Raw genomic sequence first — 112,581 nt, 5'->3', positions numbered from 1 at the left:
TATATTTAAAAAAAAAAGAATCAAATATTTAAAGAATAAACGCTGCTTTTGATCATACTCCCTCATTTTTTTAAACAAGATGTTCACCTGTAAAATAAATATATAATATGCATTTAAGTCACATAGTTTAAGGGAAATGGTACCAAACCCAAATTAAGTGTATTTAAACTCTTGACTTTAAAAACCGTAATAAAAATTGCCTTAAAAATTCTCTTTCTCATTATACTGGCATTTTGCAAATAGAAAATTTTTGGGGGGGGGGAACCCAAATTGACCTAAAGTAGGAAAAGTTTATTCTGATTTCACGTCAGACAATGTGAAAAAAAAATAAATAAATGAAAACACTACATTTGTTTTTTTTATATATATATATATATATATATATAGTGTATGTAAACTTCTGCGTTCATTGAACGCAATTACACTATTACATTTGTTTTATTTTGTAAATAAATAATTCACCCAAGGCAACCAGTCAGTCCTCCATCCTTGTATAACCAATAATTAATAAAAATAAGAAGGCTTTTTTTTTTTTTTTTTGGTGGGTGGGGGTGGGGGGGAGTGTACGGCAATGCTCCCACCGGCCGCGTCCTCACCTCCGCTCTCCGCCTGTGCGTGGAAAGTTTTGCCCTCTCTTCCCAGCCGATTAGCCTCAGTGATGAACCGTGGGCGGCTGCAGAGAAGCAACAGCAGGAACACCAACCTGGATACGGGATGCGTTTGACTTAGATCAGGCTAATGACGCAACGGGTTTACTCACCGCAGCCTAAAACGGCGAGGAACAGGACGCTGCTTGCAGGGATTCCCGGGTCTCCTATGACCGAGAGCTGGCTGAAGCTGACAGATATAACGTGACAGCTTCACGGACTTCAGGAAATTAGCCTCTCTAGAACGCCAGATGTGAACTTTCAGCATGGGATACGTCAGGCTGGCTTTTCTCTTACTCGCTTTCAGTGGAGGAGCGGTAAGTTTTCTCCCTTTTTTTTTTTTTTTTTGCGTGCGGATATAACAAAATAGTCGAATAACAAATAATTAATGTTTCATTCCACTGATTTTCAGCGCATGTTGGAGTTTGGATCTGAAATTGTTTTCTCCATAGCGCCGACCAAGAAAGGTAGGCTTTCTGTCTCAGTTAGTCAAGAGCAAATGTTTGGAAATGAGGTACAAGTTCTCTGGAAAGGAAGTGATATTAAGTTTTGGGAAGAGACGTACAAATATAGTGTTTATCCAGAGGTGGGCAGAGAAGCCAGAAACTACTCAAGTAAAAAATAAAACGTCATTTTAAAAAAGGAAGAAAAAAAAGAAGAGAATAAGAGTAAAATATTATATTTGGAGTCTACTTAACGGAGTGACTATTTGATCTCAATATCTAATTATACAGAGAAACATATAGAATATTTCCCAAATTCTGGTATTTAAAAAAAAGTTTTTTTTAAAAAAGTGTACATCAAGACCATGTTTCCAAGATGACAACGCAGAAGAAACCTATTTTTTTTCTTTACGTTTCCCACTTTTACCTTTACTTTTTAAAGTTTTTTTGTAGGCAGAGTTTGGGAGAGTATCCAAAAATAAATGTAAATTTACTTCTGTATATTTTTGCTCAAGTAAAAGTAAAAAGTAGCCGTCTAAAAGTATTTTGTAAAAAGTCTACTTGACTAACTGATCATAACATCTGATTTAAAATTTAAACATGATGTCATTAGACATATAATAAAATGAAGTTATGTGCAATTCTTGATATTTTAAAGACTAACATAAAAAAATAAATAACATGGTTGCAAAATAACAAATTCACTTATGAGATGTCCTGACCAGGAAAAACCTCTCACCAATTTTAGTAAAATAGCACATTTCTCTGTTCTTGAGCAGTACATACAAGATTTTAGTCTTTTTAGCAGCTTTGAGTGATGAAGCACAGAACGTTTTGCACATCTGCAATCATTTGAGTTAAGTGTGCATGAAGGACTGCGGGTCCTGAGGAGATCCTCTGATCCAGTATGTTTCTGGCTGTATGTTTAGGGTAAATTTCCAGCTGGAAGGTGAAACCTTGCCCCAGTCTTAACTATTTTTCAGGTGGCCAACTTTCCCACCTGAGCCTCTGATCTCTGCAGCTCCTCCTACTTAAACGAGTTAGAATTTTTTTTTTTTTTGCCAGGCATAGTGAAGTATAAACTATTTTTGTTTGTTTGTTGTTTCGTTTTTGGAGATGTCAGTGTTTCCTCAGTGTGAACAGACTGAAAGCCGCTTTTTCCTTTGGTTTTGGTTCTTCTCCCAGTTCTTACCACATCTGGCCAAGAATGCAAGTTCCCTTTTCGTCAGGGTGGATGGCTCCATCACCGCTGCATCACCACCTCCGGCTCCAAACCATGGTGAGTCCCAGGCAACCAGCTGGATCTGCCTCAGTGTGTACACCTGCAGTCGTTAAAGCTCAAACCTCCCTTCACTCCGACTGTTTTCTCTCATCCACCGGTTAGCGGGTTAGCATAGCGATTCACTGAGTGATCGCTGATGCAGTTTGTAACTCGAGCAGTGCAGTCACACCTATTCACAGCTGGCTGTGCTTGGGGATTTGAGCAGCAGTGTCATCACAGCAGAGTGCTGGATGAAGCAATCTGCCCCCCAAAGGGGAGACTTGCATAATTTCCTTGTTGCTGAGTTGTTGGCGGGACTCATCATGTCTTCATTACTCTTGAGTTATCTCCGTCGGTTGTGTGAAAAAAGGTAGCTCAAGATAAACACAGACACTTAATCTAAAACTGTGATAACAGCTGAAGTTTAAACCATGTTTTAATATTTCTGACAGTTCATCCTCGGGGTGTATGAACAGCTGCCACCATAAAATCGTAATGAAGCTTTTTTTTTTATGACTTCAAGTTGTAACGTCTTCCTTTTTTTTATTATTTTGGAAGAAACAACCCAAGACATGCTGAATATCTTTCCAGTTGCCGTCACTTGGAGTCGAGACAGGAAGGGTGGATGCCAACAAGTTCGAGCAACCTATACGCAATTATATATGGCCCAACAACACTTGTCCACCTACACCTAAAGTGTTTGCAATAAGACCCCACATGTCTCCATGATGAGCTCATGGGCTCAGCGGTGTTGCAGCAGGTTTCTAGCTCTGTGCTGTAAATTCGAGGTGACAAGATGAGCGGGGGGTTGAAGAATGCAAAAAGGAAAAAAAAAAAAAAAACTAGTTTTTTTGCTGCCGATTATTAAGCAACTTTTAAAACGAGACCCAGATTTCATTTATCGAACAGATGAAGAAAAACCAAACTGCGCCTGTACTGAAAACATTCCTGAGCCTAATAATTGGTTGTGTCACACAGCCTTTGGGCCGCTTTCCTTCAGCCACATTGGAAAGTTTTTGAGCGGCTTGTTTAAGGCTTTATTGTAAGGTCTCAACTCGATTTAGCTCTGGACTTTGACTAGTCCACTTCAGAATGTTAATTTTAGTTTTTTTTAGCCATCCAGGTAGAAAACGCAAGGTTCCATTAATTACAGCAATTCGTCCAGATCTGGATCGCCACACTGATCATCACACTACCACCACCGTGTTTGGCTGTAAGGAAAATGTTGCTGGTTTTATGGCGGATGTGATGGGATGTAGACCTTCCAAAAAGCACGACTTTTGTCTCGTCTGTTCACAGAATATTTCCTCCAAAATTTTGTTGACCATCCAGATATTTCCTGGCTCCTTTTGGTGACTTTCATGTTGAAAATCATCGATAGGATATAATTTCTGCTCAGTCTCTGTGTCACCACTGAATGATCAACACTGACCTTAACAGAGGTGGGTAAGTCTTCATCAGTGCAGACAGAGAGTCTGCACAGCTTAGCCTGAGATTGAATAACATTATTACCAGCTCATTGCTGCTGGATTTGAGTAACATTTACATATTTACTTCACTTAACAAAAATTGCTGCTGGACAATATTGTAGAGGTAACAAGTGTTTCACAACAATATGCACAAATCAATCAAATCTTGTGAATCCATCAGCATTTGAGCACTTTACTCATCTTTGTTGTACTTGTTGAAAAGGAAGCGTCGCCCTGTTTCTTCTGTCGTAGGTGCTCCCTCACACACAACTTTGACCGGGACAGACAGTGGGGCTTCTGTGCTCAATCTGTTGGTGAGTGTCCTTTTTAATCGGAGTGGAGGTTTCACTCACTTCCTCCACTAAATTTTATTTCCCTTCCTTTTCGAGGTGCGTCTCGCAGAGAACTCGACCCCTGTCGCTGGAGGAATCCCTGTCAGAACGGAGGCGTCTGCACAGCGATCCCACAAACGGAAACTTTTCAGTGCTCGTGTCCCGAGAAGTTCACCGGGAGACACTGCGAGCAAAGTTAGTCAGCACTCATATTTCCTGCTACAGTTGGGTTAATATTCAGCAACAAAAATGATTCATTTCTCATAAAACTTCTAAAGATTTTGTCTTTAAACCACAAACTGCAGAGTATTTCACTGGGATTTTCTGTGACAGGCTGAGACAAAGCAATGGAAACTGTGACGTGAAAGGAGAAATGACATAATAGTGTCAACATTTGATAAAAAAACATTATCAGTGTTCATTTGTAGACAGCTCACATAAATCAAAGCATTGTAGCGCCAGCCTTTGCAGCCACATTGTGTTTTCTTCATAGAGCAGAAAGATTCATTTTGGTCTTATTTAACCTGAGCAACTCGGTGACAAGATGCAAACACGACTGCTGGCTTTCTGTCAGCATTGGCTTTCTTCTTGCCACTCTTCCATAAAGGCCAGAATTGTAAAATTGTAAAAGTACTGCTTATTTAGGGGGTGTGCCGTGGTGGCGTAGCGGTTTTTGGAGGCCTTGAGTCCTCGACGCGGCCGTCGCGGGTTCGACTCCCGGACCCGACGACATTTGCCGCATGTCTTCCCCTCCTCTCCTTCCCCGTTTCCTGTCAGCCCACTATCATATAAGGGACACTAGAGCCCACAAAAGACCCCCTGGAGGGGTAAAAAAAAAAAAAAAGTACTGCTTATTTATTGGTTTACATATTTTTAGTTATAAAGAAATAGAAAAACGTGTTGCTTTTTTAAAAAATTATTTCACGGTTTTGCACTACTTTGTGTTGGTATCGCATAATATGTCCCCAGAAAAATACAGTGAAGTTTCTGGTTGCAACGTGAAAAACTGTCAAAAAAGTCCTTGGAGAATGAAGGCTCATGTGAAAGACTATTACATAAAAGGGCATTTTATTTTAATGTTCCTTTTTTTTTATTTATTTCATAAGCTTTGCACAAAAAATATCATTGCATTCATTCTGGATTTTAGCATACTTTTGATTTCAAGCCAGCAATTTGAGAGAAATTAGAGTGTCTACTTAGTTCTGACTCATTTGTTTCCTAAGGTTTCCTCATTTTTAACACATGCAGTCAATACAACAGCGCAAAAAACCCCAAAAAATCTCAGCCACTTGGCATGCATTTTGCACAGCTCATCCATCCTCTCTACGCTCCACTGAGCTCTTTAATCTCCTCTCACGTTTCCACCCGCTGCCTTTCAGAGAAGTGCTATGAAGCCACACACCTGCGGCGCTATGACACCGGAGAGTCTTGGGGACGAATTCACCTCCGTAACGTGGAACAGTGCACATGTGAGGCGGGGGAAATCAGCTGTCAAAGAGTCCACTACACAAGTAAGATGTGCTTTCTGCCTTTGTCGCCGTGCCTCCAGCGCGTCCCGTTTGTGCTCCGTTGCCTCCTTTTTGTTGGCTTGTTAAGATGTGAAACCCAAGATGGGAGCTTGCGCTGACCTAAGCAGTGTTTTCTCTCTGGCGACCTGCAACTTTGACTGTGTCTACATTGAAGCTTACGAAGACAAACGTATAGAAAGAACAGCTTGAACAAACGACTGCGTTGCATGAAAAGGATCACCTTCCCTCTTGTTCTGAAGAAAATGTTGTTTTTTTTCATTTTTCAAACAACCTCCTCAGCAGTAGCAGCCCTTCCCTTTCTTTGATCACAGCTCCATAGCTACAGGAGTAACCTTGCCTTTGAATAAAAGGCAGATTATATGACTCACAGTGACTCAGGGTAGGTGTTATATAGAACACACCCCGCGGGTCCTCGCTGAGCTTTTTATCTTAGCGGAGGGATGTTCATGGGAATTTGACACATTTTCTCGCATGAAGAAAAGATCATCACTGGAGCGTTTTATACTCTCCCATTTTTTTTGTCATCATGGTATGGGCTTAAATTACTTCAGTTCTGCCAAAAATAAAAGAAAAATCTGTTCACTTCCACAACAAATGCAAAAATTAAATAAATAACATTGATACAGTCCACCACTGCACCGCTGTGATTTGCGGCGGAGAGAGAGAGAGAGTCCCCAACTCCGATTAAGAGGCAAACAGGTTGGCGCAAAGAAGAAAACAACTTAATATTAAACTCAGTCTGAATTTGCAAAACGAGATGCAGAGCAAACAGGAGGCAATAAATCATAAGCAGGCCAAAAAAAGGTTGGTTGTAAAACAGTAAAATAACAGTGGGACATGGATAGATCACGCAAAGAGTGAATGAAACTGCGATGAGAGAATTAAACTCGTATATTATATAGATTAATTATACACTAATTAATATTTAAAGCTTTTTACTTCTGTTAATAATGACGAGTAAGACTGCTGCAACTAATGAAAATCCAAAATCCATCTGTCCATCATCTTGCCTACTCAGTTGAAACCTGACAGTTCTCATGTACACAGTCATTAACATCCTCCTCAAAGACCGCAAGCCCATAAGTGGTCACTGCGAAAGAAGTTGGGTGTTCACTATCAAAGCACATTAATAGAAGACTGAGTGGAGGGAAAGAGTTGCCCAAGCAACAGACGAACCCCATTCAAGAGTTTCAGGAATTCCCACAGACAGACACGTCCAGGACGTGGAGGTCTGGTTTTGCTTTAGTTAGGCCACTCTTGAACCAGAGACGTTGGGCTGAATGGCTGGAAAAGCGTTGAAAGAACCAGGATATGTGCTTGTTTGCCAGAGGCGGCAAGGCGAGGAGCCAGTTTCCCTCTGGCCAGGATATGATTCATGAGAAGCTCAAATTAATTAACTACCAGGGAGCTCCCTCAGCACCAGAAAAGATGTTACTCAAAAGTTACTCTTTTTCCACCTGAGACACACCTACTTCAAATTTCTTAGTGTCACACAACAGTGTTGGATTCCAGAAAATAGTGGAGAGCAAGTTGCAGAATCTCCCAAACTCTTTTTAGATTAACGTAAATACTGCACTTTATTTGGACATCAAGGTAAACTTCACTTTACAAACTCATTTTTGCCCATATCACCTCCATAGATGTTCTCAAGGACCAGTTTTGTGAGACTGTATCGATGAAACCTATTAACAGATTATTGAAATATTAATAAAAAGCTGTTTCTGCATTCAGTAAGTTCTTCTTAAAACATCTTTTCACATTGATCAGTCCCTCTGGGATTTTGTGATTTTTTTGGAGCTTTTTCACATTCAAAAAACAGATTTTGTGGCGCTAATTTAGAAATATTTGTAAGACATTTTGCAATATTGGCACTTGTGCATGACGGTGAATGTGACTTTTTGTTACTCGGACCTTAACTGGACATCAAGTAAGGCCGAGGCCGGATTTGTCCGATAAACTGGATAAGATGGAAGAGCTGCTCCGCCGGTGTATTCATGAACGGCTCTAGGATGCTCTTGCTTCACTTCCTTATTTATGCCATTTGATAGTAAAATGCATAAATAGATTATGTGATATTTTGTGTGTTTTCAGAGTGTCGCAGAAACCCTTGTAAAAATCAGGGAATATGTCGGCTGATCACGTCCACCGGAAAGGAGGTGTGTTACTGCAGAAACAGTTATGGTGGACCCGACTGCAGCCTTGGTAAGTAATTATGAATACCCTCCCACCCCACTTAGGTGCTGCTTGTATCTAGAATAGAAGATAAGTGTTTCAATTTTCTGGTTTTTCACAAATACATGAATGTTGTGTGAATTATAGTGGCAGGCAAGGAGACAAGTGACATTTTCTCTCAGCTGACTTCAGTTTTTGCTGGAATAAATCTGACTGATTTTGCTTCATGTGTCTCTGCCTGTCGTGTGCGTTTGTGCAGTGCCAGAGACTAAGTGCTACAAAAGCAGGGGCACGGGCTACAGAGGAATGGTGGGCACCGCTGAGTCCGGCGCCCGGTGTCTGCCCTGGAACTCCGACCTGCTCTTCGACGAGCTCCACCTCGGCACGGTGAACGCGTCGACCCTCAAAGGTCTCGGGGAGCATGCCTTCTGCAGGTGCGTGCCTGCTGGAATCCTGCCATCGCTGCACCCCGAATCCGGCGGCCTTATCAGAAAAACCAGACTCGCTTTTATATTTCCTATAAATTCTATTCTAAGGCAGAAATTTCCAGCTTTCTTTTAAAAAGCGGTGCCGCTCCTTATCTCCCAACGCTTGTCGCTCGAGTGGATGAGGCCACACACCGTGTTTTACGCAGAAGCATAAAAAAACTACCTTGAGTGTTTGAGAGACGCGCTGTGAAAAATGGCTTTATCTCTGACACAGTAGTTCTGTGTCCGGTTCCCACTGTTTATCTTTAGCCTTTCTTGTTGCCATGACTACCTCGCAGCAATACGGTACACCCACATCAAATGGTATGTGTTGAAAAATGTTCCCGACGATCAAGAGACCATTTTAAGAATCGGTAAAGGAAGCCTTTTAGGCTACATTCTGGTAACAAGAAAGAAAATCCTTCAAAGACTTAAACACAGTTTTTTTTATTTTTATGTGTTTACCCTGAAATCTGATGTGAGAGGCTCGGCCTCTGTGTTGCGTAACCCGCTGCATCTGTGTGTGCACAGAAACCCAGATGGGGACGTGAAGCCGTGGTGCTACACAGTAACTGACAGCGCCATCTCCTGGGAGTACTGCAAGGTCCCCTCCTGCGTGACGCCAGATTGGCAACAGCTGACAGGTAAAGAGGAAACGGCGTTTGCAACATCAACATGATGTCGAAAACGGGAAGAAATGCTCAGAGAAAACGAGAAAGAAAGCGCAATTCATGACCAGCAAGATATAGAATCCTTGGAAAATACTGATAAATCAAAAAACGCTAAAAAGTTTCTACCTTGGCTGACAGCAAAAGCGAATTGCTCCTAGAAAGAAGGGTGTGATTTCAAAGTAATCTGGTGGACGGTCTATCTATTTATCCATAACAGCCTTTAAGTCTGATCACCTTCCCTTCCCTGCACTTCTAATTCCACCTCTTTAGTTTAGTAGTTTAACCTTACCATGGTTCAGCATTTGAGGATATTGATTCAACACATAACTTTAAGTTATTCACAGAAGTTGTGCCTATTCGCAGATTTCTTTTCGTAAAGCACATTTAGAATATTCGAAAGAAAATGCAGGTTATCAGATATTCCTTAGTGCTGTTATATATGGGGTCTGTAATCAGCTCTTTGGCTCACTTAATATGCTAAATGGTGAAATACTGTCCTGTTTTTATTGTTTCTTAATTTTTACTCTGTGCTCCCTCTAAAAACAAAACAAACACTGCCCCCCTGGTAAATCTGGTACCAAGAGAGGCAGAAAGGAAAACTGTAGAGTTTAGCTTCTGCAGAGGCACGAACACGGTTTAAACTGTGTGCATTGATGCACATTGAGACATATTTGCTGTTTGAACTGTTAAAATAAGAAGTTATGAGCATTTTTAGAGGGAATCTCTAAAATATGTGGCCCCTAATCGTCATGGGGGTTAAAACAATGAAGCCATATTTGACATGTTTGATGTAAGAATCATTAAAACCCATCCATCCATGATCTTTACAAAGCTGTCGTGGGAGAGAGGCCGAACTGTTAAATTTGACCAAAGACACAAATTGATCTCACACACTTGAAGTGCATCATAAACAGCCTGCCAGCAAAAATCAACACAGAAAGGAAAATACTAAACACAGACCTAAATCGTTGAAATAAGAACAAAATTGCTGTGCAAAGATGCACAATGACCCAACACAACCCTCAGAATCTGAACTTTATTTTTCTTGAAAAAAGGAAATTTCAACAGCTTCTTGTTTAACACAGAAGATGTGAACCTGTGTTTAGTTGCTTCATCATAGCAAGGCAAATATCTGGTGAACTAAGTTTGAATTAGTCTTTACCTTTTCTTCAAAAACGTAACTTCATTTCACCCACACCCATTCGTTTTACCGTCCCAACGCATCCAGGTCCCTCTGTATCGCAACTCTTGATTCATCGACCCGGTGACACTTTGTCGCTTGAGAATAAGCTCAGCGCTTCATCGCGCACCCAGCCGTTTGATTAAAGGCCTTGGCGTTTTCTGATCTGAAAGAGAAAAACTGAAAGCGCAGTGAGCGCCGCTAATCTCCACCGAGCCGAGGCGCAATCAAAAGCAAGAGTTTATCTAAGGAGCTTTTCTGGAACCTGGGCTCAGCCAGATACCGCGGGGCAGAATGAGGCATGACTCAGCCCGAATCAACACGTCACGTCAGGTGCAGCTGAATGTTTATGAGCCGAGTTTGATCTGGCACAGTCGGCTCTCTGTCGCGATGCCAGGGGTATGAACAGGATCCACAAGCTTCTCCCGTCTGCTGGAGCCGCTCTCCAGCAGACGATTTGCATAGAGAGAGGAGACTATGTCACCCAAACACTATCACCTTAAAGAGACACTTAGAGGATTCTTGTACCAGGAAGGAGGCCAGGAACGTTACTGGGAAGGAAACTACCAGCAGAGCTGTGAAGACGTTTCAGATCTTCAATGTAATATTTAAATCAAAGATAAAGAAAGTAAAATAATAATTTTTTTTTTGATGAGGATTTCATCAGTTAATGTAAAATTGCTATCCTTATGTGAAAAAGTAATCACACCCCCAAACCTAATAGCCTGCCAACAACTGCAACCAAGCATTTTTCATAACTGGCAAGTAGATTTAGCCTCACTGAGGAGGAATTTTTGTCTTGACTCAGCCACAATGTAACATTTTGAAGCATGGATGGCCTGCTAAAGGTTCTATCACTGCATTTAAATCAGGCTTTAAGTTTGTACTTTGACTAGACCACTTTGAAACTTCATTTTATTGTTTAGATTTGGCTCATTGTCTCACTTTGTGATCCAGTTACGCTTCAGCTTAATGTCACACACACTGATAGTTGGTTTTCTGGTAGAGATTAGATTTCTCGTCTCTCTTCGGGAAGCTCACTAGTGTTTCCATCTTTTATGCATTCATGAATAATGACTCACTGTGGTTCACTGAAGTCCCAAAGCCTTAGAAATGGCCTCATTCGTTGGGATCAGGGAACAATTTGATGCTTTTTAAAGATCTTTTAGCTTATCTTAAGTTGTCAACCATATAAATAGTGAAACTCCACTTTGCAAAAAAGGTGCTCTGGGTTTCCCCCAGTGTATTTTAAGCCTGGCGGGCCAACAGGCTTTACTTGCATCCCACCAGGCTAAGCATTGTTTATTTATTTTAGTATTTTCATGTTTGCCTTTATTGAGACCCTGTAGACAGTTTAGGTGCTGTTAATAATGTCTTCCAATAATACACAATCACCCAATGACATTTTAACATTTTCTGTCACATTTAAAGATTTTCGAAACACAAAAATCAATGGCCCCAGCGTCCCTACCTCTGGGCTTAGCAAGTTTTCTGGGGGAAACCCTGGTGCTTAATTAAAAAGCAATTACTTTTCACATAGTTGTTGGCTAGTTTGGATGACTTTTGTCTATTGGCCATCAACTGAAAACCGAGGTTTGTGTTTTATCTGATTATTTGTGTGTGGTGTTGATATTTGTTAGATGATCCGAGGCATTCATTTATTTAGAGAGCTACAGTAACAGCTGCGTCTTATTGCTTGGAATATTTATCTGCCTTTTCTTTTTTTTTTCTTCTTCAGCTGCTTCTCGACGGATTATCCCGTTCAACGCCCTGCCTAACATCAAAAAGCCCAACTCCTCCAAGCGAGCCGGAAAGCCTGTGTGCGGGGTAAAACACAAAAAGAGGTTAGCGGTAGCCAGGGGTCGGATATTTGGAGGAAACGCAGCCCTGCCGGGAACTCATCCGTGGATGGCAGCCATTTATACTGGACAGTCTGATTTCTGCGGCGGCAGTCTGATCTCCTCCTGCTGGGTCCTCTCTGCTGCTCACTGCTTCCTCAGCAAGTATGCGGTGCAGTTCAGCTGCACTACTTATTAAATATAGGCTAAAAAAAATATTGTTTTTTTGTTTTTTTTTAATCCAGATACTTTAACAGAATGTGAAAAGGGAAGCATTATATTCTGCAAAAATGTTTTAGAGGTTTGTAGATGGGAATACAGTGTTTCGTTTTCTTAATCTATGAGCTTCAGAGTCACATTCTGACTAAAGCCTTAAAGCTCGAAGACAGTTTTTTCACCTGATTTTAGTAAACAGGTTGTTTACTAAACAACTGTATTGACCTAAATACAGATACGCTTAGATAAAGTATTTGCATTTCGGTGTTTTACATTCAAATTTAATCCCTCTCCTTGGTTCACTATAAGTCACTCTGTCCAACAGGAAGACATTTCCTTACAAATCATTTGTGATTCATTAGTATTAATGTAAGAGAAAATGTTAAATAATGTACATTAAAGACAAGAAAAACTATCACAATTACATTTTTTTCATTTATTGATCTATTTGAAATTAGAGAGGATAGAAAAGTTTGCCTGCATGTTTACGCTGCTTGATAAAAATTCTTCTCAGTGGGGCGTTTTGTGATGATCTGGTTTCAGACAGACAAGCTCATTTGCATATAAAAATGCATTGTTTTATTGTGACCCTGTGTTGCTTACAGCTGATTTAAACTGGTTTCCCCCCTCAGCCCTCTGAAGTCTCAGCTGCGCGTGGTTCTCGGTCAGCACCACTTCAACATCACCGGTCCCAACACTCGGACTTTCGACGTGGAGGACTACGTCTTCCATAAACACTTCTCCATTTTTAATCCGACGCTACACGACATCGGTAAGCAGCCTTGCTTTATTGGTGACTGGGAAAAGTGCCTCCTCCTTCCATCCAACAATCAAATAAAATGTAGGAAATAAACTCATTTTTGGAGCGTGATTCACCACAGCGCTGTTCAACAAATAGCTTGTAAAACGGTCTCCCCATGCTCGGCATTAAGTGCCAACTTCTTTTTATTTTTTAACGTCTGCTTGTGTGCCGCCCCTCTTCATAACCCCCTGAGCGACTGCCCATCGTCCCGCATCAAAAACTGCCTCTGTCAGCAAGGATTCAGTTACAAATGTCCCAGTGAGTCAATCTAGTTTGAACAAACGCCGTCCTTGTTTAGAAACACTCAAATGAGTTAAGACCCCTGCTCTGCGTTCGGAGCCGTGCGTCACTCAGCAGCTGCGCTCTTTACTGCCGGGCGTTGCCCCCGGAGTCTTCAAGTCTCCCACTTTCTTCTTCAGCTTTCTAACCCATTTCGTAAGCTCATGTTTGGTTTTTTGGGGGGGGGGGGTTTCTCTCTTTCTCTCAGTTCTAATCAAGCTGAAAAAGCAGGACGGGCGGTGTGTGAGGAGAACCCCGTTCATCAGGCCCATCTGCCTCCCAGAAAAGAGCATGAAGTTTCCCGCAGGCTACTGCTGCGCGATCAGCGGCTGGGGACGCACGCGTGAAAGTGAGTCGAATCGGCACTAAAGAGGAGTTTATTAACTCCCCAATCCCATAGAAGAAGACGTTTTAAAAAAAATTATTATTACTATCTTCTACATAATTAATGAGCCATTTGTGGTTTCGACTTTACAGAGGCAAATGGTTACTCTACTCTGCAGGAGGCAGGAGTCAGGCTGGTTTCCCATGACATCTGCAAGCGGCCACAAGTGTACGGGAACCACGTCACCGACGACATGATCTGCGCGGGGCTCAGTGGATGCGTGGACGCATGCCAGGTAGGCAGCGCATTTAGACGAGCGGAGAATGATTAGGAGGGTTAAAGCCTCCACTCTGAATCGGGCCTGCAGGAATCGCTGGGTACATAGTGAGGAAAAACTGTGAAAGTTTGTAGTAAATGGTTACAGTCTGATCGAAAGTATTTATGTGTTTTTACATTTTGTCACATTGCAAAATTTGCTTGAATCTGACTATTCAAGCTAATGTGTAATGTAATTTGCAGGGATTTTATTTCAGAGATGAACATAAATGACTAAATACTTTTGAATTGCGAAGACGTTAGAAATGGTTTCCAAAACTTTTTGCAAATAAAATCCGAAAAAAAAAAACAGCGTGGTGAACATTTCTATTTAGCCCCACTTAAATAAAAATCAGTATAAGTTGCCTTAATAAATTCACTGTGTTTTGATTCCCTCAGATTATTTTTGCCACATGTTCTCAGTGTGATTCAGATCTGGACTTCATTTATGTCTTTGAGCTAAAACATGGCCGTCCGACGCTTTGCTGCAGGTGACAAAATCAACAAGTTAAAATAGAGTTGCACAATTTTCAAGGAATATTTCACAGCAACACTATGTGGAAAGTTTTAGACCATCACGGTGAACACGCTACATAAACTTTAGCATTTCAGGCAATGAAGATGTTCATCAGGTGTGGGCATCAACACCAGTTAAAGTCTATTTAACTGGCCAGATTTACGTGACTGATATGCGGCGTATGAATGCATCACACTAAAAATCTAACATTCCGCCAAATCTTTCATCCAAGCAGTTCTGTGCAATCGCACTAAAATGCGATGATGGCTGTAATTCCACAGTAAGGTCGAGAGCACCTCCAGGGCATCATTTTGTATTACTTTTTTCAATAAAAACTAACTATATTGTTTTTTTAAGTGCCTAATAATGAGGCAACACAATAAACAGGCAATATGGTCTAACACCGTGAAGAAGAAAAAAACATTCGCATCATATTTTATCTTGTTTTGGAGGAATTTAAGTGAAACATTTTATATGTGCGATTTTCTTCGTTGAATTATTAAATTCAGGGGAAACGGATAAAAACTGACTTCAATTCCCCTTCAACACAGGAAGCGATGTTTAGTCATGATGTATTTAGGGAAATATAAACTCCAGACTTGACCTCCTGCTTCGGGTTTAGTTAAAAGCTTCTGCTTTCTAATTAAACGTAGCAGCACATGAGATGTCGGCGGGGATTCTTTGGACAGAAGTGGAAGTTTTTGAGGCTCTCGCAGGTTTACAGGCATCTTCACCGACACACCAGCCACTTGAAGCATTTAAACTCCGTCCTCTCACAGGGAACGTCAGAGAGGACTGTTTATACCTCACTGGCGGAGAGCAATTTTTAGTGATGCATCGGGTTTCAAGTGTGTGACTCAGCTGTTTGCATGCGAGAGCTTTGATCTGTGCATGTATGTTTACATGCGTGAGCCATGTCTACTTATGTGCTTCCTCAGGGCGACTCTGGCGGCCCGCTGGCTTGTGCGAAGGGTGATGTCAGTTTCCTGTACGGGATCATCAGCTGGGGCGAGGGCTGCGACCAGCCGGGAAAACCTGGAGTTTACACCAGAGTGGTCAATTATCTCGACTGGATCCATTCTGTGATTAAACGGAAAAACGGGAAGACATGACAGTGTGTCACCTGGACTATCAGCTCGATCTTTTACTTGTATGTTTTTATACTATTTTTGGAAGTAAATAGAAAATATATATATTTTCTAACTGTGAAATACGTTGTGACTGAATATATTTTATATTACTTGACAAACCGTGAATCTTTAAGACCAATAAAAGAGTACTTTAAACAAAACAATTACATCGAACCGTGTTTTTATCTGCACAACGACGATCAATATTTTCTGCTTTTCTGATTATTTTAAAAGTTGAAGTTGAATTTTCTCCCATTTTCTTGTTGAACCTGTGAAAACATTTCGATCAACTTAAAATGTAAGAATCTTTGAAGAAACCGTCAACAGGGGGTGAAAGTCGTGTTTTTAAAAACCGGGATTTAAACTCATCCCAATGGAATTGCGATGGACAGATAAGTTTACGTCCAAAAAACCCAAGACACAAACCTAGGTAAATAATAGAAAGTGACAATATTGGGTTCATAAAAGAGGTCAAAGGAGCTGACCTCTTTTACTCAAACTGACAAGAAGAACAAAAACAAACAGATTTACCTAAATAAGACAAATGGGAAACTTGAACACTGGCTGATCAGCCCACACAAACACAAAAAGGGGAGAACACACACAAACTGAACTGAACCTATGACATAAGAAAATCCCACTTCTCCTCCTCGTGATGCTATGTTTTGGTACGAACCAATCTGCAGGTCTTCATGTCCTTGCTCTGCCCCTTTTCCACCTCTTCTTTTCCCCCTGATGGACTGGAGCAGATTACACTGAGGTAACAAAAAAACAGAGATTAAATCAAGTCAAACACATAGCAGTGTGTGTGACAGACCAGGGAAGAAGTTGTGGAGAAGATAATGTTGGGTTAGGTTAAAAAAAGAATATTCCGGTGTATAAATATCTTCTCTAGCAGACATAGTGCTCCACATGAGCATTATGAGCAAGGAGAGCATCACTCAGAAAAACATCCACCAGGTGCGGTAAATCTGCAAGAACCGCAGAGATTGACAGCTAAAAACAGGACAGCTATTATTTATGCACTTCATAAATCTGGGCTTTATGGAAGAGGAGAAATTAATTGTAATTCATGATTTAAACTTTATGGCTACATTCAACTGCAGGTCTTTGACATTATATTTAGACTCCACTGTGGAACAGTCTGTGGCCCTGAAAAGACCAACAGAAGACGACATGACATCTGGTCACCACAGAACCCACTGGTGGGTCCTGCGTGGACAGCTCCTCCTCTGCAGGCCCCAAGCCAATTAAAATTCTTGAAATTGTCTGAAATCTTAAGGAGAGAAGAATGCAGTGCAGTCCTGGAAAACAAGCTAGTCAAGTCCCCTCTGTCTGGACAAGCATAAAGACCATGGGAAACGTGTTCAGGTGGTTTCCAGGTCACATCTTGGTTTTCCTGTAGGTTATTTAGTAATAAACCCATCACCTCTCACAACATCAGTGTCTCTTCTTCAAAGCTGTTCCGGGAACCGGTTCACCAACAGCCTTCTAACATGAAGAAGACCTCGTTCAGAAGAGAACCCCATCGCCTTGAGGCTGGCTGGCTCTGCGCTTCTTCTTTCAGCAGGACAAACAGCCAAAACAGGACACCGTTAGCCGGAAGTAGCATCCACTAGCGTTGTCTTGACTGTCACTTAAAAGTCCAAATAAAATACGTCAAATCTTCTGATTGCATTCTGACAACATTTTAATGTGAATGGGACTGAAAGCACTAAGCTATTTGTGAATTATGTGGTAGCTTGTCTCCACCAGTGCTCCCAGCAGCAGCAGGTGGCTCAGCCCAGTCCAGGTGGCAGCCAGGAGTTTAACACCGGCTGCTGGAGCGCTGAAGGACGGACGGACAGACACCAGGCCCCGGTCATGGCATTTCCTCCCCTCCTCTACATGCCCTCCTTGCTGTGGGTGGAGGGGAGGGGGCATAGCGACCAGCGCAGCTATTTTGAAAGTGGCCCTTCATTCAGGCAGCGACTCTGCAGCTGTCAGGAACCATGACTGAAGATGACGGAATCTGTTGTCGTGGAGGGATACGCCAGACTCAGAGAGGGGAAAAAGGTGCTCAGTTTTTTTTTTCTTTTTATTTATTTATTTTTTTGTCTTTATTCGCTCCAGGGAGAAAAAAATATCAATAACTTCCGCAAACACGCTTGTGTAAAACTTGTTGTTTTTCTTTTACAGTGGAGGACTAGGTGGCTCGTGTTTCGTAAGCCGTCGCCTGTAGCAGGTAAGAAACCACTGATGTGTTTACTGCGCGCTTTGGAGTGCTTTTCACATCTGTGCGCAAGTTTATTAGCGCCACTTTGGAGAAAAATAGTCACTTGGACTTGAGCCGTAGTTTACGGGCATGTGTAGCTTCTTTACACGTTAATAGCGTGAGCCTGTAAGTTTTGATAATGTCACATCTGTCTAATATTTGTTATGCAGAAAACATAAAACACTTGACGGCGGTGGAAGGATGATGGTTTGGCGTATAAAAATTAAGAAAATCAAATCAATCTGTTTGTATTCATCAAACACAACAAATGTCAATTTATTGTCAAAATTACAGCATGAGACGTTCTCAGACTATACTTCAATATATCTTTATATATCTACGTGCCTCAAAGTTAAATTTGTTGTGAATTTGTGCTGAACTGAATTATGCTAAATTAGCTGAATTTTTTTTTAAAGCTTCCCCTTTTAAGGCTGTGCTCATTTGGCTTTTTTTGCGTTAGAAAAATAAACAGGGGTCTTTATAGTCTCACAATTATGATATATGTTGACTTGGAGAAAGAAGGTCCCTGGTTAAAATCCTGATCTGGGGATATTTCTGCACAGTTTGAATGTTCTTCCCGTCCATGCTTGGGTTCTGTACAGGTTATTTGGTTTCCATAAATTGTTCTTGCAGGTTTATTAGTTGCCTAAAATCCTGCAACCATAAGTGGATACAGACAGCGCATTGATGGAAAAATTCTAAATCTCAATCAAAAAAATCTAATGATATATACGAGGTTGACATATGTGAAACTTGTCAACATTTTTAAACAATTTCTCAACATTTCTCATTGCAGGATTGTTGCTGCATTACTGCTCAGCTCAATGCTTAATACAATGTACATTTACCTGTCTCTTAAACTTTTAAAATGTAACAAGGTCTGCAATGAAACAAAGTAGTTTAATTTGATTCCTGTGCAGATTAAAGCTCTTTGGGTGTCATGTGGGACGTCTCAGTGAAGTGTGTGTTTGGTGTGTATGCGTGTGTGTGTGTGTGTGTGTGTGGAAGGTATGTAGGGCTGCACAGCTTAACATGCTGCACAGGTTGAGTGGTGCTCCTCCTCAGATCTTTGATGTCAGTGTTGTTACAGCTGTCTGCACTAATGCCTTGTCTTTCTAAGTGTGTATTTGCGTGTGTGGGGGCGTGTGTGTGTGTGTGTGTACGCGAAGGACAGTAAAATGCGGACACGCTGCTGTTTTGTCAGTTGACACCGAGTTGTTCTTGAAAGGTGTCAACAGACTGGAGGACACACCAGCGGCTACTGTCGGTCAGAATATGGAGTCAAAGTAGAAATAAAAACATATGTTGTGTTTGAGGAAAGAAAACGTCTTGAATTATAAATACTTCTCATCAATAATTTGATAAAAATGCCATCAGTATGTGGATAAACAAGTCTGCTCTTTCTGTGTCCATAAGTGTTGTTTTTCTGCTCAAATCAAATCCAGTATCCAAGCATCAGCCTCTAAAACAGGGAAATATGTCATATTTGTAATAAGAGATTATTTCTCTCATTATTTTAGTATTTCATGAATATGAATATAAATATATTAAATAATTTTACCTGAAAACAAGAAAAGCTTTCTGTTTTAATGTCAAACAGTGTTATTTTTTTACTTAGTGCATGTAAATCTTGTTTCAACTGTATTTAACTAAAACAAGTAACTTTTAGGAATCTAAATAAGTTAATTTAGACGTGTGTACCTCTAACCTCCAGTATTTATTTATTTATTTGTACCTCATCCTGTGTGAAACTCTTTGTCTCGCCACTCCAGATTGCCTCGTTTTAGTGGTTTTTAAAGACAAATCAGACAAACTCCAGAGCAACAGAGAGAGGGCGAGTTTCACCTTGGAGGAGATCTGTGGCCTGGAACCTGGACAGTGGTATGAAGGTGCGGCTTTTACTCTGGCCATCCTCTGCCTGAACCAGGTCGCGCTGCTGGGCTTCGACAGCAGGGAGGCCCTGCAGGCGTGGGAGCTCCGCCTGCGCTACGGCCTTGGAGAGGGTGAGGACCAACGGACTTCAAAACATTTAGAAAATTACAGATTTCTCTGTAATAAAATCCCAGAACGTTGGGAGCTTCAGTTTCATATTACCAAACAAGGAAACTTATACATTTGTAAGCACGCAATCTGATTTGAACCAATAAGGATTTTCCCGTCTAATACCCAGTTCTTTTTTTTTGTTGTTGTAAATACTAGAACAAAAAATGAGAAAATGCAGGAACATCCCCATGTAATCTTCAGCACGTCTCCCTCATGTTTGTCTGATTTTAATTGTTTTTAAAATAACTGAGTCAGAGGATCTAATGTTTGCTTTTGTAGTTATAGACCGAATATGATGGCAGTTCTTATATTTTATTCGTTTGACATATTTGAATAAAACTTTGCAATTTTTTGGTGTCGGACCTGCTGACCTGCCACTAAGACCTAATCATAGGGAAATTGTCAGATTCTGAGCTCCGTCTCTTTGATTGGCGAGTTTCTACTCATTTTAACTTTGCGGTTCAGAATTTAGAAATATTAAAAGACTTAAATAAGAACTAGGGGTGTAATGATGCACACAAATCACCGTTTTGTTTGCACTTCTGTTTTAATGTCTCCTTTAAAGCCTTGGCTCACTTCAATCAAAAGAAACAAGTAAAAAGTGGCAACTTGCTGAAGATTTGGTTGTTTATTTATTTATTTTTTATTAATGAAGGAAGAGCAGGTACAGTCACTGACCGGGTTCTGTAGTATTTTTAGAATCAGCTTGACATTTTTTCAGGAGAGTAATTCAGCTATGTGCAGAGGGTGCCATGCTATGAAAAAATGTTTTAAATACTTTGTCAAATTAAGCAACTTATTTGGTTTCTTCTGAGTTTATTTTGTAGAGGAGCTACATGAAGCTAAATTCACGTTGGGCTCATGTTGGCATATTTGTTTAACTTCACAAATGATCAGAAAGGCCTATTTTAGAGGATTATAAAACTTGAAATTAGAATCAGATAATTGAACAACTGAACCAGTATTGAGCAGAAATAATAGACGAATAATGAAGTGAATTGTCTGTATTTAAAGGAGTACGTCATAATTTTTTTTTAACCAGTGAACAGTCACACTTAAGTGTGACATTTAAGACACCCTAGAGTCTTCTGATTAAACTTAATATCAAATAATAATACTAAACTGAATGCAGTACAAGTGAATGTTTCCATTATGGTGATTTGTAACTTGAAATTCTTGTATTCAGACCATCTATTATACAACTTCTGACAACTTGTCTTTGTACAAGAAGCATTTTTGGCATTGCAGTGAGACTCACTGCCGTGTAACCCTGTGGAGCTATTATATAACCTACATAGAAACTAATAATAGCATTGAACTGTTCATCAGTTGGCAGCTGAATTGTAAATATGTCTCTGATGACAGTCCTGTTGGAAACAACTTTGCAAACAATGGCAGAGAGAAATTACGTCACAGTTTTTTATGTCTGAGTTTTGGTGTTTGTCAGATTATGATTGTTGCTTATTTTAAGTAAGTAAACTTTATTTCGACAGCAACTTTCAAATCTAACAAAGTGACTTACGGTAAGAATGGGCTTAAAATTAGTTCAAATGAAACATAAACAAGAACAGAGTCGATAAGCCGGCAGATATCTAACATTATAGAAACTCAGACTAGTTAAAACGACTCTGGAGGATTTATCCCCTCTGGTTTCAGACCGCATGACCTCAACAGGGCTCTAAAAGTGAAGACTGATGTTTTAAAATTCATTTGAAAAGGTTTTAAAACTGGAAACAGCTTTAAAATATTTGATAAACCAACTACATCCAAAAGCACTTTGATCAACAGGGTCAAAGGTGGTGGAAGGTCCAGGAGAACCCAAAATATAACTAGAAATTTCAAGTAAAGCAGTTTTTGTGGAGTGACGTTTGTAAAAGCCAGGCTAAAATTTGTTAAACGGCTCCCATTTCTCAAAAAAAGAAAAAGAAAAGGAAACGAGCTGTTTAGTCACTACCTTTTCAAAACCCTTTGACATAAAAAGAATCTTGAGGAAGGGTCTGTAATTTAATCATTTTTGATTAATCATTTATCGATCTGGCAGCACAGATCGATAGCCGCTGCATGTAAACGTGAACGAATCCATGGTTCGGTGTTGGAGACCTAAATAGCAGATGTATTCAGGACGCCCTTGTGGAAAACCGAGAGCGGCGGAGATACCAGCGGCTTATAGCCCTGTGTGGCTTATTTATGTATGTTTCCAGTTTTTGTTTTTTTTAACTTTGTGGGTGCTGCTTATAGTGAGGTGTGCTCTATAGGTCTGAAAATACGATACTTTACATTTTTTCCTCTGATTTTCTTGCGCACATTATTCACATCCAGAGGTTGGACAGTGGATTAAAGTTTTGCATCTGTTGCTGCTCCGTCTGCTCAGTTCACAGATTCAGCGTTGGGGTTTTACCAGGGACCAAGCTGGAGGGCGGACCTGCCACTCTTCACCTGTGCAACAACCTTCTGGCCCTCGTCCGGGACTTTCCTCCCGTCATCATCGGCCACTGGAACCTGCCGGACCTGCGCAGATATGGACCGGTGCCGAATGGATTCGTGTTTGAAGGGGGAACAAGATGTGGATACTGTAAGTAGATTTAGTCATGACGCTCCAGCTTTCTGTCTGCAAATCGCTTCCATACAACTCGGCACTTAAAGAAGCCTTTGATGCTACAATCTTAATAATGCAAACATTCTCTCGTTATTTCACAGATGATGTGTCAAACATTTTTTTCCAAAGTTTCCTGTTGAAGTATTAGCTTCAAGTTGGGGATTTTTTCTGCTATTAGTCGTGTGAAGTACAATTCATCCAGCGTTGAGAAATGATTGAAGGAACACAACAAAGCATTTGCTCTGCTTTTTATGATTTGGTTATTAAAACCATGTGGATAAGGATATAAAATATAAAGTTTAATCAGATGTTTCTCACTCCTTGTCAAATCTGAGTTCTTTGAACTTTAATGTCAAGATGGAGGATTTTTGGCTTCGGACTCTCTTTTTCTTCTTCTTCTTCTTCTTGTCCATCTGGTCTCTCTCAGGCAGACTCATTAACCAAGACAGCCTTCAGATGGATTTTATTGTTAATTAGATTTTTTAAGAGTACTTCCACAGATTTCTCCCCAAGAAGACATTTTTAAATTGTTTGTTTTGTAGCTTTTAGTTTGAGAAATCTACGTTGATAACTTTTGTTTTCATGTCCCATTTTTTGTTGTTTATTTTTTCTCCACGGTTTGACCTTCAATTCAAAGTTCAGAAAGTATTTTATTTGTTAGTTAGATTTTATTTGTCATTTTTCATTGATTACCACAATATGATGTGCAGCTCTGTGTGTAGAAGTGCGAGCTCATTGCAGCGACTCCTCTATGTTTCTCTTAACTGACATTCAGAACAACTTAAGCCTCATTATTCCAAACATTGATTGTATTATTGTTTAATTATTTAGGTATTTTAAGTGAAGAACTAAAATTTTAAGATATTAGAGCTTTCGGCCTGCATACGGGGAGCATCAATGACCTTTTAGTCTGTGAAGAATCTTTGGGGAAAGTAAAAGAGTTCTCTCTCCAAACTTTTATTTTACAAACTACACATCTATTCAAAATCTTCTGACTAGGAAGATCTTTTTCCTTGTTGAGAAATCAATTTTAATATGCAAACCAATGCCTTGTTCTCCAAATATGGAGAAAAATGTTTCAAAATGATTCAAAATGCACGATTCAGGGTTTCCCCCAGTGTATTATAAGCCTGGCGGACCACCAGGTTAAGCATTGCTTATTTTTTAAAGTCTTTTTAAAATGTTTGCATTTTTAAGACTTTATAGTTGGTATTCAGGTATTAATATTCCAATCTTTCAATAACACATAATTATCAAGTGATATTTTCAAATTTCCTGTCAACTTTAAACATTTTTTAACTCAAGAAGATGACGGACCGCTGGATGAATGACTGCTGAGCGCCCAACCACTGGGCTTAGCAGGTTTTCTGGGGGAAACTTGATGATTACCTGTACTTTAAATCTCCCTAAAAGAGGCTGGAACAAACTCTAACTATGTTGTATGGTCAGGTTTGCCCTGCAGCATGATGCTTTAGAGGTGCCAGGTAAGGTATTGCACTGCAGTACTTCATCCGTGGTGCATATGAGGCTTCAGTGCCTCGGGCTCAACAAGCTCAGAGGATGAAGAAGGTGGCTTGAGATGAGAGAGTCTCGGCTCAGCTGGATGGATAAATCCAAACAATTCAAACACGAAGATGTTTGATTTTTGGCAAATTTAACTTCGTAGTTCTGCAAAGCAAAGAATTGACTTAAAGCAGTTAGGATTGGGAGTGAGGAAATATATGGCAACATTAGACATTTTCATTTATGAAGCAATCTAATGTAGGAGCATCATTTCCTACATTTAAAAAAAGTGAATATAATGAGAATGGTGAAACTTTCCAGCAACAGATCCACATACAGGACATCAAACCACCAGGCTTTTACTTTCACTTACAAAACAACAAGTACAACCTGGTAATGTAATCTCTGAGTACAGTTTATCCGCAGCAGCTCAGGGACGAGTGTAGCTGAAGCTTCTTCTTTTGGCAGCTCACTAAGCTGTTGTCTGTGTGTGTGTGTGTGTGTGTGTGTGTGTGTGTGTGTGTGTGTGTGTGTGTGTGTGTGTGTGTGTGTGTGTCCTCTCTCAGGGCTGCTCCTTTGTGGGAAACATGAGCCGCACTCCCAGAACCTCTTAAGGTTCTGCTCAGTGTTTTCTGCTAACAGTGGGTGTTTAGCTTGGTGCCGCAATGACAGATGGCTAATGAAAGCAGCAAAAGATTCAGGTTAATAATTTTTCACTTGCCCTCAAGTTTTGTATCAATGTACTATTAAATGCACATTTAGATCAGAGCAGTTTAATTTCCCAAATTACCGTAAGCTTCACTTTCATAAGTTAGATTTTATCTCCAATCTTAGACAACAATGTTCAGCATTTTTACTGCCGTAAGCTGATATATTTAATCTTAAAAGGTCAACACATTAATAAGTAATGAGAATAATCTTTGACTGCCTGGTTACTTTCCAAATAATGCAAGTGATTGATTTAAAATGGATGAAGTGAGAATTATTTTTATGAATAATTTATTATATTACATCTGGAAATATACCGCAGACTTTTTTCAGCTCTGTGAATTACATTTGCCTCAAACACGTCTTCAAGCTCACTTAATGTTTTTGCTCTAAATTAACTTTCCTAGGTCTCATCAGAATTATTTTATTATGTTCAAGACATTTATCTATGTAAGGAATTCACACAAGAACTCAAATGCAATTTTCCAGCAAAGCAGATGATAAACACAGCTTAAAAAAAACCCAACTCGGTGAACAGTGTGCTAGATTAACATCGGTAATTATCATCATTAATAATTAGCAATAAAAGTATACTCTGTGTATTCTGCAAGCTGCTGCCTGCATCTCTTTGGCACATTGTTTGCTTTGTGGTGCGAAACAAAATAGTAGAACTATTTTGTTTCGTTTCCACGTTATCTCTGGGACAATTTTCATAAATGGGCTGCACAGTGGCACAGTTGGTAGCACTGTTGCCTTGCAGCAAGAAGGTCCTGGGTTCGATTCCCGGCCGGGGTCTTTCTGCATGGAGTTTGCATGTTCTCCCTGTGCATGCGTGGGTTCTCTCCGGGTACTCCGGCTTCCTCCCACAGTCCAAAAACATGACTGTCAGGTTAATTGGTTTCTCTAAATTCTCCCTAGGTGTGAGTGTGTGTGTGCATGGTTGTTTGTCCTGTATGTCTCTGTGTTGCCCTGCGACAGACTGGCGACCTGTCCAGGGTGAACCCCGCCTCTCGCCCGGAACGTAGCTGGAGATAGGCACCGGCAGCCCTCCCGACCCCATTAGGGACAAAGGGTAAACAGAAAATGGATGGATGGATGGATGAATTTCCATAAATCATATCAGCCTGTGCATATTGCAGAAACGGGTGTATGGTCACATTTATGAAAATTTCCAGATTGATCAGTTTTGCTGTGAGAGTAGCTCCAAACCCACACCGGGTCTCAGATGATCAGAAGAAATGAAGTCATGTTGCAGAATCATTTCAATTAGGCCTAATGAGGTCTGAGGAGATGCTAGAGAAGATGCATAATATCATTTAAGAAATGAATAAATTATGAACATATATTGGACTGGATAGTTTAATTTGAACTAATATGGTTCTGAGAGCTTTTCGGACATCATCCAGCACCTCTAAAATGTGACTGTAGATAATAATAGTGCTGAGAAGAACTTGAATTCTCTAAAGCACATCTGTGACCTCAGCAGCATTGTTAGACGCTTTGAGGGACATATACTGGTTTAATCTTTTACCAGTTCACTAGCTTTGTTTGCTAAATGATAAATGGACCACACTGGAAGTGCTTTTAAACTCCCAGTTTCTTCAGCAGCTTCAGGTTTAGTCTCCTGTCCAAGAACACTTCAACCTGTAGCAGAGGGAATGCTGGGATCACACTCACTGCCTCACATTTTTTTACTAAGGACTCAGCAAAGCTCATGTTAAATTTTATATTTGTATAACAATCTTATCATTCTGAATTCAGAAGTAAAAATAAAATCACTATGAATCTCTTTAATCCTATTGTACATGAGAAGAGAATGATGCACATGCAAACTTACCAAGACATGGCTCTGCATTTAAACTGACCCACTGAGCAAGGAGAGCTTTAATCAAAACCAGGCAAGATGCCCAACTCTGAAGGACAGACAGAGTCCCTCCATATGCACAACAACCCTAAACATTCAGCCAGAACTACAAAAGAATGGCTTAGAAAGATATTCATAGATTGAAATGGAGAAATAAAAGCCTTCATCTTCGTAAATCCAATTGAGATTCTGTTACAGGATTTGTGAGGTTTACAAAAACGAGTGGGCAAAAAAAAAAAAAAAGCTGATGTTGACTTACACCAACAAGTGAACCTCAGCAGGCTGAACGCAAAGGCGCGGCACTCTTTTCAGATTTTTAAGAAAGAGCTAAGAACCATGTACTTTCCTGCTGTTAACAGAATCTCTTGGCTCTTGACTGCCTGTGAAGATCCAGGCAAGCTCACACCTCCTACCTCCTGAACCAGTTTAATCAGTTCTGCTGCTTTTTATAGAGATGGTGTTTTGTCACTTGTTGAAGCAGAAACCAGAAGGGTCCACTTGAGTTTTTATTTTGTTTGTTTTTACTCTGAATAACGCAAGCCAAATAAACTCTGCCACCTGTGCTTTGTGGTTATTTTGCACTCTAGCTTTTGGCAGTGCACCTGATGATTCTTTGTCTGCTAATAAAAGTTCGACTTGTGGGTGTACAGTCGCAGGTTTCAAATTTCATAAATAGCTAGTTCGCTGGAAGAGACATGTCTTGATTAGATAACATAACAGCGAGCAGCCTGCAGATTCTCAGTTTCAACCGGTGCAGACATTCGAGCAGACTTCACTGCTGACCTTTGACCTCGGCGGCATTGGAAATACGATTTACAAGGGTGGTCTTGAGGAATGGAGTGACCTTTTTTATTGTTTGTGTCTTGAAGTAAACCCGGCAGCTGTACAGTCAGAGATGTCGGAGACCTTTGACCTCACGATGGTTTTTGTTTTCTTTGAGGCTCCGAGCTGAAAGACGGACGTTTTAGTCTCAACCTGCTGCATTGGTCTGATGTTAAATTTAACAGTGACGTGCTGAGCGTAAGGATTGTCACCTCAGAGCTTTTAGTGACAAGTTAGCAGTGAAACTTATGTCAGCTTTGAGGTTTATTACTCCTCTTTAGATCATCTGTGTGTGTGAAATGGACTGATTAGCTGGAGTCACGGTGTACGATTTGCCTCTGGATTATTTGGAAAGTATAAACTATTGATTTAAAACATTTTTTTAAACATCTTCAACATTTAGTAGTGTCTCATAAAGGTCTTAGCTGAAATTTGGGAAGGATTTTAATAACTTTAAACCCTGATAAAGATGGCAATGGGTGTGTTTTTGTTTTTACCAAGACTATCTGATGCGAGAAATCCTCTTGTTGTTATAGAATAGTGTAGAGCAGGACCTAAAGCGCAAAGGAGGCAGGAGGCTAAAAAAATAAACTACTTACTTTAACAAAATCAGAAAAACTAAAAGCTCATGAAAATCAAAAGTCAGGAAGAATAACGAGGACCAGAGGACATGCAGGAGGAAACGATAGGATCTGAACTAACACCAAAATATATTTAACCTGGAGAAGTGATTACTGAACGAGAAGTCTGGTTAGAAACTGGGTGCAGCTGTGATGAAAGCAAGTAACTGCAGTAGATCTCAGGCAATGAAAGAAATATTTGACAGAATGCATGGGAACCTGGGAAACAATTACAGGAACGTGAACAAACCAGAGACTCAGCCCAACGTTAGACATGACCAAGATTCAAACAAAACTCAAGACCAGAGAACACAGAAGAAACAAATATAGTAAAGACAGTTTTTCACTAAAGATTGCCACTAAGAGCTGAAAATACATTTGAAAAACAAATGTTAAGAACAAGGAATCTTAAAACTGAAGAAATGACTGAAGTCCTGAAGATCGTGACACTTGCTATGTTTGACTTCACCTACTTTTATGTTATGGTGGACATTTGACCAACTGTGTGATCTTTACATTTTTGCCCATAAGTCTTACTGTTTTTAAAGCTCATGGAGATATTAGCATGGTTTATTAGCCAATTGATGTTATTAAAAAAAAAAACTTAGACTGATGACGTCCACTTCCTACAGGGGCTGGTGTTTTTCTTCTGGCAGCTGCAGAGGGCGAGCAGATCAGCTTTCTGTTCGACTGCATCGTCAGAGGCATCTGCCCCAGCAGAGGTCCGTTCGGACTGCGGCCCGTTTTGCCAGGCAAGTACTGCAAAACGTTTTCCCTCCTAAGCTCAAAAAGACATGAGAAAAAAAGCGGCAATAAATAACACAGGGAGCTTTTAGATTCCAGAACAAGAGTACAAAAAAAGAGGCAACTTAAGCAAAGCCTGATACTCGTCTGCTGCGTTTCATGCAAAGATCAATCCAAGCTGCCGTGTTGCTCACCTGGAGTGAAACAATTTATGCAAAATAAGTTGGTGGATTCAAGAATCCTTGACTAAGATGCCTTTTATCCAATTTGATAATCCTGTGAATCAGTCAGTAATTAAGACAACATCTGACTTAAGGTGTTTTGAAGGGAATAGAAATTCCTTGGTCCACCTGAAATGTAACACACGGACAAAGATTTTCTTCCAGCTTCTCTGCAGATACAAGGGGAACCAACACTGAACTAAGAACAAAAAGTCACTTCTGTTAATTGCCAACTTGAATAACAATTATTTTTGTTTTATCAGGAGTTGGAAACAGATAACCGAGACCTATGAGGTCAAACAAGATTTAAAAAGATATATTTCTGCTTTAATTAGTAGACAATGGTTTGCAACCACATTTGTTTTTTATTTAAAAACTTTGATATGTGAAATTGAGTCAGTCGGAAGTGTACATACTTTTATTATACACCTACTGAGTGCAGAACACTGATGACCTCTGTCCTGTAAGGACCTGTGCTATCTTCTATTTCCCACAGTGCTACCTGCAGAGGTTTGTGCATGTCCCAGTTTTCACTCATCTCGCCGACCAATCACAGGTTGAGCCAATTTTCCTATTATTAGAGTGCGAAGAGCAATAAATAGCAGGGAGGATGTTGGAGAGGGGCCTTAGGGGTCAAAGTCACAGTTCACACAAGCAGAGAAGCCAAAGCCTCCTAATCACTCTGAGCATGTGTGTAACCTCATCCTCAGGATTCCTCTGCTGCCTTGACTGATCAGTCAACCAGCGCTCAACTCTCCCTGCTGATGTTTTTGTCACTTTTTAAGGTTCTACCATCATAAATCTTCTCTGTGGTGAACAGTTAAGCTTCTTGTTTTCACTTTTGGTTCGCCGTATCGTCCTGCAGGTTGGCTGACAGTTTTGATTAACTGCTGTAATGACGCTGGGTTCGCTTGTCGCTCTGAGCTATTATGTTGCTCCGGCCCCTATATCATAAACTCTATTAGCTTTCTGATCTGCATTCTTAATTTTTTTAAGTTTGAAATATTAATTAGAGATGTAAAAGCAGGTTATCTTAAAGACAAATAGCAGTGACTTTTTTGGCATGTTTTGTAATTTGCACGTCATTCTGGATTCCTTTATTAAACTTTCATTCTATTTGTCGTACCTGTAGACACAGGAACATTTTCAAAGTTTGTTTAACATGAGCTTTGAAAGAAAATGTCAAATTTTTTAAACAGAGTAGCTCTTATTAAAAGTCTTTGCAAAAATACTTAATTTCATAGTCCAAAAACATGACTGTGATAAATTTACTTGGTCTTTCTAGAATTGCGCTTAGGTGTGAATGTGTGTCCTATTCTGGCCCATGGAAATGAGTGGAAAGGAAAAAACACAATGTTCTGAAAAGGTCTTTAAAAAGTCTTAAAACTGCAGCATCTATGTGTTCAGCCAGCTTTACTTATTTACTCTTAAATAAAATCCAGGGAAGCCTCCTAGCTAAATCACATATTTAGTTAAAACATCACACTTGTGTGTGTGTTTTTTCATCCCAAAATGGAGATCTTCCTCTCAAACCGTCCTGTGTTTTGGCAAAACAAAACTTATGTTTTCTTGTACAGTTGGAGCAAAGATGATTATTGCAGGTCACATTGCATTGTTTGGCACATTTATTTGTTGCTGTTTTGATGTTGATACATGGATCAATACGATCGTTGCTTAAATGAGAATCAACACTAACGAGCAGCGCTGCACGTCACAACTTTCCAAACCACAGACGCGGATTTATACATTGTATGAAAATTTCTCAAGCGCCTCATTCTAGGCTTTTAATGAAGCTCCCGCTCTAACATAGTAGGGGAAATGTTTAGTCTCTTTGTGCCTTTTTGTAAGATTAAGGAATTTCACGCGAAGTAAAACATTTTCTTTTTAGCGAAACACAATCTAACATTTACTAAAAACGTTGCTCAGGATTGGAAATATCAAACAGGAATCAGACCTTTGAATCAATTCAGCGCCAGAGTTGACCTTGGCTATTCGAGGTACATTAGATCCTTGCTCGGCTCCAAGAATCTTACCAGCAGCAGCAGTAGAAAGCATGCCAGAAGAGCCACGTGGCAGTGCTATAAATAAACCCTGTACTGGTGCACAAACATTGCAATGCTAGACCCCTTTTTCCAGGCCCAGCCAAAGCTTTGGGATTCTCACTGTTTAAGCATACATCACACCTTTCTCCTATATCTATCCTGAAGATTTGTTTTTTGTTCATAATTTTAAAGATTTTTTTTTCGTTTTTTTGCAGAACTAAATTCAGGCCAAACCAATTCAGAGGAGAAGCTGAACCTGGAAACTCAGGAGCTGGAGAAGCGACTGAGCATGCTGTCTAGTGAGAGCAGCACAGGTGGGATCCTCCAAGCCAGGGCTGTCAAAGTCCAGTCCTCCAGTGTCCTGCAACTTTTTGATGTGTCCCTTGTCCAACACAGTTGAATCAAATGGCTGAATTATCTATCTAGTTACTTCATTCAGCTGGACACTGGTGTTTGACGCTTGTGCTTTAGCCTGTCAAGAATGGAAACTTAAACCAAAATGCTGATCAAACGCTCACGTCTCCACTGTAAATATTACTTTTAGGACTGTCATCATTAACAAATGGAAATAATCTAAAAAGTTTTACATTTTATAAAGCAGATTCATCTGCATTACATATTTTGACCTAAAAACCTCTCTCCTGCGCATTCCTCTGTCTTGTGCTGCGGTCAGCAATGCAGAGTCACAAACACGAGTCAAAGGATGAGCGAGGAGAATCAGACTGTTGTACCCAGTGGCAAATTTCGCTTTAAAAAAAACCACAGTGACGGATGTTTGGACAAAACCAAAGGTAGTATGTACATGTTGCAACGATGAATTATCCTTCCACCAAACCTCAAGCAGTTTATAGTTAACATTTCTAAATTAATGTTTGAAGCAAAACGTGCTGAATATGAAAATCTGGAAAACAAAGTCTTCAGACATGTTTGGTTTGAGACAGTAGATAGTTTCTGTTAAAAAATGTTTTGAAAAGGCGCAATTTTACATTTCAAGCTTACAAACTTGAGCATAGTGATTAATCACAGAGCTAGGGTGATAAATCTGATTAATCAGATTTTTTAGTCCACTGACAGCACTAGTTATGCTTATGTTTAACCAATTGATGATATCATTGTGCTTTAATTTGCTTTATGAAATGTTAAACGTAATATATATATTTTTTTCTTGGCAGTCTCATCCACGTACTTCCCATGTGCTGGGGGAGACGACCGCAGCATATCTGGCTCCTCCGACACGTCCGACACCAGCCAGTCAGACTGCAGCATCAGCAGCAGGCTGGCCATTTGGACCGAACCCGCCTCAAACGCCACCGGAAGCGTCTGCCACGCTGGCGCTAAGGTGCCTCTGCAGACTGTAGAGAAGCTTTCAGCCGGCCAGGGAGGCGTGGGCCGACCTTCGGCCAAGCCGCCCCGGCAGCTTCAGGACATCGGCCGTCAGAGCTCTTCAGACAGCGGCATCGCCACCGGCAGCCAGTCGTCCTACTCCGGGAGCTTCTCCTCGTACACAGGCAGCCTGGACATCGCCCCAGGGGAGGACTTTGGCTCCGTGTTCAGTTTACCCCCACAGCTGGCTCTAGAGCTAAGCCCGTGCAGTTGTCCCACTGCTCCTGGACAGGAGTACCAGGTGCCAACATCGCTTCTTGGGTACCTCTATGACTCTCCCAGGAGAGTGTTGCATGAAGCGAGTGGGGGCGACAAAGACTGTGAGCCCTTTAAATCAACTGAAGACCACCCTGTTCCTTCAGACTGCCCAACAGAGTCTGATTTGGGGGGCGCAGGTGGAGCGACAACAGCTGAGGTTCAGTCAGAGGCGACGGATGGACAATCAGATCCTGCACACGCACAGGGCCCTTCAAGTGACGGCAGGAAAACAAAGGCGCTGCCCTCTAGTGGGTCCTCTCTTACCTGCAGCTCCCTCTCTGCCTCCAAAACTGTAGTGGCCATCTGCTCAGTGTGTGGTGGGTTTAAGGTAAGAGAAACTGATCGTTTCTCCTTTTGATTTGTCAGGCAGCCTCAGCTTGTGTGTTTGCTTTATCAGCAGCGAGCGTCTCATCTGCTCTGGGGATTTCTGTAACACTGACCTCTGTGGTTTCAAGCTGCGTTTTGGTGGCAGAACAACTAACAAACCCACGGCCCATCTGTCCGCCAGCGAGTCTCTCACTCTTTTCTTTCTACTTTTGTTGGTGCGTCTTTTACATTTGAAGCATTTAGGTGAAGGCTTTGCTTTTGATTAAAACTAAATGTAGTCTTCATTCTTCAGATTTGTCTGATTATGCCGTCACCACAGATGATGTATATTCCTGCTTCATAATTATTGTTTTGGGGCTGAAAATACAGTAATTCATCTCATTTATCAACTTCTTTGTTAGTACGTATTTTTTTCAGTGCTTGTATTTTAACAATTTGTTTTCAGGGTGGGTTAAAATCAAACCTCAGAAAATTATGAATGTGACATATTCCCTTAATTATATATGTAATGTATGTGGTTGTTTGCTGATTTTGTAAGTTTGCTCACTGCCTGATCAAAACAGACTCTAATTTTGATAGCGGGTTCCTTTTAAGATGCACCGGCTACTTGGTAAGGTACCGATGATTAGTTAGGATCCTTTCTTGGCTTCTGGACTCTCTTAAGTCTTTGTGGCACAGATTAAATGTGTTGACATTCCTTAGATGTCATGGTCCATATTGTCATGAAAACCTCATTGCTGCACTTGTTAGCTGAATATCCAACAAATTAAAATCTCCTATTTAGATAAAATCAAGATTCATAGAGCCAGAAAAATATCTTTTTCATATTGTCCAGTTTTGTTGAGTGTGAGTTATTTTTAGCCTCAGCTTCCTGTTGTTGGCTGACAAGGAGTGGCATCATATGTGGTCTGATGCTTTTACCTGATTTAAGGCTGGTAACCTTGGCAACCTTGATTGTAAAGGGTCGTTATTTGAGCTACACCTGCCTTTCTATCATCTCATACCGTTCTGTCCAATCTCCTATGACATCAGCAAGGCATTTTCATCCACATAGCGGCCAGATACCTGATTTTATTTTTCCTGTTTTGGACCATTTCATGCAAATCTCAGGGACTGGTGTGTCTCAAAATACTAGTGGAGCAGCAGTTTCTGAAATATTGAGACAAGCTCAGCAATTCAAAGTCACTTAAAATCTCTTTCATTGACAGATTAAAGCTCCGTTTCAGCTTTGTTTTACAGCGTCTAGATGCCTCGATTCATTGATCTGCTGCTGTGTGATTGATCGGTTTGCCATTTCTGCTAACAAGCAATTGAACAATTGAACCTAAAAAGGTGACTGTATAGAAATAATTAGATGACTGTACCCATCGAATGAGTAATTTTCAGCAATACATTGAAAATTAATGTTCTTACATGAAATATAAAGTGCTTCTCAAAGAAACTGGTGGGCTTTCTTAAACTCTCCAATCAGCTTCACTCTTTTGAAAAAAAATATTTTTAAATAGATTAAAATTTGAGCACTTGTCTTCATCAAGCTCTTCAAGGAGCTTGATGAGTGGTCCTGTTAAATTTAAACTTCTTTACCAAGCTTGGACAAAGAAGCATTTAAGCTGCTCACAGTTTCTTTTATACCAAATGCATTAATTGCTGGAAGTCATCTTAAGCCAACAGGAAAGCTGGAAAGATGGGAAACTGCAAACTTCAAAAACACAACACTGGCAGCTAATTTTTAATATTTTATATGTGCAACCTGATATAAACTAAATTCAGCCACTCTGATTGACTCTAAAGCCACTCAAACTATGAAGGAAACAGTCTAGATGCATTATAATGTCACATTTTCATTGTTTCATAGGGTAACCCCTGCATCCAAATGGGTTCTTCAGGAATACCAACCTTACCAGGTAAGAACAAATCCCTTTAAAGCTTTTTAAATAGTGCATGTGTTGTTTCTTGCATGAACAGAAGCATCAATGCATGCTGGGAAAACTCAGTAATCCATCAGCCGTGCACCATCATGCACACCACTGCAGTGAAGAATACTCTGGACACGTACCGGGCCTCCACTGGATGCATGACCGAGTCACCAAGAGGGCAGCCGGGTGAGGAGTCTCTGCCGCCAAAGAGAGGAGAGAGAAAAATATCCGACCTCTTATCTGATCTGCTCAGCTTCCTGAGTGCAGGCGGCCAGCCGCACACGGCGAACCTGTACGAGTCGATGAGCCCCGCTCCGGCAAATGAGCTCATTTTGGCACAGGCTGCGCCGCCGTGGGGCTCCCAGCAGGACAAAAGAGCTGTCGTTTATGAAAACTGTTTGAAGTGTCGAGGAGAGCTCTGCCAACCTCCGCTGCAGGTCGCGCCTGCTAAAATGCCCCGCAGGACAATTCATGGTTGTCGGAGCTTCCCGACTGGACTGTACCTGAAGAAAAGCCAAGGCAGTGACAGAACTGCTGATGAGGAGCTGCTTCACGAACTCCTCAGGGACGTTGATGAGCGGCGGCGGCCGGAAGATGTAAATGACTCGACAGGAAGTGAGGGTAAGAAAGACCCCCGGTGTCCTTTATGACTCTCCTCTGAAGTGAATCTTCTCTTCGTCCTTTTTTCACCTCTTCTTCTTCCTGCCAGCTTTTGTTTAATCAAATAAGGTTTTACTCTTTGCACCGGTTGATGTTTGTCTCTTTTGTCATTTTCAACTAAGCTCACCTGAACCTACACAATAAAGACTGAGGAATTAGACTATTTATATTGGCTGCATATTCTTCTAGTACATTTTTTTTCTTCATATTTTATGAATAACTACTCCTTTTAAGATGACATCTAATGAATAAGGTTGTTGACTTTGTAGAGTTTATGCAAGATTATGAAGTGCAATTCAACCAAAGATCTACACCAAAATATGCATCAATTATCCTCTTAAGTGCTTTAGTTAAAACATGTTGAGTTTATGTTGGTGCTGTGCAAATATGTTGGACCACCACTAAATGATACTCAGACTTTTTTGAAAAGGTGATTATGATTAATAGTTACTTAGATTTTCAGAAGACCTTTCAGTTTTTCCTTTGAACGTTAGATGCTTTTTCTTTTCATTTTCATCACAGTCCTTATATCTGACCACCACAGCATATCGCGCTGCGTGTGCTTATAAAATGATGGAAGTCAAATGAAAGGATGAGAAGAATCAGGTCTGAAAGACTGAACTGAGATTTGATCTATGAGTCTTTGGAAATCACCTTGTTGGTGCTAAAATATCCACCATTTGTGTCATCCATCAGTCCACTTTGGCTCAAATTTAAACACTTTCTTTAAAAAGTGTCTCCAAAAAATGGAGACACTTTTAATGTGTCTCCAAATTATCAAGGTGAAAGTAGAAATGTGCCTGTGAAAGAAAACAAGACTAAACCTACTTTAATAGCATGTGGGTGGAAATTACTTTTTTGTTCTTTACATTGTAAGATTCCTCTCTCCAGGTGTTTGACTTTCCATGTTTTGTGTGATTGTGTGTGATTGTTGGTTTACAAAACGGATTAAACAACGTATAAAGATTGTTTTTAGTATTATTGTGTATTGGACATGCAAAGTTCAGTCCTGTAAAAACTCCCTAGAACATCCTGTGTGTTTGCTAACATATTTGGACATATGGCTATTCAATAATAATAAACACTAACCAAAGACCTTTTAAAATGCATTTTAAGTGTAGTAAAAAACTGAATTGTATTCCCTCTTTGAATGGCTCTTGTGCTTGATTGGCGATTACGATTACAAATATGTGTCTCTTGTTTGTAATTAACGTATCTGAATAATTTGTTCTTAGAGAAAGGATAATTTACGTGCTGAATGTTGACTTTAATATAGAGCATATATTAAATATAGACTTTAATATAGAGCATGGCGTCACTTAGGCAAAGATATTCTTCTGTTCTACCAGAGAAAAAGCTTGACAGTAAAGAAGAACGACGCAGAGCTGATCCTGCTTATGAGGTCATGGAGAGTCGGATGCCGGAGAAACACCCAGAGGTACGTCGACACAACGCCGTGATCCGCTTCACACAATCAGCTTTTTACACACATGTAACTTTATTTAAACCAGAAAACTGGACGTCGTGTTAGTTCATAAGTCCTGAATCTCGGATTCAAGAAATAAAATAGAATTTTTCAGCATTTTTTGTTTTCAGTCTTGCTGATTTATAGTTTCTCATTTTATGTTTGGAATAAAATAAATCACTGGATTATTAGATTTTTTTTTTGTTGATATTTGGTTTAGGTGATGATTAGTTTCAGTAATTTCAACTAGTAACATACAATGCACGTTACCTACAGTGTGTGTTACTCTTTGATATTAACATTAATGTTCTCAGTTGAATTGATTTTCAGAGGTTCATCTAAATAAAACAAATATTTTTAGCATTTTTAAAATTTAGTTTGTATAAAACTTACATTAACAACCCAAATAACTCATGAATTGACAAATAAGGGCGTTAATTTTTCTTTTTTTCCGTTCTAAAAAAAATCCCATTTACTTCCCACCCTGAATGTAAGAGAGCCGGTTCTGACTGCAGCTGAAGGATTGCTGTGCTTTGGGGTGGAGGCCTTTAGCAGAGGAAGAACAATACATGTTCTCATGTCAGAGAAAGTCTTCAGTAACACCAGAAAAAGCCTTAGCTGCTTTTTTGAAAAAGCTTCTATAGGGGAATTTGAAAACTGGCTCAATAATAGCTGCAGAATTGCTACACTGACAACACTTCAACCGTCTTGGCTCAGCACTTCCCACAGAGCCGATTGCGTCAGACGCAGACAGGAGCATAATAGTTAACATACAGTGACCAACGCGGCCTCTTTTAGGGTTGTCAGAACAAATCATTTGCTAAATTATGTGTCAAAAAATACAATTTAAAGACTATCTTTTTACCAAAATTCATCCAGCTTCTGCAGAAGGTTTAAATCTGTGGTAAAATGGCAAATATGTTTAAGACGCTCGTTGTTCCGAGGTATTTTGCCTCCTCATATAAAAATATTGTGTACGCAGAAACAACCTGCGCAATATTTTACCCAGAACTCGGCACGTACAGAAATGAGTGTTGCACGAAAATGAGCGGTAATCCAGGCAAACTTTTGTTCTGGCGTGAAAATGCACAGCAGCAGCGCAAACTTTTTTTTAGTTGACAATAAACTACAAAGCAAACCCAATGTTTTATTCTTATTGTTATCAAGTTGACAAGCAAGTCATTTCTTATTGTGAAATTTAACTATGTCGACTGCAGCTGCACAGAATCACAGACATGGAAGCAGCAAAAAGGACTTAAAAAAAGTTTCTGTGGACTGTGATATTTTTTTTTTAAATGATTGCTCTAATAGAAATTTAATACTAGTTTTCAGATTATACAACTTGATATTTACCAAACACTGGTTTCAATATGAGGACTTTATTTAATGTAACCTTCGTAGATTAAAGTTTCAAGTAAACTTTTAATTTTCCCAGCAGTCTCTTAGAAATAAAAGTAAGACTTAAGATTTTAGAGTGGCCCAGGCAGCATCCCACTTGAGTTTGATGTCGTATCTATGGGAACAGACAAAGATTATCCCAAGCAGCTCATCATCAGATATTTTTTTTAAATATCACTGGAAATTGCACATCGAAAATCGCTATTCAGCAATTATAAGAAGGGTTTGATTGCTGTGATGGCGACAAATTTTATGACTTATGATTTCATGAGTTTCATGAAACATTGTGATAAAAAATGTGCTATGATTTAGCAGTGAGCTCAGATAGAAACTGTCCACTAAATATATTACATTTTATGTTCCAGCCTTGATTGTAATGGTGGCCACATGAAGTCTGGGGTCTTTGATAAATTTTCCCAGCAGCGTTGCTGTCGGGTGTCTGGGATTACACGCTCTGAGAGTAGCAGCGTCTTGGATAATAACACCTTAGACTTGGTTTCCACAAATGAGACAAGGTCTGACTTCTCAGTAAATCCTGCTCATCCACTCGGTCCATAAATCCTCCTGACATGTCCACTGAGTAGGGTAAAAAGTAGAAAATCACACTTACGTAATGAATTCATGCACTTGGTATGGCCACTCACTGCAAATTATGTTTAAGAGTTCTCACTTGTCTGTATTCCAGGCTGAAGAGAAGAGCAAATACGAGCTGATGGGCAGCTACAGCCAGCAGAGGTTCCTCCAAGAGGCTGAAGGTGAGTGAAAACCACTTTATTTGGTCACCATATCCAGGCAGGTTTTGACTTAATTTGCTTTCATCCAACCACCCTGTCAAACATTTACAATTTTAGTGAGTTTAACTTACTCAGGTTTCCTAAAATAACCGTACGCCACTTACTGATAGTGAAATAAATGGATGAGTCACCCACTTGAATCAAGATTGCTTTGACGCTTCACCTGTTGCTTGGTGTGCGAGAATCGAAATGAGTCTATTAAAATAACTCAGTCTGTAGAAGCAAACTAACAGATGGCATAATATCCCTGAGGAGGGAGGAACATCCACACTGTAATTCACTTTGTTCAGGCAAATGGACCAAGTGGACTGTGCCGTTGATGAACATTGTTTTTACAAATTGTTTTCCATGTATGGAGCGGAGCAACACGTCACACGCCAGCTGTCGGTGGAAATAGTTTTAATGAAAAAAAGGACGAACACAAACATAGCGGGTGTGGCTCGTTTAAACTCGTCAAAATTTGCACCTTAAAGTTTGTGTTGATTTATGTAAGCTTTGAAAGTATGGCTAGAAAATTGTTGCATATACCCAAAACCGTTATGTTTTGCAGAGGAAAAGTTTCCCATTTCAACATTTGGTCAAGTTGAGGGTCGTAAACAACTTTTAGTGTAAGAAATCACTTAGTGTTACCAACACAGAAACCTGTGCTGTTTTCTGTAAAAATGCACTGAGAATTTGTTTTGTGACAGGAATCGACTCATTTTCAACTTTCAGAGCGGAGACTGGCTCTGAAGTCTCCGGTCTTCAGAACACTTCCAAAGCAAGTGTTGGAAACACCAAATTTCTATTGTATTTCTCAACCCGTCTCTCCTGTGCATCACAACTATGATGCAGTTATCAGGACGGCAAGTTTCCCACCTTTTTCCTTCTGATGTAACCGTGGCCATCATGACCAAACACTTGAAATATAATGTAACCAGGGCACCGGACACATTTCTGTAAATACGATGTTTACATTTGGAATCTGCGTTGTGGCTTTTTAATCTTGATTTTTGAATAATACGTTCTATCTCTTAGAGTCACCTCTCAGTGACTACTATCACTATTTTGGCTTAGATAATATCTTGAGTTACATGTTTAGATGTCTTTTATGCCTTATGCCATAGTATAAGTTATCTTTTTTTATTTTCTCCTAAGACTCTGCAATAGGTGGAGGAGGGGAAGCTCACTTTGGAAATAATGCAACCAGACTTTGAATCTGTGACTTTATTTTTTTTTACTTTTCAACGTCCCACCAGAAAGCAGCTCATGTCTATTCTTAAAATATCTTGATGAATTATTTGAGCCAAATCGACGAGCTCAAACAGAAATGGACAAAAAACAAAGCGTGGTGTAAAAATGACAAAGGGAGTTGTTAAAATTAACTGAATGATTCATGGTTGGTGAAAATTAGAATCCTGGATTGTTATCCATCTTTTTCCAAATAAGGACGAAAAAAGGTTTGAAATATTCTGGCAACGAGGCGGCTTTCTTTCTTACATTTCTTACAGCATTAACATTTGTGATATTTTATTTATTTTTTGACAACAGTGACTCTTCATTGCAAAGATGCCAAGAACCTTTCAGTCAAAATCTCAATTTGTTTCCCTCCGGCTTTAACCACGGCCTCACGAATGTCTTGAAACGGATTTTTGTTCTTCCATGCTGTCCGTTTCATTGCTCTTAAAATAAATGTTGACTGATTTGTTTGTCTTGGCAACTTCTGGGCTTCTACCAAATTTTCAGCAGTTTAAATTTAAAACTGAGACAATAAAATATTGTCTTGCTTTGTACATCCACCAGGATATACGGTATACACATTTTTTTCGTAGTACTTTTTATCCAGTATGGAGTATAATATGTGTAAATTATACAACATGTTAGTTTTTCTTCCTTTATGTAGCTCAAAATAAACCAATCAAATCTCATTCCAGGATTTACTTGCTGCCAACTGCGCCACAGTGATATAGTTTGTATAGTTTATATCTCCCTTTTTACCAGCGTCTGGTTTTTGATTTCATTTTAATTAAAGTAAAAACTTTAAGAAAAAAGTCATTACCTTGGTCGATGCCTTTTCAAGGTTTAAAAACAGCTTAAATTTGAGTTGAAGTGCTTCAACCAGCCAAAACGGAAAGTTTCTGCTTTTGTTATAGTTTGGTGATATTTTGCTGGTTTTCATTTTAGATTAAAAGAAAACAAAAGCATAGTATTCATTTTGTCTTTGTGACTAACAGCCTTTCAAACTCAAGTGTGCTTCTGGGCTGAACATTTCTAGCACTTTCATTTGAACTCGGTGAACAAATTGTTTTAGAAGCAGTAATGTAACTTTCATCACCCGGTTTCTGTCTGGGCGAAAAACTGAAACAACATTTAAGTTGTTTTTCCTCTGGATTCTATCTGCATTTCACCTCAGACACCCTGACCTTGTCTTTATAGATGTTTACTTATGTTTGGAACAAGTTTTTGAGTAAGACAGAACAACAAACATGAGCTCCGATTGTTCTCCAAGAATCTTTATGCTAACCGTTTTTTCTTTTAGCTGCAGTCAAAATGTCCGTCTTTGGAAAAGTTTCAGCAGTTTTGTTGTAATTGAGGAGCCTGTGCAAACAGAAAGCTTATTACAAAGAGAGGAGGAAAAACTTTTTCAAAGCCCTCAGAAATCCTCACAGCTCCAGTTAATCTACTCGTGAAGCTGTGTTGACATCTTTATTCTAAATTTGTATAAATTTAATGAAAAAATGATTCGACAAGCTGGTGTTTAACTTTCTTCAAAGACCGCCACCCACATGGCAGGGACATCACAGAGTAAGAGAAAAACTTTAAAGTTGAAAGGAAAAGATGTGCGGATGAAAATTGGTAAATGTTTGTAACCCCTTGTAATCCGGTTTCTCTAAAAGTGTGGTGCAAACCTACCAAGACATGGCGGTCCACCTAAACTGAGAGGTGGACCGCTCAGTTGAGGTATGAGAAGAAGCAAAGAGCAACATGGCAACTCTGGGGGAGCTGCAGAGATTCACAACTCAGCTGGGAGAATGTGCTCACAAGGAAACTCATTTCATTAGGCCCTGGAATGGACACAGCAAATATGTAGAAGGACTTGTTTTAGTCAGATGTGAACAAAATCTAACTTTAATCTGCATGCAAAATATTTTTTATGGCTTAAAAGCTAAAGCTTTTATTCTTTGCTTTTATGCAGCAAGGACGGGAAACTGGACAAACTTTTCAGGTTTTTATTTGTGGTCACTGAAACCACAAATCATTTTCCTTCGATGTCATAAATACACACCTCTTGGTTTGGTTCTGTCACAGAAAATCTTTAAAAAAAAAAAAAAGTGGAGCATGTGGTTGTAAAATCGATAACTTTACAAAAGATGTGACATAGACATTGTTCTTCATCACCTACTGACCCAAATGCAAGTTATCTTGTGAATTTATTTTTAAAAACATAAAAATGCTCTAAGAATTTAGTAATGGTTTCATCAGTGATTTTCCTGTAGATGTTAATTTGAATAGTTGCTAAGCTAAAGTTAATACTGTTACTATGGCACATGGTTCGCACTTGGAGGTCACCGGGATTTAAAGCAGCAGAGTTTGTGTATATTTTAATGTAATTCAGAGTTTGCCATCTGCTGCTGTCGTGACGTATCCGAGGACCTCTTCTGTCGCTATCTGCATTTTATGTAACACCAGCGACTTCAGTTGCATAACAGCCTCTCGTATGTAAAGCCACCAGAAGTGCCACCGAACGAGTGCTGGGATGTGCAGCGGTGCTGCTGTGCTGACGTGAGGTGAGAGGACAGTTCTCAGTGGACATTTGGCCACTTTAAGCATCCCACACACTCACACACGCGGCCTAAGTCCAACGCGTACCTGCTCCGAGAAGCCACAGCAGCTGCCACGGTCTCTCACCGAACCCATCAGTCATGTTCGGGTACCTTCTCACGCACACACACGGCGGCAGCCTCCATGTCATCTTTCTCATTATCCTGCCTCAGCAGGCAGTTAATGGGCGAGGATGAGCAGGAGGTGCTCAGACCCGCTGGCACAGGTTTGCACCAGGAAGCAGAATTGCAAATTGGGATTTATTTATTTTTCGTCTGATTAAAGGTTAAACTTAAAAAAAAAAAAAAGAAAAAAAATAGCTATTCGTGAATAGAGAAGAAGGTTGGATCGTTGGATTCAGCTGTAAATTTGAAATACGTTTTGACCCGGTTATTGCGTTTTTAACTTTTGTGACTTATTGAAGTGAATAAAGTCATCACCTTAAATGTTAAACTGATGATTCTGGCACATTTTTACCCTGTTGAGTCTTAAATTTTTAGAGATTTTGAACCTTTGCAAGCTTAATAAAATATTGTCATATTCGGGATGCCCTAATTTCACCACCTGTGAGCTTTTAGAGTGCAGAGTTTATCAGAGTGTAGTGATGAGTTTTTCATTTGGTTCTTCTTAAAATGCATGTGGAAATGATAATTATTTGACTAGTTGCCTTCATTTAGCCAGGAATCAGTATTCAGACTAAACACATGGCAGGATCCTGATCAGATAACTCCACGCTCTTCCCAAATGGTGACCCATGAAAAAAAGTAGAGCTCAACTACGGTGCAGTCACATAATGAATGTAAAACAGTTTTTAATTATCTGGTCAAGTTGAACAGCAGCCTTCACACGTCACTACTGACTGCTGTACAACGGGCAAACGTGGTACATTGAACGGCTGGTGGGCCCTCTCTTAGAACTGCGCATTTTAACCATTCAAATACAATAATATGCATTAATGGCCACAGTGGAAACCATTTTAGCACAACCGCAGAGGCTAAAATGCATGCTTCCTCCTTATCTCCACTCGGAGGATAGAAAGAAAATTAATGCTGCTCCTAGATTGGCGGTTTGGCAAACGCCAGCCTTTAACGTGCCACCCATTACATCTTGGTATTTCAGTTTCTTAAGGTGCATTTTCGTTTTTAAAATTTTACATATGATCTACACAAAAACCCACAACAAAGCACAATCTCTGCAAATAATTTGGTGTCGAGCTCCACAAAAAAATCCACAAATAGGTGAATCTGCGACTACTGAACTGCAAACAGGCAGAGGTCCGCTGCTAGAAAAAAAAAATGACAGGAGATACTGAAACCAGGTCATTATTTTATTGTAAACATTTGACAAACTTACATAACATGACAAAAACAAGCTTACAAAATAACGCAAAGATGCTTTATTTTGGTATCTAAATAAGAAAATAATTCTTATTTTGTGCAGCTTTGGCTGCACAGCTTAATGTTACGGATTACACTCCTCACTCCTTCAGCTTTATTTAGACTTGTTTTACTTACCGTGCTGCATCTGATAGAGAGCAGTGTCACATTAAAGATGGGAGACCAACTGGAAGTCAAGCCTCTCCACGAGTTTTCCTTTTCTGTCTGCAGGGTTTTCACCGTTGAGCTCTAGCAGGCTGAACCTCCAACGATTCCCCTGAAGGCTCTGCAAAGTTTGTTATGAAAAAAGGCCCCCAGCCATAGTGCGGTGGGCAAACCCAATGTTCTAATGACGGCCATTATAAAACACCACACTTCTGTGAGGGCTGGCTTGCTGTCTGATCAATTAGGTTAGTCGCTGCCAAAGGCTGTACCCACCGAGATTCTGCTGGCGTCTAATGGCCTCTCACTGATCGTAAGTGTCCCCTGGGGTTGATGCTCCTGAGCTGTGGGTAATGGCCACTGCTTGCTGCCATTTAGGAAGAGTCCCTGAAATATAAGGATTCACCTTAGTCTGTCTTCTTCTTTCTCAACACAATCTGTGTTTTATCCACACGGAGCGTAAAGGTCAGGCGGGCCGAATCAACACACCTTTAAGTTGGTATCTGTAGAAATGCTAGATCTTTCTCCGGACAATCACAAGACGTGTGTGCTCTGTATTGAGAGTATTTTGTACAATTCAGGTGTTTCAAACACTTCCAGACTGCAGCTCCTAAGCCTGCAGATGCTGTCTACAACCAGCTGTGAAATAATGGCACCAAAACAGAATGAATCAACGCAGTCAGGATTTTTTCACAGACACCTGTTGCTGCATACCAAATTACATCCCAAGTGGATGCAACTTAGTTACAAAGTGGTAGAGCGTGGAAAATGACAGAGCAGTTTGATCAGCAACTTAGTTACAGACTTAACTTTGATCCAAAAGGTTTCCCTATGTTTCTCTCATTTGGATTGCCCCACATTAGAGACAGAAACGTTTTGTCTTTTTAAAGGTTGCTGTCGTATTTATGGATACATTTGTCGAGAAACACAATCACCGTGCAAAAATGTCCACTTTCACCAATCAAGCATAAAACTGCAACCACAAAAATGTGAAGTGACTAACACACATTCTCTCTCCATCATGGCCTCAGTTAGGAGGGGGGGACACAATGGTATGTTGTGTTGCTGCAGCAGATCCATTCAAAACAGTGGAAACTGGAAAGTTTAGTGATTTGGGTGAGTTTGACGCCTGCTATCTTGTGATGACTGGGTCAGACTGTTCCTAAAACTGCAGCCTTTGTGAGGTTTTCCTCGTCTGCAGCGGTAAAATTGGCTCAAGAAGGCGAACGGTGGTGAATCTTTGACCGGTTGAATCATGTATGTGCTGTGAGTGAGGTCAGGCAGCTGTGGTTCAATCTGCTGTCACTCAAGCTGCTGAAGAACGTCAAGCTGATTCAGAGTAAAAGGTTTCTGAAATACAAGTAATGATCACAACTTTACACTCCTTCATCGAGCCTGGCCTTTAGACGCCTTCCCACTTTAACCCATCCATTATTCACCCTAAATTATGCCGACGACAACTTGCTTTAGGCAACATGGCGATATAATTTCTGTTTGACAGAAGAAAGCTGTTCAGTTAAAATGGATTGAGGGAACGTTTTGGCTTTTTGTTCTGCCGACTGAATATGAGCGAACAGATTTAGGCCCCTCTATTTCCCTCTTCTCATCTGAACTCAGTATTAGCAGAGAAGTGACTGTGGGCCTTATTTCTAACAGCTTGGATCTTGGATAAGAAGCAACCGGCGGCATGAAGGAGTCGACAAATGTCTAAATGGTGTAATTAAAAGGAAAATAATTTGGTCAGGTTTACTAATTGTGCATAATTAGCCTCCAGAGCAAATGAACAATGCAATGGGGGATGCAGGGTTCCTGGATGATTGCAGAGCCTTTAGCAACTTCTGTATTTAAATAACTCCAAATAACATTAGTTTGTCATTAAGTGCTGAAGTCTCAAGAGCCTCTCAGCCTCCAGGTTAGTCTAGCTTTTGATTACGTTTGCGATGACAAAATGAGTAGACGCACCCCGTTGCATTAGCACGACATTTTGCCAGTGTAAAAAATAAAAAAATAAAAAAATGAGGTACTTGAGTGTAATGAGATGTGCAGCAGAAAAAGAAGTCCCATTCTGGATTTGGTTTCTCTGATCGAAACGAGAGAAATAAACACAGAAAACGAAGCAGCCGCCTGATTTTAGTTTGCTTTTGTATTTACAGGGGCAGCGTTTGTTTTCCCTCCAGAGGCTGCGCTTCCCGAGAGACCCCGGAGCGAAAGCGTCACGTACGTGAATATTCCCGTCAGCCCGACGTCTAAGAAACAACTCAACTACATGGAGCTGGAGCTGCAGGAGCCGGGCCACAGCACCAGAGGGACTGTCGCACATCTGCCGTCTCAAAGTAAGAATTTATTGGGAGTGACATCTGCTAAATGAGAGGCCTCATCCTCAGTCCCTGAAGCATGTCTGGTTTGGTTTCTGAGCGTCCTCCATATGTTAAGGAAACAATTCAACCATTGAATGACTGATGACTTTTCATCAACAGATCTCAAGAAACAATCTGTTTATTCTTCGGCAAACCCTTTGTGGATTTTAAAAGTAAATCTTTTGATAATCAAAGGGAAATTGAGTTGTTTTTTTTCCTGTTGTCAATACAAGCTTACTTAACTGGTTTAATCTAGTATTCAAATTAATGGTTACAGAGGCTGTTGCTAATAACTACAGTGGCTTCTCTCTAAATAGTTTTTTTTTTTATCCATAAATGCGCCCGGAAACTGAGAAGAACGCAGCTGAAAAGTTGTTAACACCGAGCTTGTAAAAGAAACAAACCAGGAGGAAGTCGTGATTTCCAGTGGGAATTTATCCAATGAGCAGGAGAGATGAGCTCCGACAACATCCGGATCCACAGTCGCTCCCTGCTGTTAATCCGGTGAGACTGCAGTCTTTCTCAGGTGGAGGCGCTTTCCTCTTCTGGCCTGAGGTCACTGCTAAAACGCCGAGCGGTGCTGGTTTCTCCTGGTGCTGCTTTTTCATGCACACGAGATTCAGAACCGAGGGATACGCCTGAAAGTCGTCTTTGAGAGAAAAAATATAAAAACTTGATAAAATGTAGATTATAATTAGAGCACAGCTCAGTCCAGACAAAAACTTTCACGGCATTTGTATCGTAAAATATTGATCAGGTCTTGGTTCTATAGAGAAACAGTCATCATTGTACATGAACGTTTCTCCAGAGTAACACAATAAAGCTTTGCCACATTTATTCTTTTGAATAACATGTAGTCAGCTATTAGTTATTGTTTAAATCTAGCTAAAGAACTATGGACTGAATTTCTAAATTTTCCAAAATAACCTAATTTATGTAAGAAACATTCTTGACACATATTCACAGGCATTCAGACAACATGCTAATGTTTAGTCAAGACAAGAGTCCAGGAGCAAAGCAGTTAAATGTGAGAAAAGCTCAGATTTGGTGTGTTCATGAACTTTACACTGAGGTATAAAAAAAATAGAAGCAAGTGTTTGAAGCACTGAACCTTCACGTTGTTTTGTCACAAAGCTCTCCTATTTCTGATCACCATCTGTTTGCAGCCGCTTTTTCAAATCAGGCATTTTCTCTTCAAACCCTGCAGACCGCTCTGAAAGAGCCTGCTTACAATAAGTCAGCGCGCTAATATCAAGGCTACATCAGGGCAGGATAAAAAGTCATTGTGGCCACATGAATCATCAGTGACTCGGCTCATCAGTAACTGCGCAAAACTTTCACTGAAACTTTTACCGAAAGACATCGGAGTCCTTGTTACCGGAGACGAACCAGCGAGCTGTAATTCACCGACGGGTTCAGTCTTATCGTCGCTGCCTTCAAGAACACGAGAAGGGTGGGAGGTCAGAGGTCAGTGTCTGATGGCAGCGTTGCAGTTTATCTCTTATTAATCTGTCACCTGGGAGGAAGGGTGTCCTGCCTCACCACTGAGAGGCCCTCAGATCGCAGCTGTGAGTTCGCCCTCTCTAATGGGATCATCCTACCGGGGCCGCTGATGGCCGGGAGAAGCCGGGTTGAATTTCTTTCACTTTGAGAGACGATGAAACACGACTGAGGTGTGGAATATCAGCTTTTTGCATTAATATTGAGTTTAAATGTGACTGGTGCAACTCTATAAATTGGGATGTAATCCAGTTTATAGAGATCTATATCAGTAATTCTGAAAGGGGTGTTATAATGATTCATTACATACAGACATGTTTAAATTGTTTATTTCTGTTAGCTTTGGTAACAGAAATAAACAAGATGTTGCTTTTCAGAAAATTTTAATTTTATATTAGACGAATGAAAAGAAGCATTTTTGGCAGTAATTGTATTAATAGAGATATGAAAGACAAAGTGTCAAGGAAATTCAGCTGAATTATTTGCACATTTTCTCTGATTTATGTGGGGAAACTGGCATCATTAGTGGTTAGTAGCTTTATCCAGTTTGCGCAAAAGGAGAAATTTAAAGACCAGAAGATACTGCAGCTTATAATTCCTTATATAATGTTTGTACTGGTCCAGAATCTGTTGACCGACTATTTGTATTAATTATCAGATGAACTAAAACTACCAGCAGCAAAAGGATGCAAATATTCTACAGAAAAGACGGTGAAAAACTTTTAAAAAATTTCTACCTGATGATTTTGTTTGTTTGTTTTTTTTGATGAACCGTTCGCATCCGAGTTCAATCCAGACAGAAATTTGCCCTGAGCCTGGCTTTAGAAACAACCCTCTTCTTCCAGTTCACAAACAGCTTAAGGCATTACTGTTTGTATTGTTCATGACATCTGTGTGATCTCTTTTATTAGAACTGAACTCAACTTTAAGCAGGTTTAAGCAGACATACACATCAAAGGCTCAGGCACTGAGTAATCACATTCAGCGCCATGCACACGGCTGATTAAGGTAACACTGAGTGTGTTTCTTGTTTTTAAAAACACGGTGACGCAACTTGTTCTGTGGCTATATACAGGTATAAATGAAAGAAAAGCAGATTTTTTTCTGAATTTCCTGGCTGATATATCTGTAGGTAATTCCTTTTTGAAGTCTTTTGATTTTGGCTTAGACAGCTCATACAATTCAGGTGAAAATGTTTACTGTTAGATTTTGTTCATCGCCTTCTTATTGCACTCTACTAGCTCTGATGATTTAGTCGGTGAAATAATTAACTTTTTCTGGGTTTAGACTTTAGAAAAGACATTTTCTAGATTCATTCCAGATGAAAATCTTGTTTCCCCTGCAATTATTTTGACAGGAAAAAGCTCCACCAGGTATGCTCAGATCGACATCACCGCGACAGAGATGGCTCACAAAGTTGGCACGCAGCACGCCCTGGGCAGGCAGGAGGGCCTGCACGGCCTGGAGCAGAGGAGAAAGGGAACGCCGCATTGACTCCATGGTTTGGATTCGCTGCACTGGACTGTATCCATCAGAGATGTGAAGAACTTGATGGGAGCGTTTGTTTTCTGTTCTTTTACGATTTCTAAGCACACGTTGGGTTTACACATGCTAGAATCCAAGAACATGCCGTGTTCACGTTGTTAGGCAGGCTTTCTGCTTCTGTAACCCAAGAAGCTGTGATAACGGTTGTGCGGTTTTGCATGTAGCCAGGTGCAATATTTCCACCTCGTTAGCTCAGAAGTTGGTTGCATCATTAAATGGCTCTGCGCCAACTGAAAGGAGAAGGCACTGACCCAGAGATGAGTCACGGCCCAAATACCTCCCCCTCACTCAGCTACACCTCTGTGGACCATGCCACAGAGCGCATTTTATCATCATTTGGGAAAACAACAGAGATGAAGCAAGAGGTAATTATTCCACGAGGTAATTATTAATTACGTTGTGCTAAGCTGCTCGGATTTGGCCTAAACCGTCCATCCACTCTTACTCAGAGAGCTGTGCAGGAGAAGTAAAGGATGAGTTGTGGTGGAAAGGAGAATCTGTAATTGTTTCACATTTCTCCACTACGCCTGGTGACCTGCGTTGGCCTGCTGTGACTAACAGATGCTGTTTATTGTTTGAACAGAATCTGAGTGCTGCTTTCTTTGCTTCTTCTGTCATCGTGGGACGGGATTTACTGTGGGAAACTATTTATGAATTCTGCAAAGATGAGAAAAACAATGTTTGGAAATTTTCTTTGAGATTTTTAAATGACAACAATGTTTATTTTGTGTCCTTTAATTTTTCCTCTTTTCTTGTGCGTACATTGGTAAACCTCGATAGACTGTTGTTTTTGTCTCATATTCTGCTACGTTTCCCCTGCTGTTGACTTCAAGAAGACGTTTATTTCAAGCATAACATTTGATACATAAGTTAAGATGTATGGAGAATTTATAATTTGTGCTTTTTAGGTAAAATTTTATTTTTTAGTAAGTTATTTATTACTACAACTTTGTGTGTATTTCAGTGTTTACAGTTGCAGTGAAAAATTTCCATGCACCCATTAGGGGCCTTTATTTATGTTTTATATTTTTAATGATTGATTTGATGATAATGCACCAGTACCACTACTGGCAAACGACCCCCACAGCATGCCTCTGCCCCCACCATGCTTTATAGTTGGTGCAGCATTGTTGGGTTTGAAAACCTCACCTTGATTCATCCAAGCTCACCCATTTACACTGAGACCAAATCCTTTGAGTGTCACATTTCTCTCCAGAAGATCTCATTCATGTAGGCGGTTGCACATTTTAGTCTTTCTTCAAGGTGTAAATTTTGGAGCATCAGCTTCGTTTTTGGTTGATACTCTGTGGGCAGAGATACCTATGATCCTGTATTTTCTACTTCTTTGCAGCCTTGTGGCGTGTTCCTGAACTGACTATTCTCCTTCCATCTGAGCGTGTTGTTTTTGTCTTTGTCCAAGCTTTCCTGAAAGTAAGTGAAATAATCTTAAACTGGGGTAAAAAAAGCTAAAGATTAAATATTTGGTTTGTGCCCATGGTTCATAATATCCATGCTCTTGCTAATAGTGTGTAAACTTCTGACCAGAACTATACAGTCAAACTCCAGTCAGATTCAGTGTCTATTTTTTCAGAAGACATTAATAGAGTAGCATTGAGAAACCACAGAGCCACATTAATGAGTCTACATACCTTAAAGAGTGCCAAGTACTGATTTCCCGACTGTTTTTCTGGGAATGCCCCCCAAAAAGACACCAATCACCGCACATTGTCAACATGTAATCAAAAGAGATTTACCGTATTTTTTGGACTATAAGCTGCTACTATTTTCTTACGCTTCGATCTATGCGGCTTACAGCCCGGTGCAGCTCTTCTGTGGATTTTTCTCCAACCGCCAGGGGGCTCTGTAGCAGGAAGTGAATCATTGGAAGTCAAAATTGGAAATCAAAGAAGAAAGTGCTGATTTTCATTTAGAACAAGCACATGCTAGCAGCAGCACGACTGAGAAATGTTTTCAAACTCAGACCCACTCATCAAGGAAATCACACGGAGAAGTTCATATGATGCAGCTTTTAAGTTGAAGGCGATCGATCTGGCGGTGCAGATCGACAGCCTTCGATCTGTAACGAATCGGCGTGAACGAATCCAAGGTTCGGCGTTGGAGACGCAGGGCTGCGTCCTTACTAACAGATTTATTAAAGACGCAGCTCTTTGCTGTGTCCTTGTGAAAAACCGAGAGCGGCAGAGATACCAGCAGCTTATAGCCCGGTGCGGTTTATATATGTACGTTTCCAGTTGTTTTTTAAACTTTGTGGGTGCGTCTTATAGTGAGGTGCGCTTTGTAGTCCGGAAAATACGGTAATCCTGAATTCTTTCATCAAAAACACTTATAAGTTAAAATGTAAAGATAAACTCATGTCTGACAGGGACATTGTAGTTTCCTTTGTAATTTCTCTGCAGAAAATGTTTTCATCTGAAACATAAAATATGCAAAATGTGCTGGGATATGAGATATGCGTTTATAAAAGTCAGAGATTCAGATTTATTGTTTTCAGACGATCAATGTTGTAAGAGGTTAGTGTCTTCTGTCTCTGGCTTTAATTTTCTCCACTAACATTGGTGGTTGATTACTACAGTTTGATAATCATGTAATGCAGTAAGAAAGAAAACTGAATCACTCATTTCCCAGAAATATGTAAATTGTAAATAAAATGGGATGAATATTAAACCTTTTAAAATTTGTGTTAATTTAATTTTGATGGCTGGATTCTTCAAGGAGTTAAACCATCTCCCATCAGCAGCTGGGAGTGGGAAAACCTGAACAGATCAACTTCAGGAAAGGTAACAAAAAAAGATACAAATTGAAGAACGTGTAAATGTCTAAAACGTACAGAAAGGATAATCTGGACAACTTGTCAGCAACTTAGAGCTGCAGGTTTCAGAAGTGGCTCATGACGAAGCACTGCTAAACAATTTAATTGCAATATTCTTAAATATACAGTTTAATTCTGTTTATTTATATGGCACCAATTAACAAAAACATTGTCTCAAAAGAATCATTTTAATTCAATCATACATGCATACCAATTGGTCCTAGCTATCAGTAACAGTACAGTGAGCTCTATTAATTTTTCTAATTAATTAATAAATTTTTTCAAGTTAAAAAGTTTCTATCTAAGGAAACCCAGCAGGTTGCACTAAGTTATTGACTTGCAGCATTTCCTCCTCCTGGATGAGCTGAAACCGCATTTTCATACTCTGAAATAAATATAATTTATTCCACAAACTATATTCAGGCATTTTATGTGTGTTTTTTCAGTGTTGCCTTCGTCGTCTTGTGAGTTTTCGTTCTGCTCATTGTCAGCCATTTTCTTCACAAGGTCGTTGATTTTGTTCTGGGACTAATTTCCACATTTCATCTCCAGAAAAAAAACCCATCTTCTTCCTCGACTGTATGATTGTTGGACATTCCCATGTTATTTGTACTGCCTAATAATTGCTTGGTGATGAATGTGACAACTTCAGACATCACATGGAAATTGAACCAGACTTATGAAAGTCCAACATCCAAAAAAAGCATTAAAGACAGAGGACGAACAATTTCTCCTCTGCCCCAAAGTTAATTTACAATCAACTGGTAAAAGTTTAAGATGTATTATTATCTATTTTAATGACACAACTTGAAGTACATCTATGAAGTCAGTTTGGTGATAAAACAGTACATTTAGTGCTATGTGTAAGTATTTAAACATAAACTGTTGATATTCAACATACAGAGCTGTGACCAATCACTGGTCACTCATTAAAGAACAATTGTGCTTTGAATTGAACAACCAATATCAGCATCATTATTCACATTGGTTTACCGTACAAGCAGGTAAATCATTGGTTGTTAAATTGACTAACCTTGTGCAAAACCACACAGGGCGACGTACTGCGAGTGTTTCTTAGAAATTCCTCTGCTTCAAATGAACTGAGAAAGCAGAGAAAGTGTGACTGAGCGTCTCTGTGGCCACATATTGATCTTAATAAAGAAATAGAAATGAAGATTGAAAATTCGATAAAAGAGCGCGCAGTGAATGTTTGTGAGGGAAGCAGCTCGGCTTTAATCCCTGCTGTGGTTCGTACAAAAAGTAAAGAACAGGGTGAGCGCCATCTGTTCACCACTGACACACAGGTAGCAGATATATAGACCTGTGAGACTTACTGGTGTTATATAAACACCTTCAATTGAATTTAAATTACCTTCAAAGGAGCACTGAATACAGCACTGCAGGAAAAGTTCACATTTTAACAAAAGGAGCTACAAAAAACCAAATTGGTCAGAGGTACACCACTCTTTTTTTTCACATCACTTTTGAAAAAAAGCAAAAAGTCATTACATCATAAACTAATCATTTGTGTTATTAGGGTTTAAAATCTACGCATTGGGCTCTGCAATATTCTGACCTCTGCCAAGAAATTATGACCAAACATCAAATACTGTTGTGGAGCACAAAGTTATTTCTATTTCCCCCTGTCAAAATTTTTTTCTGAAGCTATTGAAATGATTCAATCACTTTTATTCATTAGGATAGTTACACTCTGAATTATAATTCGCCAAATAAAAAGTGGGGAAATGATAATTGTGGTATGGTAACTGTTTTTGGTTTCTGCTTCAAGTCTTCCTCGTTGATCAGTTTGAGTCTTTGCCAGCGGCCACTCATCAAGGAACCATTTGCTCCAACGTCTTCAGCTGAATCTGGGAAAATCACATAAAATATCATTTGTTGGGCAACATCCTAAAACATCTATAAGATTAAAACTTTCAAGGACACTTCAGAAAGTCTGGAGAGCTACTCCAAATTAAATATAACAATGAAGTCTGGCTGGTTTGGAGGTGAAATAATCAGGTGCTTTTATCTTTTACACTCATCTTTGTCAGTTCTACTTTCAAATCCTTAGTATTTGAAGGCTCAAATACTTGATTTATTTTGTGGTGGAAACAAACTACTTTGAACAACAGACGTTATATTCCGTCCCTAAAGACCTTTGAAAAAAGATAAAACATTCAAGGTTGAGTTTGGCTCTGAAGTTAAGATGCTCTTTGAATGCTGACATGAGGCTCACCTCAGAAAAATGTAACACTTTAGCAAAAACACATTCTCTGTCCACAAGCCACATGTTTCATGACACTGGCTGTAGGTGTCAGATATGCACCATTGCTCAATGTTCTCACCCCAGCTGAGCATTTTGATTGGAACTGAATGTGAGCATCCTGAGGATTTCACATGAAAAAAAAACAGAGCAATTTTTACAAATCATCATAAATCCACACAAAAGCTCTAACGAGCCAGCACCTTACGACCTCGATTGTTTTTCTCTCGTCTGAAAATGCAGCCGGGAGTTTTTATTCCGTCATTCAGAGCTGAAGTAAAATTAACTAATAACTTATTCTTCAAATGTTCTTCTCTCGTAGGAGACAGACACTCCTGGATATTATCCATCCATCCTTTGTCCCAAACCTCACAGTCACTGGGAGGTTGGTGTCGATCTTAGTGGTTAGTGGATGAGAGGCGTATTTACTTCATGCACAGTTGTCTAGCTGAAGCTATAAACACAAATAAATATGTATGTGTATTTATATATAGTGAACAAAAAGCTACTTTTCCCTCACTTTTTGACATTAAATTAGACTCAACTTTGTCTCATGTCATTTAAAACTACCCCAATTATTTCTATTTGCTTAAAGCCAGAATCATGAAAGGAACATTTTTATTGCTTTCTTCAAGAGTTTACATGCCCTCATACTTTCCTGTGCAATTAAACAATTTGAGGAAGGTCCAATTATGTTGTCACAGCTGACATCTGACTAAAAACTCCTTGAGGAAGTCAAAGGAAGTCAGCTAACATGTCAGGAACAGAACTGTGGACCTCCACAAGTCTGGTTTATCTCTGGGAGCCGTGCCTGATGCCTGAAGGTTCATTCATACATCCGTCCAACAGTTACATATAAGTGTAAACGCAGTGTTAATGTCCAGCCATCGTAGATTGGCTTTGTGTTACAAAAGATCAACTTGTTTTGGTGTAAATTGTGCACATCGGCCTCAAAACATACATAATAAAGACCTGGTTGGAGATGGAGTCCTAATAGTGGCTGCTTACATTTTAATATCTGGTTTCCACCACAAATATGATTTAGTTTAAGTCTGTATGTTTGGCAGAAGCCAGGAGTGAACTACAGAAACACATTGCCACCAGTGCAGAGCCTGGAGCATCAGTTATTGACTTCATCAGCCGTAAGTCGTGGCTGAAAAGTGGGTCATACTGTCACTTTAACCAGAATTAATGGTTTAGATTCAGTCTGACTAAGAGCGTGCTTCACAGGAATGTGACAGGCCGGTATTTTTATATTGCTCTGCCTTTTGGGATCGAACAACAAAGGCCACACATAAAATCTTGAGGCATTCGGTTCTTTTCCTTGTACTGGTTCAGTCATGTGAAACCTCCTTTCTCTGCCTCTAAGAAAATTACGTCTGCTGAATAAGTAATTGGTACTTGCTAATCAAACTGTCCGCTCTGCTTTGTCAGTCCTGCACACACTTGTCAGAAAATAAATTCAAACATCTCAGTCAGCTTAATTATTCATGCAATGTCACTTTTCCTCGCTCGCATGTTCACACGTCATCACTGAGGCAGCTTCTGTCTTCACAGAGGAACTATTGACTTCGGTATAATTAATTATGTAGGAACCACGAGAAACGGTTGGATTCAAGATACCAAAAAAGCACTCAGGAAATTTCCACACTGAAGTGCTTTAATATTGCTTCAAGAAAATTAATTACATTACTGCATGCTCAGAGAAAAGAAATTTGGGCCCAAGAGAAAGTCTGGCCATCAGCGACTGTTAAATTACCATAACTTGATGTTTTACACTTAAAGAAATTAGGTTTTTCTTTAAACTTCAGTGAAAAGGTGCATTAAGCAGGACCAATAATCGCAATTTGTGATTACTTGTTCCTTCACTCAAAGAGAATAGAAAGCATTTGCTTTTTTTTTTTTTTTTTTACCTCATACAATTAATGGATTTGTGAATCTTCATTGCAAGTAATTTAAAGCTACTGTATTTCTTGTCATTTATGACCCTGGAAAAGCGTTTCCAGTGATGTTACAGCAACTTGATCTTTTCTTTTTACTCAGAGTCACTGCTGTGTCGAGGATTATTGTTGCTGATGACCCAGTTTAATGTTGCAGCTGTCAGATTATTTCCTTCCAAAAGAACAGGCTAAATGAGTTGTTAATTTACAAAAATGTAAGAAAGGAAACACAATTTTCATGTATGTAACTAAAGCTCTTCCACATTTCGATACAAAAGGGTCCACATAAGGAAACACCCAGCTTCAAAGAAATATATATGTTTTCTAATTCTGCAATGATCACCATTACAATTTAAAGTTTCTTTTATTGACCTAAAAACTTTATTTATTTATTGGGGCCTGCCATGCAAAGCAATGGCAGGAACCTATTACTCTACACCCAACAAGCGTCTCTTTATTATTATAGTTCTTTATTTAACCGTTAATGCGGCTCATACCGCTGGGTGCACACCTACAAATGAGGTATCAAAACGTGCAGAAAATTCACGCCATTGTTGCTATTACTTTTGGTGGGATTTGGGCTTAACGTGGCGACATAATTCGCAAAAAACTACGAAAAAAACCCCATTATAAGTCAATGGGAAAAATCCTGGAAATACCCTATTTTTGAGGATTTTCTGTGTCGTCACAAATTCACCTAGAAATGCCATTCAAATTTCATTTTGTAGATACGTCTGTGATCTCTTCGAAAGTGAAGACGGCTCGTCGATAACAGTTACGGTTTGTCCACAATTTGCCTCTAAGCGACCCAAAGTTTCTCATTTTTCCTAAAGTTAGAGTGCTTCTCTCGCTGATTAGAGTGAGAGATCAAGACAACTTTTTCAACCCAAATCATTTTTGAAATCGCCATCACGCCCACAAATATCGCACGATTAGTATCAAAATCGGTCCTGACATTGATACGCCTGTCTGCTCCGGTAAAATGTTTTCGAAATTTATCTAGATCGTACGGTTTTCTGTCACGGTGCTTCAGAGCAAAGTCATGCGACAGGATTTTCTGAGGCTGTCTGAGGCTCTCTCCCATGTATTTGAATAGAATTTCAGATCTGGGCACAACATTTCTTTCTCTCATCGCTGTAAATGTTCTGAGTGAGGTACAGATATGAATCTCGGGACTATCGCAGAAGACACATTGACCTGTCATACGCTTCAAACGCTTTTCGAATATGTATTACGGTTCCCGACCAGGAAGGATTTGTTTCCAATGCTTTTTGTCAGTAAAACGTGTTTGCTCAAACACACAATTGTGTGTTTGACAGCTCAGAGCTCAGAGCTCACACCCTGCTGAGACCATTATTTGCCATAGCAACGGATCTCAAGAGGCTATTGGCTGCTGGTTTGGACTACAGATACGCATCATTGTAGTTCTATCTATAGTGGAACCCTCAGTTGAAACAGATCAGGACTGAACTGGCCTTTAGAACTATTTGCTGCTATGGGCTGTATATAACTGATTTAACTCAGGAACTGTTACACATGGTATTAGTTTGGAACTTTAAAATTAAGCATAATAATAATTTCAAAATAAAAGCCTTGAATATTTTTACATCAGGTAATTGCTGTTTTTGGCTTTATTTGACTTTTTCATCCAAAGCACTGTTACACATGGTATTAGTTTGGCCCTTTGAAATGAAGCTTAACAAAAATTTCAAAATAAAAGCTTTGAATATTTTTACATCATGTAATTGCTCTTTTTGGCTTTATATGACTTTTTCATCCAAAGCACTGTTACACATGGGATTAGTTCGGAACTTTAAAATGGAGCATAATAATAATTTCAAAATAAAAGCCTTGCATATTTTTACATCAGGTAATTGCGCTTTTTGGCTTTATGTGACTTTTTTATCCAAAGCACTGTTACACATGGGATTCGTTCAGAACTTTAAAATGGAGCATACTGAAAATTTCAAAATAAAAGCCTTGAGAATTCTTACATGAGATTATTGCTGTTTTGAGCACTATATAACTGATTTTATCCAATGACTGTTATTCATGGTATTAGTTTGGCCCTTTGAAATGAAGCATAGTGAAAATTTCAAAATAAAAGCCTTGAATATTTTTTAAATGAAGTAATTGCTCATTTTGGCTTTATTTGACTTTTTCATCCAAAGCACTGTTACACATGGTATTAGTTTGGCCCTTTTGAAATGAAGCATAATGAAAATTCCAAAATAAAAGCCTTGAATATTTTTACATCAGCTACTTGTGTTTTGAGCATTATATAACTATTTTAACCCAAGGACTATTACGCATGGGATTAGTTTGGCCCTTTGAAATGAAGCATACTGAAACTTCCAAAATAAAAGCCTTGACAACATTTTAAATCGTACCGAATGGTGAACGTCCACCTTACTAACGTTCTTGTGGTTCTCTGCGTGCCATTGATCACGTTGCGCCGTCCTTTAGCGTCGATGCCAATTTGTAGCGTGACGACGCCGGGCCCAAACCCGACGGGCGCGCCTTGGCAGGCCCCGGCTAAATTTCTTCAGAAATTTTGGTTTTCTAGTTTTTACTTATAATTGCCTTAGGTAAGGTAGGGTAATTTTATATATACTCACATTTTCAGCGACAGAGCTGTTCAAAGTGCTTTACATAAATTACAAGGAAATACAAACAAAACAACAAAACCAAAAGAAAGAAAGACAAAGTATAAAACTACATATTGTTTCCCCATGTTCAATAAGAATAATAATAACTTGTCCATAATTTATAAACTAGTCGGGGTTTTTCTGGATTCTCGTTCTGATAAAACTAGATGTTGGTTCTCCCTGTTTGGCATTAGATTGAATATTGTTTTCAGGTCATCAGTAAGACACATTAAAGTGTCTAAATTTGCTATATTTCTCAGTTAACGTTTATTGTCAAAATAATAAATTCAACGCACAGTCAGAGTGCAGATTTGATGAAATTGTTTGCAGTTCCTGGTACATCAAGTCCTGCAATACTAGTGTAAGTTTGTTCTGCATTTGCAAGGTTGACTACAAACCAACTCTGAAAGGGCAACATCATCTGCTAACGGCCACAATATGATCCTGATTGAGCTGAATAGGACCTCCTCCATCTTTACACCGCAACTTTGAATTCCCACTTTAATGTATGAACTCATCAGTGGCTCATAGCAGATTAGGTTACCAAGGGGTGTCCACTAGAGCGCTTTGAAATCAGCTATTTGTAAGACGACTGCTTAAATGGAAGCGTAGATCGTCCTTCTCAGACGACTGAATTGTGGAGAATGGCTCCACAAAGTGTTAGGCTGTGGTTTCCTTACTCACAACACACAGATGCTTAAAGCCTTGTGCTTTCTAAGTAAATGTTATGCATCCCCAAATAGCGGCTGATTAGTTTATCTGTCGGAGGTGATTTGTTGCAAATGGTCAAAGCCTGCAGGGTTCAGTAGCATTTCCAAACGCCAACCCAATAAACTCGAGCCACTGACCTTTTTGTTCTGGTCATTGGCCCTGTTCAGCCCAACTCAATTACAACTGCTAATGTCTCACAAAAACACACAAAGAGGCTCTTACAGTGGTTGCCCACGAGGCATCTGAAGAGGATATGCCTTAATCTATTTTTTCTACCGCTCTACACAGCCTTCATTCTCACTGTTCAGATGATTTCTGCACTTGTGTTCAGATTCAAATGTGCTCAGTGGAAAATAAGGGAGTATAATTTGCAATACTTGCACTCTGGTCTCATAAACAAGTACGATATTCCAGACGGTCAATATGGCGAAAGGGGCAGCTGGAGGTTCTAAGCATTCTAACATTCACCCTCATACATCAGAGATGCTGTGGTACCTCTTATCATCTGCTCTTTCTCTCACTCTCACCATGTTCTGTTCCTGATAAGTGCAGGACACTGGAGGAAGTGAGGAAAAGTCCAGTCTTTACACATCCACAGACTAAGACTTTTGCCCAAAATACCTAAGTGAATCAGACTGGATTTAAATCATTTACAAAACAAAGTAAGTGATTGCTTACTTAGATTTAGTTTTGGACTTTGACTAAACCATTCTGACAAATGAATATGCTTTGGTCTGATTCATTGCGTTCTAGCTCTGGCAGGGGCAGAGTGGGGAGAAAAAGTGACAAAAGTAAAAACAACAATATATATGTGTAGCCTATAAGGTCAACAATAACATAAAATCTAACTAGAAGACTAAAATCAGAGCTGTGAGTCCTCTGGCTGTCTATGCAGCAAATCACAATTGTCCATGTTTTAAAGTGGTGTGGAATTAAGAACAAAAACATTTTCAATTTAGAAAAATAAAACTATGCTAAAGTTGCTATCAGCTGTACCTTCTGACTTCTCCTGTCTGGTGGAGAGACCAGAACCAGAACTAGAGAAAAGATCATCAAACAAGTTAAAAATGTTCAAATTTGTTACTCCTCAGATCTACCTGACTGCAGTGGAGGAGAGTTAGAGAAGGTGATTGATATGTGGCTAGTTGAGGCATTGTTGCCTGCAAAACAACAGCTAGCTGCATGACTATGATTTTGTTCTTCCACAGGCTAAACCACCTGCCCACTAACACATCAACCCACTGAGTAAATTCCCCGTAGACCCGTTTGCCAGTCCACCCCTGACTCTGGCTGTAAGCTTATGGGCTTTGTGTTGTCTGTTTAGCTCGTCCGTCTTCCTATGAATTTCGACGAATTTCCCAATCTCTGTAGAAGAAACACATCCCAACAGCATGATGCTGCCACCACCATGTCTCAGAGGAGATGATGTGTTCAAGGTAATAACATTTAGTTTTCTATCAAACATACCGCCTTGTTCTATTTTGGTATCATCAGAAAAGTCCACCTTGTACTCTTGTAACTCTTCAGTAAAAGTCAGATTTGTGGAGTGGACATCCAATGGCTACGGCTTTAAACATCTCCACTACTTTATCCCTTAACCTGCACTATGAACGGATTTCTTTTGCCAACAGAGACATTCTTGTTGTTAAAAGTTATCAGAAGCAAAAAGATGTCTGGGTAAGATGGTCCCATGGGGCTTGATTCTTGCAGCAGAGAGCAGATTAGGGGCTAATTAGTCCAGCTGACATATTTGATGTGTCACTTCTCAGTCTCGCATCATCAGTTAAAGCGTCCACAGGCCATGTTTTAATTTGGTTCACCCACTGACAGCTTCAGGACACAGGATGGCAAATATTGTACGCATGACATATCTGAACAGTCGATCTCACAACACGACATGTGTCAAGCTGACCAACGGCTCATGTGGCTTCGTTTTTGTTTTTTGAACAACTGAGCAATTCTTTTAGCTAAAGAAATAATTTAAAAGAAAGCTCCATCTCTGACCTCTCTGTGGAAACGCCTGGGAGCTGAACTGCTGCAGCGAGCTTTGTTTCGGGGTGACTAGCATAATGTGCCAAACAGGGTGCTGACATTTATTTGTTAGGCATTGAGGAGCGGGAAATGAAACCCAAACATGCTGGCACTATGCTCATTTAATGAACAATGCTCGGAAAGGAGAAACAACGAAAACACCGAACTGGCTCAGAGGAAAACAACAATCCACCGAGAAATAAAATCTTTGTGACACACTTCCGTTTTAGATTTTAACTAGTGATTTTCATCTGTTTGTTATCAAAAAGGATACACACAGTATGAACTTTATCCGTCTTTAAAATGTAATTAAAATACATCAAATTACATTAACGTCCATTATTTAATTAATGTTATAAATTAACATTTTCCTAAAGAATGGGTACTTTTTTCAGGGAGCTACATTTATTACTATAAAAGAAAAATTTAGAGGACTTCTGTATTTTTCTCAGAATTCAGAATCACTTGACAATTAAAACCATAAAATCATGGATTACATTTATTACAAATGACCAATTCAAACCAAAAAACTAGCAAACAAAAATGTACTACGCTCACTGTTCTCCAGGCAGCTAACTATACAATTAATGTTAAAACATTACCAAGAGATTTTGGGTGGTCAGAGGCCAAAAGAAATGATTTTATGGCTTAATTCTCACTCACAGGACCTAATTTTAATTTGAGAGAAAGAAATGGAGAGGAAAATGAGGAACGTCCAGCTAAGTTTATTTGTAGATGTTTTTTTTCTTCTACAGTCTCCATCCAGGACAAAGAAATAAATCTTTTCTTCAAAAGATATGTCGTTATAAAATAAAGGCCAAACATTTGCTCAGTTGCTCTCTTACCATGAAACAAGAAGGTTGTGGATTCATGGGGTGTTTCTGAGTTTGGATGCTCTCCCCATGCGTGGGACGTCTCCAGATACTCCGACTTAATGTGAGGAGGATTTGACTAATAATAAAATATCACAAGAAAACGAAGACGGGGAAGGAGGATATTAGAGATTACTCAAACTTAAGGATTCGTAGTATACGCACAACAAGAGAGAGTTTCAATTCATGGTGTAAAATTATGGAAGACGTTAAATGAGGAGTTAAAACAAAGTCAAAATTTAATATAATTTAAAAGGAAATATAAGGAGGTCATTTTCACAAGATATAGAAATATGAGTCAGAGTTAGCTAACGAGTGTGTGAGGGTATGGATGTGTGCATGAATATATTTAGATATACTGTATATGTGTGTTTGGTGAGTCCGTGGCAAAAACAACAGAAAAACTGATAAAATGAAAAAATGAATTAACCTATGTTTTTTAAAATTGTTATTATTTGATTTATTCATGAGGGTCCATCTGAAAACATGTTATGAGTTTATGCGGTAGGAGTTCATAAGTTTCTGTCTTCTTCATTTTCAAGCATATTAAGATTATTGTGGTAAAAAAAAACATGTGTCTTTTGCATTCCTTGTTCATGTCTGATAGAAGTTTTATACTTCTATCATTTTCTAAATACATAAAAACAAATAAAACAGTGGGGTGAGTGAAACAAATCCATCTGCCACATGAAAAGCTGTGTTGGTGTTGCTACACAGTGAGCTGTGTGTCCCTCTATTTATTATTTTTTTTACAAAGTTTAAAGGAAATGGCAGCATGAAATGAGCAGGGCTGCAGTCGCCGGGGCCTCTCCTGTGGGATCACAAACACTGATGTGGTGAGGTGAATGAAAATGTTCTGCAGCACCATTAGGAGCGAGACCTGAGCAGAGGTGCTTCTATTGTGCTACATTAGATGTGACACCTACTGACCGAATGGGAAAACGCAACGTCATCCGTCTCTCTAAGCAGACCGGGAGGACTGCTGGACTTTTAGAGTTAAATAACCTGTCAAAGTACCGAGATCACACAGTCTGGCTCACTGTGAGGGCCATCGCATCCCAGCCGTATGAAACATTTTTTAGCATGCCCCTGGTATTGTTGAAGCGTGGTCAAAGGCGGTTATGTAAAAGATACTCCTCCAGAGTTTGTGACTTTATGAGAAAATAAACTGAACTGCCTCTGACAAGGGAGTTATTTAGCTTAATGTCTTCTGGAGGGCTTCCCATCACATCTGTGAGGAACGGAAATGTGGACTTTGATTAGCTCTCCGAGGCAGAACCAGATGAGATGAGACGCCCTCGTCACACGCCCAGGAAGCCTAGACAGTTTGGAAATGAGTCACAAGGTTTCAACAGCGTGGGCCATGAAGATGGAGAGCTATCGTTGAGCAAAATGTTTGCACGATTATCTCAGTTTGATCAATAAATGTGAACTGTGTGTGGATACTGTGAGGTTCCTCGGCTGATCCGAACGTGAAATTATTACACTTTGACCCCACGAAGAGCTCTTTGATATGAGTGTTTTTCACTTTGGGCTCTTAGGTTCTCCACCAAACCTGAGTTTTTTAATCTAATGTTCCCAGTGTGTGTGTAACCCTGCTGGCGCCTTGCACAAAATTATCTGTCAACAGAACATGTGTTATTTACAATAACATCACCATGTTTGACTTTGAGTTTGATGTTCTGAAATACTGCCCTAGTAACCGGATAAAAGTTAAACTTTTGCCTTTTCACTTCAGTGTCTTTGTAACAGTTTTTCCATTACGTCTCAGCAAAGAGGTAATGTAAGCATTCTACTGAATAGGACTGTATATGATATCTTAGTTTGCTCTAATTCTTTGAGCAGTAATCTGTAATTACTGTTAAACAGCGTTGAACAGTCATACAACATTAAGTACGACAATGAAATTCATTGCAGTTTTGTGTTTATGTTATTTAAATCTAATCTTATTCAAACAAATTAATCTGAAATGGCTCCGCAGTCTTCCTGCTCTTCTTCATTTTCTTCTCCCTTGAACACAAAAGGGTGTGTGGGTGTTTGTCGCAGCATGCCACCTCTGACAGATTTTACACAATGGACCTACGCAGCAGCGCTGCACCTCTTGCAATCTGTAATGAATGCTCTCATGAATAATTGGCTCACATATATTTTAATGCAGGCGGGGGAATTGACACGGCTTTGTTGATGAAGGGTAATGGCTGCTCCCTTTAAGTAGGTGTAATGATGTGTGGTGGGGAAAAAAAAAAAACAGCTGATGAGACGCATACATGCTGTTGTGATTAGCCGTAGCTGTATTGTGTGAAGTTTTGACTGTGCATCGGTACTGAATGCTCTGTCACGGTGAATATTCTGACGCTTGTGTTATTTAAAGACGATGCTGAAAAGCTCATAAATGAGGACAGAAGAATGGCTGTTTTCCCAGCCATGCTTCATGTTCCCATTGATTTCCATTTAAATGTACCTGTGTCTTACAGGCTGTATTAATCAGCCAGCAGCTCTTTTACACTGTGTAGCAACTCAATGGTGTTCAATGGCGACACTCTTAACACTCAGCTGCTCAGTAGTACCAATCAATGTGTGTGATGCCGTAGCTACGTCACAACCTTCTTAGAGTAGTTTGTCTTAAAAACTGCTGCCAATAAAGCTTACTGATTAACACAACTCTGGCATACACAGTTTAGATTTATGCTAAAAGACATATTGAGATAAATCCATGAGCAAGCGTCAATATTCTTGCAGGTCTCCAACCCAGATTGTAAAGAGACTGCTGCCATGCTGCACTGATCGAATGTGACCTTTGACCGACTTTTCTCCAAGTCCCTTTGAGTTATACTTGAAGAAACAACGGCCAAGCAGCTACTTCCTATTGCTGCAGGAATTTGCACATCTGGTGTGATTGGCTGCCATTAATAATAATGTATGAAATGATCTTACAGGCAGGATACAGCTGTGTTCCCCGCCAGATGTGTCGTTCAGCTTGACATAACTGGTCAGTTGTCAATAGTGATCATGTTCAACTGCATCTAGAAGTTTGTCTTTGCCTGAGAGCAAAGTGTCAGAACTTTGCCAAGGTGTAGAGGAAGATCGAACTGTCATCCTCAAATAAAGGGAAAATCTAAAATGTTCTGGAACAACCCAGGAACCACCAAGTTGGACGAGATTCTGCATGAGTAGTTTTGTTCTAGAGTGTGTTCCCATGGTTTTAATCTTGCTTTAACTAATACTCTAAATTATTCTCACTAAATAGGCCTGAATACTCTAAAAGGGAAAAAAATGAATAAATAAAAACATGTCAGCACAATAGATTCAAACCTGGAGCAACGTGACGACCAGAAAAGGATAATTAACCAGTGTCAGCAGTTCTTAACTAAAAAGATAAACTGTATTAACAGAAAAAAAAAAAATCAGCCAGATTGAGTGAGACTCTTTGAGTTTTTGGCAGGTGCACACTTGGGGGAAATACCCGAAGCTATGAGGAGCTCCTGTTCAGAGAGCGAGAAATATGGCAAGGAAGAGAGCAAAGGGAAACAAAGTCATTATAAAGTAATTATCAGACCTAGCAGTGTAATTACAAAACCAGGCTTCAGGCATAACAAAGTCACTTACTCCGCTCTGCAATCAGCAATATGGGAACAGCATCACCAAGTATGGAGTGCCAAAGTAAAAAAAGACAAAATAAAAAAGGAAATCCAGTAAAAATGCAGCTATGAGTGTCATGAGTAAACACACAGTGCCACAAAGACCAGACTGCAAACTCAAACTTGCATTTATAAAGGAAAACCACAGGCTTGCTGGCTGGTTTGGTAATGGATCGAAAGTGAGGACAGAATCAATATGGCCGCCCCCACTTTGGGCTGAAAAACCTTTACCGGGAAGGAGCAACCCACCATGGGTGGCCCGATGGAGACCAACAAGCTCCCAACATACACTGGGAATCTTTCCAGGCAGCGAGAGCAAAAACTGAAATAAATGCCACACAAAGTGATGCCAAGGTGTGTTTATTCTCTGCTGAACACCTCGGAAAAGCCAGAATCTGTAAACAGTTGTTCAAACAATACCTTGATTGAGACCGTTTCTTGTCAGGAAAACAAATTCAGCGGTGCTTGAAGCAATCAAAACCTCCAACAGACTCAAAAGGATACACTTGCAAATGTGTTGTCATGTTTAATCTTTTGTTAACTCAGCAGCAGCACAGACCGTGAGATGGCGCAGAGGGAAGGTTTTTCCAGGGGGCCTTGTGAGCTTTTTTCAAATAGCTTTGGGTAGATACTGTATACCTCCCTTGTTGTTTTAAATGCATTAAACAAAAACATATAAAAAAAAGCCACAAACCAAGACTCCAGTAGTTTATTGTCATTTTAATACTGTTTTTCATTAGAAGGAAAGTGAAAGAAGATGAATACTCATCTAACCTGATGTGTTACTAGAGACGTTTCCTAAAAAGCTTACAGCTGTAATTTCAGTGAAACGTGGTTCATAGGGACACTGACTCACTGGATTTAAATTCATAACACCGTTTCAATATGTTCATTCATTTAAAAAAATCTACATAATGCTTTGTTTTTCCTACATTTAACATCAGTGCTGAACTGTCTGACAAAATCATGAAAAAATCTACCGAGGTTTGTGGTTGTAATGGGAAAAACTGAAAAATGGATAAATGCTTTTGGGAAAGCAGGGTGATGTTTTTTAAAATGACCTTGAAATCATAACAGATTTATGTGTTGACATTGTCGATGCTGTGAGAAAATAGAAAGAGGCTCCAGATTTAGAAAAATATAATTCAAGTTTCTGGTATTTTAGGATGTAATAACTTGTGCAAATGACGCTCTGAAACTATAAAGCAGCAGAGCCTTCAAACTGGCTGTCAGAATAGAAAATTGGGGATGCACATGAAGACGTACAGAAGCACAAACTCTTTAAAAACAAAATAAAATAAAAAATCCCTTTTGCCTCTCATTTAACCTGGCCCGTCTCTCTACAGTCCTTCAGGCAAAACGGAAAAAACAGAGGAGAGAAAGCAGGAGACCTCAGGGAGAAACTCGCTCGCGTAAGCAAAAAATAAAGAAAAAATAAAAATAAAGGCTTATTGGGATCTGATTTAGGAAAAGCATTTGTTTCCACCAGTGTAAAAATGGGCTAAACAATAAATTGATGATACCTTCATGTTACTGTAGATAGCAATGATTAAAAGCTCCAGCCTTACAAACAGTGCAGATTTATAGATGAGATATGTTTATATTTCACTGTTGACATCTGTATTATTTTATATTATAGTTCTGAATCGTTGGAGAAAAACATTTTTGACTGTTGAAAATCAGCAAAGAGCAGACGGACACTTGCTCTCCGTGAAAGGGAGCAAGAAAAGCTCTTAACTGTTGATCCTCAGGCTTAGTGATGGGACTTATTTTTGCCTGGACATGGCTTGGCACTTCAATCTAACTGCTGCTGATACCAAGGAGGATTTAAGAAATCCTGAAGGGAAAACACACTTGCAGCTGAATCTATTTAGAAAGTAATGGAAAGAAAACCCTAACACACAAAAGTAAAATTATGTTTGAGATGGGGAGAGTGTGCATTGTGATGGAGAAAGGTTTTGATTTGAGATAAATTTCATCCTGGTTTACCGCCTTCTTTGACAAATGATGACTTAAAGGGCCGGTGTAATGTATTTTCCAGGCACATGGTGCCATTTTATAGCAAAATCAAGGAACTATGCTACCTTCAGTTGTTAGAAAAATGCAATGTATGACAACAAAACTTAAAAGAGAATCGACTTAGCAATTTGACCCTTTGAAATTGAGCATCTATGTCTTTAAGAAGCTCTTACTCTTTCTGACAATGCCTTTAGCACATCATCACAAAAATACTCCATTATCCTGTTTGAGAAGAAGCTTGTATGACAAGCTCAGCAGATTTGCAGATCCACCAGGTCTTTGCTAATAGCTGCTGCTGCTAGTCTGGAGGAGCTGAGGGAGGAATGCTCTGAAGGCTGAAACATGACTGGCGGCTGCACTGGAGGAGCTTTGCAGAACAAGGCAGCGCTTAGTGGGAGCAAGCATTTATGCATCCCTGAGTGGTTGCCATTGGAGATTCTGAGATTTCTTAAACATGTATGACATAGTCAAACTGTTCAAGTATTTATTTTTATGTCAGAATAACATAACAAGATCAAAAGCTCAAAAAAGTCAGTTTTACATAATGCTCCCCTTTATAAAGATAAGCCTTTAAAACAGAAAACTGGCCACTTGCAACATTATCATTATCAATATATTAGTTAGATATTTTTTTAGATTTGCTAGTTTATTTCTTTGATCTTGTTTTTAAACTTTTTGTATTTTTTATGTAAATTTATTTTTCATGCATATTCGGCAGCTAACTAAACTGCCGCGTGACTGACTGTGACTAAATGCACGAGAAGAGCAAGAAAAGTAAGAAATGCTTAATAGCGAGTTTCCCCTCTCAAAAGGCTGACGGTGAGAATCTCTTTATCAAAACGCTCAGAGGGGGAAAGAGGGAAAAGAATCCCAATTCAGTCAATACGTAAATTTCGACGAATCTGCAAACAAATTATAATTGCTCTTTTTTTTCACTTCACAAAAAACTGATGTACATTTAACTTTGCCAATAATCCCAGTGGATTCATTTGGTCTTTTCACAGCACCGTTTGTGTACCAGCATTTCCAACATGAGTTGCTCCAAAATGCTACAAACATTCACTGACATTTCCGAAAGTCAACAACAATTTCCATTCCTAACCCTGGCCTTCGTCTAACTTGACATTTAGGCTGCGCCTGATTGGCTGAAAGAGAGTACCGTAGTCTCATGTACGCGCTCTTCCTTCCTACGTTGTCTCTTTCATTAGTAACCCTCCCCTGGTGAACAGGGTTAAGGCTTTTATGCATCTTTCATAAAGGAAATTTGCCTGTATGCGTAGCCTTCAGCTGTTCCAGCGGTGGACGCATGACAGCGCCGCTGACCAGGATTCAAAAAATACTTTGTGCAGCAGCAGTAATAAAATCTCTGGGGCTCATCAACGAGTTTGATTTTAATTAGATTTAGAAAAGGTGAAATGCATTCTGAGCACAATGTTTGATGATTCATAACAGGCCTAATCAAATAATAATCAACTGAGTGGGTCCCGCTTATCAGGCCTGCAGGCAAGTGGAATAAATTTGTTGTCAAGGAGCTTTCATCAGCCCATGTCTTCAATCTTACCAGAAAAGCCTTGATTGACACAGGTCTTTAATTCAGCCTGAATGCATTCGGCTTCACATGAGGGGTTCTTTCTAACCTCTCCATTCATCCCCTTATCAGAACCAGAGGTGGAACAAGATACCCGCAGGAATTTGTTTTGCCTGGCTTTACATGGGCAGATACCACTGCTTTCCAGTCTGCTGCAAATCAGATCATCACCTTTTTATATCTGATAAAAGAGTATCAGACGAACCAGTCAGATCACACTTCTTGCATCTTATTTCTTGCTTTGCCTTTTTAGATTGGCAGTAATCAAGAAACCCAACTTTTCTTTCAAGACTAAGATTGAACATAACTTGGTTTGGAGTCCAGAGAGAGGAACCACCGAGACGCCCACAGGCGTCAGGTACTTCAAGCTGATTTAGTATCTATGAAAACCTCAAAACTTTCAATCAACAAATGATTCTCTGAATCCTAAGTGAGTGCAGAGTTAAAAACTACATGGAGACTAGAAAACACAATGTCATTTTCCTAAACACAACAACTTGAATGCTGGTCAACAAGAGGATTTTACCCGGGTGTTCACCTGAATAATGATTTTCTGAATTTTCTGTGTGTTGTGTTGCTCCTGCTGTGAGGCTGTACCCCAAACCTGCTAAACCTGAGGGGTTGTTTTTATTGTCAAGTGTGTGGTATTTAAAAAATTGACAGATAATTTTAAAATATTGCCATTTGAAACAAGCATAAGGAGACTGAGGTCTTTTAGGTCCGGGATCGATCCTGAAGACTTCCTTTTACTCGGTGCAGGTGTAACTAATTACATGCGCAACATCTAACAACTATTGCGATAAAGTATTATTATTGTAATTTTGCCCTTTCTGCACAATTTCCTACTCTTGATTTTCAACTTTTTTCTGTCTGTATGCTTTAATTTATTTTACATGACATCTATAAATAATTTCAGTGTTTGCTTCTCATCCCTCAACAGTGGTTAATGTTGTTCTTCATTAAAATGATCCACTGGGGGTCTTGATGGAATTGCCTCCCCGTCATAAATTTATTTGCATTCTGGAGTCCATTAACAGACCTTTTAACCCGATCTCCAGCGATAAATTGTCAGTGACTCAACAGCAATCAAAGTGTAATTTAACACATCCTGCAGCCACAAAGGAACAATGTGCCGACGCCAGGCAACAAAATGAAAAATCTACCCGGCGTCATTGTGTGAGTGAACCCTTTCTGCAGAACAACAGCAGTTTGCTGAAGCAAGTTTTGTTTTGTTAGGAATGTTGGCGGGGAGTTTGTCCATGAGCTCTTCACAACTTTTCTGCTTGCTGAATTGCCGCTGCAGAGAATAGAGAACTGAAGCATCAGAGGGGACGCAGTAATTCATAATTTCGTTTTAATGCAGTGTCAGACATTATTTACACAGATGGCAGCACGATGTGTAGCATGGATGACCCACTCACAGCTCAATGAACTGTTAAGAGCCACTACAACGCAGGCCGCCTTGTTCCAGAGTCGACACACGAAAGCAGAGATTCTCAATATCTTATTTGTTTCGAGCGTCACACTTTGAAAGTGTTACATAAGCTTCCTAAAGGAGGAAGTAGGTACTATGAAAAGCCTACCAGTATATGAATTTATAGTCATATTCATAGAATATATGTAACAATAAGGCTGATTTGTGAGATTAAAAACACCTTTTGAAAATAACTTTTTTAGGAGATATTAGACATGCTTTTTATAAAGCCAACATTGCTGTATTAAAATGTGAGTTTTCTTTATTGGTCTGATGTAATATTCTAATCTTAAATGTTATCAACAGAAATAAAAGCTTGAAGCAGTCAGTTTGTAATTTATCTATATAACATGCTTCACTTGAGCGCTTCAGTCATTTTCTAATTGATTGCATACGACTATGCTTTACATCTCATAGTTGTTTTAATTTTTTTTACTTAGATTTTTTTAAATTTTGTATTCAGGTTTGAAGTGGACACAAAGAAACATTACTTTTTCAGCGTGGTTTTAGATCGTCTCTCATAAATATTTGTTCTTGCTGTTTGGGAGCCTTTTATAACCTGCCAGCAGAACTCATCCTCTAACGCATGCAGGAGCCAGCAGAGACGTTTACACAGACCAGCTTATTATTTGATGTCTTATTTACTGAGTGCTAAGAGAAAACATGCTGCTTTTCAGCTTCACTGCTAAGCAGGAACAACAATTGCTAGCATGCAACAAAAAAAATAAATCCTAGATCAGTGATGTCATCTAGAAAAATACTCCAGAGGTTGAAGCGAGTATTTAAATTTTTTCTGTTGTTCTGGAAATTATGCAAGATTCAAAGCCATTCAGGGTCCCAGACCCCAGCCAAGAAAATATAATAGTGTGTGTTTTGATTGTTGTGAGGAAGAGGACAAGAACACTTTCACAGATCTGCATTCACACAGAGAAAAACCTGTTTCATACAGCACAAGGACATGAGAACAAAATGACTGGTAGGGAGATATGATGAGGTAGACCTTCGCTCTGCTCTCCTCTTCCCCTTCAGATAGTCGTTGACACTTTTATTTTATTATTTAAGATAGTTACTGACATATGAGGCAGCTGCTTTTCACCAGCCTCTGTGTGTGTGTCTACGTTAGCTCTATACCAGCATAGAGCTATCTCTTTGTTGGCCTCTTAAAATAGTATCCAGATAATATTCACACCTTTCTGCAAGTACCAGAAGCTCATTTTTTTCCCGTCCTGATGGTAACCATAGCAGCTTTTGTTGCACTGCTCCTCACCATCTCAGCTGTACTCATGCTAGCTGTTTAGCTAGCTGCCACCAGTAAAGCTAAAAAGACAAAAAATACCATCAGAAATAGATGTAAGAAGATTATTTTCACGAATCTGAAGCAAATCATTTAATTAGTTATTTATTTTCGTTTCATGTTTTCGTTTTGTGACTGTAATGCATCAACTTCAGGAGGGCTGAACATATTGGTATCTTTTTCACACAGCTTTTCAGCTATGCGTTAGCTTCCTCTGCTAGTTTGCATTGGGTTTATCAAAGCTCTGATTTATGCCCTGGCATAAACTGTAAAAACATCACATGCCCATTTGGTTCCTCAAAATTGTCTACTTTTGTTGTTGGTATCTATTAACCAAAAAACAGAATCTAAAAAAATCAAAAATATTCACAAATGTTTGCACAGATGCATTTTTTTTTTGTATAGGACAATACAAAACAAATCAAATCGATCAATGTATTTTTGCCTAATCTTTTTCTCTATCAATAACAACCATTTAACAAGAACTTCACTTGATTTTTATTCTGCGAAATTAAACGTGATGTCCTGAAAGGAACAATAAATAAAAGATCTATTCTGAATTCTTTCTTTCTGAAAGGTTTGTTAGTTGTCAGTCAAGGACACCTCAGCAGAGCAGATATTTTCCCTGAAAGTTCTAACAAATATATATAATTTTATCTCCTTATTCTCTCAACTAGAAAATTCAACAACTAATCTGCATTTCTATAACATCCTGCAAAATAGAGCAAATGATACAGAAAATGCTGCCGTCTGAGGAATCCTTAAGTTCTTGTATCAGTGTGTTGCTTCTGACTCAACCTTCAAAAACATACGCGTTAATTTTGTTTGATAGCATTAGTGAACATTCATCATAAATTAATTATCACATCTGGTCTAATGTCTTTGTATGAAAAGAGCAAACAACCAATTGAAATATGGAGAAAAAAAACTCATGAATACATTCATCAGCCCTCAACCTGATGAATGTTAAAATGCTTAAACTGCTTGACTTCAGAACAAAGACAAAGTGGAGGGCAGCTATTAACTGATGTGCATATGGGGAACCTATTCAGATTTCTCATGCATTGCTGACTGAATAAATAGAAAGAAAACAATCATTGCAAAGCAATAAGCTGACACACGGTCCAGCAAAGGTTTGGTTCTCTGTGACACGCTGGTCCACTGCCTGAGGTTATTTCTCTGTGGAAATATGTTACACACACAAAAAAAAACAAGCTGTAACTTACAGTTATAATTTAAAACCTGAGTTTATAAATCTAAGAAAATGTGTGAAAATGACTTCTGTTGTAGTAATACCCTGAAGATTTTGGTTCCTTATGATAAACATTTTGGTGCCTTATCAGAACCCTTATGATGAAGGGTTCTGATATGTTTTCTTAAGTGTTGGCACAATTCTGCTAAACCAGTGAGCGGTACGGTTATAGCGGTGCCCCAAAGCTTTTTTATGTGCTGCTGTACACAAGATATTTGATGAAACAAACAAACGTGATTGGCTTGTGATCTACTGTTTACTGTATTAGCTAGAGCTAACACCGTTAGCTAACACAAAAGCAAAACAAATCTAGTGAGCAACGTCTGTGTGGACCAAAACTGCTTGATGAGTCGGAGCGTATCGGGTGAGCTTGTTAGAGATGATAGAGAGGCAGCAGTAGGTCCATTCAGTCAGAGCTTGAAGCTGATTGGTTGGGCAGGATGATAAGACTGAAAAATCTATCACAATGTTAGCGTTTCTCATCAGTCGATGTTGATGATTATTGATTTGTTTTTTTTTTGTTTGTTTTAATGATCTGAAATACAGCCAAACTAGTGATATAACTTTTGGTTTTTATGCATTGTTTTCTCCTTTCACACCATCCCAATCTTTTTTATAAACTGCTGCTGCTGGGCAAGGTACTCGATAAGTTGTTGCTAGGTAACTTCTATCACCAATTAGGTGATTTTAAATAAACAGGAAGTTGCACCAGTGAAATCTCTATTAAGTCCAAAACCCAGATTTGTTAGAGTGACAAAATCATATGCATTTGCAAAGCTTGCATATAAAATTAAAGCCTGTTTTTTTAATAGCTAACCCCAATAATAGCAACCTCTTCACTCTCTGGCTATAAGCAGAGTAGCAGCTACAGTACGCCAACAACAGGCATAAGAAGTTATGTGTTCATACGTCAGGGATTCATTCACTCATAAAAAAAAACATCCGAGCTGAGAAAATTAAATGGTGTTTAAAGTATTTTGTGAAATAAAGCTCAAAATTCCAACAAAGGACCAAACTGTAGAAAATGTCTTCAATTTCAGCATGAAGACTGAAGTTTTTGTAACTTCCACCAATAAGCATTTTAATGAAGACAAAAACTCTCCCTATAAGCATCATGGCACTAAGATGAAATCATTAATGCCATTCTGGACCATCTACAGTATTTGTCATTAAACATTTATCTATTGGCAATGCAAAACTTTATACCCTTTAATGAGACAATGTACATCTCATTACTTTGCAGTTGCAAATGCTGCCAGCAGGCTGCTTGCATATTATAGTCATTGATCAATGTGACTGAGTTCATTACAAGAGTACCGTGAACTGTTCTCACAGTCAGCTCCAAACTATTGATGCCCTTTTCTAACCGCATTCAGCACAAGACATGAATGAGTAAAAATCCTGTTTATAACTTGGATTGTAGAGATTTTATATGTGTCGTTGCTTAAGGAAATAAAAGTAAACGATTCACATCCTGTTGCTTGCTCTTTTAGGTTTTAAATGCGAAATAAACTCTTTGCACAAGACTCAGGGTTTGATCTTTAAAAGGCATTCCTGGTGCGAACTTTAGCATATCTGCCTGTTTGCAAAACGTGTCCTGATCATCAGAAAGCTCAGAGACTGCTTTCTGGGAGGAAAATAAGCAAATTTACCAGCTTACCATTCGTAACGCAATTTATTAAACCACAACCAGATTCTGCTGCTTTTGAATCTATATTTAGTATGTTTGAAAAGAAAGTGCAAACTTGTATGCAAACATATCTGGGGTAGAAGGAGGTATTATTATAATCAAAGAAGACATTGCCTGTCAAATATATTAGATAATCAATTTTGTTTATGCTGCCTATTCAGACAACTCAAGAATACGTCATATTGTAGAAATGTGTAGCTCATGTTTGTCATTTTGTTCAGATACTGACAGTAACACTCAGCGTAAGAAGACTTTGAATGCGGGAACGATTTTGTGAAACGGCGTCGGCCTCTGTTTTGTTGGCAGAGCCGACTGAGCCATCTGAGCTCAGCATTAAAAGGGGAATTTTGAAGTGACTGCTGGTGTAACACAGATGCTTTTCAGACAAGCTCTCCGAACATGAAAGCTCCGACAGTCGGCCCAACATCTGTTCCTGAAAGCTGAAAAGAAAACGACTCGACACTGTGTGGCCGTTTGGAATAGCGATGCAATCAGAACAGAAACAGGAAACATAATCCACATTAGATGAGCTCAGGTGTCAGGTCAGTGTCAGTCCCTTGGATCATGTTATCAGTTCATATTCAACCATGAAACATGGATGGATTTTTATCTTTACATAAAACCAAATTGGGCATACAGGCATGGTTTCTTTTCCTTTTGACTCTATTTCATAAATATGTGGGACATGGCCGCTGAATGGGACTGCTCACAAACCTGATTTGCATTTTAAACTTTGTCATTTTAAACTTTATTGCCCTCTGTACTCAAATGAAGGCAGTTAACCTCGCGAGACAAAAACAGGTTGAGGGTCACACATTAGACAAAACAGCATAAGATCCATTAGAAGAACATAATTCATCAGCCACTCATCTGGAAAGGATTACGTTTTGAGAGCAGGAAGCCATTGTTAACGCTTCTTCACGACAGAAGTGGATGATTTTAGTCATATCAACTTCATGTAGATTAAATTGTGTCTTTGGCATCTTTTAATTAGCTTCCTTGTTTCAGAAGTCAGAGGGAAAAAATGTTCAGAGCAGGCTTGAAAATTTCCTTCATTTTCCTTGTTTGCAAAATATTAAACAGACGTGTTTAACAGCACATGGTGAAAATAAAAAAATAAATCATTAATCCTTCTAAGAAATAAGAAGAGGACACTTCAATCTCAACAAGTATAAATAAAAAAACTGAATCAGAAAATCACAACTTCAGTCAAAACTGATTATTCAACAATAAGAAAGAAAATGGGTTAAAAAAAAAAAGAAAAGAAAAACATTACAGGGAGAGTTTCCAGGTAAGAATCAATGAGGATCATAAAGAATGTAACCCATATCGCCAAAGCTTCATTTTGACTAAATATTTAAATATTATAATATATAAATTGGTCGTCGGACTAGTGGATGGTGAAACATTTTGGTGTGCAACCAACGCAGAAGTTTAAAAAAAAAAAACATACATTTTATTTATTTTTTTTTATTCCTTTATTTAATCAGGTAAACCCCTTTGAGATCTAGATCTCATTAATACCGACATAGTAAAGTGTTATGACTCTTGGATGTTTGGGTTTAGCTTCTATTTGTTTGTGTTGTTTCTTAAAAGGTTTAGCCACGTCCTGTTCAGGTCCCTGTATTCATTAAGATCCCTCCATATTGGTTCAATCCTTTGCATTTCAGTTTCTGCATTTATTCTCGTGTTCTGCTCTTTGCACATTTGGATTTAGTTGTATTCGATCAGTGGGATTCTTTCTTGCTGTTTCTTATAGTATTGTTCAGCTCCTTGTGTTAATTATTCATCTTTCCTCAGTCTACCTGTTCCCCATCTCTCTTCTCTACTTCCTCTTTGTTATCAACCACCTGACTCTCTCAACAATCACACTGTATTTAAGCCTCTTAGTTTCTGGCTCGGTTTTATTGCCAGCTTCTCCTTTAACTATCCCCGTCTCCCTGGTGTTCTGCAAGTCTTCTTGCTTTTTCCTTATTAAAATTCTCATTTTATCAGAGTTTGTCTCTGCGCTCGGGTCCTCTTTAAACCTCAAGAGCCATTTTTGAAAAAGTTCAAGAAAAAAGGAGGTCTTAACATGGAGCAGTGGTGGATAGGGAGTTCAAATAAAGAGGCAGAGTTTCTGTGAGATTGTATTGTTGTGCAATAAAGCTGGCAAACCAATAAAAACTTCCTAACTCACACTCCTTATTTTGCATGAAGTAAAAAAATATCTTACGGGAAAAGTGGAATCAAAATGACATTATGGGCCACAAACAGCAGGCAAAACCTTCTTCCTGCATAGAATAATCTACTTCTCCTGCATATCTACAACAAAAACATCATTCCTCAAAGGAATCTGACGAGACAGGCGCGCATCATGCATCCATACATCATCTGAGCTTTCTACATGCATTTTCAGTCAGGTATGAGTCAGCACGTTTTTCCACAGTGAGTCTTAGCGTTTACTCTGAAAGACACAAAGAGCATCCGGTGATCCCCAAAAAAGAGAAGTTAATAGTGATCAAGAAAAACAAAAGTCCATAAAAGCATCATTAGAGGTTAAACTTCTTACAGTCAGATGGATTGTGTGCATGGAGAGAAAAAGGTATCGGCGCTATTACACCCTCTGGTAACAATCAACAAGGAGAGATGAGCTCAATATGGACTGTAACAATCGGAAACCAGTGGAACTGAAAACATTTGGAAACTTTTTATCGGTTTATTGTTATTCAGGAGGTGCACAACAATGCAAAACAAAAGGCACAGCTTCAAAAAAAAAAAAAAAGAGCAACACAGTAGCTCTGCTGAAGATCACTTGGAAAACAATGAAAGTAGAGAGAGAAATGTTTGTGACATGAGACCCAACCTACTTGGGAAGCATTAACCTATTTTTAAGAAATATACACTCATGTCTGAAGTAGGTATTAAACATACTTTTAACTAAGCCCACATTTCCACATTACTGATGTGCTTAATTATTTGTCTTTCATAATATTCTAATCGCAAGTGTCGTGTTTTCATTGTCTGTAAGCGGAAAATAACCATAATTAACAAAAATAAAGGCTTTAAAATATCAGTCTGTGTGTAATTAATCTATATGGTGTGTTTCACTTGGTGAGCTGAATTACTGAGACGAAGGAACTTTACAATAAATACTTTGACAGAGTCTGTTTTTATATCATACACTTCTCGGCAACCCTAGCATGGACTGGGGGGGAGGAATCCCATGCTACAAAAATAATAGTTCAAGTCAATTGTGGCACAATTATTGACATCTCCAATAATTCCTTTAAAATGGCTTAAACTAAATATTTCTCTGGGCCACAACAAGACCCATATAAATGTTGCCACCATAAGATGTGTAAAAAATCGTTGACTCTTTACTGGAGGATCAATTTTGTGGGCTTTTTCCTCTTCCAAAAGCTTGGGAAACCTTGCTAATGATGCACAAGGCATCATAAACTTCCTGAAATGATAGGACATTTTAGTTAAACTTCTCCGAGCCTCTATTAAAAACTGAACATATGTCTTCATTCGGTCTTTTAGCAGGGCAATGATGCAAAACATTTGGCCGAATGAACACAGAAATGGTTTAAAATGCAAAATCCTCTTTATCTTCCACGGTCATCTCATCTCCACAGTAGGATGACTAATGCTACTTTTCAAAAACATCAGCAAAGACATGACTTTTTTTTTTTTTTACCTTATAGCAATGACTAAAACTCACTCTAAGAAGAACGCTCTCTCATTGGGTAGCTTTCTAATAATAACTGAAAATATTTCTCCATGAAATTTTTGAGTTTTATTTTTCGATTTGAGCTAAATCTAAAATAAATGGGATTGTCAGGAAATATTGTTTGTAAGTTTGCTAGCTGATGGTACCAATTTAAGATATAAATAAATATTTACAAACTATGATATTGACTTGAACAAGATTTTGTTCACAAATGACAAAGAAGCAACTAAATAAGCAAAATAAAATGTTATTGTAACGTGCATATTAATACAAAAATTTGACGAATGACGAATGTCCAGAAGAAAGAGTCGAAAGAATAAATAATTCAATAAATACATCAAAAAGTACAAGTGGATGTAAAAATATATAAATCAAAAATAACAAAATAATGAAAAAAAGAATGCAAGAGTAAGTAAACAAATAAATAAATCTCAACCCGATGATCGACTAGAACAGATGCTGATGACAGCCGGGATCTTCAGCCTGCCGGCTATAAAACAGATGCTGCGCATCCTCCAAAACATTTCACCGCATTTAAAAAACAAGCAGGCGCGCCACCGTGTGAGCGCGGTGCATCCATCTGATCCATGTGAATGTGCGCAATGGGGGCTGATCTGTCTTCCTGCTCTTGGGTTTTTACGCAGCGGCGCCGCGAGTCTCTCTCAGAGTGATGGTCTCCCATCATCTCCTCCCTTCCTAAAAACAGCTGGCTCGCGAAAAGCTCCAGGACTCCGGTCCTTATCTCGGCCTGAGTAAGATTCTGTCTCACATGTTTCAAAGTCTTACTTCAGCTGACTTTGCGAGATCGGCTTTCAGAGGGGAAACACTTGGTGTTGAGCGCTGCAACACTGACCTCCACTGAAGTGATGTTTGTTGTAAGAAAAAGGGGAGATTTGTTTAGAGTGTGGCCGTCTTGACAGTTATTATTTGGGAAATGTACAGTGCATGTACCATTTTGGACATTTTTTGAAAGTTAAAATGTGCAATTTGAAGGAAATTTAGCGTTTATTTCGTGTCACAAACGGGAAATCAATGTGCGGAGGGAGGGGCAGCGCCTGAGGTTTTTTTTTATGAGAACACATGGGCCATTATTGGGAGCGAGAGCGCACCGTGCTGCAGGAGGCAGAGCTACGGCTGGACGCTGCTCAGCGCCTCACAAGCCGGAGAAGGCATGGCACGCATACTCCAACATGCAGCAGACATGTTCTCTCAACATGCGTTGTCCTCCGACGAAGCGGACAGTCAAAGCTGCACACTGCACCCTAACCGGGGGTCTACTGGTGCGCGCCTGTCTCGTCAGATTTGGTAAACCTGCATCGGAGCCGTGCGTTATTGATGGACTCCCGTGTTGCTAGAGGAGCTGGACGGTGAATTTATCCCAATATTCACCCAGCATGGAGTCGCAGAACGCCAGCGGGATGGACGCGTTCACGGTGGTCCAGCTGAATTCCTCCTGGAGCCCGGACAGCGGCTATTCTCTGGCCGCGATAGCCGGCATCGCCGCTCTCGTAAGTTTCCTGATTCTTTTCACAGTAGTTGGGAATATTTTGGTGGTCATCGCCGTGTTAACGAGCAGGGCGCTGAAAGCCCCCCAGAACCTGTTCCTGGTGTCCCTGGCCACCGCGGACATCCTGGTCGCCACTCTGGTGATGCCCTTCTCTCTGGCCAATGAACTCATGGGTTACTGGTATTTCGGGAAAGTCTGGTGCGGCATCTATCTGGCTTTGGACGTGCTGTTCTGCACCTCCTCCATCGTGCACCTGTGCGCAATCAGCCTGGACCGGTACTGGTCCGTTACGCAGGCTGTTGAGTACAACCTGAAGCGGACTCCGAAGCGCATCAAGTGCATCATCCTGATCGTGTGGCTGATCTCTGCCTTCATCTCTTCCCCTCCGCTCATGTCTATCGACAGCAACAAGGAGGTCGGCTCTCAGCCTCAGTGTGAGCTGAATGATGACACTTGGTACATCCTCTCCTCCAGCACTGCCTCCTTCTTTGCGCCCTGCTTGATAATGATCCTGGTGTACATCAGAATATACCAGGTGGCCAAAACCAGGACTAGGAGTGTGTCGGGGAAGAACCCCAGACCGGATGGCGTCACACAAACTGAGAATGGACTGAGCAAGCCGTCTTCGCCTTTCCATGGGGAGGGGGAGAACGGTCACTGCCAGTGCCCTCCCACACCTAGCCAACGCACAGTCACCATGGGTCCGCAGACTGAGGAGGCCGACATGGAGGAGAGCTCCTCCTCTGAGGGCAAAGGTCACAAACCGCAGCAGCGGGACTCCCAGAGAGCCCCTGTGAGTGGCCAGAAGAAAAGCTCTCTCCCAATTCACATCTCCGGGGTTAGCAACAAATCCGTGGACCTCTTCGTCTCCAGGAGGAAGTGTCGCCGGAGCTCGTTCGCCAGGAAAAAGGTCTCCCAGGCGCGAGAGAAGAGGTTTACGTTCGTCCTGGCTGTGGTCATGGGGGTGTTTGTGGTGTGCTGGTTCCCCTTTTTCTTCAGCTACAGCCTGTACGGGATTTGTGGAGACTCGTGTAAGATCCCCCTCCCGCTTTTCAAGTTCTTCTTCTGGATCGGTTACTGCAACAGCTCCCTCAACCCAGCCATTTACACCATCTTCAACCGGGACTTCAGGCGTGCCTTTCAGAAAATCCTCTGCAAGTCGTGGAAGAAGTCCTTCTAGGCCTGAAAGGAAAACTTGATGGATTGTGTTTTGCTCTTTGTTAAATCTCATTGTCCAGTATTGTGTCTTGCATACCCTGAACCAGCTGCAGGAGCGACATGCTGTATATTTTATCACTATGCCTCTTACAGAACTTCCTGATCTGATTATTGAGTGGAGCCGTCCTTTATGTCTGAGCTGTAATGCTGTAAAGGGGTATTTTTAAAAACCTCTATATCCACAAAAGATAACATTATGTGGAGGCTGAAAGGTAAAATAAGTAGATACAAGCCACAAGCCATTTTCAGTTTGTGCTTTTGTTTCGGAGTTCCCCATTTTGCCTGCTGTTATTAAATCCTTCCAACAGTTTTACTCAAAGCTTTAATGCACGAAGGAAGCACAAAGTGAGTATCTTCATTAAGATAGTGACACTTTAAAGAACAGCTTGACATTTTGGGAAGTGTAGTTTATAACTTAGTGTCTGATAAATGAGGCATAACCAGTGGTCAAGCATGTTGCAAGAAAAATAAAAGCAACAGGTTGTTTTGTTTTAGCTTTTATGTTTGGAAATGGACCTCAGACTTAACCAGATTCCCATATGTTGTACAATTTCGTCAATCTGAGGAAAATTTTGTCAGTTTTTCATTACAGAGGTGTTGGATTTTGTTGTTAAGTAACAAGTGGGGTCAGTCCCTAATGTTAAGCTTCACTTTTTGAACAGTAAATGATGTGTAATGAGCTAAGAAATGCTGGTTGGAAGAGCCCTAACCCTTTTTTCTAATATATGACAAAGCTAAAAATAAATAAATCTAAAACCTTCTCAAGACAGCAGATGACAATATCTCTATAAATGGAAAAGGTTTAAAGGACTAATCTCACATTTTTGACGGGAGGTTCTCTGAAGACGTTATTAGCAGACAATATCTTACCTGCATTGAACAATTCTCCTTCAGCCTTCAGTTATTTTAAATCTAGATAATCAGGCTGAAGCAGCTGAGAGTTTTAAAACGACCACAATCTCAAAATTGTCACAGCGACCTATGAGTGCTGCAGCGCAGTTACTTACAGCAGAGCAAATAATTACTTACATGTAAAATGAGATATAAAAGTAAAGATTTGTAAATATTTCTAATTTTTACACTGCTGCACTTTAAAGTCACACAGTTGCACTTTATTCTTTTCACAGTGTATTTTGTTCAAAGAGATCATTGGCGGCTCCAACCTTATATGTAGATATTCGTCGTCGTGAGCATAAATAAAATCCAATGAAAGCATGACGGCTCAAGGGTCAACAAAATGCAGCTTGTGAGAATTTATTTAATGTTTCTGAGATTGATGTTAATTAAAGATGGCAAAACTTTGGTCTAGGACAGCCATCTTTAACTCCAGGCCTCATTTTGTCCAGGTGTGGGAGCAAAGACACGTCTAAACGTTGCAGGACTTTGGCTTTAACTAGCTTCACTTTAGCTTCCAGGACTAATTATTCTGTATTTATGCCAAATAAAGACAACAGGAGAGACATCTACTTGAAGGTAGTCGATAGATAACTTTTCAACAGAACCTGCTTTCAAAATCCTCATACTTTCAAACCTTAGTAATATTAAAGTTCAGTTTTAATTCTGAAACTGAATTCATGCTTACATTGACCTGATTGGCAGTTCTGAAGATGTCAACTTATATACACATCTTCAGCTCTTTCTTGTTGACTCTTTCTTAAAAATGACACTTGGTTGTCATTTTGGAAGCGTAACCAAGCCCTGATTGTTCCTCTTTATTAAAATAATTCAAATTAAATGATGAAACCTAAGTTTGCACACTTGAAAAACTGCTGGGCCATTTCGCTAATCCAGTTCTTGTGTGAGACGCCACACTGGGCTGGCATTTTAACCACCAAAAATTGGATAATGGGACTAGTGTGTAAGGTTTTTTTTGAGTGTGCATAGAAACCATAACCTTAAATTTGAAAGGTATTCCTTTTGCCATCCAGTTTCCTCGCTTTGGCTTGCTGGTGCCAACGTCAAACTGTTGAATTTTTCATGATTCCTGCTGTAAACATAATTTAAAACTGTAATGGTCAGGCTGGGGGGCCTTGAGTGTTGTCACGGCGATACATAACTCTGACCGATGATGACATGAACATAATACGTTAGTCTCTGACACTGAAATCTGCTCTGTGTTTAGCTTTGAGAGGCACTGACATTATGTTCACTTGGATATAAGAAAATGTTCTTATGACCCGCAATCAAGGTCATAACTTTCACAGTGACCCTAAACTGCTAAGAAACATACATTTACTTTGAAAGTATTTTATTTAAGAAGAAAAAAAACTACCTCTGTTATTTTCTGCTGCTTCTGGATTTGACAAAATGCATATCCTTATTCTGCTTCATCTGTTTGCTGTTGTGCAAAAATAAAAGATAGATAACCCATAATGTCACCTGGTGTGATACTGAAACATGCACAGTAATGGTGAATAAATTGCTTGGAAAATGCTAGCATGACTTTATTTCTTGTTTACATAGAAGGGAGTCAATCTACACGTAGAACGCGTTACATTTCTTCCCAAGCTTTACCCAGACAAGACGTGATATTGGGCTTGGGCAAACCGAAAGTGAGACGCCCAGGAGAAATCCTGATCAGATGTCTACATCACCACAGCGTACTCATTTCTATGAGAGGGAAAACAGGCGTTCTTCACCGAGCTGTTCCCTGATGACGCAGCTCTTCATCTTACAGCTGGAGCTGAGGTCAGTCGTCCCACAGCTGCTTCGATCTGGAATCTCGTCCTTTCGGTCAAGATCCATATTTCATGACTGTTCGTATGTTTTGCACATAAAGACGCGTTTATAGTTAACATCAAGGGAAAAATCTGAAATTTAGAAGGAAGAATGGTGGTCAGGTTTGTGTCCAGGGTGACAGTGGTTTGTTGTCGGTTTCTTTTTCAATCCCCAACAGAAACATCATAACTTTGTCTGCAAAAATACTGAATTAGTTCTGGTGTTTGAACTCAGTCTGGGATCTCCCAGAAGACGGCAGATATTGGGAGCTCTTCTGAGTGCAAGGAAAAATAAATCAAGGGTGGATGAGTAGTTGTAACTACATAGTCTGCTGTTATATGAAAGTAAAATACTAACTCCCCAGGCCTAGTTGACATAACACTGATTCAACAAAGAAGGGATGCTGCTTTAGGGTGGAGGGGAAATTGGTAAGCCTCAGATTGGCAGCAACAAAAAGTGGAAATTTTGAGACAGGTGTGCGGGTCACAGGTCACCCAGGAAGCAATAGAGGGGCCTGAAGTTAAATCAAAGAAAAAGAGGCATTTAGTTTCTCTTATGGAGTGCCGCCATATGTGTTTCAGGGCGTTGGTGACCTTTCGCCACAACAAGCTTGATGTTGGTTCTGGCAGCATCATAATCTAATATTCCCCGGAGCCCCTGTGGGCCAGAATGAGGAGGACCTGAATTCCCCACTCGAAAACTCCACGTTTTCTTCGTGTGGGTGAGCGCGCATGTACGCAGCTAAACGCCATTTGTAGCGGGTAGCGATCCCGTCTGCTGTTGTTCCAAATGCTATTCGCAGCCACCGGAGATTTATGTCCAAAAAGCACAAAAATAAAACCGCTCCTCACCACGTGTAATTGTGACGGGTGGGAAGTGCGATAGAAGACAGCAGGGAAATCTGTCGGCATTTTTGTAACCAAAAGCTTTTGATGAAGACGTTTTCTTTCGGGGATTTTTTTTTTTTTACAAGAGCGTACCCCGCTGTGAGGACTGAAGCTGCAAGTTGTGTAAAGTAATGAAATTTATTGATCACTTTGAACACCTGAAAAAACTAAAAAGAAGAAAAAATGTTTTGCAAGGCTATCAGGGATTATTTAAAATACCCTCTCAGTGATAATACCTTTTGTCCACTTTATGAAGATTCTAACAATCGACTGAATTCTCCAAACCAGCTAAAGGTTTAAAGGTGCATGCTGTAAAAAATTTTATATTAGGACTCCAGAGGTTTTGCTCTTTTTTTTCCCAATTAGGATCAAAATCCAAATGAAACAAAGTAAGGAAAGTTAGGTTGTTCTAGCTAGTAGATTTACAGGATGGGAAGAAATTAAGCAAGTTTAGCCGAGCTAATAAGAAAACCATAAACATGTGAATTCATGACTTCTATGAAAGTTGTGTTCTCATTATATGTGCAACCAAAATGATCTCAACAGTGAAAGAACAATCTTCTCTACAGTTTTTTTTTTTGTGTGTGGCTGTAGAGAATAACCTTTGTGACATCTAACTATAGCTCAGAGCTAAAGAAAAAGTTCTTGTTAATTTTTATCAAACTGCACTCAGTAATGTTTTAATCATAAGTAAACAGGAGCTTTTTCCTCCTTGTTTTCCACCCAAACAAACATTTCGAAAGGTAGACGCTTTGACTTTTCTGCGAATAATCATTTAGCATAAGTGCATGAAAATAAATGTACTTAAATTAAAAGTGGGATTATTCTAGAGTTTTCAGATGAAATTTTCTACTATAATAAACATTGAAGATTTCAGGGTTTTGTTCACAAAGTGCATAGGGCACTATGTGAGGGAGGTGGCATCTGGCTTTTATAGAAAGCATGTTTTATTGGTATTCTATAAATTTATGCAGCTATTCAAGATGAGTCTGAAAAAGCCATTTAGGTTCCCCTTCTCATTACTAAAGGAAGTAAATTTTGGTGAAAGGCGGAAATCCTCGGAGTCTTGTGGATACGATGCCACCACACATGACTGGCTTCAATTTTCTGTAGAGCTTCAGAACCCAAGAGGGAAAAATATGAGCAGGCTGTTATGAGACCGCCACAGCAGGACCACCAGCAGGCAGAGGGTTAGCCCTTCACACAAATAAATAAAAATACAAATACATATTTTGCTTTGAAGGAATCTGCCTCAGATAAATATGATGAACTGATAACCTGTTCCGGACGGATCGGAGACGTGACAGAGGTACTGGTCTACGTTCAGTACCTCCGTCACATCCTACGCTGCTCCAGCCACACAATAACACAGGATTTGACATGAAAGTTGTTAGTGATATAATATGCTGACGGTTTTATGAGCTTTGTAGCTCCAAATACTCTGTCGCAGCAGACTTTCTGGAATTTGCAGCCTGAAATGGGAGCCATTGTTTGCTGTTGTGTCAAACAGCTTGGAAATGATAAGACTGACTCAGCTGGAAGCCAAACGAAGTTGTCTGTCTGATTTTCTTTACAGCTGAAATTAGCATTTTGTTTTTTTCTATGTAACTCGGCTCCTGCAACAGCTGTAATTTGAGCAAAAGGGTTAGCTCACAATCAGTCACACAAACTGATATAAAATAAGGTATTTTTGTCATCTGAAACCCGGCGTGAGTTTGTGCATTGTCTGCAGCAATTACTCCCTTAATTATAAACTGAGAAAGAATTAAAAGAATTTTCCATTTTGCCTTTTTCTAATGTTTCAGCTCATTAATCTAGTTTTTTGCTTCCACAAGACAAGACAAAGAGAACTTGAGCAAATACAAAAAGCAGTTTAAAAACGTAGGTGTCCTTTATCAAAAGAAAAAATAAATCATTCCTTTGCTCTGCTTTGGTTTAGTCTTACCTGCCTGACCGGAAGAATCAAGCAATCACTTAGAAGATGAGTTAGGCTGAAAGATCATAAACGTAACGTATTTTGACCTAAATAAATTTAATAGCAGGTGAGAAACAAAGCCACTGATATCAGTTAGTGTTATAAAGCCATCACACTGGTTTTGAGACGGCAGTGAATCACAGTAAGAGCCATAATCCACAAATGGAAAGATGGAAAACCTTCCCAGAAATGTCTGGAACAGCAAGGTCACCTCATGGACATATTGGGTCATCCAGGAGTTTACAAGAAGCCAGAACATCTAAAGAACCACAGACTTCAGTTGTTTACGTTAAGATTCATTAATCAACTCGGAGAGAATTGGTTAAAGTTCACAGCCAAAACCTCTGCTGACCAAGAAGAACATGCAGACCTAAACTCAAGACCTGGAGGGAAATTTTTCTGTGGACTTATGAGGCAAAAGTGTAACTTTTTAAAAGGTAAGTGTGTCCCTTTACATCTGGTGTAAATTTAGGACATTTCATGAAAAGAATATTAAACATATAGTCAAGCCTGGTTGTGGTTGTTTGATGGTCTGAGGCTGTTTGCTGCTTCAGAATGAAAACGACTTCTTGTAATTCCTGACTTTTGCTCTCAACAATCTGCTTGCAGTGTTCTCAGTCAAAGACACTCACAAGTCCACCCATGAAATTTTTCAAAGAAAATGAGAATTTTGTATTGGTACAGTCAAAGTAAAGACTTAAATCTACTTGAGATGATGTGACACAACTTCAAACAGGCCATTAATTGTTAAAAAAGTGTCCAATCTGAAAGAAATAAAGCATTAAAAAATGTATGCCACATGATGCACATATCCCATCCATCCTTCCCTTTTTTCTTTTTTTCTTGTTGATGAATCAAATCCTCATTCACAAAGTGCAGTTAGTGTTTAGGTAAGTTGTCTTTGTAAAATATCAAAATTTGTTTGATTATTCAAAACATTCAGACGTGAAGAAAGGCACAAAATAGTCTTTGAATGGGGCTATTCTGTAATTTCTTCATCATATAGACATAATCATCCAGCCACGCACAATAAGCCAGAGGGTCTTCAAACAAATCTAGTGAAAAGATCTAAACACATGAATAATTAAAGGGTTCTGTACACAGCATATCCTGTGGTAATGTTACAGGAAACATCAAAGGAAGATAGATATTCTGTTTACATGTTGTTGAGTTAAAAAAGGGAGAAAACTTTTGTTCAGATTCACTCAATCATTTTCCTACAGGAAATAAAATTGGATGTTCGCTTTTACATTTGTCCTCTAAATGTGAAGGCGATCGCCAACAAGTGTAAATATTTGTCAGTTTTCCTCTACATACAAATTTTGAAGAGCGCAAATTTTGGAAGGTGCGGCAAAAAGCACGATTATGAAACAGCGGTCAGGAGTTCACAGCTATAGGTTAAAATGATTATTAGAACTGAAAGAAATGGGTCAAATTCTTACAGCCTGCTTTTTATTCAACCTTCACATCTTTTTGGAAGCACTTCAGCAACATTCTTAGAACTATCATCTACTTTTGCCTTGTTTTCATTGATGGGCCACAGATTTTACTGAGCAACAGAGGAACAAGCAGATCCTTAAACACCCCTTAAGTCACTTTTATTGTTTTGTTTGTGTGGAGAGTAAAGCAGCCTCAGGGAAGCCATATAGCCAAACAAAGAACCCGATCAGCAAGATGAACCTTTTCTCCCAGATATGTAGCTGCTCCATTGTCACTACAGCTGTAAAGAGCTGCTTTTCTATGTCATTTTTTTTTATCAAATGTAAAAATTCTAATTATCGCTTAGATTTCAACCCAGAGGCATGTTGCAAATTTAGATGCAATTACAACTAATAATTAAGAAAAAAGATTACATTTATTTTCTTTTAATGCGACTGCTTCGTGGGATAAAAACAGTGTTTTACTGTAAAATGAGGAACGACAGTGGAGGTCCAGTTGGTGTTATTAAAAATCTGAGCTATGCTTCAAACTCTTTAACTAGATTTGTTGTTGAGGGAATTGGACTTTCACTCCAGCTGCCACGAGAAATTCCCACAAATTAAAAAAAAAGAAGCCTCGGTGGGACTTTTCTCATCTAAAAACATGCTCTACTTTGAAGCATGTCCCCTGAGCCCAATGCGTCATTAGATTCAAACACAGCCGTCGGGCCGCTACAAGAGCTTATTCCCAGGCTGCCAGCGGTTGTGTGCCACCAGTTTCCAATGAAAATGTGGATTATAAAATCTATTCATTACTCCTCATTTTCAGATGTCTGTAACTGTGTTTTTAGCCACTAGAGGGCAGTGCAAAAGAGCTAATCATTATTTAAAAAAATATTTAAGTTTTCTGTCCAGTTTTCAAAGCTGTTACCTCCTGGCAGTTGAAACTGCATATTTACATACACTGTAAAATACAAATAGAAAATTTTCTTAACATAATTTGACATTAAATTACCGACTTCAGGTCAGTAATGACTATCAAAGTTTTTCTGTTTACTACTTGGCAACATGATGAGAGATGATTCTTTTGTTTTAGCTACATTTGTTAAAATTCAAATAGGTGAAATGTTTTGGGTTTTCTTCTGCAAGACTCTCATGAGAACTTGCTGGTATTTTGGCTCATTCCTCCTGACAGGACTGGTTTAACTGAGTCGGGTTCATAGGTCGCCAAACACCTTTTGTCAGCTCTACTCAGATTTCTATACAAATGAGATCAGGGCCATTCTTCCTCACAAACTGTTTCCAAAGTTGAAGTTATCTGGGCCTCTTCTGTGCACTCAGCTTTATCCACACTCCAGATCTTCAGTCACATTCAAGTCGGGTGATTGACTGAGTCAGCTGTGTGTTGGGGATGATTATCGTACAGAAACATTCATCTGTCTTTTATCTTCTGATTCTTATCCATAGTGTCCCGGTTCATTTCTCCTTTCATCATCCTTCTGTTATATGATGTCTACGGGTTCATCGTGCTGAAAACAGCTTTACTGATGTTTTGGGTGTTTGAGATGCATTTTCATTCCCCCTTCCAAATATGGAGCGTGCTAATACATCTGAAGAAGTACATTATGTTTCGATGTCCAAGCATCTCACTGTTTGTCTAAATGTTCTGCAGGAAGCTTTAAATGACCTTCAGCATGTTTTTGTTTTTCCAACAGTGGAGTCTTGTGCCATCACAGTAGTGCAATATTATCATTTTTATGGAAAAAAATAAAACTACCTGCTGATTCCGACTCTTGCTGAAGCTTTCAGAAATGTCGCGATGTGGACCTGGTTATGGCTGCTTGAGGTTGCATATCCCGGATTATGTTCCTGTGCATGGATGCTTTTATTTTCCTGTTGCAATAAAGAAGTCATTTCACTCATCTGTCTGTAGCTGCTTCAGAAAAAAATAAAAATCATAAAGGTATTCAAAATCAGTTGGATGAATATTTGTGATCACCTCTAGAGTTCCTGCTGCATCCTCCTAGATTTTAACTTCGTCCTGCAGCTTTGTGAGTTCACACTGTGGGCTCCACCTGTCCGCGGCCCTGAATGGATCCCCGTATTTCCCGATTCATGACATCTGTGATCATGGCAGGAGCCTTTTGATGTCTGAGACCTAATGTTCATGCTTTTCAAATCCACCTGGCTGAGATGAGATACTAGCCAAGAAGCATTTGGAATAAAATGAACTTGTCCCGACATACTTGTGGCGAACGTGCTGCAGGGTTTGACAAATCAGACCGAATAAAAGCCGCTGATTTAGATTCCCTCTGGCTTTTTAAGCAAAGAGGGGAAATTATATTCAGATGTAATGATATGTCCAATTTTCTCCACCTTTCAACAAGCCTTAAAGAATACTATAATTACACATCAAATGCAATTTAAACAGACCCCCGTAAAGGAAGCTCGCTACACACCCTGCAGGCTGGGAGTACATATGGAAGGAATTGGCACTGCTGTTAATGGCTGCATGAAAGCAAAAGTGAAAACCCCGGAGGCCATCCGGCGGTCGGTATTCCACTGCTTCCTAATTACTTGGCAGGCTGAAACTTTGCAGACAGCGGCGGCAAGACAAATGAATCCTTTAATCATAGCCAACAAAACCAAGGGAAGCTTACAGACCTCAAATTCCTACAAGGATACTCAGAACTCAGCTCAGTAATGTATTCAGTACCTAACTAATGTGTAAATGTTTGTATTATAGCTACATAACTAGACAGAAAATCATGATTTCATGTCGTCAAGCACTTCTCATTGTGGGGTTCCCTCTTCAGACATCCCGGTTTCTCCAGCAAATACAGGAAATGATTATGATGGAATCAGGTTTTACATTTAAATTGCTGTGCCTGTCTAATCTTTGCTAAGTATATATTTCTGCAAGACAATAACATTCAGATATATTACATACAACATCTGTAAGGCCACATACTAGCTGCTGTGAAAATTATTGTAAACTCCAGCTTCGAGTGGGGCATGTTGAGTATTTTGAGTGTTGCTGAACACTGATGTGTGCCTCTGTCTCTAACCAGCTCCTGGAGACAGCAGGACCCTGACCAGGAAGCAGCAAAGCCATCTTTCACAAATATGTACATTTATCAACTGTCTAAGAAAAACTGCTTGAAAGACAGAAAAAAAAATGTTAAAGTTGCAAAAAAAAAAAAAAAGTAATTTAACTCAGTGGTCCTCAGAGAATCTACTCCCTTTACATTTTCTTCGATCTTCAAATCAAAGTGTGCCTCTGATGTGGGAATGGTGCACCTCTATTAGATGAAACAGCATTCTGAGCAAAACATGCCTTTTGTCTGGGATTTCACATTTCTTCTGCTGTCTCTGGAGAGCTGCTGTTATTTCTGCACCTGTCTAAGTTGTGACTGTTGCCTCTGCAAATCTTCTCACCTCATTGCAAAGGTCAAATGAGGATAAGTGTAGTTTCACCCTAAAAAACACACACACACACACACAATGCCCAACATTACAAAATAACATTTGAATAGGTTTGTCTAAAACACGAATGATACAGTTTTAAATGAGTAATCTTCAACATAACTCAGAATTTGGATCTTTGAAAACTGTCAATAAGTCCTATAGGAAACTGCATGTATTTCATTACCACATGTATTATTTAAAGCCAACAGAGTTTTTGTGAGGGCAGGAGGAGTGCTAAATAATTCAACAGCACAGATAAGAGCAAATCCAGGTTTTGGCTGGATGTGCTGATTGAATTAAACCTGGGTGCCATGACAGCTGTTTCAAAGTGCACTACTGTGGAGTTGGTAAAGGTTTGCAGATTTTACTCTGAAGAAAAAGCAAATGCAGCATCTTTTGCATCACATGGTCCAGCAGAGCAGAGTCCAAAGAAACCAGAGACAAACAGATGTTATGGTGGGCAATGTCTTCAAAAGTAAAATATTCTACTAAGGAGAGGTGAAGAGAGGTGTTTTTATGTATTTTTATTGATTTTCTATGAATACCATGCTACTCCTTTCTTCTGGTACTTTTTTATTTCTGTTTTAAAGTGTTTTTAGAACATTATGAAAGCTGTTTTATAATGGGACTATTCAAATTTTTCAAACGTTGGAAAAATCCTCTACGTCAAGACGACTTTTGTAGACCAAATGGAAGGAGAGCAAACAATTAAAGTGGCAGAGCTGAAAAACAAAAACCTAACTGTGTGTTTGGAGAGAGGGATAATTGACGCCGAGTACGGCAAGAGAAAAACAAGAGGGATTAAATTTTATGTTAGTAACAACAGATGGTGTGATTCTTCCAGAGGTGGGTGTCACTAGTTACACTTACTTTAGTAATCTTTAGGAAAAAAAAAATCTACAGCAAAATATAGTGCAGTAAAATTAATTTTTACTGCACTTCTACTTGAGTGACTTTATTTTAAAGTACCGGTAACACTACTCTTACTTGAGTACAATTTGTGACTACTATACCTACATCTGGCTCCTGGGTGTGTTAACTTAAAGATGTGGAGATGTATCCCATAGTTTGAGTGTCTTTTATTGCCAATATGATCAAAATAATAAAAGGAGTCTTACTTTAGGTGTAGCCTTGCTGCATTTGCTACTCTAATTCACTAATTGTCAGCCGTTATATATATATATTTTTTTACTGTACTACAATTTCATTAAAGCGCAACGCAAAAGTAAATGTACCAAGTACACCACTTTAAACTCTTACAGCCTGAATTTATTTATAGTGGCATGAAAACGTAAATTGTTCGAGTTTTGATGTATTTAGTTCTCTGAAGAACAATTTAAAAGACAAGCTAAGTAGAAGAAAATTATAAATACATGTGATAATTCTTTGTGAAATTGGACTATATTTGAATGTATCGGTTCAGTTATGAGGACTTCATGTTCAGAAATCTAACAAATGTCCTTAAATCTGCAAAACTGAACTGTCTTTTAAGCCACCTGTGTCTGGTTACATTAGGTTTTTTTTCCCCCCATCGATAAGGAAATTATTTTTCTCCAGTAAACGAGGAAAACAACAGCCGGAGGCAGCGAAAACGAACAAGCCTCACCCAAACGCCACCCGGACTCTGATTTTAAACATCTTCTTGATCTGGAAGCTCACTTGCAAATTGCTATGAAAGTGTTTTTCTCTTGCAAGGGAAAGCAGATTTTATTTCTTTCTCCGTTCCCACAAGAACTTAGTGACAGCTGATGCAGCCCATCTGAAGGACCTCTCTCATTAGATTGGCTTTGAAGAGGGAAAACATGCCGCATGCTAAAGAGCTCCATCTCTTTTGTAATGAATTAAGCTGCACATCAAGCAGTGCTTCCAGATGCAGCCTGAGCCCCAGACGTGAACTCTTCACATCTCCAGCCAACCGTGCATGATTGCCACTGACTTGTTTTTGTCTTCATTTGCAAGCTGGGCATCCTTTTAATTCCTCTGAGTTAAGATGCAGATACTCAGCCTCCAGACTGCTCTGTTTGTCTTCAGTGACAGTTTGGGGCTTTCTCTGCTGGCTGTACATTTGATGACTGTGCTGCCGGACAGCACTGAACTAATGCCATTGACTTCCATAAAGTTAAAGATTTCTGATGATCTGAAGGGTGAAAATAGATCTATGTCTTGACACGATGGCAAATAGTTTTGCCACGAGCTGCAACCATCAGTATTTTAGTTTCTATTGTCATCAACGCACTAATTGTCTTCAACTTTTCCAAGATCAGATTGTAGAATGAAAAAGTCAAGGACTGAAACAAAGGGGACAAAAAGCCATTCCGGGGAAAAACCTGGAACTTGCAGGTGTTCGGAAAACCCCAGGCTGCTGGTTTCACCACCTCTCCAACCAACCGCAGTTTGTCACCATTGACGACTCACATTTCACCCCTAGACTAGAGTCCCTCAAGGTTTGGTTCTTAGCCATCTTCTGTTTACCATCTGGTCAGATCATACACCACCAAGGTCTCTGCTTCGAGACATTTCTTTCTATGCTGATGATACACAGTTGTGTCTCAGTACCAAATCTTCCACTCAGCTTCCTCCACTGTCACAGTGAATTTAAAATATAATTATCATCTAACTTATTCAACTTTAGCCGATAAAAATGGTTGTGAGTATTGCAATCTTCAGAAAAAGGTCTACTTTATGTCCCTCGCTGCAACCTCTACAACTTTTGGGTTCAAACCTTAAGGTGACACCCCACATCTCCCATCTGAGCTCCTAAATGCAACAATACTGAACTACTCCTCAAGACTCATCCCTCCAGCAAGGCCTTCAGCCTTTATTATCTACTCTTTGAGAAGTTTTCTTGAGTTTCTTGAGAGGTGTTATTATTGTGGATGAGAGTGGTGCCCAGAGTACCCAGGATAAGCATCCTTTACCCTATAAAACCTTTTCTACAAGGCTGAGTTCAGCCCCCCAGTGAAGGAAGCTCATTTCAGGCGCTGTGTCTCGTTCTTTCTATCATGGTCTTTATGTCGTGACCATAGACCAGAGCAACGTCAGCATTACTCCAGAGAAGGTCACAATCTATTCGTCTTCTGCTCCATCATGACATTGTAAACAAGCCACCAAGGCACTTGAACTCCTCCAGGCTGACACTGACCCCTGACCCGGTGGTTTACCCATTAATGGTACAATATTCTAATATCTAAAATTCTTAGGGGTAATTTTGCTTTGATGAAACCACCACAATGATTTTGCTTTGGTTGTTTATTTGAAAACTGCTTCTTTCTTTATTTATTTTTTTCTTTACAGACAAAATGGAAAGCCTTTGACAGCCCATACGGTTTTTGTGATCACTGAGGCTGAATTGTTTTACTGTGTTTCTAATAAATGATGCATCAGAGCTTCCCAATGATTGGCTGTTGGATTTCTCTGAGGGTGTAAAGCTGATCTGGGAACTCGGAACAAACTGTGGTTGAGTCAACCCAAAGAGAGTGTAACACTGCCATCTAGTGGTTGCAATGAGTTGTTACATTTTCGTCTGTTCATCATACGCCTTTGGCGCCATTAACAGTAACTTATTTTTCAAAATAAACTGTAAATAATTTACATAATCATTTGTTTTAATGAAATCTGAAGTTAAATGTATGCCTCTTTCCTCAGAAAGCACAAAATAAAGTCATTGAAAAATTGCGTTTTATTGTATAAATCAGTCTTTCCTCCAAACGAAAAAATGAAACTTGAACTTCCGTTTAAAAATGTGCTCTTTGCTGCCCTCAGCTGGTCAGATCTGCACATGTAATCCCTTATAACTGTATTTGGAGAAGTCAATATTATTAAGGTTTTAGATTAGATATTCTGTCAATTGGACTTTTGACTTTGTGTTTCTTTACCTTCACATCTTTAAGTCATGAACTTGTGTGACGTTCACAGCTGATATAAATTAAAAACGAAGCTTGAACCCACGAACACTAATGTTGAAAGGATTCCAAGAACCAAATTGCTGCAAAACGAAGTTGTTGGGTTATATTTTTTTTCTTTTTAAACCCACAGATCGCGTTTTGTCCTACAAAAAAAAAGTAAACTGCATATTTATTTCGAGTTTTGGAAACGGCATCATGAACCTCAGATCAGCTCCGTTTGGACTGTTCAGAAAATGAGAAGAGAACGACACACTTGTAGCACTTCAACAAAACTTGTGTGGGTTTCTGTTTGACCTCTGACCTGTTCTGACTCAGATGCTGAGAAGAAAAAAAACTTCTCGGTCACAGCGGAAAGTAACGCCTTTCATCGCCATTTTTACAAATAATAATGGTATTATTATTAATTATTATTATAATTGTTTTTTATTCTCACTAATAATAATAATAATAATAATAATAATAATAATAATAATAATAATGATCATCATCCTCGGTAATTATTGTCATTGTTACAGCGATATATGTTGAGCTCAAACTTTCGAAATGACGTCGTCAGTTGGTTCTACGTCTTTTTTTACTTTTAAAGTAACTATTTTCATGCAGGCTACATTTAGTTTCGTATTTAAAAAATGAAACTTCTAAAACACTAAGAATGTAAAAGGTAGTTGGGGAGGCGTCATAATTTCCTTTGAGCTGCTTGGTAGCAGATTTGGGTTTTTAGATGAAATGCTCCTTCGATTTTTTTTTTTTTTTACTTATTATTCTTTGTTGTTGCTGCTGTTTTATTTTAAATTCCCACATCTCACATAGCGCTGAATTGTTTCTTTTTTCTATTAAAGTTTTGCAAGTTTGTGTTTATTTTTTCTACATCGAATTAATTTTCAGATTCATAAAGTTCATAAATTATTATTTTGTTCATCAAGTTTGAGTTAGATCACGAGTTTTCATTTTTTTAAAAAAAATCTAATTCTCATTTTCTCTCGCTCTTTCTCGTTTTCTTTCTGTCTTTCCTTCTTGTTGTGTTTTTATTATTATTATTTTTACCCGTCATCGATCAAGATTTGGCTTACAACTTAATTTTTTATCTAAAAAAAAAAATCTGCGGGTTTTTTTTTAGATAAAAAAAACACCCGCAGCAAAGTTCGCAAGAACAGACAGAAACATGTTGAGTAGACTTCTGCGATTTGAGCAAAGCGATGCATGTCCAAGTTTGTCAAACTCAATGAAATATTTAGAAAATAAAATTACAGCTTATTTTAGATTTTCTGAATCAAAAGAAAAAAACACTTCAGCATTTTCTCTCCAGGCTCTTTGGGCCGTTTTTAGCTTATCGTGAACAAAAATGTGATGTTGCAGATAAGTTAATCAAATATTGTAAGAAAGAAAAACGGAATAAAACAGGCCTTGTCCCCGTGTGACTGGGGTGGAGGTTGTGGGTTGGATTCCCAGCAGGGCAGCGGCAGCAGCGGGGACTTGCGTGACAAGAAGAGGGAAAACAGGACGAGTTTTCTGGAGAAATGTGTCCTGAGGGCAGCTGAGCTTTATGGACTCTTTCATCTTTCATCTATGTTTAATCAGGAGGTTGTCAGAGACCAGCAGCCCGCGATTATTATTATTATTATTATTATTATTATTATTATTATTATTATTATTATTATTATTATTATTATTATTATTATTATTATTATTATTATTATTATTATTCAACTCTTGCGTTTTATAATTCATGCCATTTATTTAAAGTCCTGTGTTGTTTTTGTATTTTACAATAAAGAATGACCCTGGATACTAATTATTATTATTATTGTTATTATTATTATTATTATTATTATTATTATTAGGGTGAACAATTCCCTTCTTGGAAATGAACTGATTTGAATTTTACTTTTGTTTAGTTTATTTCAATTTAGTCCGCAATTATAAAGATTTTTCACTGAAAAGTTCCACTGGATTATTTTGGTTTGATTTTATTGGTGTATTTGTTTAGTTTTTTTTTACCAGTATTTTTGTTTGTTACTCTCAAAGATTATTTTCTTCACTCCAATAAGAGGTTTTAAATAATCTAGCCATAGTGACTAAAAGAAGAGTCCTGCAGCTCGCAGTGATCCTTCAGGGTCCATGATTTATTGAGAAATATGGACGCTGTGTATGTAAGCTAATATGACAGAAGTGCTTTGACCTCGGGGGGAGGAGACTGAAGCAGCTCCTTGAGTGTTCTAGGCTCGGTTCTCACGCGATTTCTCGATCAGAGGGGTCTCCCGCTCCATGTTCTGCTGCTGCTCTCTGTTGTAGTTATTAAAGTTCATGTGTAAAGGCTGAGTGCACCGAGGGAAACAGTGGATGCAAAAATGGGGAATGGAAGCTCTATTTTGGGAACTTGAAATGCCTCAGATGTGAGTTTTTAATCAAGAGGTCTTTCCATATTCTTGACCTTTTGACCCTGTTTTTCTGGCCCAGCTGCAGACATCAGGGAAGCTGATGCTTTCTCATTGATCTGATGGTCCGTAAACCTTTTTATTGTTGTTCTCCGTCAGAAGTGCTCCTTTATTACCAACCCACGGGGATGAAACCTGCTTCCTGTGCATGCATACTCCACTCCTGACTATTCCCACATGATTCCTGATCCCTTCCACTGTATATGGAGCCATGTTTTCCGCAGACGGACATGGGAATCACATAGAAGCATGATTCTAGTCAATACAAATGGCTTCAAGCACAGTATGAGCTCAAAGCAGCAGGCATTTCCCCTCCTTTGTGCCAAACTGACAGCACGGTTCTAACGGGGTTAATTTGGAGTCCAGGGGTTAAACAAACAGGCATTAATAGTTTGTTTAGCCAAACCTATTGTATTTTATGCCGTAAAGGGTTCAAATTAGGCAAATCACAACCAAGACAGGCAACATGAGTCTTGTAGAAGTTTTTCTGATGTTTTTGCAGCAAAGCAAGCAGCTCAGAGTGAATAAGGCTCATGGTGCAGTGAGGTGAGAGCTAATGGGGATTAGGCAGAACAAGTATGTGTCAGTCTCAGTGGTTGTGGTCTGCAGCACTTTCTCAGTGTTTCTGAGCAGGTTTAAAACACACCTTAGGCTCGGTTTTCTGTTAAACAACAGCAAGAACCAGGTCTGTATCTGAAAGCAAATCTGAGAGATGGAAAATTCTGCTTTTTTTTTTTTTAAAGAAGAAATATCAAGCAAGGAGAGTGAAGGCTGCAGAAAGAGAGGCTAAAAACCCAGACAGATCTGTCATTATGAGTCCACTCTGTGCTCCATGTGGCATAAAAAGGGCCCTTCTGGTTGAGTGACTCTGTTAAGACGTCTGGACCTCGCTGACCTCGTACACTCTTGTCATTCTGGGACGTGGCTTTGACCTCAACACCTCGTATTGTTGAAGAAGCCCATTAAAAAGGCACAAAATTATGACAATGTGATCATTTCTAGTTTTCCAGAAACAAAATATGCAGTTAAACCGAGGATGAGAGCGACATAAATCACGAGCAACATTAATTGTGGTCAATGTTTTTATCATTTATTAACTTGTTCTTTTGTACAAAACTGTAATATATATATATATATATATATATATATATATATGTATATATATATATATATATATATATATATATATATATATATATATATATATATATATATATATATAAAAGACTACATACAAAATTATCATTCTTCAAGTCTCTTTTTCTTTAGAGAAACACACTATGATCTCATACATGGTCATTGTAGTTGTGGTCATTCATTTATTTAGGTGTGCAGTCATTATAAAGTGATCAACATGCAGTTTATTCAGCTCTTTTACACAGATTGAAATGTTGTTTCTCTTCAATATTTTATTTGTTTGGTGGTGGGAAATGTACAAAAAGCAAATAAATTGCTCCACCTGTGTTGCTTGGATTACCAAACAAAAATGCTGTTTTAAAGATTACCATGTGATTACCATGTGATTACCATTGACAGATTACTTAAAATTATTTTTATCATGAACGCTTTATGGCATACAAAATGAAGCTGCAGTTTGAACAACCTTCACCTGCTGCTTTAAAAAAAAGCAGCAGCAATCTATACACCATTGTTAAATGCTGTATTTTTATGATTTTATGATTTTAGAGAGAAAAAAACGAGTCATTTCAAACCTTTTCCACCTTCAATGTGACATGCATTGTGTACAATTCCTCTATTAGAGGGAAAATATCCAATAAATTGGTCTGATCACATGTAGTGTATCACAACATTGCGTTGCTGAACCAACTTATTAAGTTCCAGCGTTCAGTGTTCACTGAACGTCAGCAGATTAACAATGAATTAAAACTCAGACACACCATTTGCTCAATTTCATCCTTTAGTTGGATATTTCTGCAATTTTATTTTTGTTTTAACTGTATTTTGTTTTTATTGTTTAAAGTGCTTTGAACTGCCTTGCTGCTAAATGTGCTATACAAAATAAACCTGAAAAAACTAGATAAAGCCAGTTTTCAGAGATATCATGCAGGGTTTTAAGGTGTGGAAGCATGTCTTATGGGCTGATGAAGCCTTGAACTTTGAACCTTCGATTCAAAAGGCTCAAACGTTTTGAAATGTCAGTCAGTTTCAACCCAAAACCTTCTGCTGGTGTCTGCTGGAGAAGAGTGTCAAATGTTAAGAGTCTGACATTTAACACAAAAATACCGAGGGAGGATTTTAAGCAGTGGGGTTTGCGTGAACTTTAACATACGACTATTTTTAACATCAGAATCCTGTAATTTTCATTGTCTTGTATTTGGCTTTGGTCACAGGGTTAAAGCTGTCTGGACTTTTCTTTGAGAAACAAAAAAAACACATCACTCCTGCACCAACCAGAGTCAAACTAAATAGGATTTAAATCAAAGTGAACCTGACCGTCCTGACGAGCTCTTGCATCTTTTTGCATGGGAATGCAATGTGTGTTTTGTTTTTAAGTTGGCTGTCCAAGTTATGGTTATTTATTTAGGGTAGAGGCAAAATAGTCACAAATAAAACATTGACCCTGATGATGAAGCTGTACCCATCTAGAAAAAGTGTGAGTTCTCAAGTGTGAGTTTGCTAGTTTTGCCTGAAAAATCTCCAGGTTATTAATTGTACATATTTTTTCTTCAGCTTTTCTGTGCTCTACAGGAAATTAGAAACATATCAGACGCCAAATGTAAATCATTCTGTGCACACAAATTCCCTCCAGAGCTCAGTGGAGGTGTTAAACTGCAAATAGCCACCAGGCTATTAGATTCATAAGCGATTACTGCAAAGAGGATTTCACAAAGTAACTTCAGGGGTGCAGCAGAGAACTGTAAGAGCATTTTTTTTTTCTTTTGGGTAAAAGAAACAAACTGTTGATCTCTTTCTCGCTGACAAGATTTTTTTTATTATTATTTTTTTTGCGCATTCTGTTTATTTCACTAATCCCCACCATCAGTAAAGGGTTTGTATGTTGTTTTCTGTGAAAAGTGAGCGCAGTCGAGCAAAACTGTGCAGCCTGGAATGTTCTGAGCTTCTGAGCATTTCTCTCTTCTTTTTTTTTTTTTTAACACTGCTTTACTTTTTAAAAAGCTTGACTTACAGATGAAAGTCAAGCTTCTCAAAATGTTAAAATCCGATTACAACTCCAAGCACACAGTGGCATTTTACTCCACTTTTCACAGCTCCTTAGATGACTAAACATTCCCCACCTCCAGGAACGCTCGCAGTCAGTCCATCTATGGGCTTTAAGGCTCAAACTCCCAATAATTTCCCCCATGAACAATCAGCGGCTTGAAGGCTCTGAGAGGATCCGCTAACCGTGGCGAAATACCTCTGTGTCAGTTTGTCAGAGCAGGATGGAGAAAATGTTCTGACCTGGAAGGTTAAGTTATTGTTGGGCTTCGAAACTCATCACTGATTGGTTCATTAAGTCTGTCAGAGGCAGAGCTCAGTCACAAAACCACGTGACAAGTTTGTTCAGGCTGGACAAAAATAAACAAACAAGCAGGCTGGAAATAACTGTGGGCTACAATTTTTTATTGTGACATTTTACGAGAGGATATCTTCATGTTCCTTTACTTAATGAGAAACTTTATCATTATTATGACTAGGATTGTTTAAATTAACGACCTACAGTATATGCAATAATACATGCCAATAATTTGGGGGGTTAAATTTGAGCATTAGTAATATTTTTTTTTCTCATCGTCATGATTATTATTTTTGTTATTTTGATTCTTCACATACACACATTGTAGAAAATATGGAACACAAACAGCTGTCACAGAAGACGACTTAGAAGGAAGGAAAAACGAAAGATCATAAGACAGAAAAAAGAAAAAATGAAAGAAAGAACAAAAGAAAAGAACAAAAAGATACAATCACACACTGGTTAGAAAAAGTACAAAAGTAAAATAAAAGTACAATGTATATCTATCTATCTATCTATCTATCTATCTATCTATCTATCTATCTATCTATCTATCTATCTATCTATCTATCTATCTATCTATTAATCTGACAAACAAGTGACTTTTGGAAAAAAACACCTTTCACGTAGGTAACAGGCAAACCTTTCATCAAGCAAACATTTATATATATATAGAATATTTTATGAGTCAAATGTCTAATCTTGAATGTCATGTTTTCGTTAGTTGTAAATAAAAAAAATATCATAATTAACACAAAAAAGGCATAAAAATAACAGTCTGTGTGTAACCTACATAATGCGTTTCATATCACTAAGTGCAATCCTTATTTCTGTATGTTAAAGCAGCAAACAAACACGTCACAAACACATGTGATGTCTTGATGTTTTTCCTGTCCGAGGAAAACTACAACACTCAAAACGGAAGTTTAACATAAAATATGTGAAATTTTAGAATAGATGTTTTTGCATTAGCAGCTTTATTGTCAACCAAACATCGAAATTGTCTCCAGAATTGATCAATTAAAGGTTTTCTGGGCCCTCGGCTGCTTTGACATTTTTTCCTGCCGTCTCCTGTTGAGTGCAATTACGTTTTCTGAAGGGGACAAAAACAACACAGGAGATGTGGGAAAATGACCATTGGAACAAAAACAAGCTTCCCCTTTTTCCGATCGTCTTAAATCTATTCTGAAAATCAGTTTTAGAAACAGAAATGAAGGCGTGCATGCACAGATGTAACCGATAGGCGGTACTGTGCCATCCTCGGGACGCGCCGTCCATCTCCAGCCCCGAGGACATCACCGTATCACTGCGTGGCTTTCCTCCTAATTGACCTAAATCCAGTTTCTCTGCTGTCCCTAACGGCGGACTATCACACAGCCTGCGAGATAAGCTACGAGGAAACAACGCTGTGGAGCTTTTTCACCCTCTCTCTCTTTCTCTCTCTCTCTCTCGGAGTAGTTAATACCTCTGCCTTTCTGTCCTCAGATCAACCCCAACGTGAGTTTTGCGCCTGGATCTCCAACAACGGGACCTCTTGGAGTGCGTCGCGATGATTTACGTCGAGCAGAAAGAACTGACGTCTCTCCCAGGAAGGATTTTATAATATTCTCATCCGTGGGATTTTTTTTTTTTTTTAAGGTGCAAAAACCAACTGGCTCCATAAGCGCAAAAGTCGTAATGTTAGACGGTAAGGCGCCGAGATCGCAACTCGGTGCTCCGTCATTTTACATCGAGAATCTGCTGCGGACATCCGGCGCGGATTCCTCGGCGGGAGAGAGCGTGGAGACCTCCGGGTTCAAAGTTTGGGGGGCTGCGCCCTTCCCGATGGTCAGTAGGGTGCTGGAAACGGGACAGCCGCTTCAAAAAACTGGAGGTGAGTTCCCATCTTGCGCCTTTCTTTGCTGGCTCGAAACAGCTGCACTGTAAAAATGACTTTTGGAGGATATTAAATTTTACCTATTCAAATTACTTTAAATGTTGTAGTAGCCAGTTCGAATAAATCAACTACTTTTATGTTGGTAACACGCCTTAGCCAAACGTTTAGTTTGTTGTTTTTAGCAGATGCTGTTAACTCAGCTATAGCTACTGTGTCCAGAGAACAGCAGAGGCGCCTCCAGAAGGTTTTCAGAGGGGTGACCAGATGGGGTGCCTCGGCTAAATCTAGGAGCTGGCACACCAAGACCAAATGAGAAAACAAAATTTCAGCAGTTTTATAACAATGTGACTAAACAGAGGGAGGCGTGGCCCGGAGTGAGTGGGCATTAATGAAGTTTTGTCAAGGTAGATATTGCACCTCATAAATAAAGTGTTACCATCTGTGCCGTTAAATTAATGTTAATACAAAGATTTACAAGAGTGGCAGGTGCCTCCCCTTCTCCCGTCCCACGGTTTCTATTCTGTTATTCTCTTTTGTATTTTTTATTTTATTTTCAATGTTTCAGATTTTCAGTTTAACTGGGTTAAACTGAAAATAACTCATTTTCCCTCTACATTAAATAAAGTATTCCAAATTTGATAATGAGTGAATATATCAACTCAGAAAAATGTAAAAACTATCATAAGACTTGTTGTGATTGAGAAACCTTCTATGTAGGCTTAAAAAATAGGTTTGTGCTAAGCTAGTTTATTGATAGCGCTAATGCTAAAGTCACTTCCACGCTAACCTTCTCAACTCTGAGTTTAAGATGATTTAGTTAGTGCGTATGCATGGGAAATTTTTGCTATTAAAATGGTACACTTGTCACTTTCTCATAATAAATTAAAAAGGTTTATTACTGTAACCCGCCTCTTGCCCAATGGCTGCTGGAGACGGACACAAGCCCCCCTCACGACCTAGCAAGTGTAAGTGTTTTAGATAACATAACGAATGCATAATAGACAGCTTATTACCATTTCTCTCAATTTTAATGCCGTCATCACATACTATTCATTATTTTGGTCTCTTTTTAATATAGAACAACCAAAATGAATATAGATATCTTTAAAATGTTTGAATAAACAAGTAACGTTTCAAAATTCCAGTCGTTTTTTTAAACATCATTTTTTTAATTTTTTTTTTTTTTTAATCAGTGTAATAAAGGTTAAGTATCCTAGATAGAAGAGCTGATTGTTTTCCTTTGTGACAATCATGGATAATTGTATCCGGGGAGACGGCAACAGTGGGAATTGTCCAATTTAGACAACATTTGTGTTATAATAAGATAATGAAATTACCCATCACCTCTCCTTTATAATGTTTAGAGCTTAGTTTGTAACACATGACCTGGATAACCCTTTTCTAAAAGTTTCTTCACGAATAAACAACCCAACTCTCCAATTAGTCGCTTCCATTTAGGCAAATTGGCAAGGAGAAAATAAAACTTAAACAATGTTTGATTGTTTCTGAGGACAAATAGCTTAAAGTACAAACACTAAGGCATAAAAGGCTCCTAAATAAATTAGTTTAATTTCTACTTCTTAAGCACTCCAGCTATTTTTAAATTTCTGAACTTTACTCACTCAAGAAAAATGGTTAAGTTTTTATTTGTTTTACTTGTACAAAATGACAACAGCTGTCTCAAAGCTAGTAGCTTAGCTTTGGATCTAGATCAACTTTAGCATTAGCTAAGTTGCTAATGTGGGATACAAACTTCCGAATTTGCCCCAAAGAGGAAATTTTTATCAACTTCAAATCTGATCACAATTTGTAATGAGACCAACAACTGCTAGATGTAGATCATTTTAATAGATAAAGCTACCAGGATTTTTTTATTGTGTGTCTGCTCTAATATTTAACCCTTGTTTTTCTCAGGTGCAAATGTTGTTTTGAGGTAATAATTTTTTCTTTTCTCCGTTTTTCTCCACAGATATTTATGGGTCCAGCATCACAGATAAATGGGGGGTCCATGCAACACAGAGACGAGGGGATTACCAAGTTTTACCAGAGTCAGCGGAGGAGAGCGACGAATCAGAGGAGAAGAGAGACGATAGTTTAACAAATGACAAAGAGGAAGAAAGTGTGCAGTCTCCCTGCATCCTCGGGGAGGATAACTGTGATACAGGTAAGTTACAACCACAATGTGAAGAATTGTATTTTACAGTTTGTATGAGTTGATTTGTTACAACTTACGAAAATGATTTTCTGGTGCTTCAAAAACTGAAATATTGTCGTCTTTTTGGCAATTTTGTTCAACGTTTTCAAGATTGCTGAAGTATCTAAGTCTGATTGAACCTGGTGCATAAAGTCTCCGGGTCCAAATGGCTATGATATATTTATCCGATATCACAGGCTGATATACTGGTTCTCACAAAAAAAGAACAACTACGATAAACAAACAAAATCTCTTTTTGCTCGCAGGTGAAGTCAAAATGCTGCGGAAGAAGAAGACGCGGACCGTGTTCAGCCGTACCCAGGTCTTCCAGCTGGAGTCCACCTTCGACCTGAAGCGCTACCTGAGCAGCACAGAGCGAGCCGGGCTGGCCGCCTCGCTGCAGCTCACGGAGACGCAGGTCAAGATCTGGTTTCAAAACCGCAGGAACAAGTGGAAACGCCAGATCACCGCCGACATAGAAAGCGGTGGAGCCGTCATACCTTACGCCGCCCACAGGGTCGTCAGAGTTCCTGTGGTGTACCGAGAGGACATTGGCACGCCTCTGACTCTGGGCGGCCTGCCTCAGGTGTCGCCGCCACTTATTGGGGTCTCAGATCCCACCTGTCCACTGACTGGGCATCTCACCCACCCATTGATGTTTATGTCACCACCGGTGACAGGACTGGTATGATGTAGGGAGGTTTGGAAGTAAAGAGACGCTATTAGCAATTCTAAAACACTAATTTAGATGCCTTGATGTCTTTTAACTGTTTGTCTTGGAAAAAGGCAAGAGGAGTCTGGTTCTCAGCCCAGGGCAGGTTTCCGTCATGGGGCGGCACCAGTGGTTCAAAAAACAATTCTGTCATTTACACCTCAACTGAGTTTTCTCTTGGATATTTTTGTGTCCTGTTAAGGCTTACTCGGTGTTGAGAACCGTGTAAGCAGATATCCAGGACTAAAGTAAATTTATAAAACTGCTGAATATCGACATTCTCCATTTTCGTAAGGAATCTGGAATCTTTGAATCATCTGAACTATAAGATAAATATATATATTTAACTGGAATAATCTCTGGTGAACAGGGATTCTTTTTCTTTTATGGTCAGTATTGTCACGTACATCTTCTAAAGGCAACTCCCAGCAGGATTATGCCTCCTTCTCAAACTTAATCTCAAACTGGCTTCTTCAAGATTATAATAAATTCACCGTATTACTGTGGCTTTCACAGTCTTAAGATCTTAATCCGATAGAAAAACTTTAGGAAAAAGATTTATGTTGTGGATGTGCAGCACTCTGACAATTATCTAAGCTGGCTGGTGAATACTGTAATGTGAAAAGTAGTTTCTTTTATTATTATTCACACTTCAGATCATGATGGGTTTTTTATATCAGACAGGGACGACCTGATGAAAATACATTATGGACTTTTTCAATGACGGTTTCATTTATTAAAAGGGTCAAAACTTACTCAGATCAACCTGGGAAAACATTATTGTCCACTTTAAATAATAAATCAACTATGATGAACAACGGTTTTGGAAGCTGATTTCCATTTTACCAGCCACATTCGCTTGATTGAATATTTAATTTAGGCTAGAGCATCTAAAAAAGCAGCAATTTGTGGCCTGATCTGAAGAAATTCAAGGACAGTTTAGCAGAAAAGTCATTTATATTTGTCAGTCTGGGAAGGTTTTCAAAGGGATTTTAATGGGTTTAGAGCTACAGTGAACCACATTGACACAAAGAGCTGCCAGCCAACCAAAAATACTCCATAAGCACATCAACAATTCATCCAAGCTGCTCCTTACTGGAAAAATCATGACTAAAGCTATCGGGACCCAAGACATGGGACATGAAAGAGGACAATGATCCAGAGCACACCATCAATCTCACCTCTGACTGTTTAAGAAAAAAGAAAAAGGGAAAGTTTTGTAGTGGCCTAGTCCAAGTCTGGACTAGGTCGCAAGCTACAACTTGAACCTATTTGAGTTGGCATGATCATAAACAGGTTGTTTGTGCTTAAAAAAAACAACAATTGTGGCTTATTACCAACAATTCTGTGAAAAACGTGGACTAAAACACAATGAAAGCTATTTCATTGCCTCTTTAGGGACAGTTACTGTTTTCTTATTAAATGCTATCATCATTTCAAAATGGCAATTTTCTAGTTGTTCTGCTTTCACAAGTAAGGCAAAAATAAATAAACTGGGAAATTATTTTTCATAGTGTATTTGGAGGCTAGTTTAAATCACACAAATCGTCCGGCAAATTCCTTCATCGCTTAAAATGTTTACTATGTAATCACTATAAATCAATCAGTTACAAAAACACATTTTATTATTTGTGAGTTTTCATGCCGTTAGAATCACGACAATAACTGTAATCACGACTCACACCTACTATTATGTATTTTGTTATTTAAGAGAATTTTCATACAGGCCTTTGTACACTTTTTGAGTCACAAATGTGAATAAAATGTATGCACCAAGATGCACAACAGCTTCCATGTGTTTCGGATGAGTGTGCATGCACCAATATGAGCCTAAACTGAACTGAAATCCAGATGAAGGAGTTCAGAGTTCAGATCTGCACGGTTCTTAAAGAAACAGAACACCTTCACGCCCTGAACTCATTTTTAGATTATCCGAAAAAAAAATAAAATAAAATAAAAATAAATCCAGTCAAAATTTCAGATTGAGTTTTAAAACTCTTAAACACACGTGAATGCCAGTGGAGCCTTTAATTAATCAATGGAATCTGAATTTAGTTCGCACTATTCGACAGGAAACAACAAATACACATTAATTTTCATGGCTGGGGGAAAAAAAAGAGAAGAAAGTTTTAGGCTACAATATGGCGACCCGACGTGAACGCTGATCCCGCCTCTCGTCTGCTCCCTCAACTCCACCAATCAGAAGCTGCTGATCCCGCACCCTTCCGGGATCACCGGCTCCTGCGAGTGCCAGTCTCAGCGGTGGAAGGGGAGCGATGCGGCTCGGAGAGTCCGAGTGTGGAACCCGGCAGGAGCGCATGAGATGCCCGAGAATATGAGCAAAGAGGACGGGCCGAGTCGGAGCGCATGTTTCACATTCACTATAGACAACATCTTAAACCTGAAGCAGCGGCAAGACGGCGCGCGTTTGGACGCCTTAAAGGAGCAGAGGGACACTGGGAGTAGGAGTGATTTTCAGAGGAGATGCGAGGAGGCATGGGACGTCCCGAGGAAGGATGACAGCGAGTCAGATGAGACAGGTGACTCCCACGTTTCTCTACTTTTAATAAATAAAATAACAAGTAGGCTTTTTTTTAGCAACAGGATTATGCATTAAAGCATGAAAGCGCGCGTTTATTTAATCTGAAAAGGTTTAAGGAGTATTTCGTCACCTCTCTACACAGTGAAGCCCACAGTCCATTCAGCGGAGCGCGGGGAGAGCGCCGCGCCGCTCACCGCTGCCTCCTCTCCGGAGGCGCAAAGCGCGCACGGCCCCGAGCCGCAGCAGCAGCAGCAGCAGCAGCAGCAGCAGCAGCAGCAGTCCGCCGCCGACACCAAAGCCGCGGTCAAGAAGAAGACCCGCACCATCTTCTCCAAGAGGCAGATCTTCCAGCTGGAGGCCACCTTCGACATGAAGCGCTACCTGAGCAGCTCGGAGAGGGCGTGCCTCGCCAGCTCGCTGCAGCTCACGGAGACCCAGGTGAAGATCTGGTTCCAGAACCGCCGCAACAAGCTCAAAAGACAGCTGTCCACGGACATGGAGGGCCCGCTGGCCGCGGAACACTTCGCCGAGGCGGGGAAAAACTCGCAGCTACCGAGTTTTTACAAGGACAGCAGCCTGCTGGGCGGATGTTTGTTACCCATGCCTTTCCCCGTCGTGTATCCGACCGCGAACGCCGCGCCTTACATCTACTTCTCCAACTCTGCCAAATATCTTGGCCTGTTTGACGGAGACTGAGTGGGTTTGTTCTTGGACACTACAGGCGACAATCATCTGCGATCAGTTTATTATATATATATTTTTTTTTTATTAGATCTCCGACCTGGTTCAAAGGAATTCTCATCAAGTCCCAAACATGCATGTGCCACTTTTTTTTCTTTTCATTATTATTATTATTATTATTAATTAATTAATTATTATTTTTTATTATTATTATCATCGCTGTTGTTGGAGTTCATCATCTTCACAGTAAAGGAGCATGTATCAAGTCTCATTTGATCGAATGTACCAAGTGATACATCAGCTTTGTTACCCGCAGTAATACTTCGCTGTGTGTGTGTGTGTGTGTGTGTGTGTGTGTGTGTGTGTGTGTGTGTGTGTGGGTGTGTGTGTGTGTGTGTGTGTGTGTGTGTGAGAGAGAGAGAGAGAGCGCTTCTGATTTTGTGTATTTATATAAGGCCTTATTATTGTTTGTGTTACAGTTTCTGTTCACTTAATATTTGATAAGACTGTTAAACTGTGAACGCAGTTCTACTCATGACAAAGAATTTTGCAATAAAATGTGGAAGATATGCAATCCATACCATCGCCGCTATTTGAACGGAAAACCCGCCTGGCTGCGCATTTACAAGTCTGTGCAGGCGGACTAGTTGCAGAAGAAAGTTTTTTTCCCTCCCCACAGTTTCAAAAGGAAGTCAGTCCATAAATACTCAAAGTAAACCTGAAAAACACCTAAAGTTTTTACTATATTGTCGTGTTTGTGTTTGTTACAGCTTAAGTCAGCGTGAGGCTGAAACACCTGAGAAAGCCAAACTAAAAAGGAGTTACCTCCATAAATCCCATGGTCTCATTTTATTTTACACTTTTATTTATCTTTTGACAACTTAAAAAAAAAAAAAAAGTAACATTTTATTTGAACTGTCAGGTTTTGGCAACAATCACTTTATTGTTTAAACTCATTCATTTAGACTGAAATATCCAAGAGAGATAAAACAGCGAAAAAATATTTTAAAGTTACAAAGTGACTAGGTAAGATTACAAAGAGCTGATTTCTTTGTAATTATAAAGTTTTTAAGATTAAAGGAAATACTGCCACTTACAAATGTTATAAGTGGCAAAGTTCTTGTCTATTGTGAAGCAGTTTCATCTGAAATATTCACAATCACTGATGGAGGTGGTGTTAAAGCTGTGTCTAAGTATGAGAAATGAAATAAGGTTATGATAATCATTATTAGAAAACATCTTTATTCTGAATCTCTAAATTGAACCATTATTCAACAGTTTCCTATAAAAAGTTGTTTTTCTGATTTTTTTTTTTTTTTTTTTTTTTGGAGAAGAAATAATTAAAAGGCACTTTTCCTCTGTGATAAACTCCATGTGCATACTGTGGAGTTAATTATGTTCACAGGGTTTTGGCAGAATATGAAACTGTACACTGAAACATAAAAACGGTGCTTCCTTACAGTGATCTGAGGTCAATTAAACTCCAGAGGGATAATATGTTCTGGAGTTTAAGTGCGAGTCTGTGATGCTGAGCAGGAACTGGCACAGAAAAACAAACTCTTCCTTGTGCTGTTGGTTTGAGTGACGCATCACTGCAGAAACACTGAGGGAACTGGGCGAAATGTGTGTTTAAGCAGACTCACCTCGATG

The 112,581-nt window shown here is 39.3% G+C and overlaps 5 protein-coding genes across 7 annotated transcripts; all 5 read left to right on the top strand.

Annotated features, from left to right (window-relative positions):
* The first annotated feature begins 592 nt into the window (after positions 1-592).
* On the top strand, positions 593-15,747 carry hgfac (HGF activator). 2 transcript variants are annotated; one of them, XM_014470904.2, is made up of 14 exons: positions 594-964; positions 1,060-1,114; positions 2,276-2,369; positions 4,073-4,134; positions 4,210-4,347; positions 5,532-5,663; positions 7,773-7,883; positions 8,113-8,287; positions 8,852-8,964; positions 11,910-12,174; positions 12,858-12,997; positions 13,515-13,655; positions 13,784-13,926; positions 15,402-15,747. In XM_014470904.2, the coding sequence occupies exons 1-14, from the start codon at positions 914-916 to the stop codon at positions 15,573-15,575; spliced, it is 1,794 nt and encodes a 597-aa protein (XP_014326390.1). In that variant the 5' UTR covers positions 594-913; the 3' UTR covers positions 15,576-15,747. The 2 variants fall into 2 exon arrangements, with proteins under 2 accessions (XP_023201512.1, XP_014326390.1); XM_023345744.1 differs by lacking the exon at positions 5,532-5,663 and having other exon boundaries at positions 593-964.
* Positions 15,748-17,558: 1,811 nt separating this feature from the next.
* Positions 17,559-53,146, top strand: LOC102229345 (protein Dok-7). 2 transcript variants are annotated; one of them, XM_023346834.1, is made up of 13 exons: positions 17,559-17,648; positions 17,772-17,817; positions 19,620-19,850; positions 22,262-22,462; positions 28,636-28,755; positions 31,226-31,324; positions 32,183-32,979; positions 34,834-34,882; positions 35,012-35,515; positions 36,904-36,992; positions 39,103-39,172; positions 46,704-46,883; positions 49,765-53,146. In XM_023346834.1, the coding sequence occupies exons 1-13, from the start codon at positions 17,595-17,597 to the stop codon at positions 49,899-49,901; spliced, it is 2,577 nt and encodes an 858-aa protein (XP_023202602.1). In that variant the 5' UTR covers positions 17,559-17,594; the 3' UTR covers positions 49,902-53,146. The 2 variants fall into 2 exon arrangements, with proteins under 2 accessions (XP_023202602.1, XP_023202603.1); XM_023346835.1 differs by lacking the exon at positions 35,012-35,515 and having other exon boundaries at positions 49,765-53,145.
* A 27,258-nt stretch (positions 53,147-80,404) lies between these two features.
* LOC102221126 (alpha-2 adrenergic receptor) lies at positions 80,405-85,064 on the top strand. The gene has a single exon (XM_023345841.1). It carries the CDS (start codon positions 81,312-81,314, stop codon positions 82,602-82,604), a length of 1,293 nt encoding a protein of 430 aa, XP_023201609.1. The 5' UTR covers positions 80,405-81,311; the 3' UTR covers positions 82,605-85,064.
* Positions 85,065-104,603: 19,539 nt separating this feature from the next.
* On the top strand, positions 104,604-109,429 carry LOC102229085 (homeobox protein HMX1-like). The gene is made up of 3 exons (XM_005804817.2): positions 104,604-104,799; positions 106,772-106,966; positions 107,263-109,429. Exons 1-3 carry the CDS (start codon positions 104,604-104,606, stop codon positions 107,685-107,687), a joined length of 816 nt encoding a protein of 271 aa, XP_005804874.1. The 3' UTR covers positions 107,688-109,429.
* Positions 109,430-109,977: 548 nt separating this feature from the next.
* Positions 109,978-111,282, top strand: LOC102228823 (homeobox protein HMX2-like). The gene is made up of 2 exons (XM_005804816.3): positions 109,978-110,248; positions 110,393-111,282. Exons 1-2 carry the CDS (start codon positions 110,032-110,034, stop codon positions 110,944-110,946), a joined length of 771 nt encoding a protein of 256 aa, XP_005804873.2. The 5' UTR covers positions 109,978-110,031; the 3' UTR covers positions 110,947-111,282.
* Positions 111,283-112,581: the final 1,299 nt, after the last annotated feature.

The sequence above is a fragment of the Xiphophorus maculatus genome, chromosome 14, assembly GCF_002775205.1.
Source record: "Xiphophorus maculatus strain JP 163 A chromosome 14, X_maculatus-5.0-male, whole genome shotgun sequence".
NCBI classification, from domain to species: domain Eukaryota; kingdom Metazoa; phylum Chordata; class Actinopteri; order Cyprinodontiformes; family Poeciliidae; genus Xiphophorus; species Xiphophorus maculatus.
The sequence above is the reverse complement of the archived record's forward strand: the minus strand, read 5'-3'. Positions and strand labels throughout refer to the sequence as shown.

Coding starts and splice junctions, on each gene's coding strand:
- LOC102229345 (XM_023346834.1), top strand. CDS start 17,595: ATGACGGAATCTGTTGTCGTGGAGGGATACGCCAGACTCAGAGAGGGG. Junction 28,756..31,225: donor ACTGCGGCCCGTTTTGCCAG/GCAAGTACTGCA, acceptor GTTTTTTTGCAG/AACTAAATTCAGGCCAAACC. Junction 36,993..39,102: donor TGCCGGAGAAACACCCAGAG/GTACGTCGACAC, acceptor TCTGTATTCCAG/GCTGAAGAGAAGAGCAAATA.
- LOC102229085 (XM_005804817.2), top strand. CDS start 104,604: ATGTTAGACGGTAAGGCGCCGAGATCGCAACTCGGTGCTCCGTCATTT. Junction 104,800..106,771: donor GCCGCTTCAAAAAACTGGAG/GTGAGTTCCCAT, acceptor TTTTCTCCACAG/ATATTTATGGGTCCAGCATC. Junction 106,967..107,262: donor GGAGGATAACTGTGATACAG/GTAAGTTACAAC, acceptor TTTTGCTCGCAG/GTGAAGTCAAAATGCTGCGG.
- LOC102228823 (XM_005804816.3), top strand. CDS start 110,032: ATGCCCGAGAATATGAGCAAAGAGGACGGGCCGAGTCGGAGCGCATGT. Junction 110,249..110,392: donor CAGCGAGTCAGATGAGACAG/GTGACTCCCACG, acceptor CTCTCTACACAG/TGAAGCCCACAGTCCATTCA.
- LOC102221126 (XM_023345841.1), top strand. CDS start 81,312: ATGGAGTCGCAGAACGCCAGCGGGATGGACGCGTTCACGGTGGTCCAG.
- hgfac (XM_014470904.2), top strand. CDS start 914: ATGGGATACGTCAGGCTGGCTTTTCTCTTACTCGCTTTCAGTGGAGGA. Junction 1,115..2,275: donor CATAGCGCCGACCAAGAAAG/GTAGGCTTTCTG, acceptor TTCTTCTCCCAG/TTCTTACCACATCTGGCCAA. Junction 8,965..11,909: donor AGATTGGCAACAGCTGACAG/GTAAAGAGGAAA, acceptor TTTCTTCTTCAG/CTGCTTCTCGACGGATTATC.